We start from the raw sequence: 144,179 nt of genomic DNA, 5'->3' as shown, positions 1-144,179 counted from the left end.
TCCAATAAGTTCTTCATTTCAGTAATTGTAATTTTCAGTTCTATCGTTTCCATTTGATTTTTCTCTGTCAAAAAAATCTCAATTTTACCTTTTATATCTTTGAGCTTATCAAGCATGATTATTTTAAAGTCTTCATTAAAACCTCCGTTGTCTGGATTCTCTGTGGATCTGTTCTCTGGGTTTTTTATTTGTGCATTTTCTTGTGTGTCTAGTTATTTGACTGCATGTCTGAAATTGGTTAAAAAATAGAAAAAAATTGAAGTTAGGGTGATATCATTTCTTCAGGAAGAGTTTATCTTTGCTTCTGGGTGATAACTAGGGACATAAGCAATCTGGGATCTTCCTAATCCAAATTCAGAGATGAGCTGAATTGAAGCTCGGGTTCAGATCCTTTGAGAATTAGTTTACTTCTGGTAACCTTTGCTTCCAGAATATAGATATTTAGAGGTGCCATCCAAATTATGAACGTTAACTAGTTTCCCTCACCTTGGGAAGCCTTAGACTTCAATTTTTGTCTCCCCAAATCCTGCAAGACTACTGAAAGCCTGCTTGGCTTCTCAACCTCCCAGTCACCTCTTTGGTAATTGGCAGATGTAACCCTGCGTGTCACTGGGTTTTTATTGCTCTGGGCATCTATCTGCTCCCAAATCTTAACCTGGTAATTCTTTCCTGCTTTATTCACTATCTACTGCTTTCAGGCAGATTTTTATGACTTTTCCCCAGCTTTTCTGTCCTCAACAAATAAGTTGATCCTAAGGTCCTTGTCTGCCACTACTGAAAGTAGAAGTGGGCCACCTATTATGAAACTCAATTTTTAAAGGGCTCTTATAGCAATTTTTTACCTTTGTTATTAGATAATTGGCTACTGTCTGTTTCTTCTTCTTATTGAATTGGTTGTTCTTTACTCCTTTGAATATCGAAAGGACTACCAACAAAACTGCAGAAAATCACTTCTGCCTGGAACAGCTTTGGGGAGAGGTAGCTACTCAAGGATTCTTTCTCTGTGTTTCATCTACTTTCCCCCACTTTACTGGTCCGAGACTGAGCCATGATATTGCCTATTGCCTGGAAAACTAAGGCCCAAGCTGAGACTGAATGCTGCTGTCTCCAAGTACAAGCCACTCTGCCTCTGCCTCTCCGAGGTCTGATTCTGGCCAAGGGGTGAAAGCCTGTAGTGAGTCAAGTCTACTGTCCCAATTCTAAGGCACGGGGCTGTGGAGAAGAGGAAAACACAGCCTGCAAGCCACACACCAAATTCCTGGGAAACCAAGCTGATGCATCCCCAAGATAATATTTTAATTGGACTCTTGCCCCCTCTCACTTGTATCGGTGACAGCTACCGGGTTTTTCCGTCAGTGACACACACTTTTGTTGCTGGTGCTGAATTTCCCAGATACCAGAAAAAGGAGCTAATGTTTCTCTTCCAAAGGTCAAGTATATCAGAATTATTCATTTCCTGCTTGAGCTAGTTTTAAGAACAGCTTCTGGAAGGAGTGAGTATGAGGTGGCATTCTGTAACAGGGCTTCCCTTTCCAGGGCACCTAATGAACAGAAGTGGGCCCTGGGAGGAAGACCTCAGGGCATGGAGCTTCACAGCTCTGGCTTCTTAGAGAAGCAGCACAACAGTGGGTTTTCGGTGCCTCATAAAGCCTGTGAGTTTGTGTGTGACCTTCGGACACCTGCTTGATAAATGCCAGAGAACGTGTAGAGAACGGGGGATTTCTATGCACGGCGGGAAAGGAGCCATCCTAGTCCTATCACATCCCCTCTGCCTTTCTGAAAAAGGAAGATCTGCTAGACTCCAAGTGTTCACGGGGCACAAGCTCCCTCCACGGCTCATGCAAGATTTTAACACCACAGCTAACCCCTCTCCCTCAAGCAAATGCTTAGCTCTGTCCCCAGCCTAACCCAGCTTCCAAACCCCAAGGATCTAATGTAAAGGCTTTGGGAGTGCAAACTTTTAGACACTGAATTTAATTCAAATCACCTTTGTTGATTTCTTGGGGCTGAGGTTATAGGATATGACCAGGGCACTTTCTTTTGTCTTGTTAGGGCTGCACCTGCGGCATATGGAGGTTCCCAGGCTAGGGGTCAAATTGGAGCTGTAGCCACCAGCCTATGCCATAGCCTCAGCAACACCAGATTCGAGCCATGTCTGTGACCTACACCACAGCTCATGGCAACGCTGGATCCTTCACTGAGTAAGGCCAGGGATCGAACCTGTGTCATCATGGATACTATTTAGATTCATTTCCGCTGAGCCACAAGGGGAACTCCTGCATTTTCTTAAAAAAAAAAAAAAAAGTCTTTCCTATACCAAAAGCTATAATAATCAAAACAGTATAGTACTGACACAAAAATAGACGTCTAGATCAATGGGACAGGAAAAAAAGCCCAGAAATAAACCCACACATCTAAGATTAATTAATCTACAACAAAGGAGGCAAGAATATATAATGGAGAAAAGACAGTCTCTCCAATAAGTGGTGCTGGGAAAACTGGACAGCTACATGTAAAAAAAAAAAAAATGAAATTAGAATATTCTTTAACACCATACACAAAAATAAGCTCAAAATGTGAGACTGGATGCCTATACAACGCTCAGAGGAAAACTCAGAAAATTCTTTGACATACATTGCAGCAATATATATATATATATATATATATATATATATATATATATATTTTGGATAAGTCTCCTAGAGCAATGGAAATAAAACCAAAAATAAACAAATGGGAAGCCTTTTCACAGGAAAGGGAACCATAAACAAAGAGACAACCTACAGATTGCCTGTAGGAAGTCAGAGTTGAGGAAAATATCTGCAGATGATGCTACCAACAAGGGATTCATTTCCAAAATATACAAATTGCTCATACAACTTAGTATCAAAAAACCCCAAACAACCCAACCCCAAAATGGAAGACCTAGGAGTTCCCATTGTGGCTCAGCAGTAACAAACCCACTAGTATCCATGAGGATGTGGGTTCAATCCCTGGCCTTACTCAGTGGGTTAAGGATCCAGCATTGCTGTGAGATGTGGCATAGGTCAGCAGCTGCAGCTCCCATCCAACCCCTAGCTTGGGAACTTGCAAATGCCAAGGGTGCAGCCCTAAAAAGAAAAAAAAAATGGGCAAAAGATCTAAATATACATTTCTCCAAAGATGTCATACAGGAGGCCAACAGGCACATGAAAAGATGCTCAAATTGCTAATTATTAGAGAAATGCAAATTGAAACTTCAATGAGGTACCACTTCACACCAGTCAGAGTGGGCCATCATTAAAAAGTCTACAAATAATAAATGCTGAAGAGGGTATGGAGAAAAGGGAAACCTCATACTCTGTCGGTTGGAGTGTAAACTGCTACAACCACTATGAAAAATGGTTCCTAAAAAAATAAAAATAAAAATAGATTTACCATATGATCCAGCAACCTCACTCCTGGGCATCTATCTGGAGAAAACTCTAACTCGAAAAGATACATGCACCTCAACGTTCATAGCACACTATTTACAACAATCAGATATAGAAGCAACCTAAGTATTCATTGACAGATGAACGGATAAAAAACATATATATACACACACATATATGTATACACACACAAATGGAATATTACTCAGGCACAAAAATAATGAAATAATGCCACTTGCAACAACATGGATGGAGCTAGAAATTATACTATTAAGTGAAGTAAGTGAGACAGAGAAAGACAAATATATGATATTACTTATTTGTGGAATCTAGAAAAAAATCATAGAAATTATACAAGTGTATTTACATTTACAAAACAGAAACTGTATTTACCAAACAGAAACAAAACCATAGACACAGAAAACAAATTTATGGTTACCAAAGAGGATGGGGGGGTAGATGAATTAGGAGTTCAAGATGAACATATATACACACTACCATACGTAAAACAGGAAAACGACAAAGATGCACTGAGTAGCACAGGGGGACACCAGCTGTTCAGTATCCTATAATAATAATCTATAATGGAAAGAATCCAAGAATATATATATATGTATAACTGAATCTCTTTGCTGTACACTTGAAATTAACACTGTAAATTAACTGTACTTTAATTTTAAATATATATAAAGAAACAATAGTCTTTAATCTAGCTACCTCAATGTGTCTGCCAAATGCTTTTGGGGGGAAATTATGTATATGATGATACCATTTTAAACAAATAAATAAACAACACATTTACATAAAAGTAAATAATAGTACATATATTTTAAAAAATCTAAAAGGACATACAACATGCTCTTAATATAATTAGGAAGGGAGGATTTTTAGTTTTTTACTTTATATATTTCATTTTCTTTTTTTTTTTTTCAAACAAGAATTACTTCTTAATAAAGTTTAATTTTTTAAAACATAAAGTCTTTCGAAGAGTTGCATAACAAATACAATTATAACAAAATACACTAGAATATTCAGAACTTTATTTTAGACTTAAAATTCTGTAATTGATTCATGTTTGATGCATTCCACTTATATTTTTGGACATCTCTGTTCTTAGCATTTTATTACTAGGTGCTTTTTAAAAGTTAAAATGCATTGGGAAGGGGGAGCAGAAAAGAGCCATGGGAGTTCCCGTCGTGGCTCAGTGGCTAACGAATCCGACTAGGAACCATGAGGTCGAGGGTTTGATCCCTGCCCTTGCTCAGTGGGTTAACAATCCGGCATTGCCGTGAGCTGTGATGTAGGTTGCATATGCGGCTCCCATCCCGCGTTGCTGTGGCTCTGGCGTAGGCAGGTGGCTACAGCTCCGATTAGACCCCTAGCCTGGGAACCTCCATATGCCACAAGAGTGGCCCAAAGAAATAGCAAAAAAGACAAAAAGACAAAAAAAAAAAAAAAAAAAAAAAAAGCCATGAAAGGAAGACCGAAGAAGACAGGGTCCTTAAATTTACATAATTTATTCATCTCATCCAAACTTCCATCCAGCCAATCATCCCCTCAAGTGGGATGTCATCGGAATATACACTCATCAGATACTGGTTACTTGCAGGACACTCAGCTTTACTTCAGGGGACAAGAGAATAGAAAAATCACTCCTCCCTCGAACAACAATTCCATTGTCGTGGCGCCAGAATGTTTCCACCATGTTGTGGACATGATAATGCACCTCCCAGATCCCCGTTCAATAAAACATCTCTTATCCCAGCTGCTGGAAGTGTTGGGCAGGTAGCCTTCAGTTGTCACTTCCTTCAGGGATGGCCTCAGCTCCAGAGAGCCACCTGGCCCAAGGTCAGGCCCCTTCCCATGTGGCTGATATCCAATAACCAATTGCTACAAGGTTTGAAGGCCCAGACATCTCAGCCCAACTTGGGAACACTCTGAGAGGACAGTCTATCTCCAGAGCTGCTGTGGAATTGGCCGAGTCTATTGCCGGGCCTGCATCAGAGCTTGGCTTCTCCCTCTACCTGCTCACCTGCCCCTCCTCCCGCCTTCTCCACAGGCCATGATGTCAAAGGCATTCCCTAATAAACAGTCCACTCACCAAACTCCCTCCCAGAGTCTGCTTCCTAGGGCACTCCATCTGTAACACACTAGCCCCAGAAAATCTAAGGTTATGGAAAACGTTAGGCCAAGTCGGGTTCACCTACTTCTTGCCGTTATTAGTGCAGCCAGGGCTACTGAAGCAGAATTGCATAGGCCCTTCTGCAAAGGGCCAGATAGTACAGTTTTACAGGCCACATAAGGTTTCTGTTGCATATTCATTGTGCCTCTGTGTGTTTAAGATGTAAAAAATCATGCCTAGCTCAGTGACAGTAGAAAAACAGGCTGCATGCTAATGCGTTGCAGTTTACTGGCCCCGGTGTAGGTGTTAGGAGCCCAGACTTGTTAGGAGACAATTCTCCATGGGCCCCTCATATTTGTGCACATCCAGTAAAGCAGCGGCACTGAATGGCATTGTCCTACATGATCCTTTTCGGGATTTTTATAGCCTGCAGCCCCGGAAGACACAGCATCCCCCTCCACAGAAGAGGTCAGGCTCTCTGCCCCCTGTAAGACCACCGCTAGGTAACACGAGAGCTAGAGCCCATCCAAGTCCCTCTCGGCATCAAGCCCAGATCACGATTTTTCCTACGTGCTGTGCCTTCCCCCGCCCCCGCTCTGATGTGCCTTCATGAAGGAAGATGTTTCCTGCCCCCCACCCCACTGAGAATCTCTGATTGAAGGTCAGTGGACCCTCAGCAGAGTAAAGAAGTATAGACCAAGTGCCGTAGTGTCCCCTCAAATTGTGTTCAATTCTTATTATCACGTTAAGTGAATACACTGTTATGGGTAATGTGTGGGCCTACAAATACAGAGAAAAACTTTTCCAAGGGCCAAGCGCCGCAAACACCTTACCTCAGTTAACCCACAGCTTTCAAGGCCAGCAGCAGCATTACCTCCCCTTTGCTGATTAAAGAAATCTAGGACTCGAGAGGGGGGCCGCTGCCTGAGGGACCAGCAGCTAATCAGCGCACAGGGGAATCCTCCCCCACCCCTTTCTCCCCCCAACCCCCTCTTCCTCGACCCCTTCCCCCGCCCCACTGGCCTCTGAGGCCTGCACTCTCTCGCAAATCATGCAGTGTCCTGGCTGTTCTCTGTTCCTGGGTCTCTCATCAGTTCAGACTAGAATCACCAGGAGGAGTTTTAAAACACACGGCCGCCCAGGCCCCACCCAGACCAATTCAATAAGAAACCCTAGGGACTGAGTCTGGGCACCTGCATTTTTTTTAAAAAAAACCCTCCCCAGGGTGTCTCGAGCCACTCAACTCTGCCTCTCTCGGGAGGCCTGTTCCTCCAAGGCCTGGGGCTCCCCCTGCACCCCTCAGCAGATGGGCTCACAGGAGCCTGGCTGTTCTGCTCCCCCACCCCACGCCCCCCAGGAGCCAGGTCACTGGCTTCCTGAATGTCTGTGAAGCCACCAGTCCTGGGCCTGCCTGCTCTGGCCATGGCCCTGCAACAGAAGACTCAGTCCCTCCATGGCTCATGGCACTCTTAGCCACCACTTGCCAGGAACATTCTGTGGCTTAATATTTCTGTCAAGGAGGTGATCAATAAAAATAGTATCTGCTCAGGAGAAAGAGCAGCTATTAAAGCGTCGGGATGCCCAGAGTGGAAGTGGGGGGCTGGGAGCTTACTCACTGGGCCAGACAGAGAGATCCGACTTGGGCTTCTTCCCAGAACTCCTCCGGAACCAGGACCGCCGCTCTGGCCCTGCAGTTACTCTCCTCTTGGGGCCAAGTGGGATGGCGCGCTGGGCTCTGGGATGCCTGTTAGGCCTCGCTGATTCCAGGGCCGATTATCCAGCACAAGACTGTCCAAGCTCCTTGGCTGCTGCCTCCTCCGCCTCCCTTACAGCCCACTGGTCATTAGCACCTCCTCAGAAGGTACCGGGTTAGAGGGAAGAGCTGAAACTCAAACCCAGCAACCCTTCTGCCTGTTAGCAGCTCTTATAAAAGTGCTGACCGACCAGCAGGTGAAGGTAGTTCAAAAGCTCTGACGGACCAGCAGGTGAAGGCAGTTGGCTGGAACCAGAGCCTGGGGTATCCCGTCCAGCAGCTGGTGGGGGTTGGAGGGGTCTGGTATTTACTGAGCACCTACTGGAACCAGCCGAGCAGCACCTGATGGTGTGAGAGGTGCTGGGGGGGGGGTCCCCGAGGTGCTTCAGACAGTGGTGAGCCTGTGAGACAGGGGCGGTTCTTGTCTTCCTTGATAAATCTGGAACCTGAGGCTAAGAGAGGCCAGGGACCTGTTCGAAGCCACGCAAACCCCTGCGAGGAAGTCCACTGGGAGTGTGAATTCTGGTGGAAACCGGCGGTCAGATGCTACAGGCCTTACTCTGCCCTTCTGGTTCCTGCCAGGCACGCTCTGTGTGAGGCTTAAGGTCCTCACTCCCAAGGAGACTTCTGGAAAGAATGGCATTTTTGAGCTGAAATTTTAAAACCCACAAAAGCCGAAAGGGAAGTGAGGTTCGAGAGATCACCCCGGTTTGTGAGGAGGGAGGGAACCAGGAGCGGATCCTGAGGGGCTAGGTCCGAGACCCACCTGGAAAGGGGGCGGCATTGGGTGCAGGGCGAGGAGAAGATTCTGGGCAGAGATGGGTGAGGTTGTGGGGGGGGCCCTTCAGACTGACAGGGGGTGTGGTCAGGTGAGGAGTGGACCTGTCTACCTCTGAAGACTGAGCGGGTCAAGTTCGAATTGGGGCTGTCCTGCAGGGAGGTGGCAGCAGCGGCCTTGTGTGGCACAGGGGCAGTCCTGCTACTGCAGTGGTCCAGGCTGAGCCAGGAGGGAGAAGATGGAAGGGAAGCGGGGCCGACCAGCAGAGAGACACCCTCCCCCCAAAAAACCCTGAATCACCCCCAGTTACAGGGCCTGTAACCAATTCTAGGCGGTGCCTGTAAAATGAGGCAGTGGGCTCCTATGATGTCAGGTTACCTTGTTATAGCATCAAAGAGCTTAGCTCTGGAGGGCCCATGGTGGCTCAGCTGGTTAGGAACCCGACATAGTGTCTATGAAAATGTGGGTTTGATCCCTGGCCTCACTCAGTGGGTTAAGGATCCGGCTTTGCAGGAAGCTGTAGGTCACAGATGCTCAGATCCAGCGTTGCTGTGGCTATGGCGGAGGCCTGCAGCGGGAGCTCCGTTTCCACCCCTAGTCCAGGAACTTCTATATGCCACAGGTGTGGTGTAAAAGAGAAAACAAACAAACAAAAAGAGGTTAGTTTTTGGTCCCCAGATGGCTGATATACCTGCTCTGGGATTTACAATTTTTCTAGAAATACTCAAATTCCTGGAATTCTTAAAGATTTCCTTCAGTAATAATTTCTAAACATTAAACTTTTCTCCAGCAACTTCTTTAGGCTTCATAAAGTCAGCTATTAGGCTCTTTGAAGAGACATAAGGGGGTGCCCTGTCTTTTTTTTTTTTTTTTTTTTTTTTGTCTTTTTGCCATTTCTTGGGCAGCTCCCACGGCATATGGAGGTTCCAGGCTAGGGGTTGAATCGGAGCTGTAGCCACCAGCCTACGCCAGAGCCACAGCAACACGGGATCCGAGCTGCGTCTGCAACCTACACCACAGCTCACGGCAACGCCGGATCGTTAACCCACTGAGCAGGGGCAGGGACCGAACCCGCAACCTCATGGTTCCTAGTCGGATTTGTTAACCACTGCGCCACGACGGGAACTCCCTGTCTTCTAAATAATCACCCACCAAATCTCAGCCAGGGGAACCATCTCTCACTAGGCTTCCATGGACACAGTCTGTATCGTATGAGATGTCTCTAAAATGAACGGGCCCACAGAAGATCTTAAAACTAATGTTCAGCTCCCTACACTCATCTTTCCCTCTCCTGCGCTGGCACTGATCTGGCAATATGTGAATTGAGGAACGTGTTCTCTTGGCTTGGCTCAAAACGACGTGCTTTGGGAAACAGGTAAGTGCTTTTACCCAAGATGCATTCAGAATTTCATGCTGTGTTTCTTATAAGCCGTGATTAGATTGATTGGTCAGGAGCCTGCCTCTCAGGCCTCTTTCCCTGCCTGCCAGTCAAGGCGCAGACAACTTGCAGACAACTTGCTTCCCACGGATCTGACCGAAGAGTCCCGTCCATAGGCTGGCCGGCGACCTATGGGTGGCTGCGAGCAAAACATGGACACGGGCCAATCGGATTCTAGCTCTTGAGAATCTGATTTGGCAAATATGGAGGCAATCAGGCCCCAGTAAGAGCTGAAGTGGAAAGGATGTGATGATGGAACCAAGCACTGGGGGAAGGACCATGACAGGCCAAGGGGAAGACAAAGGGAGGAGGCAGCAGAGGCAGAGGGTAGCCGGTCCCTAGAGCTGCCTCGGATCTTGACTTTAGACTCCAGCTCAACCCATCCGTAAAACTTCTGCTTCTGGAAGTAATTTGAGTCTGTGTTTTTTGCTCCCAAAGAATACATCCCTTCAAACTAAAAACCGACCTGTGACACCGTAATTCAGCATGGGCTGAGCCCTACTCAGACCCAGCTCTTCTCAGACCTGAATGGGAAAGGAACCCTCTGGGGGTCCTGTTACTTTGAAGGTTCTGACTCAGCAGGTCTGGGCTGGAGCTGAGGTTCTGCTCCCAGGTGATGCCATTTCTCTGGTCCCAGGTCCACAAGCACAAGAGGATAGCTGCCTGTGGCTGCTCACCTGGGGAGAAAGAAAAACCTAAGCCAAAGCCATCCCAGACTAGGTTTGCAACCTCTTCAAAAGATAGGCAGTAAAGAGGCAAAATCAGTGATACTTTCTATGCCCTTTTCCTTTCTGCGGCATTTAGAAAGAGCGTGGATGTAGGAGTTCCCGCCACAGCCCACTGGGTTAGGAACCTGACTGCAGTGGCTTGGGTCACGGTGGAGGTGCAGGTTCCATCCTTGGCTCGGTGAATTGAATTAAGGACCTGGCACTGCCACAGCTGAGGCTGGCATTCAATCCTGGCCTGAGATTTTCCATATGCCTTGGGTGTGGCCATAAAATAAAAAATAATAATAACTTAGAAAAGAGAGTGGATGTAGATGGTCAAAACTGATATGACCAAGGGCCTCTAAAGCTTTAGGGTACTGTAATATTGGAGGAAATCTTTTTTTCTTTAAAACATTTTTTTAGAGCAGAACTCTTGGGTTTTTAAATAAATCTGTTCTCTGGAATCAATGATTTCTATCATTTTGCTAAATTTCTATGAATAATCTTGGATAATTTCTATGACTCTTACAAGAAACTTTTAGATTTCACTCGAAAGCAGTATGATGGAAGTGGGTGATCATTCTAGACTCAGCAAGGAAGCTTCCTACTTCATTATTTCCAGCAATGCTGCTTTCCAGTGCTGCTGAAGTCAGTTGTGGAAGCCCAGGATGCATAATTTGCTACTGGACTTAGAAGGCTAATTTTTCTTTTTTCTTTTTTTTGGTCTTTTTAGGGCCGCACCTGAGGCATATGGAAGTTCCCAGACTAGGGGTTAAATCGGAGCTGCAGCTGCCGGCCTACACCACAGCCACAGCAATTCAGGATCCAAGTCTTGTCTTTGATCTATACCACAGCTCACGGCAATGTTGGATCCTTAATCCACTAATCAAGGCCAGGGATCAAACTCATGTCCTCATGGATACTAGTAGGGTTCGTTACCACTGAGCCACGACGGGAACTCCTAGAAGGCTGATTGTTGATTGAATGTAGGCATCATTTTTCTTGCAGGAATTTTCCTGCAGCATGGAACAAACTGTGTACCCTCTTCAAACACCAGAAAAGCCCCACTGGGGTAGAGGTAATAATGAAATGGGAACTAAAAGGATGACAAGGAGTATGTCACCGCAAATATGGAAAGTCAGCCTTGGAGTTGGTTTGATGAAACCGAAAAGCATAATATAAAGATGTGAGCTCTATAAACGTCCAGTAGACTATACACTTGCTCATCTTAAGGAAGGAAAAAGGGGCTTTGCTTCAGTGGTATGAGCATCTGGGTGAATGTGTTGGGCAATGGCTCCTTTAGTCCATTACCTTTGTGGGCATTTACTGCCTGTGATAAGCTGGAAGCCTCACCATGAACTTTTCGTGCCTCAGGTAGGGTGATCACAGCTCTCCAAACTGTAAATTACTTTAGCAACTCCCCTGGACAGAAGGCAGTAAAACAGAAGACTCAAGCATAGAGGACGGGGTATCATGTTCTCGCTCTATCCTGGCGGTTATCTGCATGGGACACTTGGGTAAGAGCAGGCTCCCTACCATCCCCACCCCTAATCAGAGCAGCCTTTTTAGTCGCATTTTGAGTAAACTTCAAAAGCCCTCTGTCAGCCATGAAATAGATGCGAACACAACTCACCACGATGATAAATACAAGTGAGTATTAGAGGCCTGAGCAGCACATTTCACGTAGTCACACTTTAAAAATGTTTCTCTTGGCCTTCCTCATCTGCTCCTCCCTATTCAACCAACGTCTTGAATCAATCCACAAGGTCTTTAATTGATAAGGTTAGTACAAGGTAAATGCTTTAAAACCTCACAAACACAATGAAAAGAATGCAAGCTGTATAAACCAGACCATTCCTATCTGGGACATAAAATGATTTTTTCTTTTTCTTTGCTTTTTTTTTTAGGGCTGCACCTGTGGCATAGGGAGGGTCTCAGGCTGAATCAGAGCTGCAGCTGCCAGCCTATGCCACAGCCACAGCAATGTGGGATCTGAGCCACATCTGCACCCTGCACCACAGCTCACGCAACGCCGGGTCCTTAACCAACTAAGCGAGTCCAGGGCTCAAACCTGCATCCTCATGGAAACTAGTCGGGTTCCTTACAGTTGAGCCACATGGGAACTCCTAGACATAAAATAATTTTAAAGATGTTACATTGTGTCCTCTGAATGGGAAATCAACATACCTTGTATAGCACACAGGTTTCTTGAGATAAAAGGATAAAATATTGACAATAGAAAGGAGTTTTATTATCTTCTATGGATCAGACACTTTGCCATCTCATTTATTTCTCCCAGGAGCTCTATGGACAGCTTTGCCATTTCAAGGATAAGAAAACTAACCCTTAGAAATGTCCGTGAGCTAACTCTTGGCAATGCTGGCATTCAGATACAAGGCTCCACACTCCAAAGCCGCTGTTCTTTCCCTGGTCTCTCTATGGCCGCTCTCCCTCCTCCCCCCATCCTGACACTTGTCTTCTCCCAGCTGCACACTGTAGCTCCATTTTAGTTTCCATGGCTCTATTATTTAATTCTAGGATCATATTTGTCTGTCATTTGTACTCCCTGTCCAGCAACCAGGAGGGCTCTGGGTAGCCAGAAGCAAGATGGGTGGATAATTTTCACTAGTCCCGCCGTGCCTCCACTGACAAGTTCACAGATGTAGAGAACATTCTGGGGCTCCTATGGTTCTGTGGTCGCTCTTCACATCTTTCTCCCACCTCCAAAGACAAACCTCTTCACCAGCTGACTCTGGGCCTGGCAAAGCTTGGCTAAAAAAAGCCTGAGAAGGAAACCCAGGCACAGAAAAGACACCAAAAAACCACGTGTCTCCATGCCATAAAATAAGTTATGATGAAGGGGTACACTGTTAATATATCTCTATGTGCTGAATTACAAACAAATGTTTTAATGTTTCTTCAAGATACATTCCTAGGAAAGAAATGACTCGGTCAAAGCATTTACGTGTGCTGTGCCATGCATTACACATTCATTGCCTTTTTAAGATGAGAAAACCGGGAGTTCCCTTTGTGGCTCAGTGGTTAATGAACCCGACTAGGATCCACGAGGACGCGGGTTCAACCCCTGGCCTTGCTCAGTGGGTTAAGGATCTGTCGTTGCTGTGAACTGTGGTGTAGGCTGGCAGCTGAAGCTCCAACAAGACCCCTAGCCTGGGAATTTCCATATGCCACGGGAGCAGTCCTTTAAAAAAAAACAAAAAAAAGAGAGAGAGATGAGAAAACCAAGGCTGAAGGAGGCTGTCACCTGCCTAAGGCCATACAGTAGGAGATGGTAAAGGTGGCCCAACCTCTCCATGGTCCAGCCCCCCTTCTTCAGTGTCGCTGTGCTAGAAGATGCAGGAAGGGAGTGGGGGGATGAAGGATGGCTTTCATTATTATTTTCAAAAGTTTGATTACAAGTTTATAAAATAGAGGTAGGTTTTTAAACCTATCTCATTCATCTATATGAACCCAGGAAAACGAGATGAAGCAAAGCGTCTGGCTTTCCGCTATGATGGGTTTCTCAGTCCCCTAAGCTTGGTTATTAGGCAAGCAGCATTATAATGGGCTTGGCACTCCGGTCAGAGATAGGTCCTATCTGCCAGCATTCAGATATAGTCACAGCGGGACAGGGCATTTATTGAGTATCTCCTGTAGGTCAGAACCTGTGCTAGTGGCTTTCCATGTGTAACTGGCTGTGTAACTGGCTCTTTAGAGGGACTTTTCCTGAGGCCTTGGCATTGGCCTTGGGGCCCTTAACAACAGGGCCTAAGCGTTGTTTCTGGCTCAGGAGATCTTCCAAGTTTTAGGCTGGACAGTGTCTACAAAGCCCCACCTCAGGCTTCCTGGGAACCAGCAAACCTGCCACACCACAGCCAGTCTCCTTCCCCGCAAGCCCTCCAATCCCTTCCGCACAGAGCCCACGGGAGCTTTGGCCTGTCCCTGGTGAGCCAAAGGAGGAGGAGTTCAGAGTATTGCTAATAAAAATTGGGGATGTTTATAACAGACACCTGGTATCTCGTTCATTCATTCACTGTGTCATTCATTCTCCCAACGAACGCGCTATTCAGTGAGTCTGTACTCTGTGCCAGGCACTGCACTGGGTGCTGGGGATACCTGTGGCAGCCACGGCCCTCACCCACATGGAGCTCCATCTGGACATCTGCTCGGGCGCTGGTCCTCCTGATCTGCCTCATGCTGGGAAGCAGTGAACTGGAGACAGAAGTTGAAAGAAAGGGGGTGGAGGAAGAGCCCTGATCCCCACTGTCGTGCATCGAGGAGGCAGGAGTTAGTGTGTGTGGCAGGTTGGAGCCTTCTAGTCAGTACCCACCTAGAGGGCTCCCTCCAGGCAAGTGCACCTGCCCAGAAGAGGTGGTCAGGTGTCTGTGCATATGGAAGCTGAGAAGAGGTGGAGAGGGCAAGCCGGTGGGGGATCTCCCTATTAGGGAATATTGTGGGGGGGGGGCCCGCATGGGAGGGTGCCAGGAAGGGGAACCGCAAGGCCCTCCAGGGCCTCAAACATTCCCTGGAGAGACACAGAATTCACGTGACCCAGCTTTCCTCAGGAGTAGAGGTGTCTTACTTGGTCTCAAATGGATTTCACTGGAACCTTCTCCCTCGAAATCTTGACCTGCAGGCAACGCAACAAGACCTCCTCTCCCTCCTCCGTCTAATCAAACCCATCTGGAGAAAGAGAGGGCACGGCCTCCCTTTACACCCGCTATCCATCTGAATTACCTGGACAGGACCTGGAGTCCTGGCCAAGTCAGTGTGACATTGTCCCCGGCCTCTCTTCTAACACTTACCAGAGCTGGACTGTTTTTTTTTTTTTCAGAGTGGAATGTCTCCAAGGTGACATTTATGGGAGAGTGCTGATTTGATCTGGCTTCTAGGAAGCAGGGTAAGGCTGAGGTCCTTGGACTTGACAAGGACGGATACAAAAGCTGAAGGTTATTATTTAAACCCAAGTTCCCAAATGACCATGTCAGTGTCACTGGTGTTTCTAATACTCAAAGGCATCTTTCATAAGCAGAACGATGAAGCTGCAAAGCCAAAAAGGAGACCACTGCCCGCCATCAATTCACTGCACTTTGAAAACTGCTGGTATCATTTCATTTTCTTTAGGAATTGTTTGTTTGCTTTGCTTTGCTTTTTAGGGCCACACCTGAGGCATGTGAAAGTTCCCAGGCTACGGGTGGAATCAGAGCTACAGCTGCCAACCTACACCAGTCACAGCAACTTGGGATCCAAGTTGCGTCTGTGACCTACACCACAGCTCACTGCAATGCTGGATCACTGACCCACTGAGTGAGGCCAGGGATCAAACCTGCATCCTCATGGATACTAGTCGGATTCGTTTCTGCTATGCCACAGTAGGAACTCTGGAGCTTCTTGTTTTCAAAGTCACCCTTTGTCTCTACTGAGCTGCCCATTTGGTATCTACTCAGGGATCAGAGTAGGCAAAGGTTTTCTTCTGACAATTTGTTCACTCCAAGATTTAAGGAGGGGATGTTCTTGATTACTGATAGTGGGCCGATCACCAACTGTTCTGAACATGGAAAGTAAAAGTGCAGTTAGACTGCTCAGAGGGTCTCTTCTCTCTGCAAACACTGGTCTTGCCGTCTCTCAAGCAGAGGGCTGCTCGCTAGTAGAAATTTTAGAACATGTACCTAAACCAGCCCCATTCCTTTCCTCCACTGTTCCCATGTCTCCATAATGGTAGGTTCTGGAAGGGAGGCTCCCTGAGGGCAGGGCCTCTGTCTGCCTTGAGCACCAAGGGAGGCCCGGCCCATAGAACGCAGCCCGGCTCCAAGGAGGTTCTCCAGAAACATTCGTAGCTAAATTTGTGGTCTGAGCTCGCAGCCCCGTGTTACTTCTGCGATAATTCAGATGAATCTCCCTTTATCTCTCAAACCACATGGAAAGGGAGGAAAACATTTTTGCAACGTAATTTTCAACTCATAACCCATGTCCCTCATTACATCCTTCACCATTCAGACCACGCGAAACAAGTCTTAGGTCATTTGCCCATGAGCTGAGGACAGCAAGGGCTCGCTTCCTACGAATATGCTTTCCCTATTCCATGAAGTCATTACCTAAGATTTTAGCCAGGAAAAAAAAAAAAAAAAACGGTGTCATGTCCAACCTGGAAACGGCATTGCTCATTAAGGTTGAAAAAGTGACTGGAGCTCTCAGAATCCTATGCAAATCAGCCCTGATGAGCCCTTAACTAATCTGTTTACAAACCAGACCTGCTAGACAGGCCTCAGTGATTTTGTATCAAAGCAAAGCGCTGCTCTTTATGGGCATCTGGCTGTCCCTGAATGGGGAGTTTAAACATAGACTCGTTCCTTCAAAGTAAGATCAAAGGCTTTATTACTCTTAAATGAGAGCATTATTTCCACTTACTACCTTCTTGTTTGCAATTTGTGTTTATTAACAGCACTGTCTCAGGTTTACTTTGTGAATTACTAGTTTCTGAAAACAGTATGGCAGTTTTATGGACCACAGTATACATTTGGGGAGATTATGTAGCATATAATACAGAGAATGGCCCATCAGATAGGACATCAGGCAAAGAAAATTCTCTGCAAAGATGACAATACCTGACCATGCAGAATTCATTTATGATTCCTTTTTTTTAAGAGGAAACCATCTGGATAACAGGGCCAACATAAGAAAAGATTCCTCTACTCTAAAGAGCTGGAGATGAGATAATTCTTGGACTGCCTAGAGGAGAATTTTCTTTGAAGGTTTCCTTTTCTTTCTTCCGAAGAGAGCAAGTATGTCCAGCTGTACCCTGGTTGAGGGGTGCCACAGTACTGTGCCAGGGGAAACACCACCAGGTATTTTCAGAAGAGAACAAGCAGAATTTTTTTTTTTAAAATGCCCGTGTGTGGCTAACGGAATCCTTCTTCGGGAGCATCCTTCAGCCCGTAGTCTCCCCAGGGCCGGAGGGAGGACGGAGATGTCCGCCCTCCCTGGTCCCAACACGGAGATTAGAACCCTGTCCTTCACTCCCACCCTCCAATTCATCTTAGGAGGATGAAGCTGCCAAGAAAATTGCATCTTTTAAGATTTGTGGGGACACAGGTATACAAGCTGGAGGGTGTCACTGACCTATAAAAGGAGCCAGACTAAACTGCGATGAGCACAGTGCAACTCAGAGAGCACGTAACCTCAGAAGGGGCAGCTTTTAATGCCGCTAGATGGACCAGCCAGAAATTAAATGGGATGGCTGGGGAAAGGCCATAATCAGGGATCAAGCCCCTGTTCAAAGTCATATCAGTTTTTAATAGCGGGTTGGTTTTTTTTTTTTTTTTTTTTTTAAGCTGAAGCAAGCATAAATTCACAAGGATGAAAACACATCTGTCAGAACCCCATGGTCAGATCCTTACCAGCCCAAAATGAGTTGGGCTGAAAGTGGCGCGTCAGACAACAGGGAAACTAAACCTATCGTAAATCTTTTTAAAAGTTTCTTCCTGCTTATCACTTTCTAAGCACCCTTCATGGCTCAGGTCTGCCACTGCAATATTGAGGGGGAAAAAAAAATCAGATGATATATATTAAACACCATGTCAAAAAAGCATTCCCGCACACACGAGCAGGATCGGAAATTATGCGGCAGAGCCTGCAGAAATAAGGCATTCAGATCACAAGGTCACAGGCACAAAAAATTCTAACTTGGAGACATTCCGAGTAGACCTACACCTCAGAAGAGGAAATCGGTTCCGAGAAATCACACATTAGGGTGTAACGGCCTAAGAAAATATGTTCTTAATGAATGCTTGCACCCTTATCTATAGCATGGTACACACATCTGTGTGCAGAGGCACTGAATTCCGCTCTCTCCTTCTCAGACAGTTTGCTTTATCTTTCATTCCGGAGCAGTGCCTGTCTCCTGACTGGCTTGTTAATGTTAAGTGTTTGCATCTCCTTTGTCTAAAATACGGACTTTTCATCTCTGAGACAAAGGGTCAATTCTAGGCAAAAGTAAAAGCCAAATAAATGAGTTAGGAGTTAACTAGCAGAGCATACTTACATTAGCACAAATAAGCTATCAGGTCGCCCTGGTCATCTTGGCTCATTAAAGGGACAAAACTAAATCAAGCAAGGAGAATGAATCATGTTTGGCACTTATAGAGAGCAGGCTCGGGGTCAGGGTTAAGGTCATTAAGAGGAGAGGGGGATTAAAGCTGCATTTGCTCGTAGGGTCTCTGAGACTGGAAGGAACGCCACCGTGAGATTTCTGGAGAGGGCGTCAAATTGCCTAAAATTATCATAGACCGTGTCAAGTTCTATCCATAAGTGGAATGCAAATTAAGTTCAACAGGCACAAAACAAAGGTAAAAGAAGAGTGAACTTGCTATCATCCGAACTCTGCTCAGAGGGGCTGAGAGGCTGCATCTGGAGGAGACTTAACCCTTTCAGGGCACAAGGCTATCTCTTCATGGAGTCGGGAGGAGTAAATCCATCTCCAAAAGGCCCAGACCATTCATTTTTATAAGGAGAGCTGGCAATTTCCTATGACTTAAAGGGAAAATAATGAACGTGGTTTTTTTTTTATTTTCTCATTTGACAAGGTCAGTGAGAAGTTTTCTACTGTAGGATACCGTTTGGTCCTGAAACAATATTTGTTCTAACCCACAATAATCCCAACTCTCAAGCATTTTAGGCATTTATCATTTTTAATGACTACAGCAAATGCCAAATTTTGTCCTTTTGAAGATAAAATGCTACACTCAAAAAGTCATGGGATTTGCATATACAGCCAAGGCTGGAAAACACACCCCAAACCTGCCCTTTGATTTTACGAGTCTGGCTGTGAGGCCAGCTTCCATAGTCTCTCCCTCCGCCAATGTCATTATTTTACGGAGAGGCCTGCCAAAAGGCAGCTCGGAGCTAAGCTTGCATGTCAGGTTTATTCAAGTGGCTCATTCGAGATGAGCTCTCTTGCCATCTCTTTACCAGGCATGACGGACTATCATTAATAAAAATGTATTGATCTCTGAATCTATTCCCAGCTATATAAAAAAAAAAAAAACCCTAATAAATGAGATGGCTGTATGAGCAATAAATAATCCCTAACCAGAGAGAGTCCAAAAACTGTCAGAAGCACATGCCTCACATTTTCTTAAACCCTTAAGGAAGAGGAGTCAGAATTTTAGAGCTAAAACAAACCTTGTTGGAAAGAGAAGGAAAATGATACACAGTATGGCCAGGTTAGTGCTGAGTGGAATTCTAGCCTGAAGGAGGAAGTCTTCATCCCTTTTAGGTATTCTTGAATTATTAAATGATGAATACAATTAAATACTAAAAGGTCATCTTCAATCTCTCTGCCACCCACAAGAGACGATTCCCTGTGCGCCTTGGCGCGATGGACGGGCTGGTTTATAGGCCTGACACCTTGCATGGAACGTTACAAATCCCTCTGATGTCCTCAAGCTCCCTCTTCAACTGAACTGAAAGATGGCTAAAACCCCCACTCGGGCAGATGACTCCCCATTGGCCGGCTGTTTGCCAGTGCTCCGGGGGGCAGTTACTGCAGTGGAGGCTGCGAGTAACCTGTGCGGTTTCCAGGAGCAGCAGCAGGCTTCTGACAGTAGCCCAGGTAGGATTTATGCACATGGATAAGGCGCCCCGTTCTCTGCTCAGGTCTGCCTTCCTCCACCACCCCACCACCACAGGAAGCGGACAGATCACACACATTTCTGATTGCTTAGAAAACAAGTCAAGATTAAAAATGCGTGCAATGAGGAGTTCCCATCGTGGCTCAGTGGTTAACAAATCCGACTAGGAACCATGAGGTTGCAGGTTCGATCCCTGGCCTCACTCAGTGGGTTAAGGATCTGGCGTTGCCGTGAGCTGTGGTGTAGGTCGAAGATGCAGCTTGGATCTGGCGTTGCTGTGGCTGTGGTGCAGGCCGGTGGTTAGAGCTCTGATTAGACCCCTAGCCTGGGAACTTCCATATGCCGCAGGAGCGGCCCAAGAAATGGCAAAAAATAAAAAATAAAATAAAATAAATTAAAAAATAAAAATGCGTGCAATGAGAAGAATGGCCAAAGAGTAGACTCAGACCGCTTGGGGTTCACTTAAAGACGGACACAGCTGTGGCCGAACCTATGTTCCATCACCGTGGCGTCAGATCAATAGGATAGCACAAGAGTCTCTCAAACTCCTAACCATTCACAGAATTCCCGAATAAATCAAAACCTTGTTACTATGAGATTCACCTTAGGCCTCAAGGTCTAAGCAGGGCGGCATGAAAGATTACCTTCGGAATCTGTGCTCCATAGAGGGGAACATGTGCCCGTTTCATCCGCATGCAAGTTGAAGTTTAAAGTGCATAAAAACACGAGACAAAAGCTTGCTACCAAAATTGCCTATCTTTGACCCCGTAAGTTTCTTCAAATGGCATAAGCTAACCTTTTGATGAAGAAAACTTTGGAGAATATCCACACTCTGCAAGGCTTCTCCAGCAGTTGTGGGTAACCAACTGCATCATTTATAACCCAAAGGAAAATAAACTTGATCTGCTCCGGAAGAAGCTTTCGGGGAAAAAAGTTCACACAGTTCGTAGCTGACGTGACACAAGCGCAGGGCCACCACTTCCACTCACTTGGCCATTTACTGCGCTCTTACTCGGTGCCAGGTGCTGGCCTCAGCGGGGGCCTCAAAGAGCTCACAGTCTGCTGTGGAAGACAGACGAGCCAACCAGCAAACATAACGGAAGAGGAGAAGTCAGACGAGGCAGGCTGCCTCCACAAAGGGCGATGGAAACAGGGGAAATGACTGAGCCTGAGAAAGGCCTTTTAGATGCGAGGGGCCTGAGCAGGTCGGCCAGGAGCGGAGGAGCAGAGCATTTCAGGCGCAGGGGGCGGCACGTGCAAAGGTACTGGGGTGTGAGAAGCACGGTGTACTCAGGAAACAGCAAGTGCTGCGATCCACAACCTGTGGCCCACAGGGTGCCACCAAGGAAGCAAAGGGCGACTGTGATGAAGTGAAATAGGAATCAAAGCGGGAAAGCCTGGCCACCACCACACTGAGGAGTTCAGACTGCATTTGAGGCTAAGGGGGTTTTCTTTCTTTCTTTCTGTATATTTTTGTATTATGGTTGATTTACAATGTTCTGTCAATTTCTGCTGTACAGCAAAGTGACCCAGTTAGACATATATGTATATATGTTCTTTTTCTCATATTATCTTCTATTGTGTTCTATTACAAGTGATTGGATATAGTTCCTTGTGCTGGACAGCAGGACCGCGTTGCTTATTTATTCTAAATGTAATAGTCTGCATCTACTAAAGGGTTTTACACAGGGGAATTTCAGTCTTTTTTTCTTATTTTTCTGCTTTTTAGGGCCACGCCCCTGCATATGAAAATTCCCTGCCTAGGGGTTGAATCGGAGCTGTAGGTGCCGGCCTACGCCACAGCCACAGCAACTTGGAATCCGAGCTGTGTCTGTGACCTACACCACAGCTCATGGCAACACTGGATCCTTAACCCACTGGATGAGGCCAGGGATCAAACCAGCATCCTCATGGACACTAGTTGGATTCGTGTCTGCTGTACCACATTTCAGTCTTGACTTTCCGGCAGTGGCGTGAGAATGAAGTGGGGAAGAACCACACTGCTGGCCAAGAAGCAGCTGCGAAGGGACAGGAAGATCAGTGGCTGCCTGCACCTCGGGGGTGAGGAAGGGACAGAATGGTGAGTGATCACATGGGCACAAGAAATCTGGTGGGTGGCACTGATGGAAATGGTCTAAAATCGGACTGTGGTGATGACTCAAAGTGTACATTTAAAAATGAGCAAATTTGACTGTGTGTACACGATAACCCCAGTGAAGCTCTTAGAAGAAAAAGAGAAGCAGACACATTCTAGGCGGGAACCCGTGACGGTGTGACCTAGGCACCAAAAATTCAGAACTCACTTGGGGAGTTCCCGTGGTGGCGCAGTGGTTAACGAATCTGACTGGGAACCATGAGGTTGCAGGTTCGATCCCTGCCCTTGCTCAGTGGGTTAAGGATCTGGCGTTGCCGTGAGCTGTGGTGTAGGTCGCAGACTCGGCTCGGATCCTGCGCTGCTGTGGCTCTGGCGTAGGCCAGTGGCTATAGCTGCGATTCGACCCCTAGCCTGGGAACCTCCATATGCCATGGGAGCGGCCCAAGAAAAGGCAAAAAGACAAAAAAAAAAAAAAAAAAAAAAAAAAAAAGAATTCGCTTGGCAGAGTAGGCGCAGGAGCAAGCAGAGTCTGGGAGTCAGTTCTGGGAACCTGGACGGGACAGGGACCAGGAGGAGCAGCAGGTCTGTCGGGGAGGGTGGGGAATTCGGGTTTTGCTACAGTGAGTTTCAGGTACCTGTGGAATCTGCACTTGAGTAAGATTTCTCAAACTCCCTATTATCGGCAGGACAATTCTTGGTTTTGGGTGGGGAGAGGCTGTCCTGTGCACTGTAGGATGTTTAGCTGCATCCCTGGCCTCTACCCACTAGATGCCAGTAGGATCCCCTCCCCCAGGAGGACAACCCAAAATATCTCCAAACATTGCGTATGGCCCCTAGGGGCAAAACTGCCCCAACTTAGAACCATTTATCGATAGAGAAGGATCCTAACTCACGATTTCCCCTTCATTTTCCTTTTCATAGCCCTATTTCACACACCGTAAAACTCACCATTTAAAAGTGTACAAACCGGTGGTTTTCAATACATTCACAAAGTTGCATGACTGTCACTACTCTCTAATGCCAGAACGTTTTCATCACCCCAAAAACTCCACACCTCGTAGCAGTCACTCCCCATTTCCTCCTCTCCCCTGGTCCCTGGAAGCCGCTCCTCTACCTGGTCTCTGCAGATTCACCTTTTCCTGACACTTCACGCAGAGTCGTGGCCTTGGGGACTGGCTTCTTCCACTGGGCATCTCTTTTCACAGTTCATCCATGTTGAAGTATCAGTACGTGGTCCCTTTCTACGGCCAAGCTTCCCTGGTGAGGATACTGCACAGTGTGTTTATGCAAATCAGCAGATGAGGGACACGCGGATGGTTTCCACTTCTTGGCGATTATGAATGATGTCGCTCTAAACGTTCGCGTACAAGTTTTTATGCAGATGTGTTTTCATTTTACTCGAGCACTTATCTTGCAGTAGAATTGCTGGATCATGTGGCAACTCCATGTTTAACCTTTCGAGGAACTGCCAAACTATTTTCCAAAGTGCATGCACTGTATTACACTCCTGGCAGCAACGTGTGAGGGTTCTGCTTCCTCCACGTGCTCACCAACACTTGTGATTGTCCTTGAATCCTAGGTTTTATTTCAAGTTTCCAAAGAGCCCTTAATTATTAGCCTATTTTATAACTTTAGAGATGAGAAAACTAAGATGGGTGACTTATCCAGGTAATGCTAAGAGGTCAGAAAAGTCCTTTCCAGCACTAATATTTGTTAGGCTATGTTGAGAAATTGTGTAATTAATTACAATACTACCCTATAGCTCATAGAAGATGCCGGCAGCCAGACAGGCAGCCAGACACACGATGTTTGTGCTGATTTTTGGCTTTCAAAGATCCATCCATACTCCTACCCTTCCCCTCTCAACTACGCAAAGATTCCACTTATCTCGGAGTTCCCATGGTGGCTCAGTGGAAACGAACCTGATTAGTATTCATGAGGATGCAGGTTCGATCCCTGGCCTTGCTCAGTGGGTTAAGGATCCAGCGTTGCCATGAGCTGCAGTGTAAGTGAGACACAATTCAGATATGACATTGCTGTGGCTGTGGCATAGGCAGGTGGCAGAAGCTCTGATTCAACCCCTAGCCTGGGAACTTCCATATGCTGCAGGTGCAGCCCTAAAAAGGAAAAAATAAAAAACAAAAAAACCAAAAAACTTGTTCTCTCTTTGGTGCATCCTTTGTTTTCCCCTCTTTATTTGATCATTCCATTTCTATCAGCATAACCTCTCCCATCCTAAAAACTTCATACAACTTCCCTTGACCCTATAGTCCGTCAGTGTCAATCCCATTTGTCTGTTTTCTTTTTCAGCAAAACTTGAGGGGTTGCCTCTCCTCCCATTCCAATTTCACCTCTAACACACCATCCAGCAAAACACCTGTCGAAGTTACCAGTGAATTCTATTTTGCCAAATCCAAATGACTGATTCTCAGCCCTTGTATCACTCAATGTTATCAGTAGCTTTTGATACAACTACTCAGTCCTTCCTTAAAGCACATCTTCACTTGGTTTCTAGGACGTGGCTGTCATTTTTTTCCTACCTTAAGTCCCTCAATCCCATCTGCTGCTTCTGCCTCATGTTCCCAACGACTAGAAGCTAGAGTAACACAGGGCTTGTCCTTGGACCTGTTTTTCTCTACTTAGAGGTCTACTCGGCACCTCCTGATTTTTTTCTCCTACCTCTCCTCCAATCTCCTCCCTAAAATCTTCTCCCACCATCTTCCACACCCAGTAAATGGTCCCTCCTTCCACCTTCTCTACCAGCCTCGGAGTCATCCTTGGCTCCTCTTCTCTCTCTCCACCCACCAGTGGCTCTGTCTTTAGGTCCAGACCACCTCCCCTTTATCATTCTGGTGCCAGCCGCTGTCATTTCTCACCTGGCTTGTCACAAATGCCTCCTAACTGGTCTTCTGGCGCCAACAGTCTATTCCCTCCTATAAAGGGGGTCACAGCACATTAATCCTCTGAACAAAATCTCCCACCAGCTGGCTGTGACGGGATGTTTGCAAAGCGGCCCCCCTACTGCCCCCTCTGTGTCCACACTCTTTCGTGGGCTAGGTGAGGTGCCTTGCTTTGGCCAATGGGATAGTACAGCTGTAAAGTAAACAGAGGCTCCAAGAGGTCACTGAGGCTTGTCCTTTGTTGCTGCTGAGAGGCTTCTGCCACCATGGGAACAAACTTGGGTTAGCCTCCTGAAGGACAAGTGACCATGTGGAGAGAAGCCTTGATCACGCCAACTGTCCCTGCTGAATGAGGCCAAACCAGACCCTCCAGCTCCAAGTGAGTTGGCTTAGTCCAGAAGAATAATACGGCCAACCTAGAGAACCTTGAAAAACAATAAGTGTTTGTTATTTTAAGCCACTGAACTTGGGGAGTGGTGGTGTATCAGCTAGCTTTTGCTTTTGCTGACTCACTGTCTGTTTTACTTGCAGTAAAAGCCAACGTCCTAACATGGCCTCCGAGACTCTCCATGCTCTGGCCTCCTCATCTTATGACACTTCATTATGGTCGTGTTGGCCCTCCTACCTCATGCTATCTTACCTCAGGGCCTTTGCACTTTGCCTACAATGTTCTTTCTGCAGACTATTTGCAGGCCTTGCTCCTCACCTCCTTCCTAGCTCCGCTCAAATGCTACCTTGCAAAGATAACTTCCCTAAAAAAAATACCCCAGCACGCCCTACGCATCTTCCTTACCCAGCTTTATTTTTCCTTAATTTGTCTTTATCATCACTTGGCATATGCATTAAACATTCAGTTCCTGTCTGTCACACCGCCTCATATACATACATAAGAGACACCAGAATTTACGGTCTCCAAGGGCATCATTGGAGCCCCAGCGCTTATAGTCATGCCTGGAATGTTTTGTCACCAGGAAAATAATGGAAGTAGCAGTGCTTCTGCTAAATCTGGTATCTAGGCCTGTCACCTGGAGTATTTTGAGGGGCTGTGGTGGGGAAAGTGGCAACTGGGCTCCCTATGAGGACATATGATTCCTACGGCACCGACAGCCCAGAAAACAGGCACACCGATGCTCACCAAGGATTCAGGAGAGCAGGAGGCTGAGGGCTCTCCATGGGCCAATTCCAACTCGGTCCCTTTTGCCCTCCCCTCCCTGCTCTTTCCTCCCACCCTTTTTTCCCCATTCGTCCGTAACTCTAGTGGGTCAGATCATTTGACTGGTCCCCAAAGGGTTGGGAAGACACAAAAACGCCAAGAAAGTATTATCAGCATAGAAATTTATTTCAATTCAAAATAATATGCTTATATTTAGGATACTGTAATAATTATCTAACGCACATACCATTATTGGCTCTGAGATAGTTCTAAAGATGTCATTCTTTTGAAGTCAAAAAATAGGTAGTAAGAATATACAAGGAAGCAAAAATATAAAAAACAAGTTTGCTGAGGATTGGGAGTTGTTATAAGAGGGACGCACCAAGATACCGTAACAAGAGTCCAGATTACATGACACCCAGCAAGTTCTCCCGCCTTAACGACTCCTGGGAAATACTGACCAGTAACGCCGGCAAGGCCAGATCACCAGCACCCGGTTTCCAGGACAAACCTTCTGAGGGACACAGGCAGGTTTTCACGGTACTTGCCCTTTCTCTACTGCCTTTCCTCCCACCGATTTCTCTTCTTCCCTCGAGAATAGGTCCTATATGTTGTTGGGGAAAAAAATTTTGCTTTTATTTGTCAAGTGGAGAAAATAATATCCTGATTGAAGTAGGCAAAGATGTTGCAGAAGGAGCTCAGGAATCAAACGTCTGCAAAAGTTAGTTAGCAGAGACCATCAGTGGCTTGCAGAAGAACAAAATTTCAGAGAATATGTGTTTGCTACATAGGTAAAAAGCAGCAGCAGTTAAAAATGGGTGAAAAATCCCAGGGTTTACTGTGACCTAGACAATCAAAAGGAGACAGGTGACCTTTGATTAAACCCATTTACTTGTGGAGTGAGCTATAAGCGGCTCCAAGATAGAGTTTGGTTTCCCAGTGTCCACAGCCGAAGGGCAAACTCAGAACGTCTCCTCCTCTCGTAGAAACTGGAACACAGATGAGAAGTCTTTGTTTGCGTAGCCCTTCGCACACATCAGCCTGTAGATCTGATGGGCTTGACTGCCCAGAAGGATTGGGCTCTTCGTGCTGGTGGCAGAGTCTTGCGCTAGGCCCAGATCCTAAATCAAACAAGGGCAGGAGGGAATACGTTGAGGCTGGTAGTTAAGGCTCACTTTGGAACTGTCCCTCCTAAAGCCTGGGTTTCAAAGAAGGAAAAATGAAGCCTGGAAAAATAAGATACTTACAGGCACAAGGTGAAGATACAGATCATAGCTTATGCATTGCAAGCACTTTCTTGTAGCTCCATAGAGAAACCTTCATTTCTGAGGGTCCTTTCCACTCTGCCACCAAAACCTATTTGTTTCATTCTGACTACTGGACAGGTCCAAGTGAGACCACACAGGGAAATAAATGCTCTTTCCAATCTACAGAAGCCAGTGGGCCTAAATCCCATTATGAAATTCTGAATGATGAAAGTATCAATGCTGAAAATATGCATCCAATCTTTTAGTCAACAAGTACTTAACAACTGCTGGGTGGGCACTGTTCTAAGTGCTGGTGAGACAGTCTTAATGAAAGCAAGACACTGCTTTCAGGAACTTCCTGGCCAGTGAGAAAGATAGACCAGAAAAAAAAAAAAAAAAAAAACTAAACTTCCAGACAATCACAAGTGCTCTGAAAAAAAAAAATAAAGCAGGCTAAGGGGTTAGAAAATCATGCATAGCAAAGGGTACGGTGGAAGGAAGAGAGATCTGACGGATGAGATATCTGGGGAAGACCTCCCTAGGCAGACACCTGACCTAAGATCTGAATGTCAAGGAGCAGTGCGTTCTTTGGAGTTGGGAGAAGAAATCTTCAGGCAGGTGGGAGAGGAAAGACCCCATGGTGGGGCCTGGCTTGGATGCTCAAGAAATAATAGTAAGAAGGCCAATGGGGCTGAATTAGAGTGAGCAAGGGGGCTGGGGAGGGGAGTGAGCTTGGGGTGAGCAGAGGTGGAAGCTTTATTATGTCTTGTAAGGAGACTGGGTTTTATTTTAAGTGCAGTGGAGACTCATCCTCACAACAACACTTTTAACCTCTCAGCTGATGCTGCCTCTACATTCAGTTTCAGAAAACCTATGGCTGTTTCAAAATAGACAAAAGTTAACCCTACAAATCTTTTACCATGAAACTGTATTTAACGGATATCCTCTACCATAAGAATGGAAGCCTGTCCAACCCTGAAGTATCTGGGGCAGATGGAAGACAATGAAGGCATGGATAACGGAAACAATATGCCCCACATCCCATTTTACTTGTGATTATTTCAGAGGTGCAAACAAGTGGCAAAACGAACATGACACGACATTCTTCTTACCACCACCATCCTCATTTCCCTACCCATGGAAAGCAATGAAGGAGAAAGATAAGAAGCAACACAGGATCATCTGTATTCCCTGAGGAACAACCTCAACACCCTTGATAATTGAGCAGTTACTAGTGCGATCCACTTGAAGGAAGAAATGATGCAAAGGGGGGGGGGGAAGCAAGGTTTTAAGAATGAATTGAATCTCTAGCCTCATGCATATGTATGATGCTATAGGTGTTAATGTTATTTTGTGTTTACTGGTACAATTTTCACACACAAACTCACAGATTTGGAAAATCTACTTACTCTTAAATTATTCTACAGCTTCTACTAAAAAGCTGACTTAATGATCATCCACGCACTTCAGCAGCGTGGACAGCTACACTGCTGCTCATACCCAGACCTGCAGAGATGCCTCTCTTGTCATCATTTTGCCGCACATCTGCAAGATGCATTTATTTTAAAAACGACAGAGAGAAAATCCACATGTAAAGACTGCCTGTAATGGCTAACCTAGTGATACAACCAGACTATAGGGACTCAGCGTAAACGTAACACATCCAAGAGAAGACAACACTGTGGAGAAGAAAAGTCTATTAAGAGGCTTTCAAAGGGGCAGATAAATATCCCAAATAAGAGCTAATAAATCCCCCAAGGGGAAGCTAAAATAGCTTTGGTGGCAGCTACCTTAAAGGATGGCCATTCTAAAAAGAGAAAGGTGATTTAGTCTAGAAAGCCTAAGTGGCTTGTCAATCCTGAAATGTTAGAAAGGAAGGCATCCTTTGAAGCTTGTAACATATAATTTAAAACAAACAAATACCCCATCCCATTAATCAAATAAAAAGACTTATGAATTTATAAGCTCAGTGGGTGGTTCAGGAAATAAATATTAAGCAATTGTAAAAGCTTTCAAAAATTAATGGAGGCCCAAGTTGTCACATTTTACGAGGACGTAAGCACACTGGGTGGATACCAAGACTGGTCATGATTCTCTACACGTTGTTCCTTAACGGTCATTAGAAGCAGACTTCTCGGGTGGGGAGATCAGAAGAATCATCTAGTTTCTATATTGATTATATTGCAATGTTATACACACAATAGGCGTTCCATGGTGGCTCGGCGGGTTAAGGATCCCCAGTCATCACTGCTGTGGCTCATTTTCAATCCCTGGCCCAGGAACTTCTGCATGCCATGGGCGCAGCCAAAAACAAAACAAAAAAACATGCACACACAATATATATTAGAATTTTATGATTTTAATACCTAGAAGTAAACATATAAGCCTTTGCTTCAGTGATACCCTAACACAATGAGATTTAATGGCAGTTGAGCAAAACTTTCTTAGTCAGTAAAGGGCTTGAACTGCCCAAGCAGGAATGATTGCTTTACTCAGCATAGCACTGAAGGGGATTTCTTTACTCTCTCTCAATTCTTCACCACAAATCTAATTAGCTACGGTGTGTTTACGCTAATAGCTCTCTGAGGTGATAAGAGATTTTTTTAAGTTCCTTTCTAAACACTCTCATTGTAAGTGAAATTCAGAAGCGTGTTCTTTATTAGGGAAATGACAACCATACCTCCTGGAGGAAACAAGAGTAAAAAGAGAACATGCCCGTGTCTTACTACCGTATTGTCCTACGCCATTAGTTGAAAAAGCTACCTTTTATTATCAAGAAAATAATTTTAAAGGAAGGATGGTAACAGGAGCAGGTTTGGAGTTCCCTGTGGCGCAGAACGTTAAGGATCTGGCTTTGTCACTGCGGCGGCCCAGGTTCAATCCCTGGCCGGGGAACTTCCACATGCCATGGGCAAGGCCAAAAAAATCCGCTCCCCAAACAGGAGCAGATTCTTCCTGGGCAGGGCCACTGGACCAAATGATGGAAGGAAGCAAAGACGGAACGTGGAGAAGAGGTGGCTGGGGCGCAGAGTCCCAACACGAACCCAGCACTGCTCACAGGGTCTTTGTTGGCTGCTCCCTTGGTTGGAGCCATTAACAGTCTTTTAGGACCCAAATAAACTAACAGGTCACGACCCACTTCCCACAGATCCATGACGCAAACTGGGCATTCATGCGATTCTTTTACTCTTTTGTGTGCCCTCATAACCAACCCTGCAGCTTTGATGAAAACAATAACTTAAGGAGCTACTTTCTGTTTCCGACAAGAGCAACACAGCACAATGATAAAAGCCTGTTTGGAGGATGTGCAAACCTAAATATGGCTGTACAGATTGGCATAAAAATAAACATATTTTTAATTTTTTAAAAAACGTTTTCTTAGGAGTTCCTCTCGTGGCTCAGTGGAAGCAAATCTGACGAGTATCCACGACATCGCGGGCTCCAGCGCTGGCCTCGCTCAGTGGGCTAAGGTTCCAGCGTTGCTGTGAGCTGTGGTGTAGGTCATAGGCGTGGCTCGGATCCCACGTTGCTGTGGCTGTGGTGTAGGCAGGCAGCTATAGCTCTGATTCGACCCCTAGCCTGGGAATCTCCATATGCCACAGGTGCAGCCCTAAAAAGACCAAAAAAAAAAAAAATTTTTTTTTCTTAAATGAAACACAAGTAGAAATAAAATTACTAAATAAAAAACACAGTTTCAAACATTCCTACATCCAGTAAATATTAAAAGTGAGCTGACAATGTGGCAGGTGCTGTGCCAGAGGCCGAGCTGGGGGCCACGGGAATGAGGCTCAGGAGGCTTCCTGGGGAGGGGAAGCGGGGGCAGAATGAGCAGAGAGGGGAGTGGGAAGGCGAAGATGAGCTGGTGAGGCGAGCTAGGGCCAGTCACCAAGGGCCTTTAAGACAGTGTGCAGAGATGGACTTAAATCTACAAAGTCACTGGAAACCATGAAAGAGACTCAATGGGAGAGACGACGTAATCAGGTTTTTACATCTTAGGAAGCCCACTGTTTACCATGGAAAATGAACTGGAGAAGAGGAGGGAGAAAGGCAAGGAGCCCAGCTAAGCGCTGACGTGGCAGAATCTAAATGAGCGTCAGCCAAGGTCCTGAGGGCGGCGGGGGCGGGGGTGAATTCCAGGCCCTGGCAAGAAGGAGAAGGCGAAGCCACCCAGGAATGAAGGAGAGTAAGCTGTGGGTGGGATCCAGGAGTATATGTTGCTACTGTTGTAAGAAAGCGAATGGCAGGGGCGGAGGGTGGGGAACAAGCTCTACACAAAAATCTGAAAGTCTGCTCATCTAAAAAGTACCTCCTGGAGTTCCCGTCGTGGCTCAGTGGTTAACAAATCCGACCAGGAACCATGAGGTTGAGGGTTCGATCCCTGCCCTTGCTCAGTGGGTTAAGGATCTGGCGTTGCCGTGAGCTGTGGTGTAGGTTGCAGACACGGCTTGGATCCCGCATTGCTGTGACTCTGGTGAAGGCCGGTGGCTACAGCTCCGATTCGACCCCTAGCCTGGGAACCTCCATATGCCACGGGAGCGGCCCTAGAAAAGGCAAAAAAAAAAAAAAAGACAAAGAAATAAAAATAAAAAGTACTTCCTAATGTTGAGCCCACAGATGAGAGGAGACCAACAATTTGCTTTTCAAATGACTTTCTACCTAAATATGCACATATGTGTAAAGCAGGAAAGTGTATTCAGAAACCTAGTATCATGTGAAAGACCGTCTCTTCTTCTGCGACATGTAAATCCAAGGCCCTTCCATTGTTACCCATCAGAAAATGCTGACTGCTTCCATTCTAAGGGCTTGGTAAATATACGCTAAGTTTATGACGAAGAATAAAATTTTATCAGCTCCCATTACAAAGAAACCCAAGCACAAAAGGAAAATCCCAGTCTATTCCCATCTGAAAGGCCGGGATTAAAAATCCAAGTGAGTAAGTGAGTCCTAGTTTAGGACTGTTGTCTTCTAGGACAAACACAGGCTTTGTGACAGGGAAGAGGAGCGCGAGTGGGCTGGGGGAGGGGAGAGCGAAAAGGAGAAGGAGGAGACCCTTCAGCACACCCGGCCCCACGCCCCAGGGCAGTCTCCGCGCCCACCGTACCTTAGCCATGAGCGTTGTTCCGAATCCGCCCTGATAGTTATTAGCCGAGGGAACTCCATCCATCACCCCAGGTACAGGATTGTAAGTGTCACTTGACCAACACCGCCCTGAACTCATATTCAGGATTTTAGCCAAGAGTTTTGGGTCAAGCCCTAACCTGCCAAAGGTCAAAGAAAAGAAGTGTTAAATGTCAAAATGTACGCGTCGAGCGTGACTTATTTATGCACGAGGACGCTCCATCTTCTCTCTCCATTTATGTTATGTCTTCAGAAATCAAAGCAGATTGATGAGAGTGAAGAATTCAATCTCAAATTATAGGGCATTAAAAGCCAGTGATGAAACATTTCTGAGCCAGGACATTCTGCACTGAGAGAAAACCTGCACTATCCTACTTTTAAAATAGAACATTTAATTGCATACAAGTGTTGCTGGTTTATCACACACATGGGTTTTTTAGTCTTCTGGACATTATTGCCTTTATGTGTCACATAAGAACTCTAAGCCAATATGATAATCTAAATTCTACAGTCTTTACTCACAAATGATATATATATATCTCGGAAAGAAATATGGACAGATAAAATACGTATCATGGGAGCCCTGTGGATGCATTTATATGTATGTTTATTCTTTTAGCTTTTATGAGAATAAATGCAAGAGATGAGCCATGAGCAGTAAAATGAGCTTAAGAGAAGTTATCATTATAAAAGAAGATATTTCTTGCTGTAAACTTTTCCCTATTTATTAAATCTTCATTAGACAATCTTGCTTATGAAGCAAGTCTGCACCGAGTTGTGACATATGCTATCTATTCCGAGACATGCATTATAGTTCTGGGTCAACTGCTGATAAGGTTACTGATCCTGATAAAACAAAGCCTGCCCAAGCGGAAACATCATTTGTTCTATCACTGAGCTGATGGCATAAACGGCTGTTCATTGTGAACCCAGAAAAAAATAGAATTAAAACGCTCTATTACTTTGATTCCAAGAATCTTAGTGTCGTCTAGGACACACAGTTTTGCTAAGCCTCTTTGAATCAAATTTCAAATAAAACTGTCTGCTTTTTCTTAAAACCAATCGCTCTCAGAATAAAAAGGAAAAAAGAAAAAGAGTTACATACAAATGTTAAATGAATTGTGCATTTTGGTGTGCTTCTTACTGCCCGTGTGTTCGAAATATGTGTTCATTTCCAAATAGACAGTGAAATCTTCTTCCAGTGCTAGAGGAGGGCCGAGGGCTAATAGCCAGGATGTGTACGGACTTATCACATAAGACAACTGTTATGGAATCAAGTTTCACGGAGCAGCTTTGGTTCAAGTACTACTACACGGCACGCTGTGTATATGAACTCATCTGGGGGGCCATGTTATGACAGGGGTTTTCACTGAAGATTAGAGAGATAAAAGATTATAAATAGATAAAAGACTCCATCTAAATCAGCCATCTTTCATTCTGGTCAATTGTACATTGCCAGAGAGAAACCTGACAGTTTCATTCATTCTTTTATAAAGATCCAAGTTTGTCACATATGCAATTTGCTACTGACACCTTCTTTTCCCTTTTAAACAAAATCGGGCTCTCAGCATGCTGCAGTGACAGATGACTTAAGAAAAGATAAAGCCAATGTGCTTTAGGGAATAATTTGTGAAAAGAAAAATCACAAATGAACAACTGGCTAATTGTCTGTAACTGTAGATATACGTGCAAATATTCAAGAATGCTTATGTCTAACGTGTGCAATGAACAGGGAATATTTCTAAAGACTCCCAAACTTTGCTTGTCCCTTCTGTTTGAAATGTAGCTTAGGCGTCCTAATTTAGACTTTCTTTCAAAATGGCTAAGCGGCAGAGATGACCCCTTCCTTGTAACCTAACAGGCTGGACTCGCAGTGCCTCCCAATAGTCTTTATCGCTAAAGAAATTCATACTCTGTTCATAATACTCGCTGAAATGGGAGCAGAGCTTATTATCCTTTGTAAAACCCTTCATTTCATTTTTCCTGAATGTTCAAGGAAAAATACCAGCACTGATTTATGGAGCTCTTTTTGGCGAACATATTACTATTTAGAAGCCTCCAGCGGGGCACACAAAAAAACGGAGGTGGCAGTTGTTCCACGCTCACTTTTCCAATCTGGCACTGATTCCCGTTAGGAGATGGCTACTCCCTCTCTGCTCCTCCTCAACCCCCCAACAGCAAAGTGTATCATTAAAAAGAGCAAGTTAGAAGCTTTTTGCATTTTATCTTTCTGAGGATTCTTCCACTGGCATATATATAACTGACAGTTAGAATTAGACACGATATTAAAATCAGTTACTGAAGTCTTCTGTCTTCCACTGTGCCCAAGGCTTGTAATGGTCTGAAACCAGCTAGAATACACAGTAATTGTCATTCAGAGAGTCTATCCTAGAACGTCATGCTTCACTGGAGAAGACTGAGTTTCCATTTGAAATCAACAAATTAATCCAAGACAGGTATCTGAAAGGGCAAGTTTAATAGGAAGCAGCTACTGGGCTCTCAACCATGATAAAATGTTATTGCTGTTTCCCTGTAAATTGGCTGGGAACATATGATACTTTCTGCATAAGAGCCCCATTGCTGTTCAGGAGATATACAGCTCAAGCCATCAAAAGGATGACAGTCTGTCAGTCCCCATAATAACTTGCCACTGGATGTGGTTCGAGAGTGCGCGCGTGCATGCATGTGGCTTTACAATTGCTGGAATGTTCTCTGATATAAACAGAGAATGAATTCATTGCTCTGGCCGCATCTATAATGCAGCTCAAATAAACGTCACTGTGTCAAATCTACTCACCTTTAAAACACAAGAATTTTAAATGAACTTTTGGGAGAAGTAAAAATGATGCATAAACTGTAAGGAAAAAAAAATTAAAGGGAAGGCAAGTGTTTGTCTTCACTGTAACCAAGGCTTTTAAGGGCCAAAAAAGTTTGCCCACTTTATAGTCTAAGTATCTACACCGTCTGGTTTTATGTAAGAACAAAGCAAACAGTGTCCCTAAACTGAGATGTCTGTATCATAGGAACTGATCTGGAAATGAAACACCTAAGACTACGTCAATTTCAACCAATCATTCAGCTGTTCACCAATGTTTACGCAGATCTGCCATGAGCAGGTGCTGTGCGTGGAGCCGAGGAGAGCACAGTAAGGCAGCTAAGAGGAGGCTGCCCTGCCCTCCAGGAGTGGGCCCTTTAGCGTTTCCCTGAGGCAGGGGAAGAGCCTCCCTCCCTCCCTCTCTCCTCCTCATTCAGCTGACAGCTCTTCATCGAGTGCCTACTATGTGCCGGGTCTGTTCTTAACATACAGCAATGAGCAGCCGAAGCTCACAGAGCCTGCATTCTAGTTGGGAAGACAGGCAATAAACAAACACATATACAATGCTAGCTTGTGAGAAGTAGCATGAAGAAAAAACATTAAAGCACAATTCAATTCAAATACTAACCACCAGCATCACATCAATAACTACCATGTATGGAGCACCTACTACATGTCAGGAACTGTTTTACAAGATTTGCATGAATGAATGCATTTATCTTCACAATAGATACTATTATTACTGTGGATAGATACTATTATGTCATTTTACAGATGAGAAAAGCTTAAGTCTGTGGCATGGCCGGGATAGGGGCATCAACAGACACTCAAACCCTTACATCCTGAGTCTCACTGGGTCCTATGGGCGGTCAACTTAACAATCGGCCAATATGATGGTGTCTAATCAGTTTAAGAAGAAATGTGGTCAAGCTTTTATTATACCTATAAATAGGGTATACCCATTAGTCATCACAAAAGGCAACACCTCAGGGCAGTAGCTAAGAAGCTCAAATTATGTTTGTGGCAAAGCTCTTAGCTTGAACAGCCTTCCAGAAGTTCAACTGTTTCAAGCTGCTTTGGGTGGAAAAAACACTGTGGCTCTTGCAAGGGGGGTCTGGGCGCTGACTGATAATGCAAATAATTTGTTTTACCACCAATATTAAAAAAAAAAAAGAAAAACAAAACTCACATTATCAACGTTATTCTTATGTGATACACAGGAACAAGGCTTCTCTAATGCAAGTAAGGTACTTTCAGTACAGAAAACTGTTCTGAGTCCCAAGTAGAACCCAATTAGACAGTAGTAAGGTCTAGTAAAAAAAGAATCTCAAAATATGTTGCATACAAATATTTTCTTATGCTTTACTTTTTCATGGCATTTAAAAATTTCACGAACATCCAGAAAGACTCACTGTAAAAGATCACAGGGTCAAAAGGAGTTTAAAACTGTAAGGTTTTATTCTTCTATGTAAAAAAGGGAAATGTCAAGCTTCTAGAAAAAAACACTGACTTATGAGAACGAAATTAATCAGAAATGATCACTTCATAGGAGTAGGTGACTCAATTTGTAAATGTTGACATTAATGCTCTAAAAAAAATTTCACTTCCGAGTGAACAGAATATAAATGGGGCTGAACCACTTTGATGCCATACTACTTTGCGGGAATTTACTACTTGGGAATTTATGCTTGCTGATGCCAATTTTCTCTTTCACCTTGCAAAGCTCAATAAATCGTGGCCGCTCTCTATACTCTATTAGAGAACAATCCTGTCATTTTAAACCATGTCTGTAAACCACGGAGAAGAGACAAGAGTAGAAGCAATCATTTTTGGACTCTTAAACCACTGAAAATCTCTGTAAGATAAACTGATAAAATCCTAATGTTATAAAAATAAGCGATTCATTAGTACAATGTAAAGCACCACAAACTTCTAAATTATTTTAAACAGTCAGGTAAAAATAATGAGTTCCCGCTTTGTGTTCTGATATATATAGAAAATATTTATTTATTTACCCATCTCTATCAGTAACTATAATATATAGAGAGTTTTAGAAAAATTGAACATTTAAAGTTTCATATTTCCAAATATTGTTTTTTGTCATAGTGGATCAAGGGCAACAATAAGGGAACAATCTACTGCTTCTGCTCTTAATATTTCTTTTTGGAATTTTATCACTTTCTTTTTGATAATAAACCTATGCTAGTAGTCAATGTATATATTTCATTGTATGTATTTTACTCAATTCATTTAATTCAACTGATTTTCGTACTATTCTTTAGTAGCTGGCCTTCTGCAAGCACTTACTGAACAAAAACTTCATTTTAGAATGGCAAATGATCATCAAACAAGAGTTTTGCTAGAAAAATTATTTGAGAAATGCTACAGGATGCCTAAGGAACATCCGGATTCAGTGATGCTCAAAGTAAGAAGCAGAATATAAAATCAACTGGCAAAGAGAGAGGGAAATTTCAGTATAGTATAACCGAGGCTTTTACTTTTTAAATATATGTTCATTTATATTCAGAAAAGCAAAGATAAAATTCTAAAGATGCAAATGCATACTAACTTGCTAATCCTATTGTTAACACCAATTAATTTTATATGCAATTTTGGTTTCAGAAATTTACATTTTCCTCTTTCATAAAATTAGTCTAGAGGACAGACATGGAAACAAGTTACTAGTAACTAGTTTTTCAATTATGACAAGTGACCCATAGCCTAAACCAGCTACAATACAGATAGAACACTGAACATCTTCCTATATAATACCAGGTTTATTAAGGCTTCGTACAGATATGCCTTACCGTCTTATAGACATTCAATTTTAAAATGTAAATGGTACAGGATATTGATAAACCAATTAGCGCTGATGCAAAGCAAATTCCTCTTTTATCTCAATTACAACATGACAACTTAATAGGTCAAGATAGTTTAACATCTGAGACAAGGGCAATTCAATAAAACAACAGCATCTTGATATGGTAATTAAGAGGAAATGTGAATCCATTACTGTGTTCTTAAAAATATCTCAGACACTTTGGCTCTTTTTATTGCTTTTATCAAAAGCTGTGTTATGAAACACTACACTGATTTATGATATAGCTGGTAAGCAGTTTTGGGAAGTGTGAAGAAAACACCTGAATAAAAGCATCTTTCTCATTAAGTATTTTCTTAAGTAAGAAATGTGTATTTACTATACTCATGAAATACAAAACATCCAAAAAATTAATTAGGTGATTAATCATATGTAGCATTCCTAACCCAAAAGATTAAAGGCTAAAATTAAGACATTAACCTTAAGCATTCTAAAGGATGATCACCATCAAAAGAAAAACTGAATTCTTGAATTACTTTAAGCAACGTATAAATGCCATCTTATTTCAACGAAAAGATATATCCTTAATGTAAAGTAACCAAATCCCAGGCAAGTTAAAATGAAAAGAGTTATGTATATTAGTTGCAACTTTATGAATGCCATCCAGTTTATCCTGAGAATAAACAACTAAGAGCCCTTTTAGTGTAGATTTAGGGGACCATATTTAAAAGAGATACATAAAACCGGTCATGAGGTAGCATTCCACTGGAAGCCACTATACATTAAATAATATTTTATACAAATTTGTCCTACACTGCCAAAGATTGTTTAAACTTTATAGTAAAAGTGTTTCTGGCATTTCAATATAATAGAAGAAATGGAGCTCCCATATAAAAGGGATCATGTAACTTCAAATACACAGCACAATACATTTATGGCTCATGGCAAAGAGCATTCAGGCTCTCCAGGGTCCTGCTGGTCATCCAATAAGCAACATCTATTAAAGTTCAATAATAATATACTTGCCAAATGTTCCTGCATCAACTCATTAATCTCTCGTGAACATTTGTTTTCAAAATCAGGAAAATCAAATCGGAAAGCTCATAAAAGCTGTTAGTATATGAAAAGGTACTACTCGACAAACCTGATTCCCAGATTCATAGCTTCAGCAGTTCCAATCATACTTATAGCTAACAGCAAGTTGTTGCATATCTTTGCAGCCTGAAAATAAATTGAGCACATATTAAATACCTTTATTTTCAAGCTGTAACTCACAGGAAGATTTTTTTCACCCAACTCCACATGCTTCTAAAAGTAAGAGCATTCAACTGTTGAGCCTGTCAAATGCGGAAAGGAACCTGGTGCCCTATGCCACCCTCCGAGCCTGACATGCAATCCTGGAGGAGACCGGCAGGTCTCTGCCCCTAGGGAAGAACTGGCTGTGTGGTGACCGGGCTACTGCTATGGGCGCAGGGCCATAGGAATACTGATCCTCGTGGCATGACTGCTCTTTCAGGAATGGGGCTGCCATTCTAAGTTGGGAAATAGGAGTAACATGCTGAGTGAAAAGGCACTGAACACACACACACACACACACACACACACACACACACAATTAAGTGGGAAATTGTATGACAGAAGCTATAAGACTGAGACAGTAGACAGTGGGAGGGGAGAGAACCCAGATCATGGAGGGAGGGTGGGTGCAGAGAGGAAGCAGAACCTAAAATCATCGCTCAGAAGGCCAGGGAAGCTTTAAATATGCAAAAGGGGGGAAGGAGGAGAGCAGGGAAAAGGGTAAATATACAAGAGCATGGAACAGTCCTGAAAACAGTGAGAAACAGACTCATGGGCAATGGTTTTAAGAAATGGGAAGAAGCTTGATAGTCACGATTGTGTCAAGAGCTACGAAAAAGTCGGTGTGCAGTTTTCAAATTTGACATGGTAGGAAAGAGGGATCTGTGCAAAGTATCAGAATTGGGAAGTCTATGATGGTTCAGGTATCTTGATGGAGTTGGTTTTGGTTACAGTGTTGGCAGAGCCATAAACCTGGCCTCTAGAGATCTACTAGGCCCTGTGAGCAGTGTGAGACAGTGAAAGATTAGACCAGGTAAAGTGTGGAAAGAACACAACAGACAACAATGAGAGCCACTGAAGCAAAAATCAATCGAGTGTGGAGGCTGACTGGACAAGCGAGTGGAGACAACAGATGCATTTAAGATAATATCACAGTCCTGCCTAAGATACAGAGGGTGCCAGCCATGAGGACAAAGCCTGAGGAGGAGTGAAGGGGAGGGTGTGCTGGGTGGAGGGGGACAACCAGTTTGATTTCAGGGTTCATGATCGTCATTCCCCTTTATCTGATTAGAGAATTGATAGAACACATTTCTCAATGAAAATTATCTGGCTTTTAAGAAATGGATTAAAGTGCCTAGGTTACTTCTAGCTGACAGTACTACAAATAGAGCAAGTAATTACAAAACCAGTGGGAGGGTAACAGCAAGTCAGATGACATGAGCACTCCATACGGAAGCTGCTTAAGCACAATTTCAGTGGTCACTGGAACAAATATCTCAGAATCAGAAATGATGGAACTTTTGATATCTTTTTAAATCAACTGGCTGATATCTGCTTACTTCCAACAGCAATGATGGAAAACTAATTTATTCCAAATTAATTTTTTAAAAATCCGAGCAAAGACTCTATAGATTGAACAGACCAAGGGGAAATCGGATTGCGGTCAGGAAATAAAAATAAATGTTAACGCATTTTATATCATCAATGTATGACATCAATGTGAAAATGTTACCTGCCCGGTCCCAACAGCTCCACAATACACCACATTGGAGCCCATGCATCCCAGCAGCTCTTGGGCAGCAGCAAATTCCTCTTCAACTCCTCCCACCATAAACGTGAGGTTCCCAGACCGAGCAGCTCCCACACCTGGATGGTTTGAGGGTAAAGGGATAGAAGCAGAAGGATCCATTTAAGTAGATAATAAAATTTGACAAAATCCTCCAACCAAATGGAAACATCTAGCCTCCAAGTTGTAGTTATATCAGGCATCAATCTCCTGGAGCTGGGGTAATTAACAGTCAAGTATCATGCAGGTAACTCACAAGCCAAAAGGAACACAATAGATTCAAACTCTGAATTCATTTCAAATATTTTAGCACGATCATGGAGTACCGTGAGGATGTGAGATGTGAATTTTATTATCCCCATGCATCTCTTCTTTTCCTAAGAAACCTATTCAGCAATAGAATATATATGAGAAAGGTGACCTGTGCCATGACCAGCCTGGGAGTGGCCAGAGGGGTCTGCTGCCCAGGTTTGATCTGGGGTCTCTGGCTCACTCACTCGCTCTCTGTACACGATCTACGGATGAGATCCACAGAGAGAGACCTCTTTCTTCCATAAAAAAGCAGGCACTGCAGATGGAAAGGTCCTTATTTAAGGTAAAGAAAACAGTTGCTTAGTTAGACTGATTATTCTGATATTATTTGATTTTTCTTTTGCCTTCTGCTATATAGGAAGGCATACTTTGAAGATTTTGTGAGTTCCAGGCCACTTCCAATAAGGTGAATAGTGCAGTAAGGTGAGAGTCACATGAAATTTTTTAGGTTTCCCAGTGCATATATAAAAGTTATGTTTTGTCTTTTTGCCTTTTCTAGGGCCGCTCTCACGGCATATGGAGGTTCCCAGGCTAGGGGTTGAATCGGAGCTGGAGCCACTGGCCTTCACCACAGCCACAGCAACGTGGGATCCAAGCCTCGTCTGCGACCTACACCACAGCTCACGACAACGCCGGAACCTTAACCCACTGAGCAAGGCCAGGGATCAAACCCAAAACCTCATGGTTCCTAGTCGGATTCATTAACCACTGTGCCACGACGGGAACTCCTAAAAGTTATGTTTTGGAGTTTCCATTGTGGCTCAGCAGTTAACAAACCCAACTAGCATCCATGAGGACAGAGGTTCGATCCCTGACCTCACTCAGTGGGCTAAGGGTCTGGCGTTGCCATGAACTGTGGTGTAGGTCGCAGACAAGGCTCAGATCCCACGTTGCTGTGGTTGTGGTGTAGGCTGGTGGCTACAGCTCCGATTGGAACCCTAGCTGGGAACTTCCATATGCCACAGGTGCGGCCCTAAACAAACAAACAAACAAAAAAGTTATGTTTACACTATACTGTAGTCTATTACGTGGGCAATAGCATTATGTTTTTAAAAAAATGTACAGGAATTCCCCTCGCGGCGCAGTGGTTAACGAATCCGACTAGGAACCATGAGGTTGCGGGTTCGGTCCCTGCCCTTGCTCAGTGGGTTAACGATCCGGCGTTGCTGAGAGTTGTGGTGTAGGTTGCAGACACAGCTCGGATCCCGAGTTGCTGTGGCTCTGGCGTAGGCCGGTGGCTACAGCTCCGATTCGACCCCTAGCCTGGAAACCTCCATATGCCGCGGGAGCGGCCCAAAGAAATAGCAAAAAGACAAAAAAGATGTACACACCTTAATTTAAAAATTTTATTGCTAAAAAAAAAAATGCTAAGCATCACCTGACACCTCAAGGTTGCTACAAACCTTCAATTTGTAAAAAATAAATAAATAAAAACAACCAACCAAAAAAATAGTATTTGTGGAGTTCCTGTCGTAGCTCAGTGGTTAGCGAATCTGACTAGGAACCATGAGGTTTCGGGTTTGATGCCTGACCTTGCTCAGTGGGTTAAGGATCCAGTGTTGCCATAAGCTGTGGTGTGGGTCGCAGACACGGCTCGGATCCCACGTTGCTGTGGCTCTGGCGTAGGCTTGCAGCTACAGCTCCGATTCGACCCCTAGCCTGGGAACCTCATATGCCATAGAAAAGACAAAAAAGAAAAAAAGAAAAAAAAAAAAGGGAAAAAAAAAGACAAAAAAACAGTATTTGTTAAGAGCAATAAAATGAGATAGGCTTGTACAACTTTTGGGCAATTCATTCCCAGTGACATGACAAGACGAAGAAATAAACTTTAACACTGGTCCGGCCACACCTTAGCGCCTCCAACAAAGGTTTGACACACATGCATTAATTGAAATAATTAGAAAAGCAACTTCTACTTTAGCAAAGAAAATATGCCCTAGACTTGTCCTAAAAAGGAAGGAAGGAGGGGAGCTGCACTTAGGTAAATTTTTATTAATTACAAAATTTTAAAAAGGGCATTATTACTACTTTTAGCATTAGAGGAAGCTTAATTCATAATTTTCAAGTTAGGTCTTGTTGTTCAAAACCAGGAAAGTATGTGGAAGGGCTGTATTAGTACAGTTTTTGCCTTTACCACTTATTTATAGCACAGCTAGGAATAAAGAAACCATAATTGTCTGTACTATGTATCAAACTTGGCCATTAGAATAGACAGCTGCAAGTAATGGCCTGCTTTTGAACTTAATTTATTCAATGAAATACATAGTTTTTATATATAAAAAGCCCAAGTGAGGAGCTCCCTCTTCCATTCAAATTGTGAATATTTTGCTACTGTCAAACTGAATAGCCTTTCTATTTTTCACTTCGTGCAATTTTTAACTCATTATTAAAAGCAAAAGATGTCAGCATTATGTTAGCCAAACAATCTTAGAAGAGGGAGTGCCCACATGTTATGAAAGCCTGAGATGCTCACATATGGTTAAATTACATTTTTTCACAATATTTTCAGATACACTGTGGCACCGATTACATACAAAAACCCAATTATAACAAGTGCTTTTAATTAACCAATCTGTGTCATTTGACCATTCTGATAATGTTGAAGTGACTGTCATTTTGTTAGTTTCTAATTTACTTCACCAAGATGGTGGATCATTAATGTTTTACAGTTATTTTGCTCAATTTCTACGGCCATTTTTATTCAAACCACACAACCACCCTCACTCCAAATCCTGTTGATCTGGCCTAGAGAAATTAAACAGACGATTTAAGTCAAAGCTTACAAACAAACCCAGCACTATCCATCATAGGTCAATAGCTTTGTATCTAGATTACAGGCTGCTAAATAGCTTCAGAGAGTCATTTATTAAAGGAAAATTAACGCTGACAATGGTTCTCAGCTGGTTAATCTTTTGACAGGTGCACTTTCTCACTTGTTCAAACACATATTTCAAAAGGAAGAAATAAGTTACTTAAGCAAGAGAAGATCACAAAAGAAAGAATAATTCATCTTTTAATTCAGAGGTTTGTGGTATTTCTACTCTCTCCTCTCATTATGGTGGTATAATTATTTATCATAATCTACATTCTAACAGAAGGGTCTCGCTAAACTGAGTAATTCTAAAGTTTTGTCATCCCCTGGCACCAAATTCTAACTTTCCACACATATTCTTCTAACCATATGACACCATTAAGCAAAGGCAAAATCCCACTGTAAAGGCAAAATCCAGACCTAAATCATCCCCAAATACATGCAACCATTTTGAGGTGTTTTTTTTTTTTTTTTTTTTTGTGGTCTCTTTTAGGGCTGCACTCGCGGCATATGGAGGTTCCCAGACTAGGGGTCTAATTAGAGCTGTAGCTGCCAGCCTACACTACAGCCACAGCAACACAAGATCCTGGCTGTGTCTGCGACCTACACCACTGCTCACACTGGATCCTTAACCCACTGATCGAACCTGCAACCTCACGGTTCCTAGTTGGATTCGTTTCCGCTGCGCCACAACAGGAACTCCCATTTTGAATTTTGAAATAACATTTGGAAAGGTGAAACTCAAAGCTGTGTAACACATTTCATGGATTTCAAAAGACACTGGACATATTAAGATGTCTAAGAATAATAAACAATGAACTTTAATAAACTGCCATGCCACTTTAGTTCAGGTCCACTCTTCAAAACAGGAAAATATGGAATATGTACTTAGGCAGCAGCCTAGAATATTGGGAGAAGTATTTCTCTTATCTTATATTTTCGTAACTGTATATATAAAACCAAAATATATCCTGTACTTAATTTTATGATAGCATTTTTACACCTTAAAATCTTTGACTTTCTTACCTGATTCCTCCATGACACTATAAGGCACTTACAAAGTGAGCACTGGGGTCATGTTTATGTCAGCATTCTATTACCTATCATGGTACATGATCCATTCAATGGACAGCTACTCAGTAAATTAATTTATGGGAGTTCCCATGTGGCTCAGTGGTTACTGAACCCAATTGGTATCCATGAGGATGCAGGTTCGATCCCTGGCCTCGATCAGTGGGTTAAGGATCCAGCATTGCCGTGAACTTCAGTGTAGGTCACAGACTCCACTTGGATCCCACGTTGCTGTGGCTGTGGTGTAGGCCAGCAGCTATAGCTCTGATTTGACCCCTAGGCTGGGAACTTCCATATGCTGTGGGGTGTGGCCCAAAAAAAACAAAAACAAACAAACAAAAATTTATGAGCATGGTACAAACAGTAAGGAATCTGGAGAGGAAATATCTAGTTTTGGGATGTGCTACTTGCTGGCTGTATTATAAACAAATTACTTAGCTTCTGTGAGTTTCAGAAAAGCATTAATAATTTCACAGAGTGGCTGTGAATACATAAACATATGTTGTAAAATACAAAATGTTATATGAATGTAAGGCCTTACTACTTTATAACTTGAATTTGTAAAGTGAGAGTTTTATCTTAACCTATATAATGCCTGAGTCCTTTCCTATTTGGTTATCCAAGCCGATCTTCTCTAGGATAATTTTAGCTTCTCTGGCTAAATATTAGCTGGCTTGAGCCAATCCTATAAATAATGGAAGCAGGCTGGCCCAGGTTAAGAAGTACAACAGTGGTCCAGAGCCAGAGATACTAAGATTACAGTGCAGACCCCTTATAAAACCTTTCAAGAGCAGCACAGCGTGGGAAAGTGACAAGAATGCTGCATTTGTTTGGTTTGATTCATTGGACAAAATTAACCTACTAGGACTCAAGCCCTGCAGTAAGCCCTGAGGTTATAAATGAATAACATACGACTTTGTTCCTAGGAAGTTATTCCTTTGTGCTCCAGCCACTTCTCTCATCCATCACTATCACCAGGACAGAGCCATCACCATCTCTCACCTGGATTATTGCAACAGCCTCCTACCTGATCTCCCTTCAGCTCTTGCCTCCAAAGTCCATTCTCCATACAGCAGCCAGAGGGATCCTTTGAAAACACAGCTAACCCTTGAACAACTTGAAGGTGAGGGGCACTGACTCTCCGCACAGTGAAAAATCTGAGTATAACGTGTGGGCAGCCTTCTGCATCCGCAGGTTCAACCAACCAGGTTTGTGTACAGTAATGTTTACTACTGAAAAAATCTGCATTTAAGTAGGTCCACGCAGTTCCAACCCCTGCTGTTCAAGGGTCAACTGTACAAGCCTAGTCCGTGTTTCTTCCCTACTCTCAGGTCTCCAAAGTGTCCCATCACTCTCAGTATGAGGTCCAAAGTCTACAAAGCACTGCATGACGTGACCCTTGGCCACCTCTCCCGCTCATTTCATAACATTTTCTTTTTTCTTTTGGTCTTTTTTTTTAAGGGCTGCACCCGTGGCATATGGAGGTCCCCAGGCTAGGGGTCGAATCAGAGCTACAGCTGCCGGCCCACCCCACAGCCACAGCAATGCGGAATCCAAGCTGCCTGCAACCTACACCACAGCTCATGATCAACGCCGGATTCTTAACCCACTGAGCGAGGCCAGGGATGGAACCTGTGTCCTCATGGATGCTAGTCAGATTCGTTTCCACTGAGCCACGATGGGAACTTCATACCATTTTCTTTATCATCACTCGCTGCTTGCAGTGGTTCTAGTGTCCTTGTTGGTCCTGAAACAGGTCAAGCAAGTTGCCATCTCAAAACCTTGCAGTTGCAATTCCTTCTGCCTGGAATGTTCTTTCCCTAGATATTCATGGCTTGCTTCATTTACTTCATTCCGGTTTCTTTTCAAAAATTGTCCCCTTCCCTGACCCCCCCCAACCAAACAATCTAAAATGGCACCCCAACGCTCTCCACCCCTTTTTCCTGCTTTAATTTTATTCACAGTGTTTCTTACCACCCGTTCATCTTAACACCTTGATTTATTTGTTTCCGTTCTGTATTCCCGACATGGAAACTAGCTCTGTGAGAGCAGCCACTCTTGGGCTCACTCACTCACCCTATGTTCCCAGAGTCTGGTACATCAGTGATGCTCAGGTAATACGGTCTGTGTCCCAACAAAGAGAGAAAAGGAGGCGATGACAAAGGGAAGAGCAAAGAAATGAGCGACCGAAACTTGTGTGATAACTGCTCCCGCAGAGACGTGCGAGAGAGGCCAAGTCTCTTCATCTATAAAGTGAGATGAGGAGACACGATTATCACTGGGTTACTTGGAAGCTTTTGAAATTTTAGAATTTGGGATTCTCAAGTTCACATACATACATTTTCCCACAGCCTTCATATTAAAACACACAATTAAAGAATGTTCCATTTTACACAAATAATATAGAAATAAAAAAATATATACAAATAGTTCCAAAGTGGAGAAAAAAGTTAGAAAATGAATTTCTCATATAACTATAGTCATTAAATCTGACGAGCCTTTAATGCTTTATCTAATGCTTTCCTGCGATGATGCCTCTGTTTCTCTCCCATGACCCTAGAATCAGAAAAACTGAACTCATCTGTATAGACAAATGAAAAGGCACACACCCAAACCAATCAAAATGGGAGGCTGATTACCCTGCTTTTAAAGTGACAGACATCCAGGACTTCTCTTGGGAGCAGTTTGATTCCCATCAACCTTATAGTGGAGAAGCACTTTAATTCAAACCCAAGTCTAAGTCACCTCTCCCCTTTACAGGAAAGGTACTGCAGTGAGCCTCCATTATCTAAGCTACCTTCTTTCTTCCCTTCCACTCCCACTCACGGCTGACATCAAAAATGGGACCATTCGAAATCTATTCCTCAGAGGGTCTCAACCCTCAGAAAGGGTCTTTGCCCTCAAGGGGTCTGAAAACTAGTATCTGTGGTGGTGGCAGTGTGTGGGTGTGTGCTTGTGTGTCTATGGAAATGGAGAAGAACTAAGGCAAACACACAAATACAAAAAATAAAAGACAGTTAGATGCATGCTATAGGAGAGGTATACACATGGCTGTAAGGAGGTTCAAAGAAGAGAATACCATCAGCAAGCATCAATTCAGTGCCTTTAACAACTCCCGAGATCTTGGTGCCAGGTGCAAACACTCAAGGCGTAAGCATCTTTTCTGATTTAAAAGCCAGGACCTGTTTTTCTGGTGTTAGGAGAATACTTAGAACACAACTGTTCCAGAAAGCCCAAAATGGAAGGTCACGGTAGGTATAAAACACAGTCTCTGCCCTCAAAAGATCGAACATATAATTAGGGAAAAGAGACGTATGCTCAGAAGTAAGTGCCACAAGGCAGCCTCACACACCAAGTGCCAGATGGAGGAGGACAATGACCACCCAATCCCAAATCTTCCCTTCCTTCCATTTGTCAATCTCCATTATCGAAAGAATAACGATTCTCAGTGAGAGAAAGGGTGGAAAAGGAAACGAGAAAGCTTTCTCAGAGAGTAATGGTCTTGTTGTCAGCGTGGGCAGGCTTGTGAAATTTCTGATGAGAACCCAGGTATTGTGAAGCCATTTGTAAATTATGTTCAGAGCAGTTTCAAATAACATGAACTGAGCAAATAATTTTATTATACACAGACACTGAGTTCTGCCTGTTATCTAAATGTACATGGTACCCTACCTCTCTTGACAACAACTTGAGTTTGCTTACTAGAACAAAGCAATCAGGAAACTGAACATCAGAATTAAGGACACATAGAGGAGGGGTAAATTAGGAGTCTGGGATTAACATATACAGACCACCATCTATAAAATAGATAATCCACAAGGACCTACCGTAGAGCACAGGGAACTCTACTCAATGTTCTGTATTAACCTATATGGGGAAAGAAGTGGAAAAAGAATGGACCTATGGGGAGTTCCCTGGTGGCTTATCAGGTTAAGGATCTGGTGCTGTCACTGCTGTGGCACAGGATTGATCCCTGGTCCTGGAACTTCTGCATGCTGCGGGCATGGCAAAAAAAAAAAAAAAAAAAAAGAAGGAAAGAAAGAAAGAAAGAAAAGAATGGATATATGTAGAACTGAATTACTTTCCTGTATGTCTGAGACTAACACAACACTGTAAATCAACTCTACATTTCAATAAAAAATAAAAATTAAAAAAAGAATGAAGAACACACACTAAAATGAAACCCTAAGATTTCACAATGAATTTCAAATACAGATCTCAGTAGCTTGGCAAACACTATTTGGGGGAGGAATAAAGCAGCCTCGGGGAAAATGTGACTTTTCCTTGAACGGCAACTTTATGCAAGAGACCGTAAATGAAGCAATGGACAGTGTTCTTCATATTTTTACATCAAAAGCAGCGGTAATTGTTTCAAGGTAAACTGAGCTAAAACTCAGTCCCTGCTTTATATCCTTTCCTGGCTAATTTTAGCCTTGTACCTGTAATATAGGTCAATATTAATAAAAACCTCATTCTAATATCTGTTTATCCTAATTCTTTGGCATTTTTATTTGACAGAAGAACCAAAGCGGGCTTAAGTCTCAAGTTATATATCAACATAAACATAAGCACCAGCCGAAGACATTGCCCACTATTCTTCACCACTTCTATATCGTCTCAGTTTCTATTTTTTCCATTAAGTAAAAGCTATTTTTTCTTAAATACTTACACATTTATGTTTCGGCAAAAAAAGAGAACTACGTAACTTGGTGTTATCGTCCCCTCTTTCCTGAGCTGCAGGAAGCAACAGTTTTCTCTCCTTTCTCCTCAAATGGTTTCTTTTTCTTTTTTTTTTTTTTTAGGACTGCTCCTGCAGCATTTGGAAGTTCCTAGGCTAGGGGTTGAATTGAAGCTGCAGCTGCCACCAGAGCCACAGCCACACAGGATCCAAGCCACATTTGTGACCTACACCACAGCTCACATCAATGTCGGATCCTTAACCGACTGAGCAAGGCCAGAGATCGAATCTGCATCCTCATGGATACTAGCCGCATTCTTAACCTGCTAAGCCACAATAGGAACTCTGATTTCTTATTTTAATTCTCATTTTTCTTCTCAGTGAACTCGAACCCCTATGCTATGCACACTGGAAAGCCTTTTCTGTGGCTGCCACGTGCAATGACGTTTCCTGTATCCATGCCCTTCCTGGCTTTTTCCTGGTAAGAAATTCCCTTCCTTTCTTCTTTGCCTGACTCCTTCAAAGATAATTTTAAGACACAGTTCGGGTCAATTCTGAGAAGCAGTTCATGATCATGACTCCCTTTCCCTACTTTTATAACATTCCCAGTGAGAGCTCCAATAAAGCACTCACACTAATCAATGATTCTTCTGGTGTGTCTTGTTAAGATCCTTATGGGCATGAGATGATTGGATCTTAGCATCCAGCATGTGTCTGATAAACGTTCACTGCCTTTTTGGAAGGTAGGCAGAGAAGAAATCAATGATTAATAAAATGACTGAGAACACTAAGACAATGTTTTCTAGTTCATCAAAAACGCTCACCTCTGGAGTAGCATGATTCACCACACATGCTAATGGCATTTTCTCTTACTGCAGCATAAACATGCATGAGTGCAAGGGTACACGTTTGCAGACATTATGATGTAGACTTCAAAAGTGAAGAATAGGAGTTCCTTGTGGCTCAGTGGTTAACGAATCCGACTAGGAACCATGAAGTTGTGGGTTCGATCCCTGGCCTTGCTCAGTGGGTCAAGGATCTGGTGTTGCCGTGAGCTGTGGTGTAGGCTGGCGGCTACAGCTCTGATTTGACCCCTGGCCTGGGAACCTCCATATGCCGCACGTGCGGCCCTAGGAAAAAACAAACAAACAAAAAAGACAATAAGTAAATAAATAAAAATGAAGAATATGTGAGCTGAGTTCAGTGACTTGAAGTGAAGGTCCCACCGTGTGGACGAGTTGTAACCCCTCTCCATCGTGGCTACTCCATCTGAAAACGCGATGTCAAAGACAGCTGCCACAGTTACTTTGAAGCTCAAATGAAAGAACACGTTGGGAAGAGAGTCCACAGTTATTACCCAAGTGTTACAAAGAAATTAAATATAACGAAAAGAAAATCTACTCAGCTTGAACATGTCCAAGTCTTTGGCCTAATGGGAGCAAGAACTGAAACTGGGAATTTAGCCTTAGAAGCTGAACCAAGAGTTTGGATAGAAAAACTATTATGCAAAGGCTGATAATTTAGCATAACCATTTATACATCACAAATAAGGAGATCATTTTCAACCCCATGAGTTCTGGAAACCCCCTTCAAATCCAAGAGGGAAGAGACGGAGAGCTAAAAAGTACCATCAAGTTATTTTGTCTTTAACACTGTAGAAATCTTGCCACCAAACCACTCTCATTGATATATAGCAAAATGTAGTAAATCACTTAATTTACTCAAAAGAACTTAAATGTTTTAACCAGTCTGCCATCAAAAGAGATCAAGAAGAGGGCCAATGGGACTTGGGCTGCAATGTGAGCTGTCTTTAAAATGCAATTGTTCTAATCATTTTCTACAGATGCAGCCTCACAAGGGGCTGCTGTCACAGGGACCATTTACGACTTGTTATGGTGTCTCTATTGTTTACCAGCGACATTCGCTGCAAAAGGCGACAGCTGGGACAGAAAGCTGCTACTCAACGAACAATATAATCCCGTGAAAGTAATCAACAAATTTAAGGGTGTTAATTAACTTTACACTTTATCATGTTCAATTAGTTGTCCTTTCTAGAAAAGATTGCCGTGCACAATCAGTTTAGAGCGTGCCATGTTTGATTTGTAAGTGATCACTGTTTCTGTTTCAGAGTCCATGTCAGATGTTCTCCTGGGTTTTGGTGACACAGATGAATGGCTCTGCACATGTTAGGGGGTGATCTGGTTTAACATAAGCCAGCATAACATAACCCCTTGTTAACACTATTTCTGGCATTATCCAAGCTGGAAACTGAAAAGCAAAAACATTCAGAGCACTACTCGGGAGTCAGATAAACAAAGTTTAGTTAGTTGTCCCTGAAACAAACACAGACACAAATACATGGTGAAATAAGCAATTTTTCATCATTATTTTTCAAAATAAGACTTGTCTTTCAGGGGCATGTTTGGGATCATTTCCTCCCAGCAAGATCTCGAAACCCTGCTGTATTATGCACAAAACACCACTGTATCCTCAGCCTTTACATAATGCAGATAGCTTTTTCCATGGCAGGTGAACAAATGCTAGGGATGTCTTGTTAAGTACTAGCTGGTGTTAAATTCTGGAATGTGACTTTTCAAATCCCGACGTTCTATTTTATAAGTATGGGAAATCTGCAAGGAGTATATTAATCTACGAATGCCATGCGTTTTTCTCTTACCTTCAATGCACCTGTTTCTTGCTAATAGCTAAGGAAAAGCTCATGATGCAGGGACAATATACTCAGTATTGCCTTTTAATGAAAATCACTGTAGTTCCTCTGAACTGACAGAGCTTTGTATCAAAATATTTCATAAGCCATTGATGAGGTAAACAAAACCCCACACCGAGGTTTGGCAGGAAGTGTCCTTCTATAAAGCAAACAAAAGCAAGGGACATGCAGCTATCTCTGAAGAAAGAAAGAAAGAAAGAAGGAAAGGAAGGAAGAAAGAAAGAAAGAGAAAGAAAGAAAGAAAGAAAGAAAGAAAGAAAGAAAGAAAGAAAGAAAGAAAGAAAGAAAGAAAGAAAGAAAGAAAACATTCATCTACATACAATTTTGAAACATCTTCAGAAAGCTATACCTTGCTCTCCGAGACTAGCCGTTTCCTACATAATACAAATTAAATGCATATAAATAAACTACAGCTGGTTAGCTAGGCATAGCACACACCAGGACAGAGCTGAACTTCTTCAAAATAGAAAAGTTGTTAACTCTGAAAGCTAATAATGTCCTAAGTTAAATATTAAAGAAGGAAATTATAGGCTCTATCTGAAACAGCTGAAACCACAATACACGGCAGCAGAAAACATTAGTTTTCTGCAGAAGATCTGCAGGGAGAAGGCAAGCGGTCGATAGATCCTTAAATTGGAAGCAATAGCCGTTCTTCTATCCCAAGTTGGCAGCTGCTACATTTGCAGACCTGGTTCATTATTTACCCATAATGACCATCAAGCTGCAGTCAAAGTCAGATCACAACAACTGTCAGCAGCTCTTTTAATTAGCCTTGTTTGAATTCAGATAAATATCACAATAGCTCTGCTTATGCTGAAAGAGCAACAGAATGTTCTGCATGGAGCTGGGTTGGTTTTTGAAGGGGACCCACGCAGAACAGAAGCCATCAGAGTGGAGATTTTAAAGAGTGGGGTAAATCAGAGAATGAAACGGTTTGCTTTCATTTTGAAAGTCACTTTAAAAACCACTTCTCTGATGCTCACCTCAGACTAAGATTGTGCATAATGCTGGATCTGCTATGAAACTCTAGGCTTCTACAAGCTACATAGCTGGAGCCCAAGGAAAAAGTTAACAACGTCTTTGGAGGATGTGATTTTTAAAACTATCTTGTAGATCATGTATCTTTCAGCTTTAAAAAATCATTTAAAAAAGCCAAATAAGAAATCATGTATTGGAGTTCCCGTCGTGGCGCAGTGGTTAATGAATCCGACTAGGAACCATGAGGTTGCGGGTTCGGTCCCTGCCCTTGCTCAGTGGGTTAACGATCCGGCGTTGCCGTGAGCTGTGGTGTAGGTTGCAGACACAGCTCGGATCCCGCGTTGCTGTGGCTCTGGTGTAGGCCGGTGGCTACAGCTCCGATTCAACCCCTAGCCTGGGAACCTCCATATGCCGCGGGAGCGGCCCAAGAAATAGCAAACAACAACAACAAAAAGACAAAAGACAAAAGACAAAAGAAAAAAAAAAAAAAAGAAGAAAAAAAAGAAAAAAAAAAAAGAAATCATGTATTAAACAGCTTGCAGCCTTAACGTCCTTCTATTTATTTTACTTTTTTTAGGATCTGCATACTTTGCAACATTTTTCTGTGAAAGGAGTCAGATATTTCCCTATAAATTTTCCACACATTCCCTGCACCCAGCATTAACAAAGTACAACAAGGCTAATAACTAAATTCTCAGTAATCCAACCACTGCCATAGTCCGTAAACCTCTGGAGTTCCCCTACTCCAGTTTGCTTGAGAAGAAACACAAGCATCATGATCGCCTGCTCTATTTTATAGAGAGCTGATTGTTCGTGTGAGTTCCATTATAATTTGGGGAGTAGGTAGAAAGAAATGGTTGACAGAGGGAGGGTGGAGAATAACAGAATGCCAGGTGATATCCTGGTAGCAAATAGAGTAAACGGAAGATAGCAAGAAACTAAGAAATAGGAGAAGGCTGCGTTAATAAGCTACACTCGGTGAACTGGGAGTTTCCATCTCCAGGACCGTGAGAATCTGGGGAATTCCTTGAGAATCTGGACTCGAACTGTGGGCAGGCACAGTTGAAGAGGTGGCATTTCCGAATGTAAGCCAGACTTAGCCTACTCCGCCATTCTTTCCAGCCCCTCAGTAAGTATCTTTTCGCCACCATTCTAGGTTACATGACATCGTATTAAGGAAGGGTAACTGTCAGATCTGCACGAGGATCAAGGACGCATTACTGTTTACACAGGCTTTGGATCCCATTTACTACTTCCTTGAGTAGAAAAACAATCCTGGAGTTCCCGTCGTGGTGCAGTGGTTAACGAATCCGACTAGGTTGCGGGTTCGGTCCCTGCCCTTGCTCAGTGGGTTAACGATCCGGCGTTGCCGTGAGCTGTGGTGTAGGTTGCAGACGCGGCTCGGATCCCGCGTTGCTGTGGCTCTGGCGTAGGCCAGTGGCTACAGCTCCAATTCAACCCCTAGCCTGGGAACATCCATATGCCACGGGAGCGGCCCAAGAAATAGCAACAACAAAAGACAAAAAGACAAAAAAAAAAAAAAAGAAAAAGAAAAACAATCCTATAGGAAGTAATAAAAAATTATTATATTTGTGGCCAACTTCACGTACTGAAACCTGCGGAATAAAACTTTTACTGGAGTTCCCATCGTGGCTCAGTGGTTAACGAACCCTACTAGTATCCATGAGGTTGCAGGTTCCATCCCTGGCCTTGCTCAGTGGGTTAAGCATCCGGCGTTGCCCTGAGCTGTGGTGTAAGTCGCAGGCACGGCTCGGATCCCATGTTTCTGTGGCTGTGGCATGGGCCAGCAGCTACTGCTCTGATTCAACTCCTAGCCTGGGCACCCCCATATGCCGTGGGTGTGGCCCTAAAAAGACAAAAGACAAAAAACAAAAAACTTACTGAATACTGTGAGACCAATATGTGATAAAGGCAACTACTGGATGCTGACAATGGAAGTGGTGTGAGAACTCTTCATCTGGTTTTATGAGAATGAATCCCAACATAACGGAAAGCTTCTTGCCCTATTTTATGCCCTGAAAGTAAAGAATAAGCCTATCATCATCCTATGATAGATGACAGCCTTCTTCCTCCTCAGACCAGGAAGCAACCACTGTGTCCAAACCTAGAGACTGGGTTTACACAGTATTCACCCAAGTTAGATATAAATACACCTTGTAAAAATGTTTACCTTCTCAAGTCAAATATGTGTATGTACTGCATGTGTTTGTGCGTCTTGAAAGCTTGACTAGAGGGCGAAACCAAGAGTCACATGATCAAAGGTAGTAAATTACATTTCTTTTCCCGCCCTCCTCAGGGACGACACTAAAGTAACACCAAAAATAATATTCTGAAAATAAAATTTATATTGAAGATAACCATAAATTAGAAATATATAGTTTTCATGAAAAAAAGTCCCCTCTCCTTCCATAAGTTGCAGTAATTGAAGAACTGTTCATCAGTAAGCCAGTTCACTGATCTAAGACTCAATTTTCTTACTTGTTAAGTGGGCTCAATACCTACTTCAAAGGATTGTGACAAGTTCAAAATAATATTAGATTGATTTAAATAAGCTTGATATACAATAGTCATTTCCTCTGGCAAAGTTGAGCATCTTTTCATACACGCCCATTGTATTTCCTCTTATAAATTCCTTAGCATATATCTTTTTTTCCTCCTGATTTCTTGGTCTTTTTCTTGTTAATGTACAGTATTTACATCTACTTTGTTACATACGTCACAAATATTTTCTCTCGGTTTGTCACCATCTTATAACTTTATCTTACACAGAGGACTTTTAAAAATATTCTCAGATCTGTTAATTTTTAATAGCTTTTGATTATATCCTGCTTTATAATTTCCTCATGCTAAGGTAATGAAAATATTCTCTTATATTTCCCTCTGGTCTTTTCATACTTTTTATTTCTTAATACTCGTTTCTTTAATCCACTGCTATTTATTTCTGTGTGTGGTATCTGTTTCCTAACTAGTGTATAGTCAATTGTCTTAATACAGTTTATTAAATAATTCACCATTTTTCCCACTGATCTGAATGCCTTACTATTTACTAAATCCCCACATGGACATGGGTCAGTTTGGGGCTCAATTCTGTTCCCCAATTTACTATTTATTCTTGAGCAAATACCATGCTGTTTTAACGCTGTAACTTTATACTATGTTCTGGTAATTAGCAGAGTCCTACTTGTCCCATTTAAAAAAAAATTAGTTATTTTTATTAAATCTTTCAGATGAGCTTATGTTTTTAAAAAAGAAACAGAATGTGGTTTTGCATTGAAATTTATACACTCTCTCAAGAGAATGGACAAAAATCTTTATATGCAGATAAATGGTTTTTCTCCATTTATTCAGATCCTATTTCCTCTTCATAAAGTTTTATCATTTTCTTCATACAGGTCCTGCACACTTGTTGATAAGTTCATTATTAAGTATTAGCCTTGCGCTAAGAATCTATAATAACACTGTTTAAATTTTATAAATTTGGAGTTCCTGTTGTCACTCAGGGGGTTAAGAATCTGACATAGTCTCCGTGAGGATGCAGGTTTGATTCCTGGCCTCATTCAGTGGGTTAAGGATCCAGCATTGCCACAAGCTGTGGTGTAAGGTGCAGACGCAGATCAGATCCGAGTTGTTGTGGCTGTGATGTAGCTCTATAGTAGCAGCTCTGATTCAACCACAGCCCAGTAACTTCCATATGCTGCAGGTACAGACATAAAAAGGAAAAAACCTATATTATATGTTTACATATATCTAAGAATTACACATTAATACATGATTACATGAAATTTGTCATTTAGAGCCATCTTTGCTTGAGAGGTACCCTTTTATAATGGCTCTATTCTTTTTTTTTTTTTTTTTTTGTCTTTTTGCTATTTCTTTGGGCCGCTCTTGTGGCATATGGAGGTTCCCAGGCTAGGGGTCGAATCGGAGCTGTAGCCACTGACCTACGCCAGATATAATGGCTCTATTCTGATATCTTTATTTATTAGGAACCTAATTTTGCTTCCTCTTGACTCAATTTTGATCATTTGTTTTCCTAGAAAACCACCCATTTCATCTGGACTTTATACTTTAGTACTGTCCTAAAGCTCCTAATTCCTTTAATTTTATTCCCGTGTTCAATCCATTTCATTCTTTTTTTTTTTTGTCTTTTTGCCATTTCTTGGGCCGCTCCCATGGCATATGGAGGTTCCCAGGTTAGGGGTCGAATTGGAGCTGAGCTGCCAGCCTACGCCCGAGCCACAGCAACGTGGGATCCGAGCCGCATCTGCAACCCACACCACAGCTCATGGCAATGCTGGATCATTAACCCACTGAGCAAGGGCAGGGATCGAACCTGCAACCTCATGGTTCCTAGTCGGACTTGTTAACTATTGCGCCACGACGGGAACTCCCATTTCATTCTTGATATTCATGTTTTCTCTATTTTTCTTGATCAGACTAATTATTAAAGCTGCTTTTTTGAAAGACCAGCTCTGGGTTTTATTAACAACTCTATTTTTCTTATTAAAACTAATCTCCTAATTAATTCCAATTAGTTAATTTCTGTATTTATTATTTTCTTTCTACTGATTTGTACTTGTTTTCTTCTAGTTTTTTGAAATTCATCTGTTTACTTTCAATCTTTTTTTAATTTTAAAAATTATTTAAAACCTCTATAAAATGTCTGCCAGCAGTCTAGCTTTATTTTATACATATTTTGACACAAAATGGTCTGATTTTCATTAACTTCAGCTTTAAATTTCTTTGACCGCAAAACTATTTAGAAGAATATCTTCAATTTCCAAATGGTAGCTGTATTAGTCTGCTAGGGCTATCATAACAAAGTCAAACTGGGTGGCTTAAATAACAGAAATTTATTGTCTCAGTTCTGGAAGCTACAAGTCCAAGGTTAGGTCCTGGCAGGATTGGTCTTCTCAGAGGGCTTTATTGGAAATCTCTGTTTCAGGCCACCTTGGCTTACAGATGGCTATTGTCCTAGCCCCTGCCTTCCTATCCTCTTCCTTCTGTAGGTATCTGTGTTCTAATTTCTCCTTTTTATAAGGATGCCAATCATATTAAATTAGAGTCCACCCTAATGACTTCACTTTAACTTGATTACTTCTGTGAAGAATAAATCTCCAAATAAGGTTATGTTGTGAGGTACTGGGGCTTAGGGGATTCAACATCTAAGTTTCAGATGGACAAAATTCAAACCATAACAGTAGCTTAAAACTATTTTAACTGTTTTACGATTCTGTGACTAGAGAATGGAGCACACTTTCTATCTCTGAATTTTTTCTTTTTTTTCTTTCTTTTTTTTTTTTGGTGTTTTTAGGGCTGTACCTGCAGGATGGAGGTTCCCACGTTAGGGGTTGAATCAGAGCCATAGCAGCTGGCCTGCGTCACAGTCACAGCAACACCAGATCCAAGCCTCACCTGCAACCTAAACCACAGTTCACAGCAACGCCGGATCCTTAACCCACCTCACAGTCAGGGATGAAAACTATATCCTCATGGATACTAGTCAGATTCGTTTCCAATGAGCCATCATGGGAACTCCCTATCTCTGAATCTTTAAAGATTTTATTTGTGGCCAAGTTCTTTTCCATGGAAATGTGAGAATCAAGTATATTCTCTACTTATAGGGTTCGGTAAATAACTATTTAACGGGAGTTCCCTGGTGGCTCAGTCAGTGAAGGATTCCACATTGTCATTGCTGTGGCATGGGTCTGATCCCTAGCCCAAGAACTTCTGAATACTACAAGAACGGCCAAGACAAACACACAAAAACTATTAAACTAAGCTTATTAACTGTGTTAAGTACTTTTTATGTTTTGTTTTGATCTGTCAAACCCTGAGAGAAATACTATGATTTTCCAATATAATTGTGGGTTTTTTTTGTTGTTGTTGTTGTTGTTGTTGCTATTTCTTGGGCCGCTCCCGCGGCATATGGAGGTTCCCAGGCCAGGAGTCTAATCAGAGCTGTGGCCACTGGCTTAAGCCAGAGCCACAGCAACGTGGGATCCGAGCCGCATCTGCAACCTACACCACAGCTCACGGCAACACCGGATCGTTAACCCACTGAGCAAGGGCAGGGACCGAACCCGCAACCTCATGGTTCCTAGTCGGATTCGTTAACCACTGCGCCACGACGGGAACTCCTAATTGTGGTTTTAAATCAAATTTCTAAAGGTTTTTTGTAGTCATTGATGTAATACTATTACACACATAAAAATATGATAGGGTTTCCTCTTTGCGAGTTATTCCTTTTTTCATCGTAAAGATACCCTTGTTCACACCAAATTTTGCTTTCTATAATACGATGTTGCCATCCATACTTTCTCTACAGTTGGATTTTTAAATGTCTTTGTCCTTCCCTTTATTGTTAGCCTTTTAATATAATTTTATTGTAGGCATTAGAGCAAAGAGCTGAATTTTGTTCTTTAAGAATCTCAATCTCAGAGTTCCCACTGTGACACAGTGGGTTAAGAACCTGACTGTAAAAGTTCAGGTCACAGCAAAGCACAATGAGTTAAAGGATTCACTGAGGCTGGGATTCAATCCCTGGCCTGGGAACTTCCATATGCTGCAGGTGAGGTCATAAAAAAAAAAAAAGAAAAAAAGAATCTTAGTCTCGTGGTAAAATTCAAGTCATTCACTTTTCTATTTTTATTCCACTTTTCCTCTTTCTTCCCTTTTATTGAATTGATAAAGCTACCTTTATACTCAATTTCCACTTTACTTATTCTAGAATATTTTCATAAGCTGAACTTCTAGATTACCAACTCAGTTCTTAGTAACGTCCATTTATTATTTACCTAGTGATTCTTTAAAAAATTATGGTAAAGCATATACAAAATAGATTTCTTTTTTTTTTTTTTGGTTTTTATGGCCACATCTGCAGCATATGGAAGTTCCTGGGCTAGGGGTTGAACTGGAGCTGCAGATGAGGCCTATGCCACAGCAACACCAGATCTGAGTCACATCTGTGACCTATACCACAGCTTGTGGCAATGTCAGATCCTTAACCCACTGAGAAAGGCCAGGGATCAAACTCTCATCCTCGGAGTTCCCATCATGGCTCAGTGGTTATCGAATCTGACTAGGAACCATGAGGTTTCGGGTTCGATCCCTGGCCTCGCTCAGTGGGTTAATGATCTGGTGTTGCCATGAGCTGTGGTATAGGTTGCAGACTCGGCTCGGATCCCGAGTTGCTGTGGGTCTGGTATAGGCCAGTGGCTAGAGCTCCGATTCGACCCCTAGCCTGGGAACCTCCATGTGCCACGGGAGCGGCCCAAGAAAAGGCAAAAAGACACACACACAAAAACGCAAAAACTCTCATCTTCACAGAGACATCGGGTCCTTAACCTGAGCCACAAAGGGAACTCCAAATTTACCATTTTTAATTGTACAGTTCAGTGGCATTAAGTAAATTTAAAAATTTTAAAGTAAAAATAGAATTTGACTATTCTGGTTATCTCATATAAGTACATCATTAAATATTTGTCCTTTTATGACTGGCTTATTTCATACTGTACAACATCTTCAAGGTTCATACCTATTGTAATATGTATCAGAATTTCATTCCATTTTAAGGCTGAGTAACATTCAATTTTTTAAATCTATCACATTTTATCTATTCATCCACCAATGAACATTTGAGTTGTCTCTACCTTTCGGCTACTGTGAATATTGCTGCCAATATTCACAACGTAACACTGGTATACAACTATCTTTTCTAGTTCCTGCATTCAATGCTTTTGGGATACGCACAAAAAAGTAAAATTGCTGATCATATGGTAATTCTATGTTTAATTTTTTGAAGAACCACCATGCTCTTTCCCACAGAGCATACACAATTTTACACCACCATGTGCAAGGCACAAGAGTTCCAATTTCTCCTCATCCTTGCAAACATTTGTCATTTTATGTAGTAGCCATTCTAATGAGTGTGAAGTGGTATCTCGTTATAATTTTAATTTGCACTTCCTTAATGATTACTGATGCTGAACATCTTTTCATGTGCTTGTTGACCATTTGTATACCTTCTCTGGAGAAATGTCTACTTAAGTCCTTCCCCCATCTTAAAATTGGATCACTTTCTGCTGATGTTTTGGTTTTCATTTTATTTTTGAAACGTGTTTTATTTTTATCTCGAAAATTTTTAAAAATTTAGAAGCTCTCATACTCAGCTTGCTTCCTTATAATATACCTTCAAAATTTGCATTTGCTTTTTCCCTAAAGTCCTGTGTTACCTGCATCCCAGTTTTATATTTTTGCCATTACTATTGAGTGTTCTTTTTTCTCATATAACTTCTTTGAGTAAAGAATATGAACTCTTTAGAAATGGGATTTTAAGTTTCAAATGTATAGAAGGTTTTGACTGTATTCTTGCTACTGATACCTAATTACATTGCATTGTTGTTAGATAAGGTATCTATCAGAGACAGACGTTTTGGAGCTGGAGACTTGCTTTATGGCTCACTGAGTGGTCAAATTTTAATACTTCTTTTTCGGGGTTTTTTGTCTTTTTTTAGAGCCACACCTGTGGCATATGGAAGTTCCAGGACAAGGGGTTGAATTGGAGCTGCAGCTGCCAGCCAATGCCACAACCACAGCCACAAGCAATCTAAGCCACATCTTTGACCTGCACCACAGCTAACTGCAACGCCGGATCCTTAACCCACTGAGCAAGGCTAGGGATCAAACCTGTGTCCTCATAAATAGTAGTCGGGTTTGTTACCTCTGAGCCATGACGAGAACTCCATAATATTTTTTTATATATATCTTGAGAAATACATTTTTCAATTGCGAGGTTCTATATATATATCCTCCAGCTTATTAATTGTGTTATTCAAATTTATCTCATCTTTTAAAAAATTGATCAATTGCTTAGGGGAGATATACTGAAATACTACTGTGTTAGACATTTATCAATTTCTCCATATGGTTCTACTCTTTGTTGCTTTATAAATTTTTGAGGTTATTTTATTAGGTGCAGTACATAACCTTTTTGGAATATGTCTGCTGGAGATAAATTCTCTTAGTTTTCCTTCAGCTGAGAAAGTTTCTATTTCACCTCCATTCCCAAAGGATATTCTGCCACATACGGAATTCTGATTCTAGCACTCTAAAAATGTTGTTCCCACTGCCTCTGGGCTTCATGGTTTCTCTGAAGTCATTCATACCACTGTTCCCCTATAATGCATCATTTTTCTCTGGCTGCTCTCAAGATATTTTTCTTTTTCTCTGGTTTTCAGCTGTTTGTTTATGATATTTCTGAGCATGAAAAAAAATTTTTTTTTTTTTTTTTGTCTTTTTAGGGCTACACCTTCAGCACATGGAGGTTCCCAGGCTAGGGGTCCAATTGGAGCTGTAGCTGCCGGCCTACACCACAATCACGGCAACGCCACATCTACACCTACACCACAGCTCACGGCAATGCCGGATCCTTAACCCACTGATCAAGGTCAGGGATCGAACCCGAAACCTCATGGTTCCTAGTCAGATTCATTTCCACTGAGCCACAACGGGAACTCGGAGAATGAATAATTTCTATTCATGTCATTTCTATCCTCAAATTACTGACTCTTTCTTACCTTTGTCATATCCACTCTGCTTTTGAATAATTCAGAGATTTTCTTCAAATTTCTGGTTATTATATTTTTCAGTTATAAAATTTACTTCTTGGAACATGGTTATAATAGCTATTTTGAAGTTACTGCTTGATACGAAACATCTGGATAATCTCAGAGTTGGCATCTTGTCTTTTCACTTGAGAATTTGTCAGATTTTTCCTGGTTCTTTCTGTGTCAAGTAACTTTTCATTATATTACAGACATTTGGAATATTCTGAGACTCTGGATCTTGTTCAAATTCTATAAAGAATACTGTGTTTTGGTTTCTGTGTTTTATCAGACAATCAACCAGGTTCAGGTCAAGCTGCAAACTGCTATCTGCCTTTTGTGGGCTGTGATTTCAATGTTGGTTCAGTTTTCAAAGTCTCTGCAGTGCTATTTGAATTGTACTACATGTGCATTAGCCGGGGGCCAGTCTACCCCATAGTTAAGTGCTTAAAGCTTTTGGTAAGCTGTCTCGGGTGAGATGCATGCTCCATGGCTCTGATGGATCTTATAGTTCATACAACATTAAGGGCTCAATGTCTTGAGTCCCTTCTACTCTCCTCCGCGTCCCCGCCCCCACCCCCCAAGTCTCCTACTTACAATCCTCCTCGTCTGGTCCTCTGGCTATAAAGTCCTACAATTCCTGCAACTAGGTCTCTGGGGCCAAGGAGCAGAAGAATAAAGTAAAAGGCCAGAGAGATTCTTCCACACTCTCTGGACCACAGTTCCTCTGGTCGGAGAGGAGGATTCCGCCCCCCAATGTTAAGGGTCTGCATGGCCGCCTGCTGCTACCAGAGAATCGCCTTTTCACAAGACTTACCTGGCGGCAGAACTGGGAAGGGGAAAAGGGGATCTCCCTGTTTCATGGGGCCCCCTTCTTTCTACTCCCTGGACCAGAAAGTACCCTCTTCTTGCAACTTTTTCTCTCTGTATCCACGTGCAGTTCAAGTGAGAGATTCGGGTGGATTCCTGTTTCTGTGCACTTGCGTCAATTCTGGAAATTCTCAGACGTCATTTTGATCATCTCCCCCTTTTATACTCAGAACTCCAGTCAGACACGTTTGACTTTTTCTTTCTAAGCTGTGTATCCGTGTATCTTAACCGCTCTTCCCTATTTCCCGCCTCCATGTCTTTCTGTGTAGCATCTGGTTTACTTCTTTAGGTCGCCTTCCTATTGACTAATTCTCTCTTCAATTCCCATATGCCATCTAACTCATCTACTGACTTCCAAATTTCAGTGATCCCCCGCCCCCCCCAATCTGAACAGTCTTTTCTGATATTCTCTCGTTCCTTGTTCATGTATTTTCAATTCCATCTTTTATTTCTTCAAATGTTTTATATAGTCATCATATATTCTGTTTGGGGAATTTCAGTATCTGTAGTTTATAGAGACTAAATTTGTTCGTTCCTATTAACTCTTGTGCTGGTGATTTGTCTTATGTGTCTGGAGATATATATATGTGTGTGTGTGTGAGAGAGAGCTCATATTTACTAAGCTGAATATTTGTGATTTCTAAAAGTCCTGGATTTGAGGATGATTTTCTCCAGAAAGGATTTTTATTCTTTCTTGGATGACAGACCCTTTTAGTCCTAACCACTGAGAAGCCCTTAAATTTCCTAATTGGCTGAGTTGTTTAAATTTGAACTCTATACCCATGAGATCAGACCTACTGTTACAAAGATTCAGGGGGGACTGATATATTTTATTTTGCAAACTATAACCAGTATAGACAGACAGATTTCCTAATTAAACTTCTACACCAAGAGGCAGATTATCCACAGGCCACCCTTTTCTCAGAGGGTATTGCCTTTGGGGATTTTGGCTTTGCGGGGGAAGGGCAATGGGAGGGAGGGGCTTTCGCACTTTGTGTGAGTACAAGGCCTAATTTCCCATCACCCTTTGATTCTTCACCCATGAACGTTAATACCTAAAGGCCCTGGTTCCTAAGATCAGAGCTTCTGGGACCATCAAACTGATTTCAGGTCACAGGCATGCACTGTTTTATTGTGCTTTGCTTTACTGAGCTCCTCAGATATTGTGGGGTTTTTTTGTTTTTGTTTTTCAGATTGAAGGTTTACAGCAACCTTGTGTGGTCAGATGACAGTTAACATTTTTAGCAATAGAGTATTTTTTAATTAAGTACATTTTTAAAGACATAATGCTATTACACACTTAAATGACTACAGTATAGTGTAAACATAACTTTTTTTTTTTTTTAGGGCCACACCCACGGCATATGGAGGTTCCCAGGCTAGGGGTCAAATTGGTGCTTTAGCTGCTGGCCTGCACCACAGCCACAGCAATACCAGATCCGAGCCGAGCGTCTGCAACCTACACCACAGCTCATGGCAATGCCAGATCTTCAACCCACTGAGAGGGGCCAGGGACTGAACCCATAACCTCATGGATACTAGTCTGGTTTGTTACTGCTGAGTCACAGCAGGAACTCTAACATAATGTTTATATGCACTGGAAGACCAAAAACATTCATATGACTCACTTAACACAGTGGTCTGGAACTGAACCCGCAATATCTCTGAGTTATGCCTGTATTATTCAATCATTTGGTCATTGAGGATTTCCGTTATTTTTGAAAGATCTGAAATACATTTAAAAATATGTTTGTTGTAATTTATCCAGCACCTGGGTGTTTTACGGCGGGAAGGTATATTTTAACATATGTAATCCACCATACTGCCAGAAACAATAGATGGCTATGTTAAAAAAGGGGGGGTGGGGGGGTCCTTAAATGTCGAAAGATTTATTCCCATCTTATTTTTATGCCAGGATATCTCTAAGTCTTTTCTGATTAATAAAACAGGTTTCATCTTTACCATTAGCAGCTCTATTACACTAAAAATTTACAACAGAATGTTGCTTTTATGGCCTCTACTTTCACAGGTGAAATCAAGAAATTTCATCCAACTAGATATAGCAGTCATTCAAATTTATGAATACTTTTCATGAAAGTAAAAGAAAGTATTAGGTACTTGGCATCTCTAGATCACTTTAGTTTTGTGCTTTTGTTTGTTTTCTACCACATTAAAAAAGTTTACTACACACAAATCAATTATTTATTGAATATCTTCTATATAGAAGGAATCCACTCTTGGCTGTTCAGAGTATACAAAAATAATTAAGACCCAATTCTTGCTCAAATTAAGTTTTGTGATCCAGACAAGAGTTACTGCACTATAAAATTAACCTTAATAGAAAGACAATTGCCATTAAAAATTTAAATGTTCAAAATTCAAAAGGGGGAAACATCACGTTCATTTGTGGAATAAAACTAGGAAATCGGAGCAGGAGAACCTTCACTAAAAAAGATCAGCCTAATATGGGCCATGAAAGATGCTTAAGGTTATGATATGCTGGAAAGATGTGGGGCAGAGACATTTCAGAAGTCAACTAGGACAGCCAATACATAAAGGCATAGAAGTATGGAATCTATTCAGAGACTAGTAAGCAGCTAATCTGAAACAATGCAAACTCCAGATAGACCAACTTTCACTTCATCTTTAAACACACCATGGCCTTTTTCAATTCTAAACCTTGAAAACTACCTTTTTCTTGAAATGTCCTCAAACAACTCTCTAACACATGGTAACACTTATCAGTTCTTTGGGAAAGCAACTAGTCTAGAAGTCATATCTGACAGATGCATATAATCCCAATTCCATTATCAACTTACCACGGAATTTGTTTATATGTCTGTTATGGCAGCTATCAATCTGCACTGTAATGAAGTATCTATTTCCATGTGCCCATCTCACTAGACTGTGAGCTCCTGAGAACAAGACTATGAGTTATTCTACCACAGTAACTGACACACAAATGACACACAGGTGTATGTATATACGGTTTTTAACAACAGGGATGAGAGAAGGACAGGAGAAAGGGAAGGAGGAAAAACCTGTAAATGTCCTTGCAAGTACTGAAGGAACTTCGGCAGACAATGAAGAACCACACTATGTCACTGGCTGAGCAGAGAAATGCAGGGCAGACTCTTTAAGGCTGTGCAGTGTCCAGTACAGCAGCCCCAGGCCAGGTATAACTGCTGAGCACTTGAAATACAGTTAACTCAAAACGAAATGTGCCTAAGGTGTAAAAGATACACCAGATTTCAAAAATTTGGTTGGAAAAAAGGGACCAACCAAAAATACTTACTTTTATTTAAGTATTTTTAAATAAAATTTTTTTTCTTGTGATAAGGACTTTTAAGATCAAATCTCAAATATGCAACTTTCAAATATGCAAGTGGTATTATTAACTACAGTCACCACGCTGTAGACTACATCCCCAGAATTTATTTTATAGCTCTAAGTTTGTACCTTCTGATCCCCTTCACCCATTTTATCCTCTCCCATCTGTTCTCTGTGTCTATGACTTGCTTTTTGTTTTTTAAATTCCAATTATAAGTGAGGCCACATGGTATTTGTCTTTTTGTCTGCCTTTTTTACTTACCATACTGCCCTTAAGGTCCATCCATGTTGTTACAAATGCCAAGATTTTCTTTTCTTTGACTGAATAGCATTCCACTGTAGGTATGTATGTATATGTGTATGTATGAAAGATAAAACAGATAGATAAATACATATACAGATCTCCAAATTCACTTTATCCAGTCATCCATTAATGGACAAATTAACAGTTATTTATACACCTTGGTTATTGTAAATATTGTTGAAATGAACACAGGGGCACACAGATCTTGATTTAGTGTCTCCATTTTTTTTTTTTTTTCAGATAAATACCCAAGAGTGGAATTACTAAATCATATAGTATTTCTATTTTTAATTTTTTGAAGAACCTCTATACTGATATTTTCTACAGTGGCTGAACCAATTCATATTCCCAATAGTGCAGAACGGTTCCCTTTTCTCCACATCCTTGCCAACACTTGTTACTTCTAGTCCTTTTTTTTCCTCTTTTTTAAGGCTGCACCTGCAACTTATGGAAGGTCCCAGGCTAGGGGTTGAATAGGAGCTGTAGCCTCCAGCCTACGTCACGGTCACAGAAACATGGGATCCCAGGAGTATCTGCAACCTACACTCCAGCTTGGAGCAATGCTGGATCCTTAACACATTAAGCAAGGCCAGGGATCGAACCTGCATCCTCAGGAATACCATGGCAGGTTCTTAACCCACTGCAGCACAGTGGAAACTTCTCGTTTTTTTCATAATAGCCAAACAGGTATGAGGTGATGTTTTTAATGTAGTTTTGATTTGCTTTTCCCTAATGATTAGTGATGTTGAGCATCTTTTCAATTGCCTGTTGGCCATATGTATGTCTTCTTTGGAAAAGTGTTTATTCAGATCCTCTGCCCATTTTTTAACAGGATTGTTTAGTTTTTTGCTATTGAGGTGCACGAGTTCTATAAACAACTCATACATATAAAGATATATATATATATAGGATATCAGCCCCTTGTCAGATATATGATGTGTAAATATTTTTTCCCATTCAGAAGATTTTCTTTTCATTTTGTTGATATTTCCTTTGCTGTGCAGAAATTTTTTAGTTTGATGTAGTCCCACTTACTTATTTTTACTTTTATTGCCTTTGCTTTTAGAGTCAGATCCAAAAAAATCAGCAAGACCAATGTCAAGGAGCTTACTGCTTATGTTTTCTTCTAGGAGTTGTAGGGTTTCAGCTCTTAGACTCAAGCCTTCAATCTATTTTGAGTTAATTTTTTTTGCATGGTGGAAGATAGTAGCCTACTTTCATTCCTATGCACGTGTCTGCCCAGTTTCCCAACACCATGTACTGAAGAGACTGTCCTTTCCCTATGATATATTCTTGCCTTCTTTGCCATAAATTAATTGACATATATGGGTTTATTTCTGGGCTCCCTACTCTGTTCCATTGATCTGTATGTCCATTGACCTGTATGTCTGTTTTTATGCCATACCATACCATTTTGATTACTACAGCTTTGTAATATAGCTTGAAATCAGGAAGCATAATGCCTCCAGTTTTGTTCTTCTCAGGATTGTGGTTATTTAGGGGTTTTTGTGATTCCATACAAATCTTAGGGTTATGCTATTTCTGTGAAAAATGTCTTTGGAATTCTGACTGGACTTGAAATAAATCTATAGATTACTTTGGGTAGTATGGACATTTTAACAATATTAATTCTTCTAATTCATGAACATGGACTGTCTTTCCACTTATTTATATTTTCTTCAATTCTGCAATTAATGTCTTAGAGATTTCAGTGTACAGGTGTTTCACCTCGATTAAATTTATCCATAGGTATTTTATTCTTTTTAAAACAACTGTTAAGTGGGATTGTCTTCTTAATGTGCTTTATGTGTAAAATGAACACCAGACTTTGAAGTCTTTTTTTTTTTTTTTTTTTTTTTTAGTCTTTTCTAGGGCCACACCCACAGCATATGGAAGTTCCCAGGTTAGGGGTCTAATTGGAGCTATAGCCACCAGCCACAGCAACGTGGGATCTGAGCTGCATGTGTGACCTACACCACAGCTCATGGCAACTTTGGATCCTTAACCCACTGAGCAAGGCCAGGGATCGAACCCTCAACCTCGTGGTTTTTAGTCAGATTCGCCAACCACTGAGCAACTCCTTGAAGTCTTTTTTTTTTTTTTTTTTTTTGGTCTTTTTGCTATTTCTTGGGCCGCTCCCTCGGCATATGGAGATTCCCAGGCTAGGGGTCCAATCGGAGCTGTAGACACCAGCCGACGCCAGAGAGCCACAGCAACGCGGGATCCGAGCCTCGTCTGCAACCTACACCACAGCTCACGGCAACGCCGGATCGTTAACCCACTGAGTAAGGGCAGGGATCGAACCCGCAACCTCATGGTTTCTAGTCGGATTCGTTAACCACTGCGCCACGATGGGAACTCCCCTTGAAGTCTTAATATGAGAAAAAGAAGATGTAAAATACTTTGATAATTTTAAATTGATTACATGTAAAAATAATATTTTAGATGTGCTGGGTTAAATAAAATATTATTAAAATTATGTTCCTGTGTTTAATTTTTTTTAATGTGGCTACTAAAAAATTTAAATTACCTATAGTTTTCTATTATATTTCTATTGGACAATGCTGTTCTTGGAGTTTGAATCTAAACAATTAGAAAATCTGAAAACTGTAGCATACTATAGAGAATCAAGGGGAAGATCTAGTTTTATAAAAAAGATGAGCTAGACTCAGAAAATGAGTTTAACTTAAGGAGTCCCATAGATTAAAACGCAGATCTAGAAAGTAAAACACATCTGTGATGGAAACACAAAATTAGGAAACCTCTTCAGAGATGAGCTACTTTAAATTTTGGAAGAGTAGGTGAATCCCCACAGGAAAATTCAGAGCCCACAGATTAGAAAAAGGAGGAAGAAACAGTAGGTTGACTTTCTTAAAGAATAGAAAGGGCTGGCATCCTGGCTGGCATTCCAAGCTGGATTTCTAAAATCATTTCCCACAGAAACACGACACTAATCATAACCTAGGAAAGTTCGGTGTTGACTAAATTTGAGGTAGAAAATAGGAACCTAAGTGTATTAGAAAACGTTGTTTCCAAGCAAAAACATACTCTAAATTCAAACAGGCAACAATTTTCCTTTTTATAAACAGATACTCTGCAAGCTAATTTCTATCACTATAAAATGCACCCTTTATTCCTCTAATAATATGGAATTTATATATGTATTCAGACACTGGAAATAATACTTTAAAAGAGCTGGAGAATACAGTTCAAGGTCAAACACACATATCCTCCATCTTTCTTAATTTTTATAAAAATACAAGAATTTGTAGCTGTTATTAAGCAAAGGTTATTTTAAACTAAATTCTCAATCTCTTTTAAAATAGAGCTATGCACACATGAAAAGCATCATTCCAAAGTATAAAATACATTTTCCTCTCCCTTAGGTGATTTAATAAAGAACTATTTGTACTTAATAAAGAATCGCCTGTATTTTAGTACTTTATCTGCCAAAAAATCCTTGGATTCAAGCACCTGCAATGCAGTTGAGAAGAGAGCACAGGTACAGGAGCCGTTACAGTGCCAGGTGGGATAGTAGGTGCCCGACCTGTCACAGTGGTCCACAGGAGGGGTCACCTCTACCTGAGGAGAAAGAACATCACAGGAGGTGGCATCGAGATGGGACTTAGAGCTTGACAGATAGGAAATGAAGAAGAGATTAAAATCCCAGGAAAGGAAAAGTATAAACAAGAACCAGAGACTAGAGTAAATGAAGTCTACATTTAAGAAATAGCAAATGGCCAAGTTTGGCCAGAAGTTAAGGCATGTGGAGAGAAGTAGGAAGACATAAGAGGAGAAAAGTTAGTTAGATGCAGGCTATGGAGACTGGGCTGGCTTGGGTGAACAATGTGTCAGGTGCCTTGTGAAGACAGATGCAACCCTGAGAACACTGAGTGGGTACAGGTGGCACCTGCTAGCTGTGAATGGGGAGCCACCGGTACAGAGGGCTGACTGTACTATGCCTTTTATGCGACACTTGACTCGGACGGAGTCTGCTATCCTCAGGGGGTCTTGGAACTAAAACCCCATGGATACTGAGGGACAGAGGCACCCAGCAGTGGCCTAGCAGCAGGGGAAGTGAAGGCAACAAGGAGCAGAGGAAGTCTGAGTAGCAGGGCACTAACGAACCTGCTTTCTGAGCAGAACGCACAGAACCGTTTCCAAGAAAAGGAACCCCCTGCACGTCTGCAGTTTTCCCCCTATGATCAGGAGGCCTCCTCTGGGGCAACCAGCCTAGACTTGAAGGAAGAAAACAAATTTTTATCACATGAGCAGGGAAATCTGCCTTTGCCTGAATGGATTCCAGGCTGCACAGGCTAAGGGGAGACATGTGCCTGGAGCAGCGGGCTGGTGGCGGCAGCACACTTGCTTACACGCATACACCTCCTACCTTCCCTGCTTGGCTCGGCTCAAGCTGCCCACCTGGGATTCCGTTAACAGAGGCAATAAGAGTCAAGGCTGGAAAGCTTGTGAAGAAAGAGTCACTGCATAAACAAAGCAACTGATTCACATTAAAGTAGATGAGGAACCCAAATAAGGGAGGAAAGAAACCAGGTGAGACAAAGCAGAGGGCAAGGAAGGGACTGCGAGGAACCAAGAATGAAGCATGAAGGTTTTAGGGAGAAGAGGGTGGAATGGATCAGAACCATTACACCTGTGACGATGCAAACGTAACTTTCATTTGCAGTGAAACTTTACTTTCAAAAGAACTTTTAGTCCATGAAAGGGGTGAAGGTGGTAACAAAGTTAATTACATCTCATAATTAGTAATTAGGACGAGATAACAAAGCCTTTGGCAATACTACTCTAATGACAGAGGACCAGCATCTGAGATATATAAAAGTATATTAGCATAACCACATATGCAAAATACATAGAACCACTGCCACAGTGAACTTGTCATTGAATGATTAAATGCTAATTCATAATTAGAAAAACCCACACTGTAATTTATTGGCTTTCCTGACTGTTCTGGTTCATTAAAAGTTGATTACTAAACAGTGACCTCTAGTGGCCCATAATTTTCTAATGCTACGTTTCTCTCTGAATCAGCACTAAGTCCAAGAACCTATTTACCCTAAACACGGCTGTGTCTTTAAAGATGTTAATATTTCCTTTCCCTACAAAGGGAAATATTTCTGTTACCTTCTCTCCTTAAAATACATTCTGTGTGACAAATACAACGTGCTAAAAAAGTTCTCCGACGTCTGCCCAAGTGTCACGTATTCATTAATAAATGAGCACCCATCTATAAGACTCTGTTGGTAAACAAAAGAAATATATACTTCCTCATGCACTATTTCCATCGACTACATGGGGCACCACCAGTTGTTTCACGTGATGATTTACTATATCAGCTGGATAAGGAGTTGTACTTTCTGCAACAACCGAATCACCATTTAACACTATTATCAACAGCTCAAGACCCACTAGCAAGGAATGTCAACCTGATTAATCTAAACACAGCTGACCTCAATAAAAAAAGGATTTAAAACATACTCCTCGTTGTAATTAACGTCTACTGTTCTTTGGTATAGAAATAAAAAAATAAGAGGAGTTCCTGTTGTGACACAGTGGAAACAAATCTGAATAGTATCCATGACGATGCGGGTTCGATCCCTGACCTTGCTCAGTGGGTTAAGGATCTGACATTGCTATGGGCTGTGGTGTAGGTTGCAGAGATGGCTCGGATCTGGCGTGGCTGTGGTTCTGGCGAAGGCCGGCAACTACTGTTCCAATTCGACCCCTAGCCTGGGAACCTCCATATGCTGCGGGTGCGGCTCTAAAGTGACACACACACACACAAATTACAAATACAAAAACCAAATGTTTACATGAAAATAGTATTTTTAGAGAATCTGGTATGCAAACTTTGCTAAGTGAAAGTTGCTTGGTTTCTGAACAGGTAGAGCTGAAGACAATACTTAAATATAAACATTTTTTACAACCAAGGCAACTATTTCATAAATTCAATATTTTATGAAAATATTTAAGAAATAAAGGATATTTTAAGAAATATTTCGTAAATTCAATATTTTACGAAAATGTTTAAGAAATAAACATTTATTTTCTTAAACATTATAAACCAGGGTTAGAGTAAGATGTCATTTTGGTTATAAAGTTTGCTGTCAAACTTACTTCTTATACACAAGTTTCAAAATTAACCCAAGATAGGCTCAGAATAATCTAAAAACACAGGTTTGGGAATGCCATATTTCCTCCCAAGAGCATAAGGTCTAAGAATTTCTTTGGTATAACTGCAGTACATCAATTCGCAATTCAGCCGGTTGCTGTTTTACACAATGGGCATTTTTGTTGGGATGGAAACCTGAAAGCTCTGTTTCAAGAAGACTCGATTTAATGCTGCTGTTTTAAGATTTCTATGAGGTAACAGAAGACCACACACCCCACCATCAGGTTTCAGAAAGGCTCATTAGATCACAAATTGGACAGCTGATTTTTGCTTTAAAAAATTTGTTTTCTTCATTATAATATGCCAGGTTGTCATTATCTACAAAAAGACAAATTCAAGTGCTGCTGCTTTGTACCTAGCATCTGAGAATAGGCAGAACAAGTCAAGATTCTCTAAAAATGAGTCCCAACCTTTAAAAAAAAAACTAGAGTCTGTATGGTAACCAAAAAGGTTTAACCTGAAACCAATAAGGAAACAATCAGATAAATCCAGAATGAGAAAAATTCCATAAGATGACTGATCTAGATTCCAAAAAATGTCATCATGAAAGATTTTTTTTTAAAAAAGGAAGAACATGGGAACTGCTCTAGATTTAAAAGGCTGATGAAACATGACAACCAAACGTAGAGCATGAACCTTTATTAGACACTGGATCACAGAAAAGGCAAAGCCCTGTTATTTGGGGAGTAATTGAGACAATGTGGAGGTGGGCTATGTATTAGATGACAATGAATCAATGTCATATTCTTTGGATGTGATAGCAGCCTTGGAGTTAAGGAGAATGTCCCTGTTCTCAGATTTATGCTAATAGTTTTTAGATGAGAGTGAATGCTTCAGTTGAAAAAAACAAAGTATGAGGCAAGAGACTACAAATTGAAAGTAAAAACAGAATAAATAAATAGCTGAGCACTGATCCACAAGCAAATGGAATCCCTATATACTTACAGAGAAATGCCTGGAGTTCCTCTGTGGCTCAGAAGGCTAAGGACCCAGTGTTGTCACTGCAGCAGCTCAGATCGCCACTGTGGTGCAGATTCAATCCCTGGCCAGGGAAATTCAGCAGGCCACAGGCACAGCCAAAAAGATAGACACAGTAAAAGTAGAATTCGTGAAGCATTTCTTTCTTTTTTTTTTTTTGGCCATGCTTGTGGCGTGTGGAAGTTTCCAGGCCAGGGATCAAACCCCGCTGAAGCTATGTCCTGCACCACAGCTGTGGCAACACTGGACCCTTAACCCACTGCACCACACAGAAAATTCCTTACTGTGTCTTTTTTAAAAAGGCAGAAGCTAAAGAAAGAAAAATCCTGACCTAAAGACCAATGGAGATAAGCACTTGCATCTTGATTTACAAATGATCCTTTCTTAGAACACTTGAGTCAAATCTCTATAAATGAAGTAATTCTTCATTAATTTACATTATTACATTGCTGAGTTACTCTGTATTTCCATTTTTCACAAACACAATTTTACTTACGTGCTTTCTGTCCTAGTAGCTCTGAGTCTGCCCTGGCAATAGCTTCCCAAGTAAATGACTAACCACACTAAGAGTATTTGTTCTAGGCTATCCACCAGAGCACTATATACAGAAATTACCTGAGTTCCATTTTAGGGTTGCTTTACAAATAAAAATTCAACTGCCAAAAAGAAGCTGGTTTTCTTTATCCTAATACTGTTTGAATCATATCAGTAAGGAAACAGGGCTCAAGGATTGTTTCTATAAAAAAATATAGCCATGTTATTGAGTTATAGCCCATGAAAATCCATAATGCTTACTTCTGTACTAAACCACTGCATGTACATTATACATGTACATTTTCAAAATACACAGAAGTCTGAATAGCCACTTTCCCATAAATTATAATTTAGGGAAAAGAGATATAAAACCAAATGAAAATACATGTGGCTGTTTTTCCGATGACTATTCATGAAACAGGCGTCAAGAAAGTAAACATTCTTCTGATTTAACAAAAGAAATGCAATCAGACGTCAACCATAAGAGAATCTGCCTCCTTAACAAGAGAGAAAAAGCGATGGAGCGGGCATTTGAGCCTAGGTCTTCTGAGCAGCAGTATTGGGTGAAAGGAATAGAGGCTTTAGATTTATACAGATTTACTCATTTGTGAACCTTAGGAGTTCCCATCTTGGCACAGTGGAAACAAATCCAACTAGGAACCATGAGGTTTCGGGTTCGATCCCTGGCCTTGCTCAGTGGGTTAAGGATCTGGCGTTGCCGTGAGCTGTGGTGTAGGTCACAGACGCAGCTCAGATCCCACGTTGCTGTGGCAGTGGTGTAGGCTGGCAGCTACAGCTCCGATTCAACCCCTAGTCTGGGAACATCCATATGCCACTGGAGCGGCCCTACAAAGACAAAAAAAAAAAAAAGAATGAAATCCACTTTAAAAGAAAGGCTTGAGAAATCAGAAAAATCTCAGCTCTCAGTAACCAAAAAATATCCAAATAACTACAATTATCAGCAAAAAAAAATTCTAGGAAAAAACTTAAGAGGGGCATATTTGTAGCAATTCAGTATTTTTTTGGTGAAGAGATCTGAACTTCTAACTATAAAACACCAGTTATTAGTTATGTGTTTTGTCCTTCTCAGAGTTTATAATTTATACCTTTTTTCTTTCTAAATAGATTCATTCATTCATCCACTCATCTATTCATTCAAAATAAGTCTGGGTACATAACTACTATGTGTTAGGGGAGTTCCCTTGCAGTGCAGCAGGTGAAAAATCCAGTACTGTCACTGAAGCAGCTCAGGTTGCTGCTGTACCAGGGGTTCAATCCCTGGCCCAGAAACTTCCACATGCCACAGGCATAGTCAAAAAAAAAAAAAAAGCCAAAATCGCAAAATGTTATGTGTTAGGTACTGTCATAAGCACTGAATAAAACAGAACAAGTCTCTGCTCTCATGGAGCTTATATTCTTATAGAGTAGTTCTCAACCGCAACTGAGATGCTGATTTAACTGGAAAGCACAAGAGGGGTTAATTTTCGATCCCTGGAGGTTCAGCCACTGCGGCAGAAGGGAGGGCAGGGTATATGCATAAATGTGAGTACGTAGTAGATGTGGCAGTGGGATCATGGGATATCCTTTCACCACCGGGTCTTAGTGAAAGTTAAGAAGGAAGCTCATGAGCAGACACAGAGGAAGGGTCGTAGAGTTTGAAGAGAGAAGAAAAGAAATGAAAGAACCGTTTAGGTGATGGAAAGGGTGAATGAACTAAGGAAATGAACTGTCAAGGAGCCTGAAGGACTCACTTGAGATCAGTGACAATTAATTTACAAGTGAAACTCTTATTATTCATTTACTCCAACCACATTCAGCTCCTGAATGGCAAGTGAGGGGCAAAAGAGACTTTTTTTTTTTGTCTTTTTGTCTTTTTGCCATTTCTTGGGCCGCTCCCACGGCATATGGAGGTTCCCAGGCTAGGGGTTGAATCGGAGCTGTAGCCACCGGCCTACGCCAGAGCCACAGCAACGCTGGATCCGAGCCGCGTCTGTGACCTACACCACAGCTCACGGCAATGCCGGATCCTTAACCCACTGAGCAAGGGCAGGGATCGAACCCGCAACCTCATGGTTCCTAGTCGGATTCGTTAACCACTGCGCCACGACGGGAACGCCACAAAAGAGATTTGATCAGGGATTGGATCGAATTCAGCGGAAGGAAAGAGGAGTTAAGGGAGCTGACTGTGTGTAATCATGTACCATGGAAGTGAGGACTTGAGGAGAGGGATAAAGAACAGGCTGTTTTCTTATTCTGCTTCAGTTCTGGCTCCATCAGGCACTGCGGATAACTATACTGCTTATCTTCCCAATGCTTAAAATTCTCTTCTTTTACAATTATTATATTATTTTTTTTTATAAAAGGTAAATGTCTTGGATATTATTCTTCAGGAATGACCAAACACACCCTATAATCTTAGGCTCTTTCATAGTTCAAGAGAATTTAGTATTTTGGTTTTTTTTCAGCATTTAAAGACCAATACACAAAATATCATTTTTCCTTTCTCACTTTGTTCCCAATATTATTTAAAGTGAAGCATATTTATATGAGTGAAGATAAAAAGAAATGGTGCTTGTTCCTTTTCTCTTTGGATATGATTAGTATTTAAGATTAGAGGCCAAAAAGACTGCTTTTGATTTAGGATGTAGGATGCAGAATCTCTTTTGAACAGCAGTGTCTCTTGATTACCTGTTCCTCAGCTGGTAAGGAAATCTGTTCTGCTTTTTTCTCCTTGAAACATTACACTGTATGCCTTCCGAGTCCGCAATCCCTTCCCTACGACTCTGTTCTACAATAACCTCTAGAAGCAAAAGGTTTTTTCCTTCACTTGTTTGACAGCAAAACGTTACCTGAACTGATGTGAGGTTATTTATATATTTATAGTCTTTATCTTTACAGCTTCAGAATAGCGCTTATTATGCTTGGTGTGAATATTCACATATTTCAATGCAGAAATAATTAATGTGATTATTGATGTGATTACAGAAGGTGATCCTGGATCCTGCTAGGGTTGTTACATAATACACAGTAAGTACAGTATTATCTTTTTAAAAATTAAAAAAAAAAAAAAAAAAAAAACCACTTCACATGGCTTGAAGAGTATCAAGTAAGGGATTATGAACTTACTCTGATATTTTTTTTCTTTTACTATTTTATGACTAGGAGCCCAAACTTTTGGCTTCGCCCTGGAGTTAGAATAATTCGCTTTCATTTACTGAATGATAATGATGTACCAGGCACTGTGTTTATATATGTTATTTTAATTTAATCAAATGTTGGGGAATGAGTCTTTAAAGACCCAGAGATTTTGAAGTTTATGAACCTTTTTTTTTTTGTCTTTTTGTCTTTTGTTGTTGTTGTTGTTGCTATTTCTTGGGCCGCTCCCGCGGCATATGGAGGTTCCCAGGCTAGGGGTTGAATCGGAGCTGTAGCCACCGGCCTACGCCAGAGCCACAGCAACGCGGGATCCGAGCCATGTCTGCAACCTACACCACAGCTCACGGCAACGCCGGACCGTTAACCCACTGAGCAAGGGCAGGGACCGAACCCGCAACCTCATGGTTCCTAGTCGGATTCGTTAACCACTGCGCCACGACGGGAACTCCGAAGTTTATGAACCTTAATCCAGGTTTTTTCCCACCTCAGAATCTCCCACAACGAGGATCTGGGCTAGCTGTTTCTTGTGTTCCTCTGGTGGTTCAGAGGCAGCCTATTATAGGGCTTAAAGAGCCAGACCTGGGTTTAAACCCACTTCATCTCTACAAATGACTAAGGATAGGTTCCATAACTTCTTCGTTTGACCATTTCTACATCAGTAAAACAGGCATAACAAGAGTCCTGACCTCACAGGACTGGGAGGATTAATGTGATACTGTCCATAAAGTATCCAGCTATTTTATAAAAGTACCTGGCTGAGTTATTACGTAACCGCAGCTCATTAAATATTAGTTTCCCTTACCTGTCTTTACCAAAATGCATGTGTATGATGCTATCTACTTTCTGTATTACAGCCATGAGACCATAACTTTTTTTAACAGAAATAAGACGATAGTCACCTGATACGCACTTCTTGTTTTCAGAGGACCCTTATTTTGACTTAAGGGAAGATTTACTAGCCACGGAATGTCACAGATATGCTACTAGTATACAGAATTTTAGAGCTGAGAGAAATGTTAGAGGGAATTAAATACATGGAACAACTATGATATACCATGTATGATTACCTCAATTATTTGAAGAAGCCCAAGAAGTAGCTATTGCTGTCTTGATTTTTAAAATAAGGGGAAAAAATTCAGGTTAGGTAACTTGGCTAGTAAAGAACAAGATATTTTCATTAAAAGCCGGGAGGAAACAGTATCTCATGATGCTGCCTAACATTTTTACAATTTTTAAAAAATTTTCTACCTTCTTTTCCCAGAGAAAACTGCTTAATACCTTAGCATTACAGAAAACATTTGAAATTAATATATTACATTTTATAATTTTTTAGAAAAAAGGAATCATATTGCGTAGTTTTATGGCCTGCTCTTCTTACCTACCAAAATACTGTAAAATGTTTTCATGTCAAATATTTAATATTTTGACTCATATAATATAACCAATTACCGTCTACTGGACATCTGGGTTATTTCCCAGTAATCATTATTTTAAATCAGTGGTTCTTAAACTTTCTGGTCTTAAATATCACTGAAGACCCCAAATCTTTTGCTTAGGTAGACTATATCTGCATTTAATATATGAGAAATTTAAAATGAGAAAACTTAAAAATTTAGTTATTAATTCACTTAAAAATAACAATAAATCCATTACATGTTAACATAGTTTTATGAAAAATAACAAGACTTTCCAAAGGGATAAAAAAATTAGAAGAGTAGCACTGTTTGCAGTTTTGTAAATCTCTTTAAATCTGGCTTATTAGAAAGCAGCTGGATTTTCATACCAGACCAAATGTAGAAGCAGATAACATAAATAAAGAAAAGCTGGCTTCATATGATATGTAGCTGGAAAAGGGAGGAGTATTTTAAAATCTTTTCAGATAATTATGGACATTCTTTGATATTAAACCAAAACTTTAATAAATGGTAGTTTATTAAAGGCCAGCTGCAGTATGGAATCAAATTGTTACCAATGAACTTTTTCCAGTCTGTCATATTAAAATCTATTTTATATTTTGAATGCTTCTTTTCCCCAGGTATAGTTCTGTAGCATTACACAATGATCTTTTGTAAAAGAGGGATTCAGTGAATTTTGCAGATCTTCCAAATTCCCAATATATTTAGAAATCCACGTTCTTTAACAGCAACACAAATCTCATCATAAAAGCCTTTAGTATTAAAAGCTTCAGGCTTGCAGAATCAGATACAAGTTTTCTATTTTTTGCTTGAAAGATCCAAGTGTATCACTGGTAACATACTTGAAGTAACAGGCTCACTGTGTTCTTTTTCTACAAAGTGTCCTTATCAGTCATTCTTTTAAATAAAAATGGTATTTCAGGGAAAAGCAGACAGTTCAGCTGGCAGCTCAATCATAAGAGCACTTTGCTTCAAGACAATCACAGTATCTACTGCAGCAAGTGTTTTATGCACGATTTCCATTTTGTCACATGGAATATTTAAAAAACTACATGTATTCAGGAGTTCCTGTCATGGCGCAGTGGAAACAAATCCAACCAGGAACCATAAGGTTGCGGGTTCTATCCCTGGCCTTGCTCAGTGGGTTAAGGATCCGGCATTGCCACAAGCTGTGGTGTAGGTCACAGACGTGGCTCGGATCTGGCATTGTTGTGGCTGTGGCGTAGGCAGGCAGCTATAGTTCCGATTTGACCCCTAGGCCTGGGAACCTCCATATATGGCAGGTGCAACCCTCAAAAAGACAAAAGACAAAAAAAAAAAAAAACCAACAAACTACATGTATTCAAAGATCAAGATTTAATAACACTAATCTGTACTGCTTTATCATGGCCATTCATTCTCTCTTGTGCGTGCTTTTTTGTTTGTTTGTTTGTTTTTTGTTTCTCAGGGCTGTACCTATGGCATATGGAAGTTTCCGGGTAAAAAGTTGAATATGACCTGCAGCTGCTGGCCTCTGCCACAGCCACAACAATGTGGGATCCAGGCCGCCTCTTCGATCTACACCACAACTTGTAACAACACCAGATCTTTAACCCGCTGAGCGAGGCCAGGGATCAAACCCGCATCCTCATGGATCCTAATTGGTTTCGTAACCCACTGAGCCACAATGGGAACTCCCATCATGGCCATTCTTAAGTGAAACTGCACGTGGGTGGCAGTGAAGAACACGATGACACTGGGTGGACTCCTGCTAAGGGCCTGTACTTTTACCCACCCTTCCTTTTGCACTGTAATATCAGCATTACCACAAAAATCATTTTGACCTCATGGCCCCCCTGGGCGTCCACGGATGACGTGCTTAGAACCCGTGCTCTTCACTACACTAAACATACATCTTACAGCGAAATCCTTCTGAATTTGGGGGAGGGGGGAGACATTCTTAGTAGCAGAATTACTAGTAAATTATATTTTCCATAAATTGTTAAAGCTTTTGACTCATCCAGCCAAACTGTTCTCTAAATAGGTTGAAATAATTTACATCCCCAATAGAAGTATATGAGGCTATGTATATACTTGGCTAAGAACAAACCTTTATATCTTTGTGAATGTGAAGGTTAAAAATGGCAACCTTTTGGACTATTTTTACTGCCATAAAGTCAAAGTATGAACTGTTTTGTTTCACTAGAATTCAGATGCAGTAAAAGTAAGTGAGCTTGGGGCTTGTAAGAGCAAAGTTCTCATTTTACTGACAAATGCTGCTAATAAGTAGAGCTTTCCTGCCCTCAAAAAATGTTGTATTGTCTAATCACATGATTTTTTAGAGTGGAAGGAAGTATTATAAAATGGCAAAATCCTCAATGTAAGAACACAGATGTAAACTTTATTAACAGCAAGCACCAAGCTGGCCTTCTTCCATGTTCATTCTAATATGAAAGGAGGGGTGATTATAGAATTCTTCCACATAAATGCAGTCAACCTAGATGTAGGAGGGGGTGGCCTGAAAAAAATCTGACTTTATACCAGGTTCACTCACTTTCTTTGCAGTTTATTCTCCAAACATGTCATTTTTTCCTGTGAGCAATAAATCCAAGATGAAACATCATCACTGGCTTTGCCAAAACCAAATATGCTCTTCTTGCAAAGTATGCAAAGACAGAGGGAAAAGCATAAAAAAACAAAACCAAACCCAATAGTCTCTTCCATCTCAATAGACAGACAACGTGAGCTCTCAGGAAGGTGGCCAACTTGGTTTCGAGGTTTTTAAATGACGACACAATCCAGAAGGGCTGCAGTCTAGAGCAAATGTGTTTAAATAAAAACAAACAAACCAGTGCCTGTCCTCTCTTTAAAGGAGGCGAGTCACCCTGGGACGTGTTCGCTTTGTGGCGGCAGCGGTGACCACCTCTGCTTCCCCGGGACAGATTTCCTCAGCTTAACAACCCTCGCTGGTGACTTGTGACATTCTCCTGCCGGTCCCTGCAGGTCCCAGACCCTGACAGGCCATTATGAAAAGGCTCTCTAACAGGGCCACTGGCTGTCAGAAGCCACCAGCTGGCCTGCCACCGCCCTGCAGTCGCCAGGGCCCAGCTGCCAGTCTGGGCGGTGCTGTCCACGCTGAGCAACGTGCCACCCAGCTGCTGCGTGGTCACGTCCATCTGGAGCTGGCGGGCTAGACAAATCTCTCTGCCTGTCAGAGCGCCTCGGCAAGCCTTGTTATGCAAATTCAATTACTCAAGTGTGCCCCATTACCGCCGGCCACCGGCTCCTAGAACCGGGCCCACACTGACAGGCAGCGCACCCTCTTCTGCACCCAAAAGCACCTCATTTATTCTTGCTCTGCTAGGCCCTGCTATCATTAAAGCTGAACAGCTCCCGTCCGCAGGAGTCTAACCTCTCTGCAGTGGGCCGCGGGTCTCCACAAAGAGCGCAGAGGAAAATTAATTACCGAAGAAAACCGAATCAGACATGAAGTGGTGTTAAAGCTGCAGCCTCCCGGCACTTGACAGAGATGATGTGACTACTAGAAATACGAAGCTGCACAATCTTAATGACTGAGAGAAAAATCGAGTAGAACATGTTGTACTGGACCCAAAAAAAATGAATTAGCAGAAAAATGCTGTAACAGAACTTTCACTAATACACACTTTTTAAATAAAAAGGAAAGAAGTGACAAGAAATGTCATCAGGCCAAGTTCACGGTGCTGGCTCACAGCCTTGTCTATGTCCCCTCCCAGGCACCCCCTCCCTGGCCAGACACCCCTGGATAGGCACACCCTTCCTCTTCCGCATGCACCCTCTTCTCTTCCTCTTTCAATTAGGTTTCTTTCTCTCTCTCTTTTTTCTTTTCTTTTTTTTTTTTTTAAGTCTTTTTGCCTTTTTCTAGGGCTGCTCCCATGGCATATGGAGGTTCCCAGGCTAGGGGTCAAATCAGAGCTGGAGCCGCTGGCCTACGCCAGAGCCACAGCAACATGGGATCCAAGCCACATCTGTGACCTACACCACAGCTCACAGGCAATGCCAGATCCTTAACCCACTGATCAAGGCCAGGGATTGAACCTGCAACCTCATGGTTCCTAGTTGGGTTCGTTAACCACTGAGCCACGACGGCAACTCCCAGGTTTCTTTCTCTCTTAATAACTCATTTTAACCAACCAATAATGTGAAGATGATTTGGGATGTGAGTCGTCAAAGGCTTTTAACTCTTTCTAACCTTTTCAAAACACAACGGAGACGAGATTCTACCAAGCTGAAGCTATAGTTCAAAGATTCTCACCCAAGTAGTGTCATTATAAAATCAGACATGCCAAACAAATGAGAAGGTCAGAGAAAAAGATGAGCATATCAAGAAGTTGTACTTCCAAACTCACAGTTTCTATGGTCTGAGAATAACAGTTTAGGAGGGAGAAGGAAAAAGGACAGAGCTTATATGCTTCGCCTTCAACCCTAAAATCAGATTGCTTAAAAACTGCATCTCGGAGTTCCTATCATGGTGCAGTGGAAATGAGTCTGACTAGGAACTATAAGGTTGCAGGTTTGATCCCTGGCCTCGATCAGTGGGTTATGGATCCAGTGTTGCCATGAGCTGTGGTGTAGGTCGCAGACGGGGCTCGGATCCCACATTGCTGTGGCTGTGGTGTAGGCCGGCGGCTACAGCTCTGATTAGACCCCTAGCCTGGGAACATCCATATGGGTGCGGCCCTAAAAAGCAAATAAAATAAAATAAAATAAAATCTTTTAACCTTTGAGGGACAGAAATTTCAAAAAAATTTACACAAGTTAAAAGTGAAATAGAAAACAAATTATTTCACTCAAGTATGTAAAACTATAAATATGTTATGTATACAGACTAGAAACCACTAGTATTTGCAAGAACAAACAGCTATCCTACAGCAATGACATTTAAAAAAAAAGTCGTAAGGGCAATATTAGGAAATAAGGTAATGTTGAAAATGTGTATTTTATCTAATGAAATGTTTTTATCAACATGCTACTTTTTTTTATAATGATTAAACTGAAAATTACAGAAGGTCTTGCTTTTGGGGACAACTGTGAAGTTACTTTGGATATAATCTCCCTGGGAGATTGATTGATTGATTGATTGATTTGTCTTTTTGCTATTTCTTGGGCCGCTCCCGCGGCAGATGGAGGTTCCCAGGCTAGGGGTCTAATCGGAGCCGTAGCCACCAGCATATGCCAGAGCCACAGCCACACAGGATCCGAGCCACATCTGCAACCTACACCACAGCTCACAGCAACGCCGGATCCTTAACCCACTGAGCAAGGCCAGGGATCGAACCAGCAACCTCATGGTTCCTAGTCGGATTCGTTAACCACTGCGCCACGACAGGAACTCCAACATGCTACATTTCTACTTACAAATTCAGGTTAATAAAAAAGCGTAAGTGAAGTATATTTTTGATATATTTAGAAATCACTGAAATGCTTATATCTGGATTAGGAAAAACCTAAAATTTATTCTAGTTGTTTTAACTTTTATGGTGGTAATGGGGTGCAGAATACACTATCCCAAAATAGAGCACCTGACACACTGGATCCTGTAAGCTGGACGAACTGGAGAGCAGCAGGTGTAGGAAGGACTCTGCGACCTCCCCTTCCCCCTGGGAGGAGGTTGTAAGACCCTCTCAGGAGAGGTGCCCTCCCTGTACCGAGGAAAGGACCATCCTTACCTCCAAAGACAAAGAGACTCAGAGGAACCTGAACGAACAGGACTTGCAAAGTTTACGCCAGTTTACTACCCCTAACTCTTACCCCCTTGTCCTACCACGTTTCTCTACGACTTTCCACTCTTCATCAAACTTGGAATAAAAACAATCTGAGTTAGCCACTTCTTTAGGGCTTCATTTCCTTAGGAAGGTACACTGTTTCATAAAACTAATATTAAAGAAATGTTTGGAGTTCCTTTGTGGCACAGTAGGTTAAGGACCTGGCATTGTCACTGCAGTGGCTCAGAGTGCTGCTATGGTGCGGGTTCGATTCCTGGCCCAGGAGCTTCCACATGTCACAGGTGCAAACAAACAAGAGAAAGAAAGAAAGAAAATGTTTATGCTTTTCCCTGGATAATCCTTCTTGGGTCAGTCCTCATTTACAGCGCCCCAGACAGAAACCCTAGGAGGGTAGAAGGAAAAAGACATTTTTTTCTTCTCCTACAAAATCATTTCTCCAAGTCTCCATGTACAAAGTAGAAATTAGTAACTTGGATTCACCCTTAAACTACTCTGCTCAAAATCTTACTAATAAGGAGGACGCCACCATCCTTTCCTCCTTAGCACACGCAGTCCCCAGCTTACCGTGGTTTGACTTCACACGCAGTCCCCAGCTTACCATGGTTTGACTTCACACGCAGTCCCCAGCTTACCGTGGTTTGACTTCCGATGTTTCAACGTGGTGTGAAAGCCATAGGCATTCAATAGAAACCATGCTGCCAATTTTGAATTTCTTTTTGAGCTAGCAATGGGCAGTAGGACTCTGGTGATGCTGGGCAGGGCAGCAAGACTCAGCTCCCAGTCAGTCACGCAATCGCAAGGGTAAACAACCCATACACTTAGAGCCCGCCTGTACCCAAACACCAATTCTGTTTTCCACTTTCAGGACAGTATTCAATAAATTACCTGAGATATTCAACACTTTATTATAAACTGGATGATTTTGCCTAACTGCAAGTGTTCGGGGAACAAGTGAGGTAGGCAAGGCTAAGCCTACCTAGGTTAAGTGTATGAAGAAAATATTTTCAACCTACAAGGGGTTTAATAGGAATGTAACCTCATGTAACTTGGGAAAGATCTGTAATTCCAATGTGATTTTAAAGACAACACGAGTAACTAACACTACTGAGCACATACTACGGGGATCAGGCACCTTTGTCTACAAACAACCCTATGAGGCAGGCATTATCCCTAACATCCATTTGACAGATGAAGAAACTGAGGCAGAGATGTTTTTTAAAAACTTGCTCAAGGTCATAAGGCTGGTATGCAGTACAGAAACTGACTCTGAACTTCCCTGGCTCCAATTTATGGTAGACACCAAGAGAAGAACAGAAATCAACCACTTGGCATAAGACAATCACTAAAAACGTAACCTGGGGAAATATTCCTCTGCGTGGAAATGAATCGAAAACAGTTATATTCTCTGAGCAGTTGTCTCTATGGCAGAGATTCTACAGTTACAAATTCTACCATTACAAATAGTAATAAGTATCCTGCCCGCCCCCCTCCGATTATATTAGAAAATTCTGGTAAAGCTGATCCTGTAGTTGCAATTTTGTGAGAAAAGAAAAAAGGAGCGACCAAAATCTTACCATTTGATTTTCACAAAAAGCACAGTCCTTAAGTATATAACATTACAGAAAGAAATATGCTGACTCTGGAAATTCAATGGTTATATTCTTACAGAGCAGTAAGTGTTTTCATCTTAAACATATTTCACTTAAGCTTCAGGAGGAATAACACATACAGACTCAGTACTAATATTCTCACTGCTTTTATGTACACTCAGAAAAACTGGGGCTCAGAGAAGTGGAGTAATTTTGCCAAAGCCACACCCCAGGTAGTGGAAGCAATGAAATTCAAATCTATCTTCGGATTCCCAATGTAAGTGTTCTTCTCACTATACCCAGACTGTAATTAAATACTCTGCTTCCCCACTGGTAAAATTTCCTCTCTACACAAGTCTCCTTTACAAAGCAAAAATACTGGTCTGCAATCATCTGAATAGATTCTTCTTGATTCTTTCAGAAGCATAAAGCGTAAATATAAAGGTTTCCCACAGAAACAAGTCAGCAGAAAGCAAGCACCATTCTCAGCAGACCTCTGGTTTACAGATTTTAAAAGGAACATCTGCTATTACTTAGCTACCACCGTCTGATCACTTTAGAGCTTTGCCTCTATCTGCGCCTCAGCTGCAGAGCCTTCTGAACGTATCTGTTAATTCCTTCATGGTCCTAGATAAGGATCTCACTTAATTCTGTGAACTAGCAATATCGCTTTCTTCAAAGTCTGGGCACGATGCTAGCACCTGGAATTAGAAAAGCACTTTCTTATCACATTCAGAAGATACTACCCGCAGCAGCTAACTGATCTTCTATGTCCAGCCTTTCAGCGAGGTACTCTTCTAGAGTCAGTGCTTGCACCTCTCTCTCAAGAAACAGAGACATGGTTAGCAGGAGGGGAAAACAGCTCAGGAAAAATGCTAATACTGCAGGAGAACCACCTTAGTTTTCCTTTTCATAAGTGACTTAAATAACACCATCATGTTTTGGTATCAAACGGTCTCATCTAAGGTTATATTTGTAATTATAAGCTTAGCTTTCATCTTTTCTGAATGCAGGCACTATACAAAAATCAATTGACTGAATACAATCAAAACTATCCTTTAGGAGTTCCCGTTGTGGCGCAGTGATTAACAAATCCGACTAGGAACCATAAGGTTGTGCGTTTGATCCCTGGCCTTGATCGGTGGGTGGGTTAAGGATCCCGGGTTGCCGTGGCTGTGGCATAGGCTGGTGGCTACAGCTCCAATTAGACGCCTAGCCTGGGAACCTCCATATGCCGCGGGAAGTGGCCCTAGAAAAGACCAAAAAAACCACAAAACAAAACAAAACAAACTATCCTTTAAAAGATTTCTCACAAACCTCAAGTCTCTCCCTGAAATCATATCTTTGGTGAGGACCTGAGCCCTCTCATCCCACCTAGACAATATCGCTGGGACCACTGAGCAAGTTCTTACCACCTCCAGTGAGTAACACAGGCACTTCCATTACGGAGATTATCTGCAGGCGTTTATAGGTGACACAGTGTAAGTCCTTTGCAAAGATGCTATTTTCTACAAAACAATGAAATCTGCCTTCTTGAAACTTCATCAAACTTACTTGTTAGCTTAGGTAAAAAGACATTTTGTTCATGAAGTTATGGGCTTCTAAAAACGAAATACACTGTTATGGGTAATGTTCCATGCTAGCTTTTTCTATTCCCTAATGAACACAAATGCCTGTCTGACTGCAGTAATTCTGGAAGAGACTTCATGGTGAATGTCTTGCCAATTTGCCCATCTCATCTCTTGCCACTTCCCCCTCCATTTACAACCAGAAATACCAAAATCCAGAAATATCCAACTGGCATGTTTCAGCCAAAGCATGGTGCTATTTCAGGTTTCTGTGTCCCTTCACAGGCTATATTCCCCTTGCCGACTCTCTCCCTGGCAAATTTCCTCTCATCGTTTATTTTGTTTTGTTTTGTTTTTTGCTTTTTAAGGCGCACCTGTGGCATATGGAGGTTCCCAGGCTAGGGGTCAAATCAGAGCTACAGCTGCTGGCCTACACCACAGTTCACAGCAACGCCAGATCCTGGACCCACTAATCGAGGCCAGGGATCAAACCCACAACCTCATGGATGCTAGTTAGGTTTGTTAACCACTGAGCCACAACGGGGACTCCTCTACTTATCTTTTAAAATGTGGTTTAGACCTCATCTATCCCAAAAAGTCAACCATGAGATGCTCCTCAAAGGATCAATAACTTCATTTTGCGTGTTTTTTATGTTACATTTAGTACAATGTGTTGTTTTAATATAAATATGCACCTGCCTCATCTAATACATTACAACAACCTTGAGGGCCCACTCATCTCTTTTCCCAGAATCCAGCAGAGAATACATAGGAGGTGCTCAATAAATGTCTGCTGGATAAAGGATGCTGAAGAATAAAGAAAAGAAATCTGATGAAAAGAGACTGGATTTTCAGGTCAGGAAACAAGAGGAAAGATGAGAAGAAATAGAAGACAAAGATAAATCAAGTTAAAAAAAAAAACCTGGGGAGTTCCCGTCGTGGCACAGTGGTTAATGAATCTGACTAGGAACCATGAAGTTGCGGGTTCGATCCCTGCCCTTGCTCAGTGGGTTAACGATCCGGTGTTGCCGTGAGCTGTGGTGTAGGTTGCAGACGTGGCTCGTGGCTCGGATCCCGCGTTGCTGTGGCTCTGGCGTAGGCCGGAGGCTACAGCTCCGACTGGACCCTTAGCCTGGGAACCTCCATATGCCGTGAAAGCGGCCCTAGAAAAGGCAAAAAGACAAAACAACAACAACAACAACAAACAACTACTGGGACCAACATGGGTATCTTCTCATTCAAAAGCTGCACCTCCACTCAGCTCCCCCAACCCTATGAGTTTCATCCTTTAGTGAAGAAAATGGCAAAGTCTGTTCCTGGTAAAATTTATAAGCTGACTCTGTAATGCCTAAATCTAAGGTACTTTCAGGAAAGCAACCAAATAAACAGTTATTCAGGTTACCGTTTCCTCTAACTCCACAACCACAACTCTGGCTCAAACTACCATCCCCGTGTGCCTGGCCTATTGCAACAGCCTCCCAATTAGTCCGCCAGCTTCTACCTCGCCCTGCCTCCAAGGTCTTTTCCACACTACGGTTACTGAGATGCTGTAGAAACCCAAATCTGGACCTGCTGCTCCCTGCTTAAGACTTCCAATGGCTTCCCACTCTTCTTAGCTCAGAGCCCAAAAGGAGTAGCACGACTAAAAAGGGGCCTGAGAGTCCCGCCTCACCTCTCCTCAGCACTAGCCAACGCCACGCTTCCCTTCAGATGTGCCACCCTCTGCTCGTAATGTTCTTCCTCTGTGCTTCGTTAATTCATTCCTTTATCAAAGGTCACAAATCGGTGGCTACTTTCTCCAACAAGACTCTTCTGACCTCCAAGAAAATCTCCCGATTTATTTACTCCTATAGCCCAATGCATCCCCACCGCCTCACAGTAGTAAAAATACAGCACATCTTTCTGTGATCGTATGATTAGCATCTGCCTCCCCTGGACTAGACTGTAAATTTCGTGAGGGAAGGGACTGTGCCTGTTCTGACTGTTTACTTTCCAGTGACAACATAGTGTCTGACCCATACTAGAAACATAATAAACATCTGTTGAGAAAATGAATAAAAGCATACAGTAAAATAAAACATGGGGAGTTCCCATTGTGGCTCAGCAGTTAATGAACCTGACTAGTATCCATGAGGACATGGGTTCGATATCTGGCCTCACTCAGTGGGTTAAGGATCCAGCATTGCTGTGAGCTGTGGTGTAGGTTGCAGACACAGCTTGGATAGAGCATGGCTGTGGCTGTGGCTGTGGTGTAGGCTGGCAGCTACAGCTCCAACTTGATCCCTAGCCTGGCAAGCTCCATATGCCTCAGGTGCTGCCCTAAAAAGACAAAATAGATAAATAATAAATAAGCAAACAAAATTTTAAAAATAAAAAAATAAAATATGGGATACTTCCCTAACCTAATTTTTTCAATCTCCCTCAAACCAAAAGCTACCACTGTATTTAATATCGAATCCATAAAAGCATTCTCAGTAATATCAGAAATATGACAAGAGCACCTGTTACTACTACAGCTCATTTAAAACTATTCTGGAAGTATTAATCCGAATAATTAGTTAAGAAAGAAATAAGAGATCTGAAATTTAGAAAAGAGGAATTATTATTTTAGAACTGGAAACCCCACAAAAAAACTGAAAAATTTCTAGAAACAGTAACACAGAATTCAAAAACGACGTGGAATTCAAATTAATTATACAGAAATCAACACTCCTCATGTGTATAAACAAGTTAGAAATATACAAAAAGAAAGGGCTTCATGTTTACCAACAACAAAGATAAAAAGACTAAACTGCACAAGAAATATTTGGTATGCAAAAAGAAAATTTAAAAACCCTAGTAAAAGGAGTTCCCATGGTGGCTCAGTGGAAACAAATCCGACTAGGAACCATGAGCTTGCGGGTTTGATCCCTGGCCTCCATCAGTGGGTTAAGGATCCGGCATTGCCGTGAGCTGTGGTGTAAGTCGCAGACACAGCTCGGATCTGGCATTGCTGTGGCTGCGGTGTAGGCCAGCAGCTGTAGCTCTAATTAACCCCTCTCACCTGGGAACCTCCATATACCGCAGGTGTGGCCCTAAAAAGCAAAAAAAAAAACAAAAACAAAAACAAAATACTAGTAAGAAACACATAAGAAATCAATAATATGTGACTCTTACTCTTCAATAGTTCTACAACTCTATCAATTTTTCATAAATCCATCCATAAACTCAGTGCAATCCCAATCAAAATATTAACAGAATGTTTGGGGAGGGACATGATAAAAAGCCTCTAATGTCTGTTTGGGATAAAAGACAAGCAAAAGCTCTGGAAAATTCTGAGGGGAAAAAAAAGACCAATGAAAGAAGACTACCCTCCTAGCAGGAAAATAAAGCAACCGCAGTTAAAATGTCCAACTCAGGAAAGAATTAACAATGAGGTCTCAAGAGAAGAGTACCGAGAGCTCAGAATAGACTCAAATACTTACGAGAACTGGGTGTATGAAATTAAGAGTATTTGAAAATATTGAGGAAAGATGGAATTTTCATTAAGTGAATTTAAAAAAATTCAGAAGTAATCTAGAGCTCTACCTTCATTCCCTCCACCATAAGTTCCAAATGAATTAAAGGTTTAAATTTTTTTAAAACAAAATCACAAAATAAGAGAAAGATGTGTAAATTTTTTTTTACATTTTATAATCTTGAAGAGGGTAAGGCTTTTTAAATTAGGACATAAAATTCAGAAGCCATCAAAGGTAAGACTGACAAATTCAATTAGATAAAAATTCAAAACTTTGATATTTCAAAAAATATAAACAAAATGAATTTAAAAAGGACAAACAGAAGATATTTGCAAACTATGTATCTCCCTACACATATTTACACTCATTAAAAACATAACCTAAGAGCACGGGTATGTGTACGTGTGTGCATTTTCTCACTTAATGTATTCCCAGCCCTTGACTGGTACTTAGTACATAGCAGATAGTCCCTAAACATTTAGCAAATAATTGAATGAGCATCTGACACTCATGCATATCAGTTAGAAAAGATCAATTCCTAGTACAGTGCCCAGCACACTCTAAGTACTCAACAAACAGCTGCTGAAGGAATGAATCTAATAAAAATGTGCCTAAAGGACAGGAAGAAGCAATCACGGGCAAAAAGAAAAACAAATACATGATAAAGAAACACGCTTACACTGCTCAAACAAACTCAGAATTTTAAAAAAAGACAAAGAAATTAAAACCACACAATGACTTTTTAAACTATCAGATTAAGAAAAACGTAAAGACAGTGTTGGCAAGAGTGTGAATACTTTCCTACATTGTTAGTGGAAGTATAAACTTTGGTGAAAAAATTGGCAGTATCTAGCAAAACTGAAAATACACAGACTCTTTGACCCAGGAATTCCATTTAGAATTTCTATTTGCATATACATGAAAAGACCTGTGTTCAAAAATGTGCAGAGCAGCTTTTTTTAAATAATAGCAGTTTATCTACATAATAGAATACTTTTTAGTAATTAAAAAAGTAAAAGAAGTCTATTGCATATTAATTTTTTTAAAGCTGCAAAAAAGAATCCTATTTTTTAAACAAGTGTGCATATGCATATACATGCAATAAAAATATTTTTTAAAATATTAAGATGCAGGGTTTTTTTTTCTTTTTTTAGGGCTGCACCCAAGGCATATGGAGGTTCCCAGGCCAGGAGTCAAATTGGAGCTATAGAGGCCAGCCTATGCCAACAGCCACAGCAACATGGGATCCAAGCAGAGCCATGTCTGCGACCTACACCACAGCTCATGGCAACACTGGATCCTTAACTCACTGAGCAAGGCCAGGGATAGAACCTGCATCCTCATGGATACTAGTCAGATTTGTTTCCACTGAGCCACAATGGGAAGGCTGAGACGCAGTCTTTGATTACAACATACAGGAGCTTTAAAAAGAAATGGGAGTCTTAAATTTATTCTTAAAAAATTTGAAGAAAAATATAAGCAAAAAAAAAAAAAAAAAAAACCAGAAAAAGAAATAAAAGTTCACAGAGGAACATTTTTAAAAGAGAGAGGTGATAAGAAAACCTTATGACCCTATGAGTCCATGTTTATGACTCATATCCTTACTTCCAGAAAAAATGTTGAGACAGTTGATAAGACGACACAAACACATGCACCAAAAGCAGGGAAAGCGGGTCTCTCATGTTCATCGCTGTATTCCCAGTGCTGAGCAGCAGACAGTATGGACTAAATAAATACATGGTAAGCTAAAGTGAGAATGGAATCCATATGGGAAAAGGGAATGCTGGGAAAAATGACGATACTACTGGGTACCTTCGCTCTGAGTCTCCTAGCAACCCCAGTCAAAGGGAAAACATGATGCTGTGAGTCAGTCATCTTCCAACAGGTTCATCACAATGGGAGGTACTGCCAGGATCCCCCAAACCAGACCCTTTTGCCTCCTTTAACTCAGGTGCAATAACCACAGTTAGAGACCTGTGTGCACTCCAGATGCCCCTGAGACCACCTAATATTCTGATTCTTTCTCCCAACACCAGTAATAAGGGGGGTTGGACACTCTCACTATTATGCTTTCCTATGTCGCTCCTAACTGTTGAAGCTAGGGATACATACAAAGTAGAACACAGGAGTTCCCTTGTAGCTCAGCAGGATCCAGCGTTGTCACTGTAGTGGCTCTGGTTACCACAGGTTCAGTCCCTGGCCTGGGAACTTCTGTATGCTTCGGGTGCAGTCATTAAGAAAAAAGAAGAACATAAAAATTACAGAGCTAGAAGAGGGAGTTTCAGACGAAAAATTACAGTCTAATTCCAATTTCCTGTATTAACGTAAGGAAGTATTGATGCAAATAACCGAAATATGAAGATAATAGAAATTTGCCGATCGCCCCACACTCAGTTCAGACTCCAACTTTACTCCCTGGTGTGTCACCGCCAAACTAGAGTGAAAATCACCCAAGAAAGAAAGAATCTGTCTTCAAATGCCAGGTGATTTGATTACAATCTCCTACTTGTTTTCAGTAACACATTTATTTGTCAGGAGGATTCAGTCAATCAAAAATCTATTCCAATACAGTAGCTAGGTGGTAGCTAATATCTTTTGACTCCAGTGTAGATAAACCACAGATCTGCATAAAAGCTATTAGAAGTTCATAATTATCTAAAACATTTAACTCGTCAAATTAATCAGAATTAAACTAAGAAAGTTGTGGCCAAAGGGGGAAATGCAGCTTAGAATAGTAGAATTATGGGCCTGGAAGTCTTTTTAGCAATAAAACGAAGGAAGGCTATGCTATAAAAGACTTCAACACTGTGTCCCGAGAATCCTCTTTCTGGGAACAATCCTCTTTCTGGGAACACAAAGGATCCGGCTGCTTTGCATTCATTCTTTTATAAAACAGGGGCAATCCTCCTTCATCATGCAGTCACCTCTGCTGGTAGGCTCTGACAAGACAGGTTTGATGATTTTTACCACTTACATTATTTCAGACAAAACAGACCATCATTTCTAGCTTTTAGTCTTAAACTTTCTTTTTTAAAGGAAAAGGAAAAGGCACAAGCATCAGTGGAAAGCACACGTTATTACTGCTGGGCTGCTGATGAGCTTGTTTACTCAATAGTTTGAATAGTCTGATTCCATTTTCTTCAGGAAACTGAAAGAAACAGTAATCTTTCCAGATCAAACTTCCACCAAGCAGTTTTAGTGCAACATTTATCATACCTAGCAAAACCACCAGAGGACAACTCCATCTGCTACAACAAAACAGAGAAAGATAAAGGTCTCCCAACGCTTAATAGCACTTTCCCAAAAAAAGGGCCATAAACCTAACACCACTGAAAGAGAAATGCAATCTGCACTCTGCAGACCTAGACAGGAATTGCTTCAATACTATCTTTTCCCCTCTTCCTCGCCATAAAAACTACCCGCCCCTAGTTGTGATGTGCAGATCTATATCCCAAGGCTCTTAGGAGATTAGGAACCCTCAAGTTCCAACAAAGACAGGAAACAAGGACTTCTTTCCCACACAAGCTTTATCGCCATTTCATTTCAATAATTACGTAGAGTGAACAAGGAAAAGCCAAGCAAAAGGTATGCCCACTTAGAAGCATAACTGAGGCAAAGTGGACGCAACTCAAACTGGACCTACGATAACATAATCACCCCTGTCGAACAAAGGTTAGATGCAGAACATCCTAAGAGAACATTCTACAGACCAACACTGAGAGGGAAACAGGAAGGAGCCCTTCGGAACGCAAACACCGTATGAAAGATGGGTGTCCAATGGTCAAAATAACAGTCAAAGCTGTGGTTTGGGTCCAGAGGAAAAAAGCTAATTAAATGCCTTCCTTGGGTTCAATTTAAAGTACAGTTAGAAGGAACTTTATTCAAAAACACTCCAAAAAAAAAAAAAAAAAAAAGATGCAATTAGATAAATTTTTCACCCTAAAATTTATGTTGAATTCTTTACATTTACCCTTTTTACTAGCTTTTAAAATTATGATTAAAATTAATAAGCAGGAGAAAGGATTTATTAAATGCAAATAAAATTAAATAGCAGTTCATCAAAAGATCAGATTATTTTTTAGGGAAAAGTTTTTCCTCAAAAAAGTTTACATAAAATATTATAGATAGAGGCTTTTTCCTTTCTTTGCAATTGTGTACACTGTGGTATATAAAAAAATTCAAGAATTTAAAATTCAGACATAAGAAAAACAAACATATATGCCTTCGTTTTTACTGCCAATGGAAAAAAATTCAGAGTTTAAGTTACTGTAAAATTTTGTGAGTTCCCGCCGTGGCGCAGCAGAAACAAATCTGACTAGGAACCATGAGGTTGCCGGTTCGATCCCTGGCCTTGCTCAGTGGGTTAGGGGTCTGGTGTTGCCGCGACCTGTGGTGTAGGTCGCAGACATGGCTCGGATCCTGAGTTGCTGTGGCTGTGGTGTAGGCTGGCAGCTACAGCTCTGATTAGACCCCCTAGCCTAGGAACCGCCATATGCCACAGGTGCAGCCCTAAAAAAAGACAAAAAAAAATTTTTTTTGTTGTTGTGTCGGGGTAGGGAAGAAGAACCAGATGAAGATGCATGTTCACATCTATGATTCTCAATGAAAAATAAGTGGGAAACAGTAAAATGTTAGGGCGTGAAACCACAAACAGCTCATTTTCCCAGTACCTTTTCCCAAAACTCATTCCCTGGCTGTGACCCACATATCCACACGACTATCCTACAAATTAAAATAAAACTTAACAGCTCCTTATCTTGGAATTTATCTGCAGTTTACTCTGGTGTTCAACTGTACGGCAAAAATACTTAATAAGGCGTGCTCAGAGCAGACAATCAGAAGTCTCATTATAAAGCTATTTTTCTGCTATTGTTAACTTTCCATCTACATTTAGTTGATAACACATACAAATTCCCTAGTTCTCTCCCTTCAACAGCAAGAGAGAATAGGTATTGTTCTTTTGGGTTCCTCATTATTCTTCACCTCATTCCTACCATTTTCCCATACCACCTCCCCGTCATGTGTTCACACCAGCATCCTTCCTCAAATACCAGAGTTCACCCCTTCCAAGTCACAACCACCATCTTCAAAAAATATATCTCCACCTAAAATTGATGCATAAAGATCCAGAATTACTCTTTTTTTTTTTTTTTTTTTGGATGCAGAATCTCATTATCATAGGCCACTCTGGTTAGAAAAGATAACATAACTGAAGTCAAACAAAGCTAAACTTGACCTTGCCATAATCAGATGACCCACTGAAGGTCCCTTCCAATACAACCAACAACAGGAAAAGAGAGCAAAACCCACACAAAAATAACATTTGGCTAACTTCCAGTTTTCATCACTATCCAATTAGACAATTTTCTGACCAGCAACAATCATTACTCCCCTAAAACTTCACCCGGGTAAAGATCAGGGTCAAAATATCCTTTAAAAAAATTTTTTTCCCCAGAAACTTCTTGCCAGTATTCTCTACCCTGCCTTTTCTATCCTTGCTTTTCACAGGAACAATGTGGTATGCAGCAAGCTGGGAACCTTTAGGAAAGAACAAACTGAAAAGAAAGCTTCACATATGACTTCCAAGCAACCTGGGAACTGGTACAAGGCTCTTTAGTATTCTGAGCTATAGTAACAGAAAAGTCAGTTTGTTTTTTCCCTGTTGAACACATCAATATAAGGGGAAAGAAAAAGAAGGGCCTACTCATCACTCTTCTTTCCAAACTGCTGCCAATCACGTCTGGAGCTAGAAATCTATGAGGATGAAACCAGACATATCACACTTGAAATTCTCACCCTTAGCATATGCAAAAAAAAGAGGTTAGGTGAGGTTGTTAGTTTTCCAAATATATAGTAGCATTTTGCACTTCGTCATACTTCATCTTTATAAACTTAGAGAAAAACTGGGAAAATGAAATGTCATAAACACTGGATTTTCTTACGGCTTTCAATGAAACCTATGTTTTATACTTGAAGCTATGAGGAGTCGGATGGGTTTGTTCATCTGTCTTTTGTTTTGTTTTGTTTTAAACATAATCTGAATTAGACATAGAAAGTATCTTTCGCAGAGTTACCTTTAGGTTAAAACTAAAAGACAAAGACACACACTCACACACCCCACATTACTCGTAAAGGCCTTCTGTAAAAGCTGTTGGGACAGATTTCTTTTAATAACATGACTGAAGAAGTGGGCATATTGAGAGAGGTTAAAGACATGACAGGATAAAAACCATCAATTCCCAGTAATATTCTGTTTCAGGAAAACACATAATGATAGTTATAATGTCAAATCAGACTAAATACTAAATATTATTATTATTGAGCAATAAACTTTGATACACTGTCAGTCAAAGTCAATGTTGCAGGCCAATTTCTGGTATTTAAAAAGTTGTAAAAGCACATTTAACTAAGTAATTTATTTTTGGAAATAAAAAATTTTAAAACACAAGTTAAAAGAGTAAACATATGTGAAACTGTCCTATGTACTCACATTCTATGTCCTAAGAACCCTTTGGCTGTTTTTAATCTTCCAAGGAAGTTATTTTAGAAGGTTTAAAACTTCTGATTTTCACTTCTGGTTCCATATTTTCTTGTCCTTTTCATTCTTGTAGTTGATCAGGTTCTAGCTTATGTGATGAAAAGCAAAATTGCTTTAAATTACCTAAGTGGACTTTTTTAGTTGGTAATTCCTCCCATATTTTGATGGGGACGGTGGTAGTGAGTGAATGGTGACATCAGTGCAGCATGAAAAATATTTCCATTGATTTTGTTTTTAAATAAAGCAAATCAAAGTCTTTTCGTTATTCTAGCAACCAAAAGAAATTCCAAACTTGAGGTTATTGCTCCTTTAATAATACATTAAAATCCTCTACCTAAAACATCTTTTTTCTGCTACATCAGGCTAATTCTTATTAACTCCTTGTCATCATATTGTCCCTTCCTAAATGAGCCTCAACTTCCACATTAAAAAAATGAGGATAATCTGCATTTCATGAAGTTGCTATAAGGATTAAATGGTTTCAAATACATATACCACCTAGCAGGATAGCTTGACACACCGAAGGTACTTAATATTAGTTGCCGCCTTCTAAAAAATCCTGTATTATGAATTTTAAGGTTATTAAAGATACTCTGAATCCACTTATCAATAAGGCTGTGTGCATTTGTATGCTTTCCAGCCCATTAGGATGTCAGGTTTTTTTCTGGGGTGGGGTGGGGGGGCCAGGGGAAGCAGCAGACAAAAACTGAAACGGAGAAACAACACAGACGTTGCTGTCCTTACTTTCATTCTCTTATATATACTTTTTAAATAAACTTGACTTTTTATTCCTCTTGTCTAGTTTTTCAATAAATAAAAATTTTCTTCGTCTTTTTGCTAAAGAAGCTATGTCTCAAGCTAAGCAGACGCCTAGGCCACAAGTACACCTGAAAGTGGGTACGGAGCATCTTGGTTGCTGAACATCTTACAGTGCGAGGACCTCATTCGGTCCCTTTAAAAAAAAAAAAAAAAAAAAGACTCTGAAGACTACTGGCGACTGAGCATTCTCTCACAGAGAAATAATTATGAATTATTTCACACCACGTGAAGGTTTCACTGGATTAATTTTATATGCAAACATACTTTCTCCCTTACTCTCTCTCAATCCTGTTTTTTTATGCCACGGATGGCCAAACTCTTTGCATACCGGTTCACTTCTCAACACCCCCTCCCTACCCCAAAACTCATCCCCTCAAGAAGCCACACTGTTTGTGGGGGGTTGAAAACAATACACTTCCACTGGTTAATTTACATCAGATACGCAGGCCCAGGGAGCAGGGTACGGCCTTTTCCCCCTCCTGCTTCCCTCCCTTTTTTAATTTAAATTACTCTTTTTAATTTAAAAACTTCCGGATGTTTTACTACCTTGGGAGCTTTACTTTTTCTCTGGATAGACTAAAAGGTAAGCTTTAACAGTCTTTGTCAGGCTAATGTCTTTTTTACACACATGTCCAACAACCAGAATCCCACAGTTGTTAAAACTGCGAAGATAATCTTGCATTTTACCACACTAACTCACGTTGGCACCATTTCATTGTTTCTGGTAACACAAATATACAAAAAATGAAAACACTACTTTGCAAACACTTAAACTGGCTGTTCTCTAAGCATCTTTATCAGCAGCTGCGCGTGTGCTCCTGGAGGATATAAAAGGACTTGATGCTGGCTTTTGCTATTTTTCATTCTTTATTGTAGAAAACTATACAGTATTATACATGTAGATATTGTTAATTGTTTCCTTGACCAATATTTATAGGAAAGTACAAAATTATTTAATTTTAAAAACCTAATACTAAAAATACCCTTAAGTCTAAAGCCAGCTTTTCTTTGAAAACCCCATTAACTGTCTCCTGGTCAGCAAAGTTACAGTTAAAAAAAATTTTTTTTCAGATACCGGGAAAAACAATTAAGTATGTTAAACTTTAATAAAATTCACAACAAACACCATCTCAGAGACAGAAATCCTAACTTCCAACCAACAAATTTCACTGAATTAAATATTTCATCTAATATCAAATAAATTACACATGTTCCATCAACAGTTTAAAAATAAGAATATGCAAAGGCTCCCCAACATATGCAAATGATACATTCCATTCATTTAAATTTTAAATTACTTTCACCAATGAGTCTCCAAAAGTGTAAGTACATGGTTTTAACTTTTAATATTTACTTTCTGTACCACTTTCTCTTCCCTTCTCATCCTAGCTCCCCCTACCCCCCCCAGCACATACATAAAACAGATCTTTTAGGCCAGTGGTATTTGAGTACATCGCCCCTCCTCCTCCACTCAGACAGTCTTGCCTTTTATATCTATGTGTGGGTTCCCATGGCAACACTCACTTGCACCAATACTATTTCCAACTGAAATGAGAGAAGCCAAAATCTTAATGCTTCATTACTAAATTACACACACCCTAACGAGTAAGGATTTTTTTTCCTATTATTTTTTTAATGAAAAAGTAGATTTCTAGAATTTCAACAAAAAGTCATTTAATATTTTACCAATAACTAGAAAAACACTCACTGTAGGCAATTATAAATATATATATGCATATTACATGAGACTGCATGTGCTTATTTTTATTATATAAAACTGATATGCTGAGCCAGGAGGCTGACTCAATTATAATTATAAATAGAAAGTATAATTTGTACTAATCCAGCCTACTGTATCAAATTCTTTTTTTTCCCCCTTAATGTGGGCTACACAGTTCACAAAAGCCCTGGTGAGAAATTCTAACAAAACAAGCCAAGAAGCAGTTCATGGACAGCAGGAGGCAATTCCAGAACACAGGCACAATCTATAAAGAAAAACCACTACAGCTTTTTGATGTTAAATAAGTAGAAATATCAGCACACAACAAAGCTAAGCAGCAGACTGTTGGATCAAGTTTAAAAGTAAAATATTCAGTGTCAAATGTCACAAGCACCTTTGTCTAGACTACTTTCAAATGCGAAATTTTCCTAAATTTTTAAAACGAAGTTTTCCTCGCAATTAAGAGGTTACATGTATTTAACTTTAGTGCAACACACATTATCATCAAGTTATTCAAAATATAGGGAAGGAGAGGGTGTGTGTGTGCGTGTGTGTGCGCGTGCATGCGTGCAGGGACATCGAGGTGGGAGGTCAAACATTTACTTTGAAAATATACACATTTCTTAATCAGGTCATACACACTAAGAAGCCTCAGAAAAAGAGATGAGAGTTTAGAATGAGGAACATTTCATAAAGCTTTTTGATAAGTAATCAAAGCTAAGCATTAAACATCTCTCTACAGGGCATGCCCTTTTTAAAAGGATGAAAATCAATAGAATGTACACTGACAACATATCACAGCACCTGAATAGTTGCATTAAATAATTTTTTCTGTACAGTTTATTAACTTATGAGTTCATAAAAATAGAACATTAATACATATTTTAATGAAAACATCTTTTAAATAAAATTATAATGAGCCTTTTTTTTTTTCTGCTTATATTATCAGTTTCTTAAAATGAGTTGATTCAAAGACATAAAGACTCCCTCAAATCCAGTACAGGAAACTGCAAGAATTTGCTTTCCCAAAAACAGCTTTAAGTCATGAACATGAACTGCCTAATGAACCTTACAGTCAGGCTTGTGAAAAGGACTTGCGCTTTTCAGAGGTCTTTCCCTCTTTTTAAAAATTCCCAGAGTTTCCGTTGTGGCGCAGTGGAAATGAATCTGAGTAGCATCCTTGAGGATGCAGGTTCAATCCCTGGCCTCGCTCAGTGGGTTAAGGATCTGGTATTGCCATGAGCTGTAGTATAGCTCTGATTCAACCCCTAGCCTGGGAATCTTCACATGCCTCGTGTGAGGCCCTAAAAAGGCCAAAATAAATAAATAAATAAAAATCCCCATACGTGAAACCTGCTGACCCTTTTTTTAAAATAAAGACTGGGCAGGGGTGGTGGAAGGCAGGCAGTGATATGTGGCATTCACGGATTTCTGCAGCATTTGAAGGGTTTTTATTAGAGTGTTTGACAAGTAAAACAAAACAAAAAAACAACCACCTGTTAAATGTTCATTTTACTTAAAAAAAAAAGGCAAATCTTTTGCAACTGTTTCAACATTTTAATTTACTTTCATTTCAATATTAGCCACCTAAGAGCAAGCATTCGCAGAGTTCAGAAATCTTTTCAGTTCTTTGGAGAGGAACATTTAATTAACCTTGATAGGAGATGTTCTTTTAAAGCCAACATCAAAAGCAAAATCTAGAAAAAGTATTATGACCTCTCTCGGACAAAAAAGAATGTATTTTAAAATGCTCCCTTTATCACAAGCAGGTTTGGATGCAATGCCACCTGGTGGCACAGAAAAACTCTTAAGGCTCAGGATTTTTAGAAACTGAGCTGTTCAATGACTCACCACCCCTTTTGACCATCCTGCCGGCCTCCTAAACAAGTTATTCATCATGTAGTTTAACAACAACAGATAATTTTTATCTTAAAACTTAAAAACTTGTAAGCAATTAACTGCATGTGACAATTTCCTCAGTGTTTAAATACCATAAAGGAAGCAAAAAATTTTTTTCAGAAACCTATATTGTACCAAAGCTTTAATTTTTAAAAGATGAAATACTCAAGAATTGGGAGTGTAGGGATGGAATAACCGAACTGCTTTGTAAAATTACACTGTATAATTAATTCCATGGTAAGAATGTTTTTATGGTGTGTTTTGGTGACCTTTTATTACCATCAAGTTCACAATGCTGGTGGGCTGCCTTTTAATCCCTCCGCAGACAAAGGCCCTAAATAAACACAGATCCCTTCCTGGGAAAAAGTCCACTCTGGTTAAATGGTAAGGAAATGAGTAAATCATTAGTAATCTTTAAAGCCAAAGCTATAAACTCAAGTTACCTTAAGTTGAAATGAAAGTGTCCTGCAAGAGTTTCAAAGTTCTGTCACAGATAGAAATCTCCAGCTCTTGACTCCAGACTAGGCGCCAGCTGATAAACAAACAATTTAAGTCAAGAGCTGGAGAATTCCCAGCTTTTTCATTTAATGGCTTTGGCCCAGAGTATTTATTGCCTCCAGTTTTATTCTCACTTAGCTCTAAGAGGAAATTTAAACTCATCATTATCTTAAAGCCCCATATGCGGAGCAGTCAGCTCACCTGATGGAGCTCCTCTTACTCTGTACCAGTTTGAGTCTCTACTAGAAGTGATCTAATAATGTAAACTAATTAACTAGAGTTTTAGGTGGACGTTTTAACAGGTGAAATAAATTTTGTTCAATATAGTTTATATTCCCACTTGGGATAGTAACAATTCCAAAAAATGTATAATTTTGCAGTTTTAATCCAAACTCCCGGTTAAAATGGAGGACAGGGTAACTGTTCTTATCCCCCTACACGCACCCACCCTGCTTTCCTCCACCCTCACTCACCCTTGTCCACTAGCCCTTGAGTATTATGTACGGCAACTCGCCTGCATCAAATGTAGACTATGCCTGGTAACTTTAAAATACCCAGTGTTGCACGGTCTACTTCCTAACAGAGGGCGTGCAAGATTTAAGGCGTAAATGCCCAAGCATGAAAAGCTGTTGATTTTATATGAGTACTAATAAGAATATAAAAGTACAGCCCAATTAAAGCCCATAAGATACCATCAAGTATTTCTAAATGCTGTGTTTAAAAGTCTGCTGCTAAAGACTAGAGACCACAAAGTCTGCACAATACTGTTGCTCCTATTCCTTTCTCAAAATTATCGCTTACTTTCAGAGAAAAACATCTCTGCTCAGGATTTTATGTCAAAATAATTCTTTCACCTATGACTGATCTGCAGATATTTGACAATCACAATAAATCAACTATCCTTCTTCCTCTAGCTGCTTATCTAATGAAAAAATGCTGCAAGAAGATTTTTATAGCCTAAGATAAAGGGTTAATGCAGTATTAATGCAAAGAAAAATTCTCTCTCTCCCACTTCTTAATTTTCAGAAAGTTTTATAAACCTATCTTGGCTGGAAAAGCCAATTAACTATTTCAGTGTCTGCCAAGACTATTTTTCTACTCTTTAATATATGTACTTAGTACATTAAAAATGCTGGTCACTTGAGAACAAGTATTACCCTTACACATAATTAGTGGAAATGAAATATAAATTAATGATAAAATTATTTGTATGCCTGGCCTCATATTATGTTTCACTCTAAAAAAAAATTAAAAAAAAAAAAAAAAACTCGCTAAGAACAATGCTGTCTGAGAGACTGCAATGGATAAACCTAATGACCACAACTAATAGTCAATAATAGCTCAATAAAAAAAGAAGTCACGTACAAATCTTAAAATTCTTAATACTCTTCTAAAAGAGTCCATATCTCTCACAATGCTGGACGTAATCTGAGCTAAATACAAAACAACAACAAAACCCCTCTACCTTCAGGCAGAGGTAAATTACTCAAGGCAGAAGAAAGATGCTAAGTCAATTATCATACTTTCATGGCCATGTTGAGAAGATGGCTACTATGAAATGTGCATGTAAATTTAAATTTTTCACAACTGAAATAGCTAGAGTCACGCAAAATAAAATAGGATTATATGGCAACCATATACAGAGAAGGACTTAATATACTTTTCATCTGCTAACATTATCCAAACTTTAAGAAAATCAAATACCTAGAAAACTGCAAATACTGTTGATAACGGTTTGTGATGACAAGGCCACTATCAAATTCTTAAGTCCATTGCCTCCTCCCACTTTACCCATAAGAGCTACGCTGGGATCACAAGCAAAACAAAACGAAGATATGGAATACACAAGGTATTCCATGGTATACATAAGATGTACCACAACTAATTTCCCACTACTTAGGAATCAATGGATGTTAATGAAAAATAAATGATATATAATTAATAGCTTCAGATTTATTTACTAAATCTACTTCACCTTTATATAAACACGGCTAGGCAGTCCTGAACTAAGTGACCAGACCCATTGTGTCTGGTCTGCCTTACATCCTGAATGGCAATTAAAGGACATTAAAAATACCCTGGGATTACTTCAGGCAGGACCCCTGCCTTATCCACGCACTTTTCAACATAAGCCGTGAGGAGAACATGCTGTCCCCCCACCACAGGGCAGAATCGGGCAAGAGCAACTCTGGTTATTTGACTGGAAATTGCAGTGCAGTTAAAAATCTGGCCTGCAGATTTGGAGATGAGGGAACTGCACACTACAAGAGAGTAAATTCTTAGAAATAAACTAGGCTCTTGTTAGCAACAATAACTATTACTACCAATAACTGACAGCAATAATACAAACACTGAGTGAAGCGCTCACCCTGCCTTCTATAACCCATTCTACTATTTTCTTAGGAAACGAACTGTTAAAAAAGCTGCCTCAACTGTGTTATCTTGGGCAGTGAGTCAACCATCTTCTCTAAACATGGTAAGGACTCATTAACACCTTACAGAGGGACTCCTGTCCAGGACCACTGTTGTAAGGGAGTCTCAGGCAGGCTGAAGAATGTAAAAAGAGGTTTTTATGGGCACCTCTTCTTTGGGACTAATTTCAAAGAAATCCTTGGAATTTATTTACCAAACATTTCTGAACCACTTTGTGAAACTAGAGAAAATCCCAGGCGAAAGGTATTCTCTAGAGACAAAAAGGATACTTAATGGAAACAGGGGATAAGTAAAATTATGGGTAAATGTTAATGGCTAACATAATTATTAACCCACTTCTGGTGTATTGGTACCGATGAACTTTATGTTATTTCTAAGGAAATGGATTTGTCTCTCAAATCCAGTTAAAGAAAAGTTTATTTGAGTCACTAAAGCTTTAAATACCATCAAACCAGACAAGGAGAGGCTTACTTAATTTTATGTTTTTCAAGATAGAATAATCCAAGTCTCTGATACAGAAGTCAATGCCACAAAGTCCTTTTAAATTTTGTAATAAATAACAGAAGTTGATCATTTTAAAAGAACATTATAGCAGTACAATTCTTTAAAGGGAAGAACCCATGAAAATGAATTTATCTTAATCATGTTAAACCAACCTATTTCAAAACATTAAAAAAAATAAAATCTTACTGAGGTAAGACTCAAATGCAATACTACCACATAATCAAACAGCTTGTAAGAGCAGCAGAGACCTAGATTCAAAGCCCGTCCCCCTCCACATATTATAAACCACAACGAATTCAGTTATATGAAATTTGGTAAAAGAATTTGCTTTTGGACAGAAATAGCTATGCTTCAGCCCAAAGCCAAGTAAAATTGCCAAGTTATAAACCTCTCTAAGAAAACGTTTTAATGGAAATGCCAACAGACCCTTAACTAAAATGGTGTTAGGTGCCAAAATATAAATAACTTTTGTTTTTGTGCTCCCTTTTCCATAATTTAGATACAGATCGAGTGGAAAAACAGTAGGTATACATACAGCTCAGTCGGCAGTAAAGGCCAAGACAGCACACCTGATTTTAAAAACAATAATGGAGTCTGTATGAGACTTTCATTGAAGAATTCAGCAAGCAAGCCTAGCAGTCTAAGAGACACTCAATAGGTTTTGTGCTTATTATTCCATATTCTAAGAATCTCTCAAACAAATTACTAAAATTAAACCCAGCCAAGTAGAGTATAAAATCTGGCTTCCTGGTAGGGAGCTGTTACACAAACATACACACAAGTTCAATTATTTAATTTTGACTTTAATCTCTAACTGAAGCAATACAGTTTAGCAAAATCAATGAGGCTTACCAGCACAGAAAGCCTTGGGCTAACTATAAGTGCCACTTCAGAGTCACTTCAACTCAAGGTTTCCATGCAAACCTACAGACATATTAGGCAATCAGTGAGCTTGTTCTTCAATTATTCAAGCACAGTTAAGTGCTATAATTATGCCCTTGGAGCACACTAAACAGTATTTAGTCATTAGTCACAAATAATAGCTTTTAATTTGCTTTATGTCTAGCATTCATTACATAAGAGAGCTTACCAAATTGGAACGGTGGTAGCAGACCCACTTCATATAAAAAACAAAAATGCACACGTCCAAAATGGTGTGACCAAACAAGACAGATAAACAGATTAGGGTATCACACTTATTATTACTATTATTATTTGCCTTTTGTTTTTTTAGGATTGCACCTGCAGCATAGGGAGGTTCCCAGGCTAGGGGTTGCATCAGAGCTGCAGCTGCCGGCCTTCGCCATAGCCATAGCAACTCAGGATCCAAGCTGTGTCTGCAACCTACACCCCAGCTCATGGCAATGCTGGATCCTTAACCCACTGAGCAAGGCCAGGGATCGAACCCGCATCCTCATGGATACTAGCCGGGTTTGTTAACCACTGAGCCATGATGGGAACTCCATGGGTATCATACTTACAAAGCCAGTGTCATGGGCTAACAGATATACACCCCAGTTAGTTTTACTTTGATAATCAAACTGTTAAACAAAATCACAGTATTAGACATATTAGGAGTCGATGTATAGATGATTCGATTTAACTAACTCTGAGTAAAACTACCTGCTAAGTCCTAGTGACACAAAGATAAATGTTCCACACACATACCAAGCTTGTTCACACCCGAGATCCCTTACAGAGAACCTCCCTCCAGGGGGAACACTCTTCCCTGGACCTGTGCATTCAGATCTCTGCTTACAGGTCACTTCCCCAAGAGAAGGCATCCTGTCCACACTATGCAAAAGGGCCCTCCCCTTAGTCTCTGCCCCCTTAACCGTACACTCTGCATTGTCGTAGTACTTATCATTGAAGTTATTCCTGTCCATTCATTGATTCTATCCCTACCAAATCATAAGCTCCATGAGGCAAAAGATGTTGAGGATCTTTAAAGCTCTAACTCTAGTACCTAGAACATGCCTAGTACATAAGAAGCACTCAATAAACGTTTACTGCAAGAAATGAAGAATGAAACACATCCCTTGCCAATCCAGGTGCTGTCAGTGTAATAAAGTATACTAGAGAATATAATCAAAAACCAGTACATAATCTTCTAAGACACTTCATTAAAGAAAAAAATGGCGCAGTGGTTAACGAATCTGACTAGGAACCATGAGGTTGCGGGTTCGATCCCTGCCCTTGCACAGTGGGTTAACGATCTGGCGTTGCCGTGAGCTGTACACGATCGCAGACGCGGCTCAGATCCCGCGTTGCTGTGGCTCTGGTGTAGACCCCTAGCCTCGGGAGCGGCCTAAGAAATGGCAAAAAGACCAAAAAAGAAAAAAGAAAAAAATGAAGATCTTTTTAGGGTTAGGTTCTAGGCTCTCCCTAATACCCAAGAGAACTTCTTTTAATCTATTAACCCAAGTACAACAAAAAAATGAAACTACAGGTGGTAAGAGAATGATATTAATTAACTAATTTCCTTTCTTCCTTGCTTAAAGAATATTGACCAGAGAACTGTCAAATCGAATTCCTAATTCCACTGGTTCTCCTCAGACATAACTGGGAAGTATTTACTAGGTTTCCAGTTGATCTTTAATGTAAATTTGCCATTTCCAGAACTAAAAATCCTTCTCTTGCCCCAGAATCAGCTTTATAAATCAAATTTGGTGTTACACTCTCTCTGTAAATACCCTTAAGTTGAATATAAGATAAAAATCAAATTAAGTATTAATAGCCACCCCAGATAAGACAAAGACAGTGTTTCTCTGCAATGCCTGGCATGCCACTGTGATCAAACTGCTAATGAAGAGTTCCCCTTCTGGTTAAGTACTGGGAATACGGGGATACTGCTGTACTGCATTATTGCGCATTTTGTAACTATTCGCAAATCATTTTATTAGTGTACTTTGCTAAATTCTAACTTTCTAATATAAGAATTTACTTCCTTTCTAAGTTGTTCTGAATATTATTCTACTTCTCTTAGCCTAACCCCACCACTTTGATCATCATCACACCTCCCAATGGCATCTTCTATTACAATAAAACATTCTGAATACGTAAAATACTATCTGACTGATGTTAAAATGCAGAGGCAGTTACCCAGTTTAACTTCAGAGAAAGGTCAGTAATCTGGAGATAAACAGCCTGGAGAATAGCATGGGAGTGAGAAATAACTGCAGGAAGGCTCAAAATATTTAACATTAATCTCGAATTTAAAATACCTAAGAGGGAGTTCCCGTCATGGCGCAGTGGTTAATGAATTCGACTAGGAACCATGAGGTTGCGGGTTCGATCCCTGGCCTTGCTCAGTGGGTTACAGATCCAGCGTTGCGACGTGGCTTGGATCCCGCGTTGCTGTGGCCCTGGCGTAGGCCGGCGGCTACAGCTTCAATTAGACCTCTAGCCTGGGAACCTCCATATGCCACAGGAGCGGCCCTAGAAAAGGCAAAAAGACCAAAAATAATAATAATAATAATAATAAAATAAGGTACATAAGATTGTTAATTCTATCAACCATAATTTAATAAATACCCCGCTGGAGATATACACTGGAGATAAAAAGTTTAGGAGTTCCTGTCGTGGCTCAGTGGAAACGAATCTGACTAGTATCCATGAGGAGGCAGATTCGAGCCCTGGCCCCACTCACTGGGTTAAGGAGCTGGTGTTGCTGTGAGCTGTGATGTAGGCCGCAAATGCGGCTCAATTCCCACGCTGCTGTGGCTGTGGTGTAGGCCAACAGCTACAGCTGTTTCAGCCCCTAAGCCTGGGAACCTCCATATGCCACAGGTGCAGCCCTAAAAAAGCAAAAAAAAAAAAAAAAGTTAGAGATATATCACAATATTGCTTTGTTTTCTTTTTCTGAAGATGTGATTAAACAGCACTAGCCAGGTGAGTTTCAAACAGGAAGAACCAAAAAACCCTCAGTTCTGTGCAAACCCACCCATAGAACAAAAGATTCCTGATAACCAGTTAAACATTCCAGGGTAGAGTCAACACAACAGGACTGATCTAATCTCCCTGCAGTTCTCCAGATTCCCGAATAATGTCTTCTCAACCGTTTCTTCTCAAGTGATTCAGGAACAGAAGTGTTAGGCCTCTTCCAGGTGAGATGGCAGCTCTGAGAGTTATAAAACAAGGCAATTCCTCCCCTCCCCCAAAGGCTGTCTACCTGTGGCTGTGGCATAGGCTGGCAGCTACAGCTCCGATTTGACCCCTAGGCTGGGAACCTCCATATGCCAAGGGTGCAGCCCTAAAAAGAAAAAAAGAAGAAAAGAAAAAAAAAAGAGTACAAGACACACTTGAAAGCTTGGAGTTCTCTAGTGGCTCAGGGGGATTAAGGATCCAGCACTGTCACTGCTGTGGCTCTGGTTGCTGCTATGGCATAGGTACTATCCCTGGCCCAGGAACTTTTGTATGCTGCGTGTGCAGGCAAAAAGAAAAACAAACAACCAGATATACTATTTAACCCCAGCAGTCCACAAGAATACCACAATGACACTGAGTTTTACCAACTTACTTTTCCAGATCTTACATAATATGTCTATCACCATGTCAGTTCACCAGGGTAGTTATTTGGGCAGTATTTAGTCAAACAATCTCTTTTGTAATCAGAAATAGAGAATCAGGGCCTGCTTACAGCAAACCTAACTCTCCTCTAGACTATTTTAATAATAAAACTTCATGTTAGCAACTTGGCTTTGACGTTAAAGTTGGCCTTTACACTAACTGCATCACAATAATTCTCCTTCAGAAAGGGTTTTGTAACACTAAATAAGCACAGGCAGCACACTCATTGATACAATAAGTAACAAACACTTCTATCTAAGTTTAGAAATATCAACTACACTGGCTCCATCGGTTATCTATGGCTACATAACATTCATCCCAAAACTTAGTTGCTTTATTGGCTCACAATTCTGTGGGTGAGCAATTTAGACCGTCCTAGTTGGACAGTTCATTTCCTGGTCAGGCCTGAGGTCAGTCATGCAGATGCAGTGATCTGGGAACTAGACTTGGGCTGGATGGTCAAGATGGCCTCACTCATACGCTGGGTTAGTGCATGTCTCCAGCAGGCTGATCCAGGCTTCTCTGTGTGCAGGGTAAGAGTTCCCAGCAGCAAGAGAGAGCATGACTCAATACACAAAGGATTTCGGAAGTCGATCCTTGTGTGGTGTTTGCTAATATACAGTCAGACGGCTAAGCCCAGAGTCACTGGAAGGAGTAGATACACAGTATGGAATTAGAGATGTGAGCCGTAAAGGGCCATTACTGTAATAGGTCACCGCACCTGCGGTTACCTCTTTTTAGCTGAATGAGAAAGAGTTTACATTTTAAAGGACATCTTCCATTTAGCAATCTTTATTTTCCTCTGAGAATAAACTAGAACTTTATAGAAAATAGTTATTTCCTAATGCAATGGAATATAAAACAAGTCTAACCTTAGTCTTGAGCAAACAGCTGGCTTACTCAGTCTAGCCTTTCTAGGCTTCAACTTGAAACTAAACTTCAACTAATAGTCTGCAACTCTGCCACTGACCAACAACGTGATCTCGAGATAATTACCTAATACCTCTGGATGTTGCATCCATCCTTGGTAAAGTGGGACTATCACCACTTGTCCTGTCTATCTCACATGGTCACTTTTCTAGCTAAAGTTTGCTGTTGTTTTTTGGCCACACCCTCAGCATATGGAAGTTCCTGGGCCAAGGACTGAATATATGCCACAGCTGCAGCGATGTGGGATCTGGGGATCAAACCTACGCCTCCACAGCAACCAAAGCCATTGTAGTCAGCTTTTTAACCCACTGCACCACAGCAGGAACTCAAGTTAAGGTTTTAAATATTTACCGAAGACCAGCTATGTTCCAGGCATTCTGCTGTGAAACCAGAGACTTAAAAGACATACTTCCACAATGTATAAGAATATAATTTTGTATCAAATGTATACAAAGCATGATATATTTATATAAAAGAATACAAGGAGTTCCCATCATGGCGCAGTGGAAACAAATCCGACTAGGAACCATGAGGTTGTGGGTTTGATCCCTGGCCTCACTCAGTGGGTTTAGGATCTGGTGTTGCCGTGAGCTATGGTGTAGGTCTTAGACGTGGCTCAGATCTGGCATTGCTGTGGCTCTGGTGTAAACCATCAGCTACAGCACCAATTAGACCCCTAGCCTGGGAACCTCCATGTGCCGCGGGTACAGCCCTAAAAAGACAAAAGACCAAAAAAAAAAAAAAAAAGGCAGAATACCAAAGAGAAGCTAAAATTAATGATCTACATGTAACAACCAAGTAATGGTAATACATTTTATGCACTGAACGTGGACCTCACCAAGGGAGTAAGTACATGCTGACACCCAATCCATATTGGGCTTACCAAACCACAAATCTTGAGCAGGGCTACCTCTGTCCAGAGAAAGGAGTATCTTTTTCTTTTTACAAAGGTAACTTCTGCTCACCTGAGGGGCTTTAAGAACAAAGGAAGTGCCTCTTGCTAATTCTTACTAAGGCACTGAGTGGGCCAGTGGCTCTAGCAACAGCATGGATGAAACTCAGGAAGGCAGTGTGAGATGAAAAGGTCACAGGATACATTGTTGCTCTACTTCTATGATGTTCCAAATCACAGAAAATACACTACAGGTTAGAGATAAAAACACGAGGGTTAAACTTTAAAGAAAAGCATGCGTCACAAAATTCAGGATACAAGTTCTCTCCAATTAGGGAGAAAAGAAATTAGAAACACAAAAGAACTTCAAAGGTAAGAGCAAGGCTCTATTTCTTACACTGGGAAGGGGGACTCAATGTATACTTACACTTTGTACTTTTATAATTTTATAAGTATTTTGTATATATATTTAATATTTAATAAAAACAATTTAAAAAAAGACTTAACTCTAGCACAAAAAGAATCAATGTCTGTAAATATAATGTAATATGGGATGAACCTAGAGATTTATCATACTAAGTGAATTAAGTCAGAAAGACAAATACCATATGGTATCACTTATATGTAGAATCTAAAATATGACACAAATGAATATATCTACAGAAACAGACTCACAAATATAGAGACACAGAGATCAGACTTGTTCAGGAAGAAGAAGGTCGGAGACAGAGGAATTAGGAGTTTAGGATTAGCAGATGCAAACTATTATATACATGATGGATAAACATCAAGGCCCTACTGGAGTTCTCTTGTGGTGCAGTGGGTAAGGATCCAGCATTGTCACTGCAGCAGCCTGGGTTGCTACTGTGGCGGGGGTTTGATCGCTGGCCCAAGAATTTCCACATGCCATAGGTGTGGCCAAAAAACAAAAAAAACAAGGTCCTCCTGTATAATACAAAGAACTACACTCAATATCCTGTGATAAAGCAGAACAAAAAAGAATATGAATGGAGTTCCCGTCATGATGTAGCGGAAATGAATCCCACTAGGAACCATGAGGTTCCGGGTTCAATCCCTGGCCTCGCTCAGTGGGTTAAGGACCCCGAGTTGCCGTGAGCTGTGGTGTAGGTCACACACACGGCTCAGATCTGCCGTTGCAGTGGCTGTGTCGTAGGTGGCAGCAACAGCTCTGATTGGACCCCTAGCCTGGGAACCTCCATATCCGTGGGTAAGGCCCTAAAAAGGACAAAAGACAAAAAAAAAAAAAAAAAGAATATGAAAAAATACAGAAACGTATAACCGAATTGCTTTGCTGTACAGCAGAAATTAACACACTGTAAATAAACTATACTTCAATAAAATTTAAAAAATAGGTCCATAATGTAATGTGGGCCTTGATAAAGGCATGTACAGTTTGACAGCTTTGATTATTTTTTTAAAGTGATAAGGAACTTAAATAGAATTCTTACTTATATTAAGGATGATGTACAGAAAAGCTGCTATAGACTAGGTCTAATAAATATCAAAATGAAACCTGAGGAAAATCTTCAATCTATTAATACATGGACTGGTAAAATGATATAGTAATGATTCTTTTCATTTCATGCCTAGAACAGTTTCGGAAAACAGAGAAAAGGCTGAAGAAACAAATTACTTCCTCAAAAATCTATACAACTTCAAATTCATTTGGGTTAAAAAAAACTTCTTTTTAGAATGCTTACCATAGAATAGGGAGTATAGTATGTTTCCATTTACATTTTTAGAATACTACTGTATCTGTATGTAATATCTCCATATAAAAATACAAAACTGCAGCTGCATCTTGGGTGTCCTTAGACATGTCCTTAGCCAGGCTTTTCCTAGTCCCTTTTCCTTAATTCCATTTCGTTAAAATATAATGGTTTTTAGACCCACCTATTTAACTTACAGAAAGTTTAACTGAGAAAATGAAGCCATTTTTAATCCATCACATTAAAAACATAAAGACAGTAACTATGAGAAGAGATACAAATTTCTATCACATACTGGTCAATCTTATAATGACCATGCGTCAACCAATAAATGATCATAAACCATCTGTACACAAAGTTCTTAGTCTATAATATAGTTCAGATTCAGGCGTATTCACTACCATAAATAAGCATTTTTGCGCCCTAAAACTACAAACCTGGGTTTTAAAATAGCTTGGTATGAACAAAAATTTATTACAAACAAGACTACATGTATTTCAAAAGCTAAAATAGCATTTAAAAATCAAACTGGTCTAAAACAACACTAAATCAACTATACTTCAATAAAAAAATTAAAATTAAAAAAATCAAATTGGTATTCTTCATTATCAAATAATTTCAGGCTCTATTTCTGACACAAAAGAAGATCAAACAAAAGCAAGACTGTATGTACCATATCAATTTTCAAATTAAATTATAGGACCATTCAAAGAAGAAAGAATTGTTCACTTTATTAAATCTAGTCTATTAAAAAAACCATACCAACACCAAGCCTAAAACTGCTTATTAGTATTTTATGATCAAAGTGTCCATATGACATTGTAAATCTTTACACCTAAAATCCTACTTAACCAATTCAATATAATGATTATAGGCCTAACAATTATTTATACCTCCATCCATACTCAAAAATGGCTTGGCATACAAGATATATTTATAAGACCACTAAGTTATTTATGAAAGAAAAAACAGAAACTGATTTAAATTATTATATATTGTTATTATTTTTTTTTTTTAAAAAGGTTTTCTTTTTTTTTTTTTTTTTGTCTTTCGTCTTTTGTCTTTTTGTTGTTGTTGTTGCTATTTCTTGGGCCGCTCCCGCGGCATATGGAGGTTCCCAGGCTAGGGGTTGAATCGGAGCTGTAGCCACCGGCCTACACCAGAGCCACAGCAACTCGGGATCCGAGCCGCGTCTGCAACCTACACCACAGCTCACGGCAACGCCGGATCGTTAACCCACTGAGCAAGGCCAGGGACCGAACCCGCAACCTCATGGTTCCTAGTCGGATTCGTTAACCACTGCGCCACGACGGGAACTCCATATTGTTATTTTTTAATTCCAATGCCTACATTCAAGTTTAACAGGAATAAAACTGCTACTTCACTGTCTACTGTTATATTGCTATGACTACATATGAATGTATGTATTAATGTATGTAAATACATGTGTGTGCATATATATTTTATATACAGTAATTTTGGAAAATTTGAAAATTATGGAAAATCGTAATACCCACAACCATGCCATTTCAAAATACTCAGACGCCTGCTATTAACATTTGATAATACTAAGGTTTCAGAATTTTATTAGTGGGTCTCCTTGTCCTCTGATTAAGATGATGATATGATTTTTAAATGTGTTGATGTGGTAAAATTTCTTTATAGATCTTCTAACGTTAAGCCATTTGTGCACATATTGAGATAAGACAAACTTGGTTATAGTGTCTGATCTTTCACACAGGGTTGTTTTTAGTTTTCTAGTATATTAAAGCTTTTACTTCGATATTCATGACAGATATAGACCTACAGTTTTTCTAATAAAGTTTCTGTCTAATTATCAGAGTTACAAAGGCCTTGCAGAGAGAGTCGGGAAGAATGTCCTCTTTTTCCACTGTCTGGAAAAGTTCATATAAAATTGAGATGAGCTGCTGCTTAAAATTTTAGTAACATTTATCTGTAAAATCATCCAAACCTACTATTTCCCTCATGAAATTATTTTTTTCTTTTTTGCTGCTTTTTCAATGCTTTAAACAGTTGTAAGATTATTCGGGCTAATTGTTTACTTTTTTTTTTGTTAACACTGATCAATTTTTTTTTCAGGTGAATTATTTCTTGAATCTGTTCTGAAAAGGTAACATTTTCTAGGAATTGATCTATCCCTACCCACAGCAATCTGGACCAAAAATTCACAGCTCTTCAAAGCTGTAACATCCTTTTATCTCAATTTAGAACAAGCATTTATTTTGAGAGTACCAAATAACGTTAAGTCAATTTTGTTTTAATGAGGAAATTGAGCATCTGCAACAGCTCTAAAAATAACTAGATATACCTTGGGTACCACAAAACGGTTACTCTTGACTAACAGAATAGGTGTACACCTATTTTACGATCACTTACCGCCAGAAACAGGGGCATCCATGAAAACTGCTCCCATTTTCTCAACTTCTTTGGCCAACTCTTTTGAAATCATAGGATCAATAGTACTGGAATCTATTAACAATGAGCCTTTCTTCACTTTTCTAAGTAAATAAACATAAATATAGCTTTTAAAAATCTAGAGTGTTACAGTGTTAAAAATAATTTACAATTCTGAATGAGTATTCATGCAACTACCTATAGATTCTCCCAAAACCTGCCAGCTATCAAGGAGGTCTTTGGTTTAGTATTAAAAACATTAGAAGTGGTTCAAAATCTCAGATTCATTTTCAAATCAATTCTAGTTCAAAGTAAACTCAAACTTCTTCCAACAAACCAATATGATCTAATAAACTACATAGTATAAATTCTGGTTTCAGGTGAAATACAAACTCACTGTAATAATATAGGTAAGCTAAGATGTAAACAATTTAAAACACCCATTAACTTTAAAAGGGCTATTTGGTAAGATTTAAATTTTTTGTTTGTAAAGTAGCTGGGGCTCTTTAAAAAGTAATTTACTTGTCTTTAACAAGCCATATTGCAATTTTCACATATCTATTTCATTTCCGCTAGGTAGAATAAACATAAGCAACTAAAATTTAGCCATCTGCTTTAGGATGGCACATTCTTTAATAACTAACTTTTTAAAGACAAAATGAAACATCAAACAGGCAGAAGGGAATATATGGGAATGGACCTAGAAATATCAGTCTTTTTGTTCTTTATGGTAAATTTATACACAGACATTGGTAAAAGGAAGAAACAGTCTTTCCATATATCATATTTTACATCAATATTTAAATGGCATTCTTGAAGTGAAACAGTTTTGTTTGTACTCTAAGTGCAGACTATAAACCTATAGAGTTCCTTACAGTCTATAATCTATGCCTATGCTCACTGGCTTGGAAACTCTGACCTAAATTATGATTTATTAAAAAGGGTATAGCTAACCTTTAATTCAAACTTCCCAAAGTTCCTACTACAACTAAACTAACCCAGAGGGCATTTAATCATAATTACGACTGGAAAATTAGAACTGAATAAACATAAATACTTAAAGAGAAACAGAAAATTATTGCTAAAAACGATAAAAAAAAAAAGAAAAAGAAATTTTTTTCTACAGGAAAAAAAAAAAAAAAAAAAAACCAGCACACAAAGTGCTTTAAATAACAATTTTAGCCAAATTAACTGATCTGGTCCAAAAGCAGTGAGTGGGTATATTCCACAAAAAAGAAACTGCATACTCTATTATAGATCACCTCAGTACATGGAGTTTCACTTTACGTAATCTAAAAAATAAAAAATAAGTTTACCAGTTATCTGTGAAAATATTAATATTAAGCAAATGGAAAATTGTCCCCAAAATTATATCTGCACAGGGCATGGGAAAGGATCCTGGCCCCAAAGGAAATAAAGAACCACCCCTGAGAGGCAAATCATAGTTCAATGTAAAGCCAAACCCTCACAAAGCACTCCCTCGACAAAACTGCCCCCTCAGCTGTTCACCAAATTCCTTAGTAAAGGATATTTTAAAATGTAGGATTTTGTCTCCACAAAGTTTTTAGCAGCTTCTCCTTGAGAGGTAAAGCAGGGCCATAACTGGAACAGACTAGGCAACGAGACAGCCAGGTCACCCGGACCACACACACTGTGGGCCTGAGGGCTCCGTCCAAAATAAGTGTCTTTCAATTTTCCCTGAAATCTAAACATTTATCTTATCAGTTTTCTGCCTAATATTCAAGAGTCTTTTGCTTCTAAGTGTGTTAGTTTTCCAAAGCAATTCAATTTCTAAAAACCTCAAATTTCATGTATTACAGCTTCATGAAATTAAAGCCTTTCTTTTAGCCCTTTATGTGTCTACAAAGCCTACCAGTTTGTTCTGGCTCTTTGCTGAAATTCAACAACAAAAAAAGTGAGGGACAGGAATCAGTAGGACCAGGAAAACTAAATTAGAAATTCAGCCACTGTCATCCCAACATAACCACAAGGGTTTGGCAATATATAGCAATTAACCAAAAGGTTCTCAAAGCCCTGGAAGCTAGGCACTGGGTAGGAAACGCTGACCTAAATTATATATTATTTAAAGAGCTACTGCTAATCTTTATTTTCAACTTCTTAAAGTTCTTACTACAGATGTACTAACCCAGAGGACATACAATAACTTTTTATTACATAATAAATTTTAAATAATGGTGTTCTTTCCAATGCTTGGTTTTATTTTTCATAGAAAGCTTTTCGTGAATTTCTATAAACCATAAGAAAATTATGCTTGTAACATTTGTACAGTCTAAAATGCAAGCTTTAAAAGTTCTCTTAAACATGTTACCAGTGAAAGTGAAAGTTTAATGTAAGAGTTAAAGGAAAGAAACAGAAGCAAAAAAAATTTATTCTCCAAAGTCACATACTTGACCCCAGTCAAAAAATAAACCCTTTACAATGAGAGAGAAAACCACACCATTCACTTTTAAGACATACAAAAACAGTACAAGAAGTCTAACATAATTGTAATTTCTTAATAGTTCTAACAAACGTGAAATTCATAAACTGGCATAACAATAAAATGAGAAATACATACTTTAGAATTCCATTTGCTCCAGAATAAGCTTCTATTGCATTGATACTGGTGGGTAACATTGTAATAATTCTGTCAGCTTTTTCAGCCACATCTGCTGGGGAAGACACTACCTTTAAAAAAAAAATTGCAAAGGCACATTATTTAAATTAAAATGTAAGGAGCCTCTAGAACACAACGCAGGATCCACTTTTTACACATGCCCATAATAGCAGCAGTGAAAAAAAAAAACTAACTCTCATTTTCAAATGACAAAAAAACCCCAAAAACTTACTGCCTAAAATAGAGAGCCCATCCCTTATACACATACAGATGCGGTTTCTGCAGAATCACATCCATTGTTTACTTTAAAAAGTGTGAAGTGAGTAGAGGAGGAAAAGGGCAAAACCCAACAGTCCTGGGAACAGCCACACTTACAGATTCCTGCAACTTGGATTCTTAAACAACATACTTTTTGGTAGATGTTCTAAGAAAAACATTCTAGTACAACAGAGGTGGTGGCCCAACTATAGGATTCACCATTACTCCACGGGCAGAAAATCCCCTAGTAAATTCCCAAGCCCCCACCACCATTATCCTCCAGCCCCTACTTTCAAGGGAATGGAAAAAAAAAAAAAAAAAAGAAGCCTTTTTCAGACAAGAAAAAGTCAGGACAAAGACATGTACATTTACTGCAGTGACTGTAAAACCATGAAGCCAGAGAGTGTGAGCTGCCAGGACTCCTGTGGAAATATGTGCAAGAAAGATATTCCAATAGGCATGAAGGTACGCTCTCAACTGCAACCCTGATTTTTGCTTTAATGATGACCAGAAAGGGAAGCTGCTCTGTTCATCTGCTGCACGGATGTGTACGTGCTGGGTGTCTGCGCCCTCAGGCACACTCCCCAACCCCTGCTCTCTCCCGTGTGTACACAGTGATACACCTGGGCAGTGGGTCAGCAAGCCAAAGAAGCCAGAAGAGACCAGGAAGAGCTCACTTCTCAACTCAAATTCTCCTTTAACGGAAAGAAAATATCAAACATCACCCAATTGTCAAAAAAAAACTCCTTTCCAAAGGCTTTTCTCTTTTTAAAAAAAGATAAAGGACTGTCAGGAGAACAATGGAAGATTTCTTCCTGGGATGATTTACAAATATGTTAGAAACGGACATATTTTCTCCTAGGAAATGTGAAGCAGCAGGTAAGCATCTTAGGAATGCAAATGCCTCTGCTTCCGGTTCACGTGGTAGAAGTAAACGGAACATTTTCTATTTGTCTTTGATGAGCAGTTGATGAAAGTGAAAGAATGAGAAGCCAAACATGGTATGTAATCTAAATATTATGAGTTAGAAGTAATTACATTTCAATTTTCCATAAGAGACTATCAGCTTCTAAATCAAGTTCTAGATGAATGCAGTTTTAACACAAAGTAATGTCATAAAACCCACTTTAAAATTTCAAACAATCAAGTATCCTAACACTTTGTGTATTAACAGCGTTAAATGATAAAACATCTTAGACTCCAAAACCAAAAAAAAAAGTCTCTTTCAATGTTTCATTCTAAAGACAATACAGCATTTTAGAGCCCACTGTGTGGCACATTCAACATGGATATTTTGATATGTAATGGGAATCTGCCATTAATAATTCCAGAAAAATTTTTTTTCCATCAAATTACAAAGGAATACTTAGATGAAAACCTTTCCTACACACAAATAAATACTGAGATTCAACAGGAAGCAACTATCTTCTGGCAAACAATTCAAGTTTACTCAAGAAAAGCACAGCCTAGTAAGATGAGAAGATAAGAAAACAAGTTGTCGGATTTATAATTCTCTATTCTTGGCCTGTGTCAAGAATATCAGCTACATAACGAGCCCCACGTGCACATCCTACTTAAGTAATAAATACATGCAAAAGGGTGGCATACCTTTCAGCAGCCTTTCCTTCCATCGCAGCTCCATCTTTCAGGGACTGCAGTAAGCCCTGAGGTCTAAGAGTCAACTTCGACTTTCTCTTAGGAATTGAGAGAATCTCTTCCACTGAAGGAAATTCAATTCCATCTAGATAACTTTGAGAGGTACCCTCAGGGGCACCAACAATTAGCTCACAGATCTAGGAATACTTCACACCTCCCAGCTTCTAGTGCCCAGGAACTGGCAGTGCCAATTCATGCAACTGCCAAGTACATCGGGTGGCCAATCAGCCCCCTGCATCCCCAGCATCTGCTTCAAGGGATGCTTGGGTTGCCAGAGTACTGCTAACCCCTCAATTGCACAGCAAAGTGGTGTCAAAGCTCACAGGCCCGGAAAAAACACACAATGATAGTGATAGCTCGAATGTCACCACTGTTCTGGCCACAACTGCTGCATATCTAATGACTATATACATTTGGTACATTATAATCAGTTTCTAATGTGCACTACAGAAGACACTGTACTGCACTGTCAGATAGACAGGCATGTATCGTTATTCAAATCATCTTGCCTTCCATGCGATGACTTCAAGATGCTGAAATAATTGACGAACAAAATTTGGCCACGACTCAAAAACTGGAAGGAAAAAAACAAACCTTGTTGCCAGTCTGACACTAACCACAAAAGCCTTTAGGAGCCAAACTAATTAGAGACCCTTCAATTGAATTTGCTAATTGAATGGATAAGCAACGATTGCATGGATCAGCGAAAGATACACTAATCTGGGAGGCCAGAGACCCAGGGTTAGATATTGCCCAGCCACTGAGTCATGTGTGCTTTGGCGAAAATCACTTAATTTCTGTGGCTTCAGTTTCTAAATCTACAAAAGAAGAACAACTTGTGTTATGTTTAAGGGTTTCTATCTCCAAAACAGGAAGATTGGGCAAAGAAATTTTTCATATTTAGTAATCTTAAGTTCTAGTAAAGTATTACTTTTGAAAAAGGGGCTGATAGGTAGTTCCCGCTATGGCTTAGCAGAAACAAATCTGACTAGCATCCATGAGGATGCAGGTTCAATCCCTGGCCTTGCTCAGTGGGTAAGGATTCAGCATTGCTGTGAGCTGTGGTGTAGGTGACAGTCTCAGCTTGGATCCTGTGTTGCTGTGGCTGTGGTGTAGGCCAGCAGCTACAGCTCTGATTCTGATTCGATCCCTAGCCTGGGAACCTCCATATACTGCAGGAGCGGCCATAAAAAGACCAAAAAACAAAAAAAAAAAAAACTGAAAAAGGGCTGTTGGGACAGAAAGCATGTGCAATGACTCAGTACAGCATGAGCAGGACACTTCCACACCTACAGGTAGCCACAGGCCTGGCTGACTCCAGACCCTGGTTCTGCTCGGTCATGGCCATTCCAGAAAGACTTCTTGCTAATTCCAACTGCCTCCTTCTACACTACTACGAAGTAAAATGACTCGACTTGGGAGTTCCCGTCGTGGCTCAAAAATAATGAACCCTGGAGTTCCCGCTGTGGCAAGGTGGTTAATGAATCCGACTAGGAACCCTGAGGTTTTGGGTTCAATCCCTGCCCTTGCTCAGTGGGTTAGGGATCTGGCATTGCTGTGAGCTATGGTTAAGGATCCAGCATTGCTGTGGCTCTGGTGTAGGTCGGTGGCTACAGCTCCGATTAGACCCCTAGCCTGGGAACCTCCATGTGCCTCGGGAGCAGCCCTAGAAAAGGCAAAAAGACAAAAAAAAAAAAAAAGAACCCTACTAGTATCTATTAAGACACGGGTTCACTCCCTGGCTTCACTCAGTGGGTTAAGGATCCCATGTTGCTGTAGCTGTGATGTAGGCTAGCAGCTACAGCTCTGATTTGACCCCTAACCTGGAAACTTCCATATGCTGCGGTTGTGGCCCTAAAAAGAAAAAAAAAATAACTCTACTTTTCCACCATATCTATTTTGACCAAAGGAGACTGGCTCTCTTCATGATACTACAGTCTAAGAATTTCTGCAGGAGTTCCCATTGTGGCTCAGCAATAACAATCCCAACCAGCACCCATGAGGATGCTAGTTCAATCCCTGGTCCCGCTCAGTGGGTTAAGAATCTGATGTTGCCATGAGATGCAGTGTAGGTTGCAGACAAGGCTTGAATCTGGCGTTGATGTGGCTGTGGCTTAGGCTGGCAGCTGCAGCTCCGATTCAATCCCTAGCCTGGGAATTTCCACATGCCTCGGGTACGGCCGTAAAAAAGAAAAGAATGTTTGCAACCAATTTCTCTGGACTTGGGTTCATCTGTACGCTAGTAAGCATCAATGGTAGATGTACAACACAAAGAGTAGAAGACGGGACAGTTAAAGACAAACTCTGTTTGGCTGGGTCGGGAGAGAGAGGAACAAGGGGGGCACGGGGGCCCAGAGTAACCTGAGCAAAGTGAAGGAATTTCACCTCCGTTTTACACATCCATTGGAATCCTTAACCCACTGAACAAGGCCAGGGATCAAACCCAATCCTCACGGATCCTACTCAGGTTTGTTATAGCTGAGCCCCCACAGGAACTCCAGCACTGCTTCTAAGTCAATCAAATGGATTAGAGAAACTTGCAAAGAAACAAAATGAACATGATCTTGATTAAATGTCCCACTGAGTGTATAGTAATCTTTTCAAATAGAAAAGCATACAGTTATTGCACTATGCTTGAACAACTAACGGAAACCCTGAAACATTTTTGCCTACATCTTGAAACATTTTGTCAACAAAGATGAAGCCCACTCAGCAAGAGGCTTTTAAAGTTCTCATTTAACAAGACCTGAGCCGATGCCAGATTAGATCCCAAGAGCATTACTTAACGAAACATGTTCAGCCTTAAAACACAGGAACAAGGAGATGGTTTCCAAGTTTTTAAAGAGAAACAAAAGACAATCTTATTAAGCCCAGTTCAACCAGAAAACTCACATAGAAATGGTGCATAAGTTCCAATACTTTTGGCACCAATTGGAGGCATCTCCAAGGAAATTCCTAGACAATGAAAATAAAAATGAAGCACAAGCCACAAGCCCTTAACCCTAACACCTAAAAAGAAAAAAGTGGTATCTTGCTTAAAATAAAAGTAGGACAAAAATTTCCCTTCCTGGCTCAGTGGTTAATGAACCCGACTAGGACCCATGAGGATGTGAGTTCGATCCCTGGCCTTGCTCAGTGGGTTAAGGATCTGGCATTGCTGCAGTGTAGGTTGCAGATTCCTCTAGGATCCTGCATTGCTGTGGCTGTGGTGCAGGCCAGGAGCTGTAGCTTTGATTCAACCCCTAGCCTGGGAACTTCCATATGCCATGGGTGCAGCGCTAAAACGGAAAAAAAAACAAAACAAAAACAGAAGGGGATGTGCAGAATATATTCTTAAGCAGGGATGCAGTCAAATCACTATCTTTTGTTTTTGTCTTCTGAGGGTCACACCGCAGCATATGGAGGTTCCCAGGCTAGGGGTCGAATAGGAGCTGTAGTCGCCGGCCTACACCACAGCTCACAACAATGCCGGAGCCTTAACTCATTGAGAGTCCAGGGATCCAACCTGCGTCCTCATGGATACTAGTCAGATTTGTTTCTGCTGAGCCACAATGGGAACACCTATCTCCTAATTTCGTTTTAATTTTTATCATCATTCTTTTATTTTAAAATACATCTACAATTCTCTTCCAAACAACTCTGGACTCAGTGACTCAGCCAAGGCAGTAGTGCATTTCTATGTGCAGTGTTGGAGAATGAAGATTTGGGAGAAATATAGTATAGATACCAAAGAAACAACCATTACAGTATTAATAGCACTTTCCATGTGCCAGGTTCTCTAGGACTAAAAGGAAGGTACTATTACTATTCCCATTTTATTGGATGAGAAAATTTAAGTAGAAAGAAGTTAAATAATCTATCTAAAGTCACACAACCAGCACATGAGAGCTGATATTTGAGCCCAAGAAATCTGGATCCTGGGTTTATGCTTTTATCTTATTTATTTAATTTTTCTTTTGCTTTTTAAGGCCACACCCACAGCATGTGGAAGTTCCCAGGCAAGGGGTCTAATCAGAGCTACAGCTGCTGGCCGACACCACAGCCACAGCAATGCGGGATCCAAGTGAAGAGCAATGCCAGATCCTTAACCAGCGGGGCCAGGGATCAAACCTGCATCCTCATGGATACTAGTCCGATTCATTTCCGCTGAGCCACAATGGGAACTCCCCCCGACCCCCCACGCGCCTTTTTTTTTTTTTTTTTTTTTTGGCTTATGCTTTTAAACCACTGCATTCGCAATTTATTGATTCATGATTTTTAAATATCCAAAGGCCTGATAATTATCATGGGTTACATTCTTAGAAAAGATGCTAAAATTTTAAATGATGCACTGTAGGTTAAGTTTGAGTTTCCAATAGAAATAAAGATATAATAAAAGGATGCTGAAAGAGGAAGCTATAAATTTTTATGGAAATGACCACAAATAATATGTTAAACCCATTATAAATATCCAAATAGAACTGGTTAACATCTCAAGGCATAAATAAGTTCATTAAATACAATCAGGCACATGAAACATTTTAACCTGTCATTTATTTCCTTCATAACCTGTGTAGTCTTTTTTTTTTTTTTTTTAAACTACTAGAAACAGCTGGAAGAAAAACCTCCAGGGTGATAACATCCTAAAGCACTTCTTCACCTGGAACTGCAGGTGGCTACCTTGCACCTTGAGGGAGGAAGGAGCCGACCTGAGGACAGCAGAGCCAAGCAGCATTCAGAAAGGAATGTGGTCACACGTGGGCCCTTGTCAGCCGTGCCTGGGTTCAGACCGCTCCCTAACTCTTCAATTACATGAACTAATAAAGCCCTAGTTCTTCTTAAAAAAAAAAAGAAAGAAAGAAAAACCACTTCTTCAAGGAGATGTCCAGAGATGTTTAGCATCAGCTGACTGCTTTTTGATCCAGATATGTCTAGTTTAGTACTTTCTCTCCCTGCAAATTTCCCACTGAAAGCACAGCTGACATTAGAGATGAACTAGCCACGGAAACCTCCTACACTGTTGGTGGGGATATAAACTATACAACCATTATGGAAAAAGGTAAGGAGGTTCCTCCCAAAACTAAAAACAGAACCTCCATATGATCCAGCAATTCCACTCCTAGGCATCTACCTGGAGAAAATCATAATCAAAAAGATCCACGCACCCCTATGTTCACTGCGGCACTATTTACAACAGCCAAGACATGGGGGCAACCCAAATGCCCTCCAACAGAGGAATGGATAAAGAAGACGTGGTACATATCTACAACAGAACATTACTTGGCCGTAAAAAAGGAATGAAGTGATGCTTCTGCAGCAACATGTTTGGACCTAGAGTAAGTCAGACAGAGACAAATGTCATATTATCACTTACATGTGGAATCTTTAAAAAGGATACAAATGAACTTATTTGCAGAACAGAAACAGACTCACAGACTTTGAAAACAAACTTATGGTTACCAAAGGGAACAGGTGGGGGGGACAGATGGATTGGGGGTTTGGGATTGGATATGCACACTGTGGTATATGGAATGACTGGCCAGTGGGGACCAGTTACACAAAACAGAGAACTCTACCTAATACTATGTGATAATCTTCATGGGAAAAGAATCTGAAAAAAATGGATGTGTATCTACATAACTGAATCACTTTTTTATACGGCAGAAATTATCACAACTTTTAAAAAGTTTCAATAAAACTTTAAAAATAAAGTTAAGTGGGAAAAAAAGAATTCAACCAGCTACGTTTTCTGAAAACTTTGGGGGAAAAATTCTGAAAAAAATTTTTCTTTGGCTGCCATTTCATCAGCTTAAGGTTACTTGAAATAGTAATCTTAGCGAAAGGGACACCTGTCCTTAGTAAGTGTCCACTCAAATGTACTGTGAATTCCTAAACTCTTATTAATCTATTCACTGAAGTACTGTCCACAATGGCAAGAAGTTTCAAGGTTTTCACCTACATTTTTTCCATCTCATCCCAAGACTTGCCTTTGCCTTTAAGCAGTAGAATGAAACACATGTTTTCCTTTATCAAACATTTTAAAACTAAATATAGTTATGAAGTAATAAAACTGACATTTTAATATATCAGAACTCATGCATCCAAGTTCGCATTACTTTTTAAAGCAGGGCTCTTAGGAAATCACACGTGTTCAAACGACACCGCCACTGTTGAAAATGGTTTTTAAGCTGCCAGCATAAATCATTTATCAACAAATGTTTTCATTTTATGATGACAGAATATGTCCCTCCGGCCCAGAGCTTTTTTTAGCCTTTACTCTGCTCCCTTCCTTCATCTCAATTTCACATTCTCCGGCCCTCCACTGCTGTTACAATCAATGCTCAGAGGACCTTTCGGGAACCAGAGATGTGAGAGACGTGGGAAAAGAGGGTTCTGCCTTCCAGGCTTGCCGCCTCAGTGTGAACCACCCACAGAACTTTTCCCACCAGAGCTGCAGGCCTGAGCGAAGTTAAGTCTTCACTCTTCACTCAGCTTCAGGGGTGGCTACGCGGAACCCGCCCTCCTGCCTTCCTCACATCCACTCACACATCTCAAGAAAGAAAATCTAGGGAGCTCCCGTTGTGGCTCAGCGGGTTACGAACCCTACTAGGATCCATGAGGACGTGGGTTCGACCCCTGACCTTGCTCAGTAGGTTGAGGATCCAGCATTGCCGAGAGCTGCGGTGTGGGTCGGTGACTCGGCTCAGATCCCGCACTGCTGTGGCTGTGGTGTAGACTAGCAGCTGCAGCTCAAATTCAACCCCTAGCCTGGGAACTTCCATATGCCACAAGAGCGGCCCTTAAAAAAAAAAAAAAAAGAAAAGAAAGAAAGAAAGAAAAAGAAAGGTAATCTAATGACTGAGTCTGTGTCCTAGAACCTTCTGCTTTCTATTCAGGAACCCAAGAGACCTAGTCTCCGTGACTTTCATTCGAGAATACAGCATTTCTGTTTGTAGGTGAGCAAAGATTACATACAATATTTATGCATTTCTCTAGCAGAGATGAAATGACTCCTAAGTTACTCTTTCCCCCTCAAAAACTGCTTCAGCACTTTACTATTGTCAAAAGACAATCATGACAGAAACTCCCTTATAATGTCATTTAGTCTCGCCACTTGAGACACTGCCATGTCCAACTCAACCTGTTTTATTCTCCACGGCACTAGATGCACTGTTAGACATATGGAAGGTACTCAACCTGCATCTGTTGACCTAGAGTAGAAATCTCTAGAAACCTGGAGAGTGAGGCTTCCACTTTTGAAGAAAATTGCTTTGTCCACATTCTTCATCTGAATAAATCCTCTTCTTCTTACGCTATCCATCTAAATGTCACCTTCAGGGAAAGTTCCTCACTGCCCTCTCACCCAATGTAATGCATTCTATTGGAAACGGGTGAGGTACTACTTTTTCTTTTGACTTATCACAATTTAGAATCACATATTTGTGTGATTGGATAATCTAACACCTCCTGTAGGTCCCCAAAGGCAGAGACTGTGACTATTCTGTTCTGGCCTGTATTCCCAGAACCTGGCAGGCACATGGAAAGTACTCAAGCAACCTCAGAGGTTCCCATTGTGGTGCAGAGGAAATGAATCTGACCAGTGTCCACAAGGATACGGGTTTGATCTCCAGCCTCACTCAGTGGGTTAAGGATCCGGCGTTGCCGTGAGCTGTGGTGTAGTTCACAGACGTGGCTCAGATCTGGCGTGGCTGTGGCTGTGGCTGTGGTGTAGGCCAACAGCTGCAGCTCTGATTCAACCCCTTGCCTGGGAACGTCCATATGCCACAGGTGCGGCCCTAAAGAAGCCAAAAAAAGAAACATCAGTCAAATTAGTAAATTAATCAGAGTCCTAACCCCCGTTTTGCTAAGAGTTTCTAAGGCATAGTGATTAAAGCAATAAAAGGTAACTTTCCTTCACAAAGAAGTAAGAGACGCTGACACTGTCATTTAAAAGGACAGCATCAGAAAAGGAATAACTGCTCTGCGACAGAAGACTTACAGGAACTTAGAGCTGACGCTTACAAATGGTACTTACTGAGCCAAACACGATTTTAAATTCTTTACATATATGAATCCATTTAATCCTCATAACAACTCTCTGAGAATATTTATGATTTTTATTTCACACATGACGAAACCGAGATACATAGACATTGTATAACTCGCCTGAGGTTACGGATACTAAGTGGTAAAGGCAGGTTCCAAGCCCATTTAGTAGATTTCCAGTACTCATAATGTGAGCTTTCTGTGGCTGCCACAACAAATTACCACAAGCATGATGGCTTAAAACAAGAGAAATTGGAGTTCCCGTCGTGGCGCAGTGGTTAACGAATCCGACTAGGAACCATGAGGTCGCGGGTTCGGTCCCTGCCCTTGCTCAGTGGGTTAATGATCCGGCGTTGCCGTGAGCTGTGGTGTAGGTTGCAGACGCGGCTCGGATCCAGCCATTGCTGTGGCTTTGGTGTAGGCTGGTGGCTACAGCTCCGATTCAACCCCTAACCTGGGAACCTCCATATGCCGCGGAAGCGGCCCAAGAGATAGCAACAACAACAACAACAAAAGACAAAAAAGACAAAAAAAAAAAAAAAAACAAGAGAAATTTTCTCATAGCTCTGGAGACCAGAAGTATGAAAGTGTGGGCAGCACCAGGCTCTCTCCGAAGACAGATCCTTCTTTGCCTCTGGAGCTCCTGGTAGCTCATGTGCCTTGGCTGGCCTTCCCCCCAAGTCCCTCTGTAAGGACCCTCATCACTGCCTTTAGCGCCACCCTAAATCCAGGACGATCTCATCTCAAAAGCTTAAACCTAATTACATCTACAAAGACCCTGTTTCCAAGTAAGATCACATTCACAGGCAATGGTGGTTAGAACTTGAACATATCTTTTTTAAAAAACAGCTTTAGGGAGGTACAATTCACATACCATATAATTTGCCCACTTAAAGTATGTAATTTGATGGGCTTTAGTATATTCACAGATATATGCAACCATCACACTCAAAATTAAAAAAAGCCCCATATCTATGAGTTATCACTCCCTATGCCTGACCTCTCCTTCCCCTGCTCCCCACCCCACCTGCCCACCCCCACGGCCAAGAGCACTAAGCAAGCACAAGACCACTTTCTGTCTCCATAGAGTTCTCTCTATTCTGGACTTTCATGTGTCAGTGATTCATTACTTTTTATAGCTGAATAGTATCTCATTGTATGGCTATACCACATTTTCCTTACCCCTGATGGGACATTTAGGTTTTTTCCATCTTTTGGCTATAATGAATAATATAATATATATTATATATATACAAGATTCTGTGGTGGGCATGTGTTTTCATTTCTCTTTCATACATACATAGGAATAGAATTACACTCTCATCGGCAGTGTGCGATAGTTCAATTTCTCCACACTTGTTATCTGACTGTGATTCTAGCCAATCTGGTAGGTGTGGGAATGTTACTGTGGTTTTGACTGCATTTCTCTGATGCCTAATGATGCTGACATTTTTTCATGTATTTATTGGCCATTTGTATACCTTCTTTGCAGAAACGTCTAAACCTGCTCTTTACATACGCATTGTATTTCTCAGTATTTACTTCAAGTTTATTATGCAGAAGTTGACTATTTATTCTCTAACCTTTTTCCATATTTCTCAGGAATTTTCTTAGTGTTTGCCCAGTTCTGGGATTATAGTCAGCCCTCAGTTATCACTCTACAATGTGTAGAAGAACCTCCTTCACATCTTGGAAAAAAAACAAAACTCTAGGAAGTTTCCTCATTGCACAGCAGGTTAAGGATCTATTGTTGTCACTGCAGCATCTTGGGTTGCTGCCATGGCACGGGTTTGATCCCTGGCCCTGGAACTTCCACATACCAAGGGCATGACCAAAAAAGGGGAAAAAAAAAGCCTCTCAGTTCAGTTACTAGTACACAGTCTTCTGTGTGTGTAGCATATTTCACATAACACATACATATGTAATAGTACCTATAAAGAAATAAAATTAACAATGGGTTAACTTTATAAATCCATTGTGTAAACTTCTAAGCAGCTGTTACTTATTTGAATGTATATTCATTTTTAAACATCAAAATCTAGAAAACATTTTCAGAAAAGGTCTTACCTGTTCACCCGCATCTAGAAACTCTTTGCATGCATCAGGGAACACATCATAAATAATGAGTGGATAGCCATGTTTCATGAGATTTTTTGCCATTGGATTCCCCATGTTGCCTACACCAATGAATCCAACTGGAGTCTTAGAAGCCATTGACCTAGAACACACTAATTTCAATACATTATTGTCAACAGAAGTAGATACCAACTTTTACTGTAAATATTCACTCAATTGCAATAAGTCAATTTATTTTGATATTTTCTATTAAAGGCTAGGTTGTTTTTTTTGGGGGGGGGTCTTTTTAGGGCAGTGCCTGCGGCATATGGAGGTTCCTAGTTTAGGGGTCGAATCAGAGCTGTAGCCGTTGGCCTATGCCACAGCCACATCAACTCAGGATCCGAACCGAGTCTGCAACCTACACCACAGTTCACTGCAACACCAGATCCTTAAACCGCTGATCGAGGCCAAGGATTGAACCCATAACCTCATGATTACTAGTCGGATTCTTTAATCACTGAGCCATGACGGGAACTCCTTAAAGGTTAGTTTTAAACCAAATATCCTTTATTTCTTTTTTATTTTTTCTATTTTTATGGCCACACCTGCAGCATATGGAAGTTCCCAGGGCAGGGGTCAAATTGACTGCAGCTGCAGCCTATGCCATGGCCACAGCAATGCCAGATCCTTAACCCACTGAGTGAGGCCAGGGATCAAACCCACATCCTCAGAGAGACAATGTCAGGTCCTTGATCCACTGAGCCACAATGGGAACTCCCTAAACTAATAATCATTTAGAGCTGTCAACACTGTTAAGTGAAGTATCCTAGATTCATTCCTCTTACCCATATTATCTTCTTTAATAGTATATATAAAGAACTGAAAGTATTTAGGAGCTCCCACTGTGGGGCAGTGGGTTACAAATCTGACTGCAGTGGCTCTGGTTACTGCAGAAGTACAGGTTCAGGAGTTTCTGTCATGGCGCAGTGGTTAACGAATCTGACTAGGAACCATGAGGTTGAGGGTTCGGTCCCTGCCCTTGCTCAGTGGGTTAAGGATCCGGCGTTACCGTGAGCTGTGGTGTAGGTTGCAGACGCGGCTCGGATCCCGCGTTGCTGTGGCTCTGGCGTAGGCCGGTGGCTACAGCTCCGATTCAACCCCTAGCCTGGGTACCTCCATATGCCTCGGGAGTGGCCCAAAGAAATAGCAAACACACACACACACACACACACACACACACACACACACACACACACACAAAAGAAGAAGTACAGGTTCAACCCCTGGCCTGGCCTAGTGGGTCAAAGGATCCAGTGCTGCCACACCTGCAGTGTAGGTAGCAACTATGGATAGGAATCAATCCCTGGCCTAGGAATTTCTATTCGCTGTGGGTGTGGCCATTAAACAAACATAAAAACAAATATTTTTTTTTTTAAATGAAAGTATTCAAGAAAACCTGTACCTTGAACAAGGTCCAAAAATGGAAATACTTTTTACCTTTCCACTTCCACATTTATAGAAACCACCCCTCCAAACGGTACAAAACACAATAAAATGTTAAAACCAGAAGAACATATTTCACCAAAGTCACCAGTTTATAAACGGGGTTCTAGGAGAGAGCAGAGGGGTATTTCCATGGCAAGGTTAACTCTAAGGACCGTGGGCTAACAACTCCATGCACTTTCAGAGGAGAGGCATCTCCATTTACAGAAAAAGAAAACTGTTCTCACAAAGCTATATGTAGGTTTTTGTTTGACTTGCCTGTCTTCCTTTTCACAAGAGGCTTTTTGAAATCACAGCAGAGAGGCTTCAAATTACCATCAAAATAACAATAGACACTATTTCTCAATTTCTAGACTTGGAATTCCACTCGACGAGTATTTACTGCATGAAGTACGACAACAGAGCTCAGAGACATACACAAGCAAAACATGGGCCTTGCCCTTCAAAAGCTCATTGTTTCGTGAGAGAAGAAAGAAGAAATAACTCCACTTGTCTTTTCCCCTATCATTTTCCAGATTTATTTTTCCTTTTTCTTTCAAGGAATCCAGTTTTAAAACTATGTAGTGCACCAACTAATCAGTCTCCCTCTTAAGTTTCAGATCCTCTCAATTGATGGATCATTGCTCTTTCTTCAACTTAATCTAAACGTAATGAGATTTCCTAAAAGCAAATTATTTGAAGACATAATGCTTAAGAAATAGAGTTCTTGTGTTAGAAGCACATTGAATTCCTCTGAAGTCCAAAACTGTCTAACATTTCCATTAAAGATGAGTGTGACTCCTGTGTGGCATTACACACGGCAGGAGTCCTGAGCCTGAAACTTCTGGTACCCGAGGGGTTTAATGATGGAGAAATGACACCTGACTTTCTATTTTGCTATTAAACAGAATGAGCAGTGTACTTTGTAAGAGAACGCTAACACTAATAACTAGTGTGCCTGACTACTGTGTTAGGCTTGGAAAGGGATAAGTTAACTAAAAACATAAGAAACTAGGAAGACTGTTACTTAAATGCAGTTAACTTTAACAGGTAACTCACTCTAAGTTAAACACTTAACATGTACAGCAAGGGAGAACCATAATTCATTCACACATTCAACAAATGTGAAGCAACTCTCACGTATACCTTGCCAGATGCCATCAAAGACACAAATGATACACAGTCCTTGCTTTCAACCAGCTTAAAACACAAGAGGGAAACTGCACACAAACACTAATACACGAGAGTAAAGGACAAGGTACCAAAAACGATGCTGATGCAAAAGGAGAACTCATCTGGTTTGGAAATTTGAAAATGAGAGCATTAGACCTGGGTATTCTGGGATGGGTAAGATTTCAAATGGAAGGAGACAAGGAACAAAGGGAACGCCATGTGAAAAAGAAATGAGTATATATATACACACACACATATATATATATATATACACACATGTATGTATGTATGTATGTATATGTATATGTATATGTGAGGAAATAGGAGAGCCAAGAAAAAATGAGTAACAGTACAAGTTAAAATTTGTGGGAATTTTACTATATGCCAGACAATGTACTAAACGCTTTATAAATAGCACTGTCATCATATCCTATCATTAAGCCTATCTTCCAGCCAAGATCCCGGGCACTTGCTTTAAATAAAAATGCCCAAGACTTTACAAAGTTGTAACGCCAAACCTCAGAGCCAGCCAATCTGACTCCAGGTTCTTCACTTTTAACTGCCCTCCACTCTGCCAACGGGCTGCACAAAGAAACAAAACAGCAAGATTAAGACTGAAAGAAAAAAATGCTACCATAACATGGGAGGCTGGGAAGCATGTCAATAAACACTTGGACTGTATTTTACAAGCAGGAGGTAGTACTACACTGTTCATGCCCCCCCCCCAAATCCCTACGTTGAAACATAATTCCCAATGTGAGGGCATCTGGAGGTGGGGCCTTCGGGCAGTGACTATATCAGGAGAGCAAAGCAAGATGGGAATTAGTGCCTTTATAAAAGAGGCCCCAGAGAGCTAGCTCCTCCGCTTCCACCACGTGAAGATACATCTTTGGAACAAGAAGGGACCCTCACCTGATACTAAACTAGATACGCCTTGATCTTGGACTCCCCCGCCTCCAGAACTGTGAGAAATAGGATTTTGTTGTTTATAAGTCACCCACTCTACAGTATTTTGTTACCGCAGCCCAGACTAAGACAGTTAGTTACTGAAAGGCTTGGGCAAGAGAAATGACAAGATGAGGCCCCTCCGAGTTTCAGGAACAGAAATGAGGCACAGTGTACAACAGATGAACTAAAAGAAGACCCTGGAGGCAAAGAGACCGATTCAAAAGTAACAGTACAGAGTTCCCATTGTGGCTCAGCAGGTTAAGAACCCAACATAGTGTCTGTAAGGATGTGGGTTCGATCTCTGGCCTTGCTCAGTGGGTTGACGATCCCATGTTGCCACACGCTGCGGTGTCAGTCACAGATGCAGCTCGGACTCGGTGTTGCTGTGGCTGTGGTGTAGGATGGCAGCCGCAGTTCTAATTCGACCCCTAGCCTGGGAACTTCCATATGCTGCAGGTGTGGCCCTAAAAAGAAAAAAAAAGTGACAGTAAGCTAGGTTTGTCTAATCCACTCAAGCCGCTATAACAAACCTACCATAGAGTGGGTGACTTAAACAGCAGGCATCTATTTCTTACAGTTTCGGAGGCTGGGCAACCCAAGATCAAATAGGCAACAGATCCAGCGTCTGGTGAGAGCCCCCTGGCCGGCTGGCAGATGATGCTCTTCTTGGACACTCACATGGCGGACGGCAGAGGTCAAGCTCTCCTGCCTCCTTTTAGAAGGACACAGACCTCACTCATGAGGGCTCCAGCCTTACCAACTAACTACTCCCCAGAGGTACCGTCTCCTCATACCATCACAGTGGGGACCAGGATTTCGACACATGAATTTTGTAGAGCTACAAACACTCAGTCCACAGTAAGGTCAGTTAATAAAGGGTGGTGGCCGTGGAAAAGACAGATATGAAAAATATTTCAAACACAGTAGTAAAGGAACACAGCAATAGATTATAAGCATATGAATTATATACATAATTACAGAAGAAAAGGATAATGACCTTAAAACAAAGCAACAGGAACAATCCAAAACAAAACACAGAGGGAGAAAGAAGAATTTAAAAAATAAAAAGGGAGTTCCCATCGTGGCGCAGTGGTTAACGAATCCAACTAGGAACCATGAGGTTGCGGGTTTGATCCCTGGCCTTGCTCAGTGGGTTAAGGATCCAGTGTTGCCGTGAGCTGTGGTGTAGGTCTCAGATGAGGCTCAGATCCCGTGTTGCTGTGCCTCTGGCATAGGCTGGCGGCTACAGCTCCGATTAGACCCCTAGCCTGGGAACCTCCATATGCTGCAGGAGCGGCCCAAGAAATAGCAAAAAAGACAAAAAAAAAAAAAAAAAAAAAAAGAATTAAACAAGTTTTTTTTTTAAAAAAAAAAAAAGGATGACACCAGGGAAGTGCCGACTATCTTAGGTAATGGTAGTTTGGCTCTGAAGGTGATATGTGCTGACTCATTTAACAGTGAAAGTGTCATGATGTCTCCATTTTACCTTCAAATGATGTAGGTGGGATGTGAACACATTTGGAAAGAAATAAAGCAAATATGACAAAATGTTAACATTTGTTGACATGAAGCAAAAGTACGTAGATGTTCATAGAATTATTCTTTCAAACTGAAATTTTTCACAATAAAACTCAGCACCTCTATATAGAAAAAATACCACGAATTGAGAAAATACAAACAACTAGGACACTTGCAAAACATAAAAAGGGCTAATTCATATGCACATAACTTTATTCTTTTAACTTTAAAATATGGAGGAAAAATGTAATAATCCATTGTTTTAAAGTACACCAAAATCACAAAGTGACAGTTAACAGAAAATACTTTTTCTAACTTTGAAAAAATGTTCAACTTCTGTCATAACTAGAGTAATGCAAAAAAAAAAAAAAAAAAAAAAAAAAGTAATACTATTTTCACCTATCAGTTGGAAAAACATGTTTCTCTGATAAAACTCACAACTGGGAGTTCCCATCATGGTGCAGTGGTTAACGAATCTGACTAGGAACCATGAGGTTTTGGTTCGGTCCCTGCCCTTGCTCAGTGGGTTAAGGATCCGGCGTTGCCGTGAGCTGTGGTATAGGTTGCAGACTCGGCTCAGATCCCGCATTGCTGTGGCTCTGGAGTAGGCCGGCGGCTACAGCTCCGATTCGACCCCTAGCCTGGGAACCTCCATATGCCGAGGGAGCGGCCCAAAGAAATAGCAAAAAGACAAAAAAAAAACCAAAACAAAACTCACAACCGGCGAGGAATGACTGCAAAACATACTCTCAGAGACACAGTGCAGAATTACATACTATGTAGACTTTTTGGATGGCAACTGGAAAAGATCTACATTTGAATTTTATTATAAAATTTAAAACTTGTGTACTCTTGACCCTATCATTCCATTTCTGGGAATTTATATTATACGTGAGGGGTCAATATGCTTTTTCTTAAAAGGGTGAGGTGGTAAATAATTTCAGCTTTGGGCCATGAGGCCTCTGTCACAGCTATTCAACTCATCTACTCTAGTTTTAAAACAGCCATACACAAGATAAAAACAAATAGCTGTGCTTGTGTTCCAATACAAATTTTTTTACAAAAACAGAGGCCCAGTTATTAAGCCACAACTTGCCAACCCATTCTACATATAATCTCTGAACAACACAAAAATATAATTATAGCACTGTTTCTAATAACAGAAAAATTGTAAATAAATAAATACACATTAACAGGGCATTTAATTCACAATAACTGTATGTTAACAAGGCACTTGATAATTCAGAGAAAAGCAATATAGGGAGTTCCGTTCATGGCTCAGAGGTTAACAAACCCAACTAGGATCCATGAGGATGTGGGTTCAATCCCTGGCCTTGCTCAGTGGGCTAAGGATCCAGGATTGCTATGAGTTGTGGCAGAGAACACAGACATGGCTCGCAACCCATGTTGCCGTGGCTGCGGTGTAGGTCGGCAGCTGTAGCTCCGATTCGACCCCCAGCCTGGGAACTTCCATATGCCGCAGGTGCAGCCCTAAAAAAAAAAGCAATACAATGAGATAGTATTCAATATTCAAAAGAATGTGATACGCCTATCTAAAAGTACAAGGAAAAAATCTCCAGGATAGGTTATTAAGTGGGAAAAAAATCAAGATGTGGAGCATTATACATAGTAATACAAGTGTATGAGGAGAAAAAAGAACACATATGCATTCAATTTTTCCAAATTTCTGTAAGATACATAAGAAAATAATTACAGCTAGACAACTGGACTGATGGGTTGGAATTGGAGAAAAGTCTCTTTTTACCACGTGCATATAACTTTTATAACTACTTTCATAATAAAATGAAATAAATCATCACAGAGTATTTAATAACATTATATGAGGTTTCATCCAGTGGGGATAAAAGTCGGTGATGAAACAAGAGTAAAGACAGCGATAGAGTGGGCCCAGCAAAGGTAATCTGTATTGCAGCAATCATCAAACAAACTCTGCGGGTTGTCTCTCCAATGTCCTTTCCTCCGAGACCCTGGCTCAAGTTCCAAATTAACTAAACCAATTATGGCAATGCCATCTCTCTGCAAATGACCATTCATAGACTGGCAGCCCTAAGCAAAAGACTTGGAAATGCTATGAAAAATCGGAATATATCATAGGAAATGAACTAGAGATTAAAGAAAGGACTATATCTGATCAACAACTTCCTGCCATCCTCAATATCACTACTTAAGTGGCAGCCAGAAGGATGGAGGAACTAGCCAGAAAATTTAGCAAAGTTAGTTTCTCAATTTATAGATGTTAGGAGTTCCTGTTGTGGCCTCAGCGGTTAGCAAACCAGACTAGGATCCATGAAGAAGCGAGTTTGATCTCTGGCCTTGCTCAGTGGGTTAAGGATCCGGTGTTGCTATGATCTGTGGTGTAGGCCAGCGGTTGCAGTTCCAATTCGACCCCTAGCCTGGGAACCTCCATATGCCATGGGTGCAGCCCTAAAAGACAAAAAGACCAAAATTAAATAAATAAACAAATGTATAGATGTTAAGTTTACAGATTAAGACTTCTTTCTCCAATGGGACATGAACAAAGTTATCCGTATCTTGGCAGCATAAAGTGCTACCAAAAATCAGGCTACTCTAAACTTCAAAATGCAAAAATTGGTAATGGGTTAATTATTTTACATTTCCAAAATTTTTGTGTTCTTCTCATCAAAGTAATTCATTGTAGAAAACTGAAAACTATGAAATAGTATAAAGTCACAAAGGGAAAAAGCTAATCTCACTACATAGAAATCAGTTAACATTTTGTATATGATACCAAATTCCAGTTTTTTGAACGCATTTTCATTGCATCATGAGACTATGCTGTATATGCAAGTCTGTGTCCTACTTTATCACGTATTATGTCATAAGCATTTTTTTGTTTTAATGCTAACAGTTACTAAAGTAAGGGTAGTGACTTACTCTATAAGGCCTTTATTATTTGGGTCAAGTGATTTTAGAAATACAGTTGACCCTTGAACAGTGAGTGGGGGTTAGACGCTCCGCACAAAATCTGAGTATAATTTATAGTCAGCCCTCCACATCCGTGGTTCCAAATCTGCAGATTAAACCAACTGTAGTACATATTTATTGAAGAAATCCACATAAAAGTGGACCCATGCAGTTCCAACCCGTGTTGTTCAAGGGTCAAGTGTATTCTCCTTATGTAATTTCACAAGTTTAAGGTCAACTTTTAGTCCCAGGGCCATGGGCTGCCTTTCAAAGCTTCATGTGCAACCCTAGAAGCTAATGTAAAGAGAAAAAGTGCCACTATATATTTTATTTACACAATGAGTTATGCTGTTTTGAAAGCTGATCTCTTTTCTCATTGAAGTATAGTTGATTTACAACATTGTGTTAATTTCTGCTGTACAGTAAGGTGATTCAGTTATACATACATACATATACATTCTTTTTTAATATTCTTTTCCATTATGATTTATCATAGGACAATGAATATAGTTCTCTGTGCTATACAGTAGGACCTTGTTTATCTGAAAGTAGATTTCATACACACAGAGAACCAATAATAAAAAAAAAGAAATGTATTCCCATTTCTGTGCATAATGCTGGTTAATTTTCCCATTCCACTTTCTTTGGTCAGATAGTCACTCTAACATGATGTGATACAAATTATTTTTCCTCATACATGTTAGTGAATCACAATGACTATAGAAAGCCAACATCTGCAACTTTTTGGTCTGTACCAAGAAGTCTGAAACTAAATTTAATTGCTTTTTAAGTTAAAATATAAAACGGTGATGAAACAGTAATCTATGTCTTGTTTAAATTTCTCATTTTTCTATTTCCTTTTTGATGCTTCAAGATATGCTATTAACCAGCAACTTTTAGGTCTCATTTTTTTTCAAGCTGTAAATAACTGTATGCATCTTTATATTACCTTCCATATGGTATATCAACTTAAACACATTATGAAGACAAACATCCCACAGAATTTAGAATGCTAAACCTTGTTACGATTTGACATGGTTCTTAGACTCCAACCAAAACGACATGAAAATTTTTTTAAGAATCCAACAAACACTTTTGTAGTAAACTAACAAAAATGTTTAAAATAATTCCACAGGGTAAAAACAACTACTGAAGCGTTTTAGACAATCATCACACAGACACACAAAAAAACTATTCAAAATTTGTCATAAACCTATTAAAATGTCAACATCTTCAGGTCAAAGAACAAAATCATATGCCAAAGTAGTCTACCAGCATTTCCAGGTAGGCCTTTCCAATCTACAGAAGCAATTATTACAGTCACAAGCCTCAGACTTCCATATGAATTATAAGAACTTCTATAACATGAAAAGGTTCTTCGAGGGTCATTAAAACATTGTTAGAACATCGTGAAAAACCACTAAACAGCACACATATCTTCCTTGACTAAACACAACTGAAAGAATTGTTCAGTCATGTGAAAACTGGTAACTCCAATTTGGAAGGACTTTTTTGTACTTCAATACTTGTAGCTCAAACAGTGGTTACAGTCAAGTTGGGCAAATTCTTTGAGTTTGTATCTTATTCCTATGATTCTGTATCAGACATCTGTTCTTTCTCATCACATGGAGTTTTCCCTTTTCAAGGCAAAAAAGGAAATTCACTCTTCTGCTTAGGTTTTTAGCAAGGAGGAGGAAGAGAAGCTGTTAGGAACGCAACTCCCAGTCTGCTACATTTTTAAAGCAAATATCGGAAAAAATTAATACCAGATCTTTCCCCAAAATCCCAAATATGAGCACGCTAAACAGTGCATTGTTAAAACAATAAAACTTATACAGGCAGACAAGAGCGGTATCCCCACAAATCAACCGATTTTTCAATTAAAGAGGAATCCAGCTGTGGTATAAAGTGCAGGAATCGGTCCTGCTGTACTATCCTAATTCGCTTATCCAAGGGGCTTCGGGTTCTCTCATCTGAGAAATGCAAGATTATTAGATCTCTGTAGATCTAAAAACTGCTTCTTCCTAAACTGATGGTTAGCCTCCGTAACTTCTAGGGGTATGGGGGGTGGGGGAGAGAAGGGAAACAGGATAGGTTCAGGTCACAATTTTGAGGACGTTGAAAATACTCCGGTTAATTATTTGACAGAAGTGCCATCTTCAGGTAGCAGTTACACAAGGGAAGTAGGGGAAAGCTCGCCTTGCCAGCCAACGGTGACTTAAAACTGTGCTGCAAAGACTGATCACCCGGGTTTTATAGAGTCCACAGGAGTAAAAACACCTGTAATGATTAAGGCATTTAAACAAAAATCAAGTCCTGTGGCCGGAGGGCGCGCCCACCTAGGGTGGAGAGTGCCCCGGGGGCGCTCAAAAGCCAACCTGCGCCGCAAGGCCAGGGGTCACTCGGGTGATTGCAGGGTCTCCCCTGGGGCTGGGCCTTCGGATTGTCCTCAAAGTCTTAAATCCAAAGAAGCATGAGTCGGACCCAAATACTCTTTACCCCAAGCTCTCTCCATCCCTTCCTAAGTCCCGAAAGTACGCTGAGCCCCATACAAGTGGATCCGGGGTGGGGAGGGCAGGGGAGAAGCAGTAGCGCTGCGAGCCTCAAACGCAGAAGAGGCCAGGCCTTAGCACCAGCAAAAATGTTGAGTTTTAAGCCCCAACCCAACCGCAGCGCCTCTGGTGAAAAGACCTCTTTGGCCGTCCGGGCGCGGGAAGCCGGCGGCCGGAGGAGGGTCGGGGGAAGGTGACACGAGGTCCTTACCCGCTACAAGGCTGGCCGCTGCCGGCCGCTGCCGGCGGCTCCAGTACAGGAGGCCAGAGGCGGCTCCACGGAGCCGTAAGGAGGCTGCCATGCTGCCCCCGCCCCGCCTCCCCACGGTGACCTCCTCGGCTCCCGGCTCACCCACTGACTGCTAGGGTGCGTGGTGCGGCGGGCGGGCTCAGCTGCGGCGTGTGGCCGCACGCGCACGCGCTCTGCCGCTTGGGGCGGGCCCCTACCCACAAGGGGAGGAGCGCGACCTCGAGAGGCGCGGCCCGCGCAGTACCTAGGCCGTCAATCCGGGAAAGTGGACCAATCGGAACTCCCAGGTTCTCCGCCCTTTGAGAAACACCAATAGGAGACTTTCTGGGACGCTCAGCGCCTGAGCCCTGGCCCCGCCCCCATACTCTTCCCTCATTTGCAGACCGCCGGCTGAGGTCTGCTTGTTTACTAAAGTGCAGAGGGTGTGTGGGAGGCGGTGGCTGTCACTCACTGCCGCCCCCTCCTCACAGCACCTGACCTCCCAGAACCGCCCCCTCGGAGTGTTGTAACTGCCCGAGTTGCTTCCTTGCGGACAAGGACCTAACTTTGACTCGGCCCTTCGCTGCAAAATTTAAGCAAAAGCAGAAATTCCCAGTCTTCCCAAGTGCAGGGATCCATTTTTAACCTCAAAAATCCGTGGGTCTCCTAATGTTAGCATTTGTGTTTTTAGTGTCTGTTCATTGAGAAACAGCCACAGAAACCTAACTGTTTCAAACTTGTTTGATATTATTTAGCCCAGCAGTTTATTCCTAAATTTGAAAAATGGTAGGGAAACAACATTCTTCGCTTTGAAGGACAGAATTACTAGCAACTTGCACTCTCTATTCCAATATATATTTCTGTACTGTTTGAAAATTATGCATCCATTTCATAAGCAAAAACTAAGGGTAAATGAAAATGCAAAAAGTAGTGTGGTTGTAGGTGTGTCAGAGAGAAGGATTTGTGCATTCTTCTGTCGGTGCTTGGTGTGCATGTTTGTTTTTTTCTTTTCATTTATTTATGGCTGTTTGTGGCATGCAGAATTTCCCAGGCCAGGGATCAAACCAACCATGGCCACAGCAGTGACAACACCAGGTTCTTAACCCCTAGGCCTCCAGTTAGCTCGTGCTGTACGTATTTGAATCTCTGAAACGGATAATCGCAGGGCTTCCAATCCTCACTGACCCCATGAAAGGGTTAGGAGCCATGGGCACACCAGAAAAAGATTTGCCATTTTTATAAAAAGGAGGAAAGAGAATGAGGAGTGGATAGGGCAATAGGAACCACTCCTTGAAATTTATTTTATTTATCCATTTGCCTAGGCTGTTCTTACCCAACCTTTTAATCTAAGTAGCAAAATGAACAGTCATATGACTTTGTCCTTTTTTTTTTTTTTTTTTTTTAACCTCTGCTCAGTCACTGATGTTGAAATTACCTAAAGAAATTGGATAATTTCCAAGCAGGTTCTCTAAGGGTTCACGGCATGCTAGCAATGTTTCCAGAAACTGGTACAGCGGGCAAGGTAGAGAAACAATTCT

At 41.0% G+C, this 144,179-nt stretch overlaps 1 protein-coding gene and 1 long non-coding RNA gene across 9 annotated transcripts in view; both read right to left on the bottom strand.

Annotated features, from left to right (window-relative positions):
• The window catches only part of LOC106506835 (uncharacterized), a 10,759-nt gene extending 3,324 nt beyond the window's left edge, over window positions 1–7,435 (bottom strand). For both annotated transcript variants that reach the window (XR_014834086.1, XR_001302416.3), the window contains exons 1-2: window positions 7,152–7,435; window positions 1–228 (exon numbers count right to left, since the gene is read on the bottom strand). The exon at window positions 1–228 is cut by the window's left edge. This is a non-coding gene — a long non-coding RNA (uncharacterized LOC106506835). The remainder of the gene's footprint in view (window positions 229–7,151) is intronic.
• Window positions 7,436–26,153: 18,718 nt separating this feature from the next.
• Window positions 26,154–142,747, bottom strand: HIBADH (3-hydroxyisobutyrate dehydrogenase). 7 transcript variants are annotated; one of them, XR_014834084.1, is made up of 8 exons: window positions 142,624–142,747; window positions 131,803–131,963; window positions 119,758–119,867; window positions 117,162–118,884; window positions 40,796–40,929; window positions 39,131–39,207; window positions 32,337–32,493; window positions 26,154–27,109 (listed from the first exon to the last, which is right to left on the bottom strand). XR_014834084.1 is itself a non-coding variant. In XM_021079217.2 (8 exons), the coding sequence occupies exons 1-8, from the start codon at window positions 142,712–142,714 to the stop codon at window positions 26,951–26,953; spliced, it is 1,011 nt and encodes a 336-aa protein (XP_020934876.1). In that variant the 5' UTR covers window positions 142,715–142,747; the 3' UTR covers window positions 26,154–26,950. The 7 variants fall into 7 exon arrangements, 4 of the variants coding, with proteins under 4 accessions (XP_020934876.1, XP_084861784.1, XP_084861786.1 ...); XR_014834082.1 differs by having other exon boundaries at window positions 26,154–30,822; window positions 31,754–32,493; window positions 117,162–117,283; XM_021079217.2 differs by having other exon boundaries at window positions 117,162–117,283.
• Window positions 142,748–144,179: the final 1,432 nt, after the last annotated feature.

Source organism: Sus scrofa, chromosome 18 (assembly GCF_054392235.1).
Source record: "Sus scrofa isolate SSC_HxYL_T2T_F1_AM1 chromosome 18, Sscrofa_HxYL_maternal_Yorkshire_Landrace_v2.0, whole genome shotgun sequence".
In the NCBI taxonomy this organism is placed as follows: domain Eukaryota; kingdom Metazoa; phylum Chordata; class Mammalia; order Artiodactyla; family Suidae; genus Sus; species Sus scrofa.
This window is presented reverse-complemented; position numbering and strand designations above follow the sequence as displayed.

Bases quoted from the DNA above. Each gene is read 5' to 3' on its own strand.
- HIBADH (XM_021079217.2), bottom strand. From the start codon at position 142,714: ATGGCAGCCTCCTTACGGCTCCGTGGAGCCGCCTCTGGCCTCCTGTAC. The intron at 131,964-142,623 runs GTAAGGACCTCG...TATTGAAATTAG, and splicing joins AGCGGCCAGCCTTGTAGCGG to TGTGTTCTAGGTCAATGGCT. The intron at 117,284-119,757 runs GTATGTATTTCT...TTATTTACTTAG, and splicing joins GGAGCAAATGGAATTCTAAA to AAAAGTGAAGAAAGGCTCAT.